Genomic DNA, 144,179 nt, shown 5'->3' with positions numbered 1-144,179 from the left:
CTTCTAGCCTACAGAACTGTGAGACAGTAAGTTTCTGTTGTTTTAAGCCACACAGCTTGTGTCAGTTTGTTACAGGTGCCCTGGGAAATAACACATCACCCAAGTATTGGTGAATATGGGCCAAGAGGCTAGTGCTACAGTAGTTAAGTTCCATCTACAAAGTCTCTGAGATACGTATGATATCTAGGTTTTCTTCACTAAAGTCTAATGCTCCACTTTTTCTTAACGGTATGTATTTTTTTTATTGGGGTTTGGATTTTCCTGCCACTTTCTCATATTGGCTAGTCCACCAATGGACTAAAAGACTTTGTTTCATCTTTCTGTTGAAACTGCACAGCTTTGTTTGTTTCTTTTTTCCCCACCCCACAGGCTCTAGACTTCAAATAGGCAAGGGCGTACGTGAGACCATTTTGTAGATCACACATTACCTCATTATAAGGCGAAAAAATAAACTGGAAGATGATCAACAGTCCAATCAGAGTGGGCTGGCTCTCATAAAAACCAAACGCGGCAAAAAGCTCCTTACGGCCAATCAATACAGCAAACAAGAAAAAACACAGGAAAGAATTCATCTAGAAAGAAGGGTACAAAATTCCTCAGTTATTACCAAGCTGATTTCACTGTGTGGGAACAGCAGTACAAAAAAAGCAGAACAAGAAATCATGGTGTGATTTTAACCGTGGTTTTACACAGAAAAAGTTACACAGGTAGCTTTATAATTTCACTTTTATTCTAGAAAGGAAAATAAAATTTATATGCATATGCAGTGTCTTTCCACTCAATCTGTAAACCAATAATTTTCGACAGGGACAGGCTTAGGTTGATCCTCTTGTGACTGAGGTAGTCCACAGCAATAGGGCTAGAAGGGCCCTTGTTCACACAAGACCGTAATCTGACACAAGGTCTCCCACGTGGCCTTGCTGTGGAGGCTCCAAAGCAACAGGCTTCCCTCTGAATTCCTTTTAGGGCCACTGAAGCTGTACTGAACAGTTAGGAAGGGCCAAGAAAATAGTAGATCTATATCAATGCATGAGAGAAAAAAAATCAAGTCTGTACCAAAATATGACCCCTTGGAGTAAAGCTGAACAACACAGACCATTCTTCTCCCTTAGCAGATTAGGATTCTGGAGGCCACATATGCCACTAAGGGTGCTGCTCAACATCATTTACCAGGTGACCCAAAGAGTTACCAGCTTATATGGGGCTCAGAGCAGAAGAAGGTTCTCCAGCTGACCCAGGATAAAGTACAAGCAGCTCTGCAGCTCAGCACTTAGAACTCTGTGGATCCAATATGGCAAGCCCCAGTAGAAAACTCACAGTGAAGGCCCCAAGGGTTCTGAAGCAAAGCTGTGTATGTCATTTTCATCAAGCAAGCATCCTCCTTTTGAAAAATAACTTTTGGTTGGCTACTTGAGCCCTAGTGAAGACTGAATTCCTGACCACCATGGTCCTGTGACCTGAGCCGCTCTCCTGAATTGAATGCTATGCTGATCAACCTAGCTAGGAAACTGGGATGTTGAGAAGCACTCTGTCATCATCAGGTGTAAGTGGTGTATACAGGACTGGTAATGAAGCAGGTCACGAAGGGTAAAGTTACATGAGCAGGTGGTTCATACTTCTCGTATTACAACTTCTGCTCTCTGTTACAGCTCCATCAATCTATACTCACGGGGAGTTCTCTATAATCATTTAATTGAGGAGGAAAAAATTTGAACCTATTTTACAAATAACTTGATACAATACACTGGTACCAGCTGAAAGTGGACTGCTTTGGCATTATAGTTCCACTCAGGGATGGTCCTGAAAGATAGTGGAGAAGGGCAATACTCTCAGTACAGTGAACGTTAAGTAGCATACCTCATTGTCAACTCTGGAAGGAGAGTGGGCCTGAGCTGAGGCTCTATACTCATTCATTGGCAGCGGGCAAATAATGGTTTGCCTGGATGATCAGGGCTTTGGAACAAACTAGAGGATGGCAGACAAAGAGATCTGAAAAGGAGGTATGCGGAAAGACTTTTCAAAGTTAGCCCAGAGTGTAATAATACTTTGTTCACCAAAAGACCCCATGATGGAGAAGCCTCTCAGTGATCAGGTGGAGAAGGTATCTGTCCTGTGGATGTCAGCCAGCCTCTTTCCTGAGCCACGCCAGCATTTGGTCAAGGAATTCATGAACAAAGTGGGCAAGGTGACAGGGATGGAGTGAATGTATAGTTAACAACATAGCCCTCTCTCCACTGGCTCCTGCCAAGTGCCCAATCTGTCAGAAGAGGCAATCAACCCCAGCCTTGATAAGGTACCATACCTTAGGGGTACCTTGTGCTAGACCGAGTTCACTGGAACACTTCGTTCATGGAAGGGACAGTGATTTTCCTTATTAATCTGAATACTTACTTTGAATTAGAATTTGGACTTATGTAATGTCTTATTCACTACCATGTATCCATACAGCACAGCTTTAAGCCAAGGAACTCATTTTTACTTTGGAAGATGTAAGGCAACAGGAAAGTGACCAGAGAGGTTCACAAGTCTTCCCATGTGGTCCATCACCCAGAATCATCTTGTCTTTTAGAAAGGTGCAAAGACCCACTTAAGACTCAGTTAGGGCCACACAGGCTCAGCACTGGCCAACAACCCATAGTGCTCCTTCACCACAGCCTGCAACCTGCAGTTACTTTGTTGGCTTAGAAATAGCAACACCCAACGGAAGCATGACTTAGTAATTGTTATTTTCTACACTTTTGAAGTTTTTTCAGTGGACATATAACTACTTTTAAATGAAAAATAAATAAAAAGTTTTTTAAAAAGCATGCTAATGTCCAATTAGGCTCTTTTTTATTTCAGAAATCCTGTATCTGAGTGACTCTGAAGGTGATGACGTTGTTAGTAACAGTAACGTTACTATAAGCTCTTTACATATATTAACTCATTTAATCCTTACAAAGACCTCTGAGGTTTTATCATCAATGAGGGAATGAAGGCAGAGAGAAGTGAAGGAGCTTGCCCAAGGTTGCACCGGTAGTAACAGGGGAGCCAAGGTGTGAAGCCTGTCAGCCTGGCCCTGGAGTCATCTCTACCTCTCTATTATATTACTTCTCATGCCCATCATATCTCTAATTTGACTACCATGCCATAAAAAGAATTTTACCCCAAACTTACCTGGCTAATAATGATATTTTTGACTGTGTGTCCCAACTTCCAGTGCCCCAGTTCATGACCTAGTACAGCAAGTACCTCCTCATTTTTACATCCTTGTTTCTTACTCTGAATCAGAGAACAAATTGAAAATAAATTAACAATAACCTTCGAAAACTTTATATCTTTTTGCATCAACGAGTCTCAACCCACCTGGATCAAAGAAGAATGAAGAACACCAAGGTCTCAAGGTAATTATGAGCCCAAGGGACAGAAAGGGCCACATGAACTAGAGACTATGTCATCTCAAGACCAGAAGAACTAGATGGTATCTGGCCACAACCGATGACTGCTCTGACAGGGAACACAACAGAGAATCCCTGAGGGAGCAGGAGAACAGTGGGATGCAGACCCCAAATTCTCATAAAAAGACCAGACTTTTTTTTTTTTTAATGGTCTGAGACTAGAAGGACCCCAATAGTCATGGTCCCCAAACCTTCTGCTGGCCCAGGACAGGAACTATTCCCGAAGCCAACTCGTCAGACATGGATTGGACTGGACAATGGGCTGGAGAGAGATGCTGATGAGGAGTGAGCTACTTGCGTCAGGTGGACACTTGAGGCTATGTTGGCATCTCCTGTCTGGAGGGTAGATGGGAGGGTAGAGGGGGTTAGAAACTGGCAAAATGGTCATGAAAGGAGAGACTGGAAGGAGGGAGCGGGCTGACTCATTAGGGGGAGAGTAAATGAGAGTATGTAGTAAGGTGTATATAAGTTTATATGTGAGAGACTGACTTGATTTGTAAACTTTCACTTAAAGCACAATAAAAACTTTATATCTTTTAACGCAGTAATATCCCCTCTTAGAGACTACATAAGGGAACAATCAGATTTTAGTGAAAAACGGTTCACGTACTTAACAAAACATTCTCTGAATCAGTACTGCCTGCCAGACATTGTGTTAAGCATTACAAATATAATCAAGACCAAGACAAACGGTCTCTGACTTCATGAAGCTTAGAGTCTAGATTAATCGTTTTAAAAAAAAAAAACCCTAGAAAAAATATAAACCTTTATCAATAGGACAATAATTACTTAAATCATGATAAAGTCATGATGGCCATATTATAAGCCCATTAGAAATTATATTTTCAAAGATTAAATAGTCTTCGATGGTTATGAGAGTGGGAAGGGAGGGAGAGGGATATTCACTAACTAGATAAAAAAAAAAACTAGATAGCAGACAAAAATTTTTTTAGGTGAAGGGAAGGGCAACATATAACACAGGGATAGTCCATATAACTGGACTAAACCAAAAGCAAAGCAATTTCCTCAATATAACCAAAAGCTTCAAAGGCCAGAGTAGCAGGGACGAGGGTCTGGGGGCCATGGTTTCAGGGGATATCTAGGTCAATTGGCATAAAAAAATGTATTAATGGTCTGCATTCCACTTTGGTGAGAGGCATCTGGGGTCTTCAATGCTAGCAAGCGACCATCTAAGATGCATAAATTGGACTCAACCCACCTGGAGCAAAGAAGAATGAAGAACACCAAAGACACAAGGTAAATATGAGCCCAAGAGACAGAAAGGGCCACATAAACCAGAAACTCCATCAGCCTGAGGCCCGAAGAACTAGATAGTCCCCAGCTACCACCAATCACTGCCCTGACAGGGAACACAACAGAGAATCCCTGATGGAGCAGGAGAATAGTGGGATGCAAATCTTAAATTCTCATAAAAAGACCAGGCTGAGGGACCCTGGCAGTCATGGTCCCCAGACCCTTTGATAGTCCAAGACTGGAGCCATGCCTAAAACCAACTCTACAGACAGGGATTGGCCTGGACTGTAAGATAGACGATGATGCTGGTGAGGAGTGAACTTAGTGGCTCAAGTAGACACATGAGACTACGTGGGTGACTCCTGTCTGGTGGCAAGATGAGAAGGAAGAGGGGAACAGGAGCTGGCTGAATGGACATCGGGAATACAGGGTGGAGAGGAGGAATGTGCTGTCTCATTACGGGAGAGCAGCTGGGAGTGCACAGTGGGGTATGTATGACTTTTTATATGAGAGATTGACTTGATTTGTAAACTTTCACCTAAAGCACAATAAATTAAAAAAAAAATTATATTTCCAAAGATTATGTTCTGATATGAGAAACTGCTTGTATAGATACAAATAACAGTTATGTTATAATCCATTAAAAATGTTTTCAAAGATCATGTTCTGACATGGGAAAATGGCATATTGGGTGAAGAAAGCAGGAAACAAAACTAAGTATATGATTCCAATTATTTAAAGTATAAATGTATACATAAAAATATAGAAAGCAGACTGGAAGTATATCAAAATGTTAATAATGGTTATCTCTATAGTAATGTTTAACTATTTTATATCTTTTCTATTTTCTAAATTATCTATAAATGAGCACATACCACTTATAATGCAAAAACATACACCATGAAGTACCGTTTTAAAAATTGAGACTTCCAAGTTAGATGGCAGAAGGAACACTCTCTTACCAAAGAGGAGATAACCAAGGATTACTAGCTATATGAGGTAAACTACTGAGATGGAAGATCAGACCCAGAAAAAAAGCAACTTGGAAGAAACAAACTATGTAAGTAGAAAATTTAGAAAAAAAAATCATTATCTTCAGAGTGATAAGATACTGCATCCATAGAAAAACAAGAGGATGCTGTGAAGAAAGAAAACTCAGAGAAAGAAAAAAGTGCTTCAAAATTAAAACTCAGCAGAAGAATTAGCAGATGATGAGGAAATCTCCCAGAAAGTAGAACAAAAAGACAGGAGAGAAAAGATAAGAAAGTTAGAGGGCCTGTATAAGAAATCCAACATTCAAATAATAGGAGTTCTGAAAAGAGAACAGAAAAAATGGAGACGGGGAAATCATTAACAAAATAATTCTAGAAAGTTTCCTAGAACCAAAGAACCTCAGCTTCCAGATTAAAAGGACTCAATGCATACCTAGCACGATGGATGAAAACAGATCTATATTAAGGCAGGTGAAATTTCAGAACACTGAGCCAGAGACAGAATTCAACAAGTTTCTAGAAGAACAAAGTATAGGTAACATACTAAGGATCAATAATCTGAATAGCTTCAGATATTCATCAGCAAAGTTGAAAGCAAGCAGACAAGAGAACAACTTCTTCACAATCCTAAAGACAAAGTACACTTCAGCCAAAGTAGCAAGCCAGTGTGACAGAAGAATGAGCAGATTTTCAGATGTGAAGATATTTTCAGAATTCAAATTTATCAACTATGCAATGCTTCTCAGGAAGATACTGGAGGACATCCCCTACCAAAATGAAGGGATAAATCAAGAAACAGGGAGATATGGAACACAGAACACAGGAGATTCAATACAGGAAAGAAATGAAGGGAGTCTCTAGGATAACGGTAAAGGGTAACCCTAGAATGACAACTGTATACCAGATACAGAGAGTAACCCATCCAGATTTAAACAGTGAGCCTTAAAAGACAGCCTGTTGAAGGCTGCCATCATCATGCTCCTTCTGTCACTGTACCATCTTTTTAACCTGATGAAACTACTGGAAGGTGTACATCACCTAGAGAAGAGAATAAATCAACAAAAAGGAAAACATGGAACTAGAAGAAAAGCAAAAGGAATATCAAGGATGATCACACAGGGAAGTCTCAGGTGAGAGCTGTATAATGGAACTACAGAGAAACTGTCCCAAAGAAAAAAAGAATACAGATCTTTCCCAGAGGTGGGAGGGCTAAGGCAGGGGACTGAAATTGATAAGGCTGATGGCGCAATTAACCTTACAGAAAATTACTTTGAGAGTTACTGGAAGCTGTAGGGAGAATTAGCAAAAAGGTACAAAGAAAACTAAGAATAAAAAATAAATCCAAAGTAATTATTAAATAGGAGGGAGGACACTTAAGCTTGCTCAGCAGTGAATAATAATTACATAGGTACAAGAATGTAAACACAGAACACTGATTAAGCAAAAAATTGTAACAAGACTATGTTGGGAGAATTTGGGGGAAGGGTAAGCAGAGGAGATGGTAGGAGAGGAGAGTTAAATTCTCATCTACCATAACTGAAGGTTGGTAGGTAATGCCAATAGAAAGTAGTATACATATATTATTTAGAAATATAGACATGTGTAAATGTCAGAAGAAGGAGCTGAAAGTTGAAATCTGGGGAGAGAAGACTGGCAGGGGATGGGAAGCATGGGAAGTGAAGAACAGAAAGCTGCTATATTTTATTATAAGCTTTTTTGTGCTCTGAAATTTTAAACAATGTGCTTGTATTATTTTAATACATAAAAATCAATGTTAAAATTTATTGGAGCTCTGCTTTCTTAATTTTAGTGTAACTTCTCAAACCAATTCATACAAAAAGAGAAATACATATAATTTTTTTTTTCTTCAATACAAATGAAGACTGGGACAGGAATGATGAAAAAAAAATAACAAAAGTTGCTAACACATTATTAAACATAGGCTCTATGTGCTAAATATCTTATATTTATTATCTCATTTATACATCACAGCCACCCCCAGCTTACAGATGAAACCAAGGCACAGAGAGTTTAACTAATTTGCCTATTGCCACACAGATAATAAGTGGAGAAGCTGGGATTTGAAGCCACGTAGCCTGTTGCCAGAGACCTGTGCTTTCAACTTTTACACAAACTATGAAGGCTAAAAGTAAATTATTCAATAATTATAAATCAACTAAACACTTTTAGTTCACACATATACAATTAGTAATATATTATTAAATTATAATTTTTTTATTATAGTACTGCAAAAAAATTAAAACATAAATGGTTGGTGGTCATATAAATGATGAGGTATAATGCTTACAAAGCCAAATAAAATACTTTTTGCTTATAAACTTTCCAGATTCAATGTAGACAGTGCCAAGGCACAATGAACATGTTAATCTTATACACACTCATATCTGCACACACGCATTCATTCACCAACATGCACACACCTCTCAACACCTCTTCTGGCATTATTATCAACTAGTTTGAAAAATCCTCTCATTATAAACACTTAAAAATGCTGAAAAAGTTATAACAAATATCCTTTTACATATCTTTTTTAAATTTTAGAGTTTGGGTCAGAGGATATTTGGTAGAGTGACCAAAGAACCAGGTAACTAACGTAGTTTCTTCAATGGCCAAAACACACACACATACTTACTTGTACCTTCAGGGAACAGCCATTAATGAGTAATGAATTAACATAGCAATTAATAGACATCTATTCTAAGGGGAAAATTAAAAGATGCACCTGAAGGTTCACCTACAAAGATACTCACTGCAGCAAAAAATTGGAAACATTCCACATATCTGCTGAGAGAAGAATGATGACAAATATGGTAGTTTAGAAAGATTAGAAATACATATAGTAAGATGTTTATGGGCAGCTGGATTGCTGATGATTTTTGTTACTGATGTTTTCTAAAATTTCTATTGTGAATATGTATTACTTTAGTAATAAGCAAAAATATAACACATAATTTTGCTTAATAATAGTTCCTACTCATTAATGGCCTATGTACCAGACACTGTTATGTACTAGGTATTTTACATCCAGTTCATTAATCTTCACTACTAGGGGGCAGATATTACATATCATTTTATAAAAATAACACAGCCCTTAGGCGTTATCTGCTTTCTAATCTGTACTATGAATTATTTTTTAAAACATCCAATTCTCTATTAGATAGCTCACATAAACTTCTGTCTCTTGGTTTGACATCTGGGTTTAGGAAGCTATTTGGAGCACACAGGAGTCACATTTGAAGGTATGTTGATATGGAATGAAAAGAACTTAAAGATCTTGCTTAATTGTGAAAGATTGTTACATAGACCTAGATTTTCTTTTCGTCCCATACCTAATTTCACATAAAAGAACAGAAATACCACCCAGCTTCTACTTTTCTGAAGCACTTTTGCATTTATAAAATCCATACACTGCTTCATTTGATCCTCAAAACACCAAGCTGGACAGGAGGAGAAGTACCATCTTTATTCTGCAGACACACAAACACACACACAAAAAAAATCTGAGAAATTTAAATGTCTTGCTTAAGGTAGTTATTAGCATGTGATAATAGTGGTAATCGCATCCAAATACCAGAATTATAAAGTTGGCATGGTGTTTTTACTTGATAGTCTCCCTGAATTTGACATCCACTATGTAGAAATTCATGTTATTCTGAGTTGTCGTAGGAACTGTTTATAAAAACCAAGCCAGAGTCTCTTAGGAAAAGAACTCACTTTAACTTTGGCTTTTATTTCTTCACTGTCTCCTTCTCCATCTCTGTGGGGTTCCATGCCAGATTCTTCCTGGATGTCTTTGTTTAATACAGAGTACTCTTCTAGCAGAGTGTCAAACAAAACTATTCGCTTGTTTTTGAAGAAGCCATAAAAATAAGCATTGCTGTGAGAAGAGCGTTTAGATCCTAAGGAAAAGACAATTCAAAGCATGGAGAATAATTAAAAAGTTTGGGGTCCTTTGAAGAGACTCCCAGAAATTAATTTATTGGAAAGGACATTAACATTTTCAAGTTTTTTAATACCTGAATAAAAACCGTTTCAACATAAATTACTATTACCAGTGATGAGCATCTGTTTTCCTGCAGCCTTGCCAGCAAATATTTATGCTCATCACAGCCTTATTTATAGCAATAAGTAAATAAATAAAGCCTAAATATCCAACAGTAGTGGAGTGATTAAATTGTGGTAAAGCTATGAAATGGAATTTTATGCAGCCAGAAAAAAAAACACACTTCAGAAGAATTTTAACAAGATAAGAAAATGCTCACCAATATACTATGAAGGATACAAAACTGTGAGTATAAGATTCCATTACTGTCAAGAAAAAAATGTGTATTTATGCAGAAAAACAAGTCTATTAAGAAATACATAAAAATATTAAAGTGATTATCACTGGGCTCCAGAATTATAGGTTGTTTCCTTCTTTATTCTTTTCTCTCTTTTCCAAGGTTGTTAAAATAAACCTATTTACTCATATAATCAGAAACAAGCTAAAGTTATTAAAAAAAAAAAAAAAAGACAGACTGGAAGAAAACATATCTAAATGTTTAACAGTGGTTAACAGTGGCTAAACTATGGTTGATTTTTATTTTCTACTCTATATTTTCCTTTATTTTCTAAATGTTGTACAATGTACAGTGAGTTGAGTATAGTCATCGAGAGCAGGATTTTGGGTTCAAATCCTGGCTCTGCCATTTGTTAGTTGTATAAAGCTAGGAAACTTTAATTCCTTTAGTTTCCTGTTTATGAAACAAGGCTGTCTACCTCACTTTGATTAATGACTACATGAGCTATTCTAAGTAAGCAATTAGTATACTGCCTGGTCCATGTAAACTATTATTATTATATACTTTTTAAGAAAAGAAATAATAAAATATTTGTTTCTTTTGAGAATTTGAAGTTTCTCACAGAAAATGTGGATTTGGTATTTATTCATATTTCTAAATTAAAGAACTTGGCATTGTATCTAGAATACAGTAAAACCAAACCCAAACCCATTGCCATCGAGTCAATTCCGACTCATAGCGACCCTATAGGACAGAGTAGAACTGCCCTACTGGGTTTCCAAGGAGCAACTGTTGGATTTGAATTGCCAGCCTTTTGGTTAGCAGCCAAGCTCTTAACCACTGCACCACCAGGACTCCAAAATATAATAAGGCCTTGAAAAATAGTAGCTATTATTTATTTGGAAACCCTGGTTGTGTAGTGGTTAAGTGCTACGGCTGCTAACCAAAAGGTCAGCAGTTCAAATCCGCCAGGCGCTCCTTGGAAACTATGGGGCAGTTCTACTCCATCCCATAGGGTCGCTATGAGTCGGAATCGACTCGATGGCAGTGGGGTATTTTTTTTTTTTTTTTGGATTATTTATTTATTATTATTATTATATTTTTTGGTTTGGTTGCCTGGAAGTTAAAGCCAAACATGCAGTCTGATTTTGTCAGTAATATAGGCCCTTAGGGTCTGGAAAGCTGTGTATCATTCTGAGGTCTAGGGTATCTCAAAAGTGTGATCCAAGTAGGCCCACACCAAAATCACCTAGGGCTGTTTGTTGGAAGTTGGTACTGGAAACACCTGGAATGGAGCCCAGGAAGCTGTCTTTTAACAAACTCTCCAGGGAGTCTTACCTTCACTAAAATTTTAGAGTCCCTACGCTAGACTGTAAACTTTTTGGATAAGCTTTTCTGTATGGCACACAGTATATATTGAATAATGCTTGTTTACTAAACGGTAATAATAGCACTTGAGGAATGAAATAATGTATTTGAGAGTTCTGAAAATAAAAATATTCTAGGTGAATACAAGGCATTGCCACCTGTTTTCATCCTTTGTTTGTAATATCTCATCTTAACCTCTCAGCAGCATTGACACAGTTCACTATTTTCTCCTTAAAAACGTGTTCTTCTCCTGGCTTTTCGGACACCACTCTCCTTGTTTTCTTCCAACCTCAGCTGTCCCTCCTCCTCAAGCCTCTAATGCTGGCTTTTCCTCCTCTGCTGACTCTGACCTGGGCCGCCTTCTCTTCTCCAAGTGCTCTCTCATCCATGGCATTAACCACCACCTAACTGCCAAATATTTCCAAATCTTTACCTTTAGCTCTATCTCTCCTTACAATCCAGACTCATGTATCCAACTGCCTATCTGACATTTCTACATGGGTGTCTAGAGTGCATATTTGTTGTCTACACGCTTGTGTATGGTTTCTTTTCCTGCCCAGTATCAGAATCTCCTTTCAGAATTTAGGAAATATGATACCATGTAAGTCTTGTGAGGGACCAGTTCTCATTTGAGAAGCCAAGAAAGCCAGAAATTGCTTCCCCAGCACTGCTGGCAGCTACGACACAGGCTTGTGCCCTGGCTTAGTCAGTCTGATGCACACACAGGACTCTGTAGAGGTGGCTAAATGCATGAAGAAGCAGAGCAGTGAGGAATTAATTCAGGGGTGTTAGCAGCAGGGATGGCAGAACTGCAAACGGCTGAATCACTGTTTTGAGAGGCAGCAACAGTATCCTCACCAGCCTGGTCCTGCAGTATGATTTTGAGTTCCTAGTCTCCCTTTGAAACAGCCCATTTTCTAAGCTTGATGAACTTAACTTTCCTGGCAACTTTGTGAGCTATCAAATATTGTTTCAATAAGCACTTTTTTTCTGCTTAAATCAGCCACAGTTGGTTTCTACAGTTTGGAACTAACTATTGCTTGCAGAATCCTGACTGGCACAATGTCTAATGGGTATCTCAAAATATAAGACATCCAACAAAACTCTAAATTCCCCCACAAACCTGCTCTTCCTCTAGTTTTCCATCTCAGTAAACTACCATTTATCCATCTGCTCAGACCAAAAATTTAGAAGTTACTCTTGATTTCTTTCATTCCCTTGTTCCCTCACATGTAATCTATTAGCAAATCCCACCAGCTTTGCCTCTAAAATATATCCCAAATGCATCCACTTCTCTCCATCCAATTATCATTGTCCCAGTCTAAGCTACCATTATCTCCTACCTGGACTACTGCAAAAGCCTTGCAAGTGTCCTCTCTGCTTCTATTCCTGCCTCTTCCTACAATCTCCATATAGAAGCTCATGATATTTTAAAAACCAAACCAGACCACATTGCTTTCCTGCTTAAAATCTCCAGTGGCTTTTCTCACTGTACTTAAAATCCAAGCTCCTTACCCTGCCTACATGATCTGACTCTTGCTTACATCCCAGGCTTCATCTCACGCCACTCTCCTGCTGTTCCTTGAATATGCTGAGCTCTGGAAGGTGTTTCACCGATCTCAGCATGGATGGCGCCTGCCTTTCATTCAGGTCTCAGCTTAAATGTCATTTGCTCAGAGATCTTCCTTGACAATCCAAAGTATCCACTCAGTCATTCTTCATCACATTATACTAGTTTAATTCTCTGCAAAGCACTTGCAATTTGATTCCTTTTAAAGCAGAAATCTTGGACTTGCACAATATTTCTAGAAATTTACAAGTCTGTAATGTGTGTTGCTATTGTTAGTAACAACACTCATTTATTTAAAATACTTTTGAGAGTTGTTACTATTACTACCTACAATAAAAGCATACATTTCAGATGGCTAAAATGCTGTTTAGCAAAGGTTGCCCAAAGTCACACAGCTAGTTCATAACAGAGCTAGGATTCACACCCAAGCTTATCTGACCCTAAAGCCTGACCTCTGAAATGCTACCCTCCACCTACTCAAACCTTGATTTTCCATAAAGCTCATTTCGTGACCCTCCATAAAGCCTTCTCTATTTCATCCAAAATCAAAATAGTATACATCTCTCTACTGTTATATCATTATCTGTTGTTTCATGCTATCTGAATATATCTTAAGTGATCAGCATCTCAGGCTGCCCCTTCAGTAAAACCCCCTTAGAGATTGTTCTGTTGTATTGATAAGTGTGCTATTAACTTAATATTATCTAAAACAGAGCTGTGATTTCAGAGGCTGAAGAAGTAATCATGAATTAACTTGTTCATCTACCAATTCCTGGTAGAATGTTGAGCTATTTCAGTTGTGCCTTTAGTTGGGCTGTTACACCCCCAGAAGCCAGAAAATGTCTGAGATTTCCATACTCTTCTAAAAAAAAATTTCTAGTTGCTGTTAATTCATTCTTTCCACTTATGACCACCTCTGTTCTCCCCTGATCATGCAATTACCTCTCAGATTTTACTCCTTCATCAAATATGCTGCTTCACACTGGTAGATTTTTTAGATTAAAGGCAGGGGTTGGCAAACTACAACCTGCAGGCCAAATCCAGCCTGTAGCTTGTTTTTGCAGATCAAGTTTTTCTGGAACACAGCCATTTGTTTATGTATTATCTATGGCTGCTTTTGCACTACAATGGCAGAGTAGAATAGTTGCAAAAGGCTCTGTATAGCCCACAAAGCCTAAAATATTTACTATCTGGCCCTTTAAAGAAAAAAAAAATCTGCCCATCTGTGATGTAGAGGAAGCAAAACTGAAACCCAGAGGAGTGAATGGATCTATTTGTCTAAGATCCCACAGCTAGGCAGTGGCAAAGGCAGAACCATCATTTATACAAATTTTATTAATTAGAATTCATGGTACCTTACCACAATTTTCTACATCATTGAAGCTTTCCTTGAAACTTTAGTAGTCTTATGCAAGTTAAGAGACAGCTTAGCTCTCAAAAGCGATCATCAAAAAAGCAGAGTATAACTCTTCTACAGCTGAAATCTGAGTCCCCCAGAACCCTGGGTATTTTGTTGGAGGAGACAAAGCCAAACCAGTCCTAAATGGAACTTAACTATTTAAGAGTCCAACTCTATTACCTAAAGGTGCCAGGCAGGTAATGAAAGTGAATAAATCAGTCTAATGTGCAACAAAATAAAATAGGAAGTGATAAAGGCCTTGGCCAAAAATGAAAAACAATATTATGAAGCCAACCAAATACAGCTGCAGGCAGGCAAGAGCAGGATTTGGCATCAGGCCACCAGTTTCTATCCCTGGACGATGTCATCGATTCCTATAAATCTTTAAAAATCAAAATGTAAAATCCTAATCTTTACATAATAAAAAAAAAAGGTGATCCATCATTTATGCTCTGTTATGGATTGAATTATATCCCCCCAAAATATGTGTTGTAAATCCTAACCTTTTATACCTGTGGTTATAATCCCATCTGGGAATGGGTTGTCTTTGTTATGTTAACGAGGCAGGATTAGTATAGAGTGTATCCTCAATCTTTTTTGAGATATAAAAGAGATTAAACAAGGGAGCAGAGCAGAGATGGGGGAAAAGAGATACCAAGCCACATGAAGATTGTTCAGGAGCAGAAGCTCAGAAGAGACAAAGACCCTCCTCCAGAGCCAACAAAGAGAAAGCCTTCCCCTAGGGCCAGCAACCTGAATTAGGACTTCTAGCCTCCTCAACTGTGAGAAAATAAATTTCTATTGGTTAAAGCCACCCGCTTTGGTATTTCTGTTATAGAGGCAGTAGATAACTAAAACATGTTCTAAGAATAAAGTACGCAAATAAACTACTTAAATAAAACCTTCTTACCCTCAGGTAGCTTACCTTCAACAACATATACCTTAGTCAAAGGAAAGTCAATACTCTTTGCCATTACTTCAATTTCTTGTTTCAGCTTTCCCTCAGGCAGAGGTGTGAATTTGTCAAATAAAGGAGCAATATAATCTGCATAGATTGTGACAAGCACCTGAAAAGTAAATGTGAGAACAATCTATGAATATGTTCTTAAAGAAAAACTACTTATTATTACACAGATTAACTATATGAAAATAACTGTCTACCCCATCCTTAAGAACACAGACCTTATCTTATCTACTCTGGTACTCCCAGCCCCAAATAGTACAGAGCACAGAATTGGGCAGTGTTTCCTTCGGTTTGCACACAGGGTAGCTATTAGTCGGAACTGACTCAACGGCATCTAACAAGTGCTCATTATCTGTCTGATGAATTAAATTGAGTACTTGAGTAACACAGTAAACCTGAATTTTATTTTAGGAGATAATTCTATTAACAGTGATTAAGATCTCTTTGTGGTAATAACTGAAAAGTCAAATGGTCCTTTCAAAACTATAGCTTTTATTTTGGAGATTTCTGACATTTCCTAAGCCCATCCTAACTTGTAATTCTCCCTTTCGGAGAAGTCTTTGCTAAAACAGAACTCCTAGAGCTTGATTGTGTGCTGTCTGTTACATGGCTGGTTTGTCTGCTAAATCAATTACCGGTAGTTCCCAACTGTACACTTTGGTTGAAACAGTGCTTCTTTAACTATTTTTGGAGCACTCCCGCTGCTCTTTTTCCTCTCACTTCAATTTGCCTTACAACAGACACCTGTAAATCTAATTAGCGCTCACTTTCTGATATTGATCCCACCAATGAAAAGTGGAGCAGTGAGAAGCATGGTAGTTAAACCAAACCTCGTCATCAGTGGCACAGACGCAGCTCACCAGCTGACAGATGGTATTTTCTGGGGGCTGTGAACAGACCATTTTGATTGTGTTGTAGTGTTTGTGTAGGGAAGCAGTTTAGAACATGGGAAATAGAAAAGGAAAAGAAGTTGCAAAGGAGAGAAAAAATTGAGAGAGAGAAAAAAAGAGAGGAAGGCCGAAGACGAAGAAGAAAGAGTCGGAAGAGGTGGCAGTGGAAGAGAAAAGGAAGAAAAAAGGAAGGAGGAGGGGAAAAAAGGGATGGGAAACAGAAAAGAAGAGATAACAAAAGGGAAAAAAGAAAGGGGGAGAGGTGGAGAGAGGAGGGCAGAAGAAAACTGGATAAATTTATGCTTTCTTTCTCTTGTCCCTCTTGAATCTATCCTCCTCTTGAAAACATTCATGATTTTTAGGCACTTGAGGTCAGTCAAGAGTCATTAAATTATCAAACTTAGTCATCCATTCTGGTTGCAACTCATAAACGCACAACTTAAAATTGCCTGACCAAAGACAAAATACAACGAACTGCCTGACAACTGGATCTTAAAAGCAACTAACAGCTAGCTTTGAGGCGGCATAAAGAGAAGAAATTCTTTGGTCAGAGTCAACCCTCCTCTTCCTACACCCAAAAGTAGAAACCAAGACAGGCATTTATATAAGCTCCTATTTATATTTCTTAAGAACAGTTAGCATGCTAGTGAAGATTAAATCACAGTTATCTCACCAAGGAACTTTTGTAAAAGAAAATAAGATAAAGATTTCACTCACCAGAGAAACAACTAATGTGAACAGCCAGGCATAAATAAAAAAATAGTCACCCCCAATTTTAATAATGTAAAGTAAAAGCGAAGACACAGGCAATAAAATACACTGAGTCACAATAAATTTCTTGATCGCATCTTTCATGAAGAACCCCAAGGTCTAAAAAAAGAAAACATCATCACAAGAAACCCAGGAACTTGTTTTGTTTTTTAAATAACTAATAATTGCATACAAAGAATACATAATTAAAATAACTTTTAAAATTAACACACAGTGAGCCTTTATTGTATGACACTAGGTAGCTGAAAACAAGCAATTTTCTTGCACTTTACAGTTTAAGATAAACTCACTTAAACGTTATTAGCTGAAAAAATATGAGACATTACTGTTAGAAGAATCTTTACACCAAGAGCGTAAACCATAATCTTTACCATATCTGCAGTTCCCTTTTTCTCAATTAATTTATGCTCTAAAAACAGCAAGTAACATTTAAATTATTACCAGCAGAAGACAAAAGCATAAAAGGTCTTCACATATAAAAAGAGAACATCTGCATTCTCTATTTTACCTGTTGATTGAAACCATGTTTTTCTTCTATCACAAAAGTATTATAAAGACTCCATGGCAAACCAGTCAATGCACTGAAAAGTGTAGCCAACAGCAAAAACACCAAGGACTGGATGATCTAAACACAAGAAGAAAAAAAGGCAGTTTTTATGGTATAATATAATTAATTCCTCAAATGAATTATGAGGAGATAATCTGACGTGTATTAGCTGAGCACCTACTACCTCTCAAGTAATGTGCTTAATTTTATGGGGTAATACAAGGTCTGAAACATCATCTCTGCCCTTGAAAAATGTTTCCTTATGAGAGGAGGAGGCAACACAACAACTCTTCCTTTGTTACACAGGGACGTAAGAGCTCCCAGCTGCTGTGGAGTCAGTTCTGACACAGTGACTATACGACAGGCTAGAACTGCCCAGGGTTGCCAAGGCTATCATCTTCACAGAAGCAGACTCCCACATCTTTTTCCCTTGGAGTGGCTGGTGGGTTCGAACTGCCAACCTTCTGGTTAGCAGCTGAGCTCTTAACCACTGTGCCACAAGGGCTCCTTATATAAAGTTAACCTTAAGCTGTATAGACAAAAACGGTTAAAGCAATTCCGAAGAGAGAGACAGCAACATATGCTGGTGAACTCAAGGAAGGCTTACAAAGCAGGTGAGACCTGGGATACTACTTTGAAGAAAGATGAAATTGGTGGGACAAGATTGAAGTGGAAAGAGGAGGAATTCCCCACAATTTATGAAAGCATGGAGAGAGAAAGAGGACCCTATGAGAGGACTATGACAAGATGACAGGCCCGGTTGGGACCAGGCAAAGCAACTTATAATGGAGCCTCAAAAAAGCTGGGCCAGGGAAGGTGGGGGTATTCTAAAATTTTCACAAAAAGCCAAAATCCAATAGAGAAAATCACCCTCAAGAATTATACTAATTACTTTTAAATGAGCCCTTAGACGATCAAAAGCCAGTAATTGTCTTGTTTCTCTGCAAACTTTTTCCGGGGATAGTGGAGGGTAAGATCTAACTAGTATAAAGAGGTGGGGAAGGGGGAAAGGGCAATGAGGCAAATAGCATCTTTTCTCTCCCCTCGCCCTACCTCTCATCCCTCAGTGTATAACTGAATTCTTTTAAGTTAAATGTAACTGTACCACACACTACCAAAGTATATTTGATTTGGTTGCAAAGATGTAGCCGAGGTAAGTTTCTAAACATACGAGAAAGAAAGGTAGGAAGAGGAAGGAAGATTTGTCTGGCTGTAACACGCATGATGGTTTATTCCAGAACTTGTTTTCAAACCAGAAATGGGAAAAAAATTCAACAAGAGATTCCATCCAGTATCTTCCTCAAAACTAATGAATGAGAATCCCATCTTTCAAAAACACAATCATATTGTACAGATTGTGTGAATACCTGCTTTTGTCACTTAACTTCTCACGAACATCCTTCCACACCAATAAATACAGAGCCACATCATCATTTTTAACGCTTCTAGAGTATTAGTGGATACTCAGCACTCCCACTGTAGCATTCATTCCAATGCTATAGTGACTCTCTTTATACGTATACCCCTGGCATTCATTCCCTACCAATTCATACAAGTGACATATCTGGTGTCAGAGTACAAACTTTTTAAGGACTTTTGAGTTGTCTTCCAGAAAAACTGAACCAATTTGCAATCTACCAGCAGCATGAGACTATCCCCCTATCCTGCACCAATTCTGTTCTTTTATTCTTTTACTTTTTTTCCCCAATCTGATAGGAAAAAAAAAAAAAAAAGATACCTCACTGTTGTTTTAAAGTACATTTCTTTGATTATCAATATGAACTTATATTTTTCATGTATTTAATGACCATTTAAATTTCTGCCTTTGCCCATTTTTCTACTGAGGTACTGAACTTTTTCTAAAGTGTTCTTTCAAAAAAGACTTCTATCTATATGAAATATATCAATTCTTAACCAGTAATATGTGTCACCTCCCCACCACCACCTGCCGACTCCCACACCTGGTGTATAGTTTGTTGTCTCTCTGCCTACTGTCAGTCACGCCCAGTCCACTCCATCCTAGATACGAACCACATTAATCTGAAACCCCACTTCTCTACTTAAAAAAAACTTTTAATGGCTAACTTCAAATGCGTTACACTTTTAAAGATTTTCATAATCTGACCCTAAAATGCTACTTTCCACTGCTCCTTTGTAAGACCCCGCCACTCCTGACAGACAACTGTGAACTAAAAGCTTAGAACGGTGATTGAGGTTAAGAAAAATATCCCTGCTGAAAAAAGGAACTGTAACAGGAAAGTCCAGCTGGAGAAATGCAGCGTATACAACCTCCTGGAGCTTTCTCTCTAATTCCAACCCAGAGGGGAGAAAACATCTTAGGAATGAGGACTGCTGGGCAGTGAGAAGAGGTGTTAACCCATTGTTTCAATAGAAACAGGATCTGGGCTCTAGCCCTATCAGTGAACACCTCAAGGCTCTAGGAAGTCTCAGGATACAGAATATTTTAAAGTCCTGTGACATTAGGATAGAGTGATTCAGGCCAACACATCTTGAATCATGATTCACGCTGTGGTAACAGAACTCTGAAGAATTCTGAGTCGTTAAGTACGTTACTTGTTGAGAAGGGCAGTACCATCCCCCATTCTTCAAAAATAGAGACACTGATTATCTGGACCCCCAGTTGGTAGTTTGGAAAAACAGGAAGCTCTGCCTATGCCTAGAATAAGCTGAGGCCTACTTGCTTTTCTTCTGTTTTTAATGTAGCAAATGGTTTTAATTATACAAGAAATACATGCTCATTGCTGATTTTTCTTAAGACATAAAGACATATAAGGAAATAAAAATTTCCAAAACCGTCCCCAGAGAAAACCACTGTTGGCAATTTGGTATATATCATTTCAGACTTTTATATATGTGGAATATGTGCACAAAAATACATGTGCAAAGATGGGTACCACCATATGTAATGAAGAAAAAATAAACCAGCCTGAACAGGTTCATTACTAGAAGACACACCAAAAAAAAAACCAAACCCACTGCCGTCGAGTCAATTCCGACTCATAGTGACCCTATTGGACAGAGTAGAACTGCCCGATAGAGTTTCCAAGGAGCCCCTGTCGGATTCGAACTGCTGACCTCTTGCTTAGCAGCCGTAGCACTTAACCACTACGCCACCAGGGTTTCCACTAGAAGACTAGTTACACAAAAAATCTATCTAGATATTCATACACTTTTATTTACTTGTGTTGCTTGGAATCTTTTTTCATTAAAAAATGTGTTGTATGAAATAAGAGCACAATAACATTTTTTCCCTGTTAGAGTGACACAAATAAAAAGATCACATGTATAATAAGTATTAGTGAGGATTCAGGGAAAGGGTATTTTGATACTTCATATACTACGAGAGGAGACCTGGTGGTACAATGATTAAGCATTTGGCTGCTAACCCAAAGGTTAGTGGTTCAAACCCACCAGTAGCTGCATGGGAGAAAAAGACCTGGCAATCTCCTCCTGTAAAAATTACAGCCAAGAAAACCCTATTCAGCAGTTCTACTATGTCCTATCGGGTCATTATGAGTTGGAATAGACTCAGTGGCACACCACACAGCAACAGCATACGCTACGAGAGAATACAACACCAAACAAGCTGTTTTAGAAAGGAATTTGGCAGCATCTATCGAAATTTTAAATTACATAAATATATGTTGAATGAAAATTTAGGTAAAAGATGTGTGCTATGGCATTATTTGTAAACAGGAAAACTTGGGACCAACCTATCAACAGAAGAGTAATTAAATAAGTGATACATGCATACAAGGAATACAGGCAGTCTTTGCTTTACACTGTAGTGCACATCCATAAAAATGACCATGTAAGCTCAAACCATGCAGTGCAATCTTAATAATCAATGGAAAACGTGATTGTTCTGTGACCTTTAAAAATGTTTGTTAAAGTATTAAAAACTCTCTTACTGTCAGTTCTAAATATATGTTGTTGTTGATGTTAGGTGCTGTTGAGTTGGTTCTGACTCATACCAACTCTGTGTACAACAGAACTGAACACTGCCTGGTCCTGTACCATCCTCACAATCATTGCTATGTTTGGGCCCATTGTTGCAGCGACTGTGTCAATCTATCTCGTTGAGGGTTTTCCTCTTTTTTGCTGACCCTCTACTTTATCAAGCATGATGTCCTTCTCCAGGGATTGGGTCCTCCTGGTAACATGTCCAAAGCACATGGGACGATGTCTTGCCATCCTCATTTCCAAGAAGTATTCTGACTGTACTTCTTCCAAGACAGATTTGTTCATTCTTCTGGCAGTCCATGGTATATTCAATATCCTTTGCCTATGCATAATTCAAAGGCATCAATTCTTCTTTGGTCTTCCTTATTTATAGTTCAGCTTTCGCATGTTTATGAGGTGAATGAAAATACCATGGCTTGGGTCAGGTGCACCTTAATCCTCAAAATGACATCTTTGCTTTTTAACACTTGAAAGAGGTCTTTTGCAGCAGATTTGCCTAATACAATTTGTCATTTGATTTCTTGACTGCTGCTTCCATGGGATTTCTTGACTGTGGGTCCAAGTAAAATGAGGTCCTTGACAACTTCAATATTTTCTCTGTTTATCATGATGTTGCTTATTGGTCCAGTTGTGAGAATTTTTGTTGTTTTGGAGGTGTAATCCATCCTGAAGGATGTAGTCTTTAATCTTCATCAGTACCAAAAGAAGAAGTCCAAGCTGCACTGAAGGCACTGGTGAAAAACAAGGCTTCAGGAACTCATGGAATACCAATTGAGATGTTTCAACAAACGGATGGAACACTAGAAGAAATCACTCATCTATGTCAATAAATTTGGAAAACAGCTACCTGGCCAACCAACTGGAAGAGATCCATATTTGTGCCCATTCCAAAGAAAGGTGATCCAAGATAATGTGGAAATTATCAAACAATATCATCATGTTACATGCAAGTAAAATTTTGCTGAAGATAATTTAAAAATGGTTGCAGCGATACATTGACAAGGAACTGCCAGAAACTCAAGCCGGATTCAGAAGAGGACATGGCATGAGGGATATTATTGCTGACGTCAGACTGATCTTGGCTGAAAGCAGAGAATACCAGAAAGATGTTTACCTGTGTTTTACTGACTATGCAAAGGCATTCAACTGTGTGGATAACGACGAATGAAGGATGACACTGCAAAAAATTTGAATTCCAGAACACTTATTGTGCTCCCACGGAACCTGTATACAGACCAAGAAGCAGTCGTTCAAACAGAACGAGGGGATACTGTGTGGTTTAAAATCAGGAAAAGTGCGCATCAGGGTTGCATCCCTTCACCATACCTATTCAAAGTCTTTGCTGAGCAAATAATCCGAGAAGCTGGACTATATGAAGAAGAACGGGGCATCAGGATTGAAGGAAGGCTCATTAACAACCTGTGTTATGCAGATGACACAACCTTGCTTGCGGAAAGTGGAAGACTTGAAGCACTTACTGATGCAGATCAAACACAACAGCCTTCAGTATGAATTATAGGTCTAAACATACAGGGAAATGAAAAAAAAAAAAAGTAAAACCAATATTTATTTAGTATATGGTTATTTTAAAACTTCAGAAACATTAATAATTAGTGTTTTATTTCTTTGTAAAAAACGCATCAAGGGCAGTTTGAATAATGCTTGCCTTCTCATCATATAACTTACAATATGAAGTGAAGGTTCTTTTCTTTGCCTTGTTGAATTGTTTTTTTCTTTCTAAAGTTAGATCAGCTTCCAACATTTTATCCTTTGAGCTTTTAACATCATGAAATATCTTTGACAAATCCTTTAATGTGAGGTTTGTTAGCCAGTATCACTTCCTCTAGGACATTTTCATCCTTTTCTTCACAAACACTTCCTTCATTATATGGGTAAGTTCACCTTCACTAAAGCTCCTTTGATTGCATATCTGTAGTACCTCTAATGACAGCATCAACACCCCCACGGTCAGCAATTTCTTCTATAACTCCATTTACATTAGATTGGAATTTCACTTCCGGTGTTATCCTTTTTTGTTTCTTTATTTTACTTTCATCTCCCTCCCCTCACCCCATGGCTTTTTTTTTTTAAGTAGATTGCCAGGTCTTTCTTCTGAGGTACCTCTGAGTGTACTTGAACCTCCAACTTTTCATGGTTGGCTGAACTCATTAACCATTTGCACCACCTAGGGACTCCTGCACCTTCACCTTTGTTGGCCAATTCTCTCTTTTGATTATCTAATTTTGTAAAACATTATGTAGCAGTCAAGGAGGCCACACAACTAAACACTTTATTGTCTATGCATGAACTGAGTAACAAGTGTAGTGATAAATCGCAGACTCTGAAAGAAGTGACATGGCTGGCTGCTGATTATGATATGCACTGATATTTACAGTCATCTGTAGATTGAAGAACTAGCAGCCAAGTTTGTACTTCATGCAATTACTCACTTTGAAGAGATCCATCATGTCAAATAAACAAGCAGCAAGGAGGGAACAGGCTTGACAGTTTCCAAGGTAAAAGTCAGGAAGCAGTGTCCCAGCATCAATTATAGGTGGGAGTCTCACATTTAAGGCTTTGCCCGGCAACTAGAGTTCCAGCAAGAGTGGATAGTCAACTCAAGCAGCCCAGTGGAGATCCTAGGAGATACACTCTGACATAATTTGTCTTTGTTTGAAGTACCTTCTAAGTGTGTGTAGCACAGAAATACCTGCTTAGTGTGGATCCAACAAAATTCATACTTCCCCTTTCGCTACAGAGTTATCCCTGAGAAGCAGCTGTCTGGCCAGGGACTACAATTCCCAGCTCCCTTGCAGCTGGGTGAGACCAAATGACTGTTTACCAACAAAATTTGAGTTCAAAGAACAGGTATCACTTGGAGTCATGAAAGTTAAGAAGCTCTTTCATTCCATCTGCTTGTTGAATGCAGAGAACCCTGGAGTGCTTAGAGGGTGGCAGAATCATAAGATAAAAACTGTCTGTGTCCCTGACTTACCACATGGAGGATAGCTGCCTGCTGACCAAATATATTCACACTGTAGTTGAGAAATAAACTGTTATGATAAGCTATTGAAATACTGGGGTTTGTTACAGTAACTAGAATTTTCCTAACTAATACTATATGGGGACAAGGACAGTACAGAGAAGTATGTCTATTGACCTTAGCATAAAGCTTGACAAGCAAAAAGAAAGACCCTGACAAGTACATGCTAATGAACCACATACCTCATACTCTGGTCCAAAGCCAGCATATCCACAGAACCGTCCAGAAAGTCTCCAGAGATAAGGGATTCCACCAAAAAGAAGAATAAGCTATAAAACCAAGCATACTTTGGTCACATTCAATAGTTCAGGAAACTATCATATAAGAGCATGTCATAAAGAAAAAAGGACAAAATAATTATCTCTGAAGAAAAATGAGAACTATCGCATTTTAGATAAAGTATGAATTTAGATGAATGAATACAAATCAATTGAGATACTAAGTTTAGATTTTTAAGAAGTTTTTGCCTAAACCTACCCTGTGCCGTCGTACACTTTATATGGGTGATCTGGATGGTATATGAATTACATCTCAATAAAACTATTTTAAAAAATCCTTTTGCCAAAAGATCACAATAAAAGCTTTTTGAATCAGGGAACTGAGCTTACTTAGAAAGCTTAAGCAACCTGCCCAAAATCCCACAGCTAATGAGTGACAGAAATGGGACTGAACTGGGCTATCCGGCTCTGGAACTGTCTTTTCCTTGAAAGGAAATAGCCCTCCTCAGTCAGGACAAAGTATAAGTGTCTGTACAGATCCAGAAAGCCATGTCCACTTGCCAAACTGAGGAATGGAACGGGGCTCTGTGCCTTCTCAGGGTCAGGAAAAGGTGATTCCTGAGGTAGGAGTCAGGGTTTTAAGGACTAGGCCCCATCTCCCAGCACCACTCTTTGCCTGGGTAGATAAAGTGAACACAAACATTCACCAGAGTACCAGAGCATTAGAACATGGGGCAGCTCTTAAAATTTGGAAAAAAGAAAAAAAAAAAATGCTTAATAAACACTACTTCCCACAACAAATACTAAGTTTGTGGAACTCATTTTGTCAAGAGGAATCAATTTAGCCTTTCTGTGGGATCTCAGGAGTACAATGACCAATCACACTCCAGAAGCACGGTATTTCCATTGGTACAGATGTGGCCCCTTGTGGTTGTGAGGCGCTTTGACACTATCAAATATTTCATGGGTACCCTTCCAATCTACTCTCCATTTTTACTTATATATCTATAAATAATATAGTGATTTATGTACGCTTTTTAGGAATGTATATAAATGACATCATATTGCATTTATTATTCTACAACTTGCTTTTTATACCCTACATTCTGAAGATTCGGCTATGGTGATAAAAATCGATCTAGTTCACTCTTTTACTTCCATTTCTTTAGTGGGCTCTTTACAGACATCTATGCGGTATCAGGGAAACTCTGTCTTAGAGGCTGGATATTTTCTCTCTGGGTGCTCTGTCACATTTGCATGAATGGTGGTGCCTGTGTCATTGGTCACACAAGGCCTTTGCTCACGGTTCCCTTAGGTAGAAAGTATGGAGGCAAAAAAAAAAAAAGCTCTATTAATCTTCCCACTTGTTCTTTGTGACCAAAATATATAAACCTATTAATTGTAATCAACATAAAATAGGAACTAATGGCATTGCTTTAAAAGAGAATAGAGTCTCAAAGTTTAATAACAAAATTTGTTCTTATCAAGTGGTGTATTTAGCCACTAAATTCCCAAGGATAAATTTGGCACATACACGCTCCTGTCCTTAAGAGTTTCTGGGATGGTTTCTTCAACGTAATTTTTTTTTTCTCAATGTAATTTTAAAGACTCGGAAAACTAGAGTTTGAGCTTCAGCTCTCTGATTTATTAGAGTCTCATTTGGTCATTAAACCTGCATGCCATTTATCTTCTCTGAGCCTTTGCTTCCTCATCCATAAAAAGGAGTAATAATGCCTGTCCTTTCTACCTCAGAGGGTTGCTACAAACATCAAAGAAAAAAATAAAAACTATTATGACAACGATGACTATAACAGTTCCTAACTTTAGCCCATCAGTACTGCTTCTAGTTGAGCCACAACAAATTACTAAGTTCTCCTTTTCTGTATGTATTCCCCCTACCTCTATTATCTCCAAGAACAAATGTCCTCATTCCCACAGTGACCAACCATAATGACCACGCTATTGCCCATCTCTCCTGGAATATTTACTAGTGACAACCAAAGAGACTGAAAATATTTTTCCAATCATTTTATCATGGCCCCTTGGAGGTAAGACAAAGAACTTCAAAGAGACAAACATCAAAGAAAATAGTGTCTAAATTCCCTACCTCTACCCTCATCTCTCTCCAACTCTCATCAGTCTCAAAGACTGATTTCCTACCCGAGTCTTGCCCCCAACAGAAGAAATGCTTCAGAGAAATTAACTAAAGTTGAACATAATTCACAGTAATGCTACCTTTCCTGCCTTGGTTGGAAAGCAACAAGTTTTAATACTAAACTTCAACATTACAGAAACTAAACTAGCCTTGGGTTAGTAAAAATACAATCAAAAAGTCAATACAGAAAAGATGAATAACCAGCAATAGCTATGTCGATGCAATTTTATTCCACAGTTGTCAAGAAAAACTCTGTAAACAGCGAGACAATGTTGTCACATTTAACAAAGCTACATACAGCCAGTTTCTTCTCTTTAACTCATGAAACAATTACGATAGTTGATCTCAGTTATTTCCTACTGAGGAATCTGAAAGAGTTCTGGAGCAATAATGATCATCATAGTCATGATGGTAAACATAATAATATCCAATACTTAAGGAACACTTACAGTGGGTCAGGCGCTGTCTAAGCATTTTAGGTATATTAACTCATTTAATCCTCTCAACATTATGAATAACTCTTATTACTGTACTATTTTTAAGGATCAGAAAGCTGAGACACAGCAATGTTGAGAGACTTGCTTGAGGTCACACAGATAGTGTGGTGAAGCTGAGATTCAAATTCAAGCCTCCTGAGTTGAGTCTGCTGTTAACCTCTATGCCATTCACTTTCAATGGGGGAAGTAGCGCACCCAAGAAGGTGAGAATCGGTTCTTCAGAGTGAAAAAATTTTACTCTTTTTCTGTATAAAGCACAGATATACAGTACACAGATATACAGCATGTATGTGGGGTTAAGATTTCATGGAGGGAGCGATTAGGAAAACATGTCCAACAAGAATCTTGAGGGAGAAAGATAATGATAAAAAAGTTGAGAAACACTGCTCTACAGTATATGGCTTCTCTTCTTCTAGAACAGGGGTAGGGCTGACCGTCTGGTTTTGCTAAGTAAAAATGGCCTGTCATTCATTGTTTCATTGAATACATATTATGGGCTTATTTTAGGTCAGGCACTAGGTATAAAATGATGAACAAGACCTTAAAATACCCTTTCCTTAAGGAACTACCAGTCTGGCAGCCAACAGGGAAGTTCAATATGATAAGTGATAGGAATAATGATAGGATGCTACCGACACCAAACTTTAGGGGGAGGAGGAGTTTCAAAAGATCTCCCAGAAGAGATGATCTCTTAGCTGCATCCTAATGCGTGAAAACAAAAAAAAACCAAACCCACTGCTGTCAGGTCGATTCCGACTCACAGTGACCCCATAGGGTTTCCAAGGCTGTAAATATCTGCGGGGGCAGACTACCACATCTTTCTCCCGCGGAGCTGCTGGTGGTTCAGCACCGCCAACCTTTTGATTAGCAGTTGACCGGCAGTCGATTGCTTTAACCACTGCAGTTAACCAGGCTCCAGTCAGAGAGTGGAGATGAAGAAGGAGGGGAAGAACGTCCTGTGCAAAGACTCAAAGTCAAAAGAAACCAACCTCCACAGGGGATGGCCAACAGAGGGAGGAAGGAATAAAAAGATGAGGCACAAGTAAACAGTTATTAGTTCCTGAAGAACCTCGTAAAGCCATGCCAAAAAGCCTGGGCTTTTCCCTGAGGGAAACAGGAAGCCATTGAAAGATTTTATGTAGGAGAATAATATGATCAAAACTGTGTTTCTGAAAGACTCCTCTGGCTGCAATGTGGAGGATGGGTTAGAGGCTACAAGAATAACATGCAAGTTTCTTTTTCACCCCAGGCCTCAGGGTGATGGTTACCATATTACAGAATTTTCAACTGACTAAACAGTCATGTTTCTACGTTGTTTAATCCAGACCTATCCTTATCAATAACAAAAGTTTAAAAAGCATTCTGGGATCTGCAGGTGTGGTACCCTCCTTTGTGTCACAAAAACAGGAAAACAAACATTACAAGGTATTCAACAACTCATAGATTGTCTCTCCAAGAAGTAAATTACTCACAGTGCCTTCAATCTCTGAGTAGAGTCCTGACCAAAAGCTGAAAGTACTTTTATCCAGCTGATACAGTCGAGATTTCTCAAATGTTTCTGAATCCATGATCTGTCCTAACTCCAGCGGTACATGAGTTGTTGTTTTATATATCCTTCTCTGAAATATTTTTGAAGAAAACACTTTGTCAAATGAACTCATTGTTTATTACAATAATCACTTATGATCAAACATTGGTTTATAGCATTAACTTGTCATTTAAGCCTGTTGAATTTGTTTTATACTTATACGAATACTATATTTGATCAAATACACTGACCACTGAAACAACTGATACAGAACAATGAAAGCTAAATAAGAGAATGAGAACTGACTAGGTAAAATTAAAATCAGGGTTGTCATCACACCACTCTGCATATGTAAAACAAAATCATAACACCACAAAAGGTACCGTTCATTCCAGGTATTATATAAACCCTATAAAATAGAAAACAAATTCATGAAAGGAGAAGGAAACAAATATGTTAAATATAAGTATTACCAGATATTGTGGGTGGTCATTAAATTTGGTCCTGAGGTTTCTAGAGGCCAAATTAAGGGAAATTTGAGGAGTGACAGAAATACACCAGGTCTTCAAGAAAGACAAGCTTTTTCGTGATACCAAATTCTAAAAGGTAATTTCAGTCCATGCGACATAATGCAGGGAACAGATATCAAACAATATAATGGCAGCATCTTCTTCAATGGTTTTACAACAAATGCTCTTTATATATATACATATATATATACATGTACACATTGTGCTTCTTACCATAATATGAAAGAATAACTCAGTAAAGGAGGCACTACTGAAAAGTATTTACTATAACTAGCCTTATTAAAGCAAGACAGACAGATGTTCAATACGCTACCGTTTAATTTAGACATTTTATGCAATGGGTCTTCTCTAAGTCTACAAAATTCTGTTCTAATGAACCTATCCAAAGAGCTTTGCGAAAGAAAGACATACAGCTTTGAATACGCTGGGCTAAGGAAGAGATCAAGACATCAACCCTTTACTATCGAGTTGTTTCCCATTCATAACGACCCTACAGTACAGAGTAGAACTGCCCCATAGGGTATCCAAGGAGCGTCTGGTGGATTCAAACTGCTGACCTTTAGGTTAGCAGCTGAGCTCTTAAGCACTGAGCCACCACGGCTCCTTAGACATCAACACATATAGAAAAATAAAAAATGTTCAGCTAGAAGATTCATGTAACATATAAACAGAGAAATTTACGGAGAAAAAAAGGCATTAATGGCCAAAAAAAGGGTTCCCAGTATTTAAAAACAAAGGGTTCCCATAACCATCATGTGTTAGACATAATTCAGTGGCAGCTTAGAAGAGTGTTGGTAAAACAAATCAGCAGTGAGCGATTGCAAGTAAAAAGGTCAATTAAACTTAAAATTCATCTCATTTAAGAAGTTCAGAACCCTAATCCATCAAGCTGTTAATTATGGCTGTTTCCAGGGAGTTGTTATCAAGCAATTTTCTATTTTAGGTTTTAAAATTTTAAACAAAAATAATAAAGACACTTTAAAGAAAAAGAAGAAAATATTGTTCTTTGGGCAAAAACAATACATACACTTTTTTTTTTTTAAAGATAAATGAATTCAGGTCCTTTGAAGAACTGCAAAATCCTTATTTTCAGAAAATAGTTTCCTAATTCTGTGGTTCAGCATGATTTTACAAATTGCATGGTGAAGTTGTGGTTCTAAAAATCTAGCATCTTCTTTTTGAAGTCTTGTGGGCCGCTGCCAAACATAAAGGAGGCTAAGACTGGGCGCGAGAATCCTAGGGGAGCTGCGACAGGGACAAGAGTTCAAGCCTGCCAAGCGGCAGCCCTTCCCTCCCCTTCCCCAGGCCTTAACGAGCTTGGGTCCCAAGATACCTTTGAGGAGAACGTCCCCGAGGCACCAAGATCCCCTCATGGCACAGCCCGCCTCTGGGCCAAGGTAGGAGGCTTATTAGGGACTGCGGGGCCCAGGCTTGTGCTGAGGCCGGAACAATTATCCAGCACCCTGGAGTCGAGGCCGAGTCTGGCCAGGTATCGAGGTCAGGTGGGGCCTGTCTACGCTCACCTGCCGCTGTGCTAGGAAGGTCTCCCAGAGATACACTGTCCAGGAGAAGAGCAACACGACCCCGAAAATACGCTTCTCGGCCGGCATCGCCCACACTTCATCTAGCGACTCCCACATCCTCATGGCCACCCTGTTCCTCCAGCTCCTTCAGCGTGCACCGGTGACACACCAACACGTCCCCTCAAAGCGTCCCCGCAGTGTCACAGCGATATCCGTCCCTTCCGAGCGCCCCTACACGGCACCCGCCCCCATCCCAACCCTCCGCGCAACCGGTGGTGTCACACAAACACTATTCCCCGTAAGGCTTCCTCTAGGGCTTCCTGAATCCTCCCGGAAAAGGCCAGCCCCGCCTTCCTCACTTCCGGCCCAAAGAGAGCGGGAAGCTTCTCGCCAAGTGTTACCCCCTGCAGTCCCCGAGTCCCACGCTCTTTGGTTATGCTGACCAGTGTAACGCCAACCTTCCGCCCCTTCCCCGTTACGCTGGGGAAAGGGAAGCGGAAAGTCCCGGCTTCCCTCCTGGGCCCCGCGGGGCTGCAGAGCTCTCTGCTGTCTGGGCTCTGGAGCATCTTTTCGGTTGGGGGCTCGTCCTGCGTGGGCTGGGGTTTCTGCCATGCCTCCCCCGCTCCGGCAATCCGACTGCTAATTGGAGATATGTGGGAGCTGAGACTGAGTGCGCCTCCACTCGTCCTGAGGTAGCTGGGAAGGATGGGGGACAGGAGCCATTTTCCCCAGACTCTCAAAGTGATTCCTCTAAGCCAGTGCTCTTCAAACTGGTGCGTGCTCGTTACCGGGATAATCGAAGACTAAAAGGGTAGTTAAGAGTAAAAAACGCATTGTAAGTGGAGTTTTTTGGCCTGTATCTGGATGTTCTGAATTCAAGAATATTAGAGTGGGCGGTAGTGATGACAATTTTCATTTAAATATCTCATCCACCCTAAGTGTAGTCAGAGGCTGCATTTTGCTTAAGGGAGAGTCCCCCGGAACAGAGCAAGGAGAGCGTGGTTAGAAATACCTGAAACGAAGGGACCTTCATCTAGGAGACTAACTCATAGCGAGGCTCAATGCCATGTCTTTGTTGTGATTCAGAAGTGAAATGTAGTCAGAGGGATGCCCGTTAACATTTATTTGACTTGAAAAGCGAAGTCAGAATTTTTCAGACCAAAGTTAAGACTGATGATTAATTGGTTTGACAAAGAGGCTGGTGTTGCTAATTTACGTAATTACCATTTTCAGTAAATTGAGCTAAATCTGCAGCTGCAGGGTTGTAACTAAAATATCTTAAAATTAGTGATATTGTAATACTAAAGATGTGTTGAAATTAACAGTATTTCGGATTTCCCAGCCCTTCCTAAATGCCTGTAAGTGAGAGTAATCAGTATGATTAAAAGTCACTTAAGAAAGTGAATGACTAATGACAGGAGAATAAATTCTTTTGTAAATCTGAATTCCAGTTGTTTAAACAAAATCAGGGGTGGACCTAATTGAATTTTCAATTGATAAATCATTAGAAATAAATTTCAGTGAACGCTGTTTGATCAGTCTATAACTCAGAAGGAAATCAAATAATTGATTCTGTTATGACAAAGAAAACCTCCGCGGTGTAGTGGTTAAGAGCTACAGCTGCTAACCAGAAGGTCGGCAGTTTCGGAAACTATGGGGCAGTTCTGCCCCGTCCTATAGGGTCCCTATGAGTCAGACTTGACTCGACGGCAACGGGTTTGGTTTTGGTTTTTTTTTTTTTTTTGGCTATAACAAAATTACTAGCATTCATATCTATTTATATGAATAAACTTTTAGCACTTATAGCTATGAAAACAGAAATAGAATTGAAACTAAGCCCTGTTAGCTTAGCAGTGAGAAATATCCAGATACATGAATTACTGGGGGTAAAGCCCCATCTGTGTAAGAGATGCATTTCCAATCAAGTATTACTTTTTATGTTTATCAAAATTTGTAGTTGTGTAATTTTGATCATCTGTATATTAAGGATAATTATGATTACTCAATTCAGAAAAATTCTATTACAAAGAGCCTTACAGTTACAGGAAATTAAAAAAAATTTTTTACTTCAATGCATACGTATTTTTATTGCAAAGAAGGGATCAAAAAACGTTTTGCAAACATGAAAGTATTTTATTTGGATAACATTTTGTAGGTGAGTAAAATGTAAATATAAGTTAGAGATGATAAAAGAACAAGTGAAATTTCAGATTAAGGAGCTCGTTCATGTATGTACACCAACACGTCTCTGAACAGCTCAACAGTTTTTACCTCTACAGCTCAGAGACATTGGCTACATTCCTCACATGTGCCGCCTTTCGCTATATCCTTTTCTAAATTATTTCACCATCATTAACACTAACTCACTGCTCTCTAAGCTTCTCATATAACCTTTTGAATTGCTGTTGTCAGTATGTTCACATAAAGATAATTCTTTAAAAGAGCACATTGCTCAAGGCAGACTTTTTTCCTAATTAAGCTAAACTACTGTTTTTTTTAAAGATGACTTCAGGGGGTAGTTTTGATTTAGGGTTTAAAGATTTCCTCAGGGCCACAGTTTTGGGAGGTCATTCAGCCTCAGTGGCTTTAGAAAATCTGGATTCCATGAGAATTTGAAATTCTGTTCCACATTTTTCCCCTTTTGATCAGGATTCTTTCTATAGAATCTTTGATCAAAACATTCAGTGATGGTAGCCAGGCACCATCCAATTCTTCTGTCTCATGGCAAAGGAAGCAGTTGTTCACGGAGGCAATCAGACACATATTCCAGTTCCTCCTCTGATCCTGACCCTCTTTCTCCCTCTGCTGCTCCAGGTGGGTAGAGACCAATTTTTGTACCTTGGATGACTGCTCACAAGCTTTTAAGACCCCAGGCACTACACAACATTCTAGGAGGTAAAACAGAAGCACTAAAATTAATATTAGGCCAGGTAACTGGAATGACCCATGAAACCATGACCCTAAACCTCTAAAATAAGAAAATAAATCCCATTAAGTGTACACAGTATCAACAGCTGCTTTTTTTCTTTTTTATAGAAATATATATAACACGACATTTGCTAATTAAGCCTTTTTCTCGTGCACAGCTTAGTGATATCAATTACAGTCAGCCCTCCATATCTGCAGGTTCCACATCTGTGGATTCAACCAACCATGGATCAAAAATACTCAAGGAAAAAACAAACAAAGAAAGTTCCCCAAAGCAAAACTTGAATTTGCTTCATGCCGAGCACTACACTGAATCCACATGAACGAAATGACTTGTAGGCATACCCTGCTGTAACTTCCTGCCATTTCACAGAGCCTCAGTCTCCAGCACTCGTTGAACACGTACAGACTTTTTTTTCTTGTCGTTATTCTCTAAACAGTACAGTATAACAACTATTTACAGAGCATTTACATTGTATTAGGTATTATAAGGAATCTAGAGATGATTTAAAGTATATGGGAGGATGTGCGTAGGTTAAATGCAAACACTACGCCATTTTATATAAGGGACTCTAGCATCTGTGGATTTTGGTATCCACAGGGGTACTGGAACAAATCCCCCTTGGATACCAAGGGATGACTACATGTTGTACAACCATTACCCTTAATCAATGCCAGATTTCCCATCACCATAAACAAACTCACTGCTTCCCAAACAATGGCTCCCACTCTCCCCTAATAAACTTTGGTCTCTATACATTTGCCTATTCTTGTCATTTCATGTAAGTGAGATCATATAATATTTGTCCATTCATTATTGACTTATTTCACTCAGCATAATGTTTTCAAGGTTCATCCATGTCATAGCATGTATCAGGACTTCATTTCTCTTTATGGCTGAGTAGTATTCCATTATATGTATGTACCATATTTTGTTTATACATTCATCCGTTGATGGACATTTAGGTTGTTTCCACTTTTTGGGTATTGTGAATAGGTCTGCAATGAACATTGGTGTACATATGTCTGTTCGTGTCACTGCTCTTAAGTTCCTTGGGCATGTACCTGGAAGTGGAACTGCTGGGTCATGTGGTAGTTCTATTTTTAATTTTTTTTAAATATTGTGTTTTCGACTATGAGCCCAAGAGACAGAAAGGGCCACATGAACCAGAGACTTACATCATCCTGAGACCAGAAGAACTAGATGGTGCCCGGCCACAACCGAAGACTGCCCTGACAGGGAGCACAACAGAGAACCCCTGAGGGAGCAGGAGATCAGTGGGATGCAGACCCCAAATTCTCATAAAAAGACCAGACTTAATGGTCTGACTGAGACTAGAGGAATCCCGGCGGTCATGATCCCCAAACCTGTTGGCCCAGGACAGGAACCATTCCCGAAGACAACTCATCAGACATGGAAGGGACTGGACAATGGGTAGGAGAGAGAAGCTGATGAAGAGTGAGCTACTTGTATCAGGTGGACACTTGAGACTGTGTTGGCATCTCCTGTCTGGAGGGGAGATGGGAGGGTGGAGAGGGTTAGAAGCTGGCAAAATTGTCACGAAAGGAGAGACTGGAAGGGCTGACTCATTAGGGGGAGAGTAAGTGGGAGTATGAAGTAAGGTGTATATAAGCTTATATGTGACAGACTGACTTGATTTGTAAACGTTCACTTAAAGCTCAACAAAAATTATTAAAAAAAAACATTAAAAAATATATATGTTATTGTTTTCAGTGAACATTGACACAGCAGATTAGGTTCCCATTCCACAATGTCTACACAAATCGTTCAGTGACATTGGTTACGTTTCTTCGTAATGCACGAACATTCTCATTATTTCTGTTCTGGTTGTTCTGTCTCCAGTAATCTAGTTTCCCTGTCCCCTTATCTTCTCATCTTTGTTCTTAAAGTAATTGCTGACCATTTGGCCTCATATAGATGATTTTTTAAAGGAGCACAGTACTCATGGGTGTTACTCTTTATTTTGTAAGCCAATCTGTTATTTAGGTAAAAAGTGATCTCAAGATAGTTTCAGTTCAAGGTTTAAAGAGTATCTCAGGGCAGTAGTCTCAGGGAATCCTCTAGTCTCAACCAGTCCAAAAAGTGTGCATCTTTAAAGAATACACACTTCTGTTCCACACTTTTCTTTCCTGCTATCAGGATCCATCCATTGTGGCCCTAATCAGAACAGTCAGTGGTGGTAGCTGGGCACCATCTTGTTCTTCTGGATTCAGGGTAGATGAGGCTGTGGTTCAAATAGACTGTTAGTGTTGTAGACTAGTTTCTTCTCTGAGCCTTTGGTTTCCTTCTTTCTCTTTTGTTCTGGACAAGTAGAGACCAATAGTTGTATCTTAAAGGACCACTTGCAAGCTTTTTAGACTCCAGGCATTACTCATCAAACTAGGATGTAGAACATAAACTTTATGACCTGTTATGCCAGCTGACCGAGTTGTCCTACGAGACTATGGTCCTAAGCCTTCAAACCCAGAAAACCAATCCTGCAAGGATTGACAGTGCCCACTATGTGCTTTATTATATATATGAATATATATGCATATACATATGCATACATCTATATATACACACATATACATACTTATATACATATATGCTTATATATACATATATACCTGCACATATTTTTTTGGTTGTTGTTGCAAAATTATATATGCCATAGCAATTACCAAAAAGATCGTTTTTTCCTGTGTACATCTTAGTGACGTTTTTTACCTTGGTCAGGCTGTGCATACTTCATTCACATTTGTGTTACGTTCCCCAACACCAAAAATAATAAGTGTCTACTATCTAGAGAGTGATTCCCCTCTCGCCCCCTTCCTGGTAACTACCAAGGAACATTGGTCTCTCTCTCTCTCTCTATAGATATGTATATATACCTATTCTTGTCATTTTATAAAAATGAGACCATACAATATTTGTCCTTTTGTGATTGACTGATTTAACTCACATAATGTCCTCCAGATTTATCCACATTGTTTGGAGGACTCATCATTCTTTAAGGCTGAGTAGTATTCCACTGTATGCATGTACCACATTTTGTTTATCCTTTCATCCATCGATGGGCACTTAGGTTGTTTCCATCTTTTTGCTATTGTAAATAGTGCTGCAAGGAACATAGGTGTGCATTCTTTTTTTGAGAAACCACCATACTGTTTTCCACTACAGCTCTATCGTTTTGCATTCCCACCAGCAATGAATGAGGGTTCCAATTTTTCATTCATGTGTTTTTTAAATGAATGATGGTAGTTATTCACTTGTTATAATATGTAGATTTTGTTGGATACAATGTAGAAAGTGATTCAACCCTTTCTTCTAAAATCTCAGTATTTACAATTTGCCAGAATTTACATCCTTTGCAACTATTTAAATTTGATGCAAATCTCTAGATATTAACTTAGAAATATGAAGGGATACATAGTTTTTCAAATTTGTCTTTTCCTTGGGCCATTAATGCTATGGCCTCTTAACTCTTCTTCACTTTTCTGGGTCCACTCAACCTGCTCTGGTTAGTCCAAAGCCTCACAGAAGCTCCTGCCACTCAAACTTATGTGGCACAAAAAATGGAGACTTTGATTTTAAAAGATTGCCTGGCACTCCTTCAGAAGTGCAGTAACAAACTTCTCACCTAAACTGTCAGATAGTGCACATTGTTAGTAACTTCCATCTGTTCTGGTCATCACATGATGAATTAAAGTTGACTTAAGGATGAGGTTAGTGTGTCTTGCCCTGAAGCCAAAATGCTTAATTATAGCTTTGGATATGCCTGGTGCTTCAGGTACCTTGAAACTGTCCCAGGCAAGGCATCCTTTTTCCTGTATACCTCCATGATGATTCCACCAGCATGAATGCCTTTCATTTCACTGTTTATAATCCTTCCTGGGCCAACTTAATGTCACTTTATCTGCAAAGTCTTTTCCTGATCCTACCCTGAATTTGCCCACCTGTTTTTGCACATAGTAGTACACTGTACAGTGAAGTCTCATCAACACAGGAGTTACATTTTGACATTAGTGCACTGGGCAAAATTAAGAATAATCAAAATCACCATTGGAAATCCCTTAGGAAGGGGCCATTTTGGAGACTGCTGTATTGTCTCTTGATGGCCCCCATAGCCAGTTTTTCACCAGCATGGCAACAGGTCACTATTTATTTGCACACCAAATATTTCATTTAGATTCCAGATAGTTACAAAGTGTTTCAATTACTATAATCACACTTATTGTGGCAAAAGTGCTTACACTGTAAGGCTTATGGAAACTGAGACCTACTGAGGGAGCCACCTACTGCCATCTCCCAGTAGCTCATCTTTCTCATCAGGGTACACAATCATTGAATAGAATGGCATCGCTCCCTCCTTTCTTCCTACCTGCCAAGCTGGAATCCACATAAGTAGAATTGTCCTATGTTCAAGATGATGCAAATCCACTGTATTGCAACTCCCTGTTCTGAAACTACCTGAGAATTTCTGAACTGCCGAGTGCTGAGTGCTTTTGAAGGGCAGAGATTCCCAGGGATTATCACAATGCTTAGCTCAGAGTAGATGTCAGTAAAAGATAAAATTAAACACCCTTCTTTATGCCCACCCCCACGTTTACCCACCTCTGAGCAATTCATGCAGAAGACTCCTGAACCACATCTTTACTTGTAGGCCAAGGGTCAGCACAGGTAACAGCCTGCCTACACCGGGCAGTGCACAGCATCTTCCTCAAACAGCGCTTTCCTGCTGTTTTTATTATGTTCAATCCAGACTCTTCAGCATGGACCTCAAAGCCATATCCCTGACCACGTTTCCTTCCTTTCCCACACTTGAATTCCAGTTCGGCTATCCTTTCCTACATGGCTGTCTGGTCTCTGGCCTGCCACCTGGGGACCACAAGCCCGGAGACATTTTTGACCACTGCTAGACTCAACGGCAATGGGTGTACCCCCCACACACAGGTAGAAGCTGGGCCCCACTGAACAGAAAGCCAGCCCTTGTTGGGTAATTTCAATATATTTCTCTGTCTTTATTGATACATCAACGCACACAGGAGGGAAGTAGTGCTTTTCTGGAAAAGAGTGGAGTCCATCACATTTCAGATGTGGAAGTAAACCCTGATGTGGCCAAGGGGCTCTGGCAGTCGGAACAGCTGCAGTAGGGCTCAGAGGAGCAATCTCTCTTCATAACAGATTTTTGAGAAATGATCATCCCCTCCAGGTCCTTCACTTTGTTTTCCACTGTCTGGAGTTTTTTCAAAATTTTCTCTTGCAGACCCAAGGACAGGAAGAGATTTTTACTGTCTTGAGCTGGGAAAACATTCACTTCTGAGTTGGCCATCAAAGCCTGAAAAAAATCTGAGCCCTTCTTGTAAAGTTTGTAGAGCGTGATTATAAACAACACTGTTCTCTAAAATGAAACAACAGAAGCTGAGTGTTATTTGTTTATTCACGTGAAATACCAGTTTACCATAGATGCAAAACAAAACAACCAGTAATCCCTCACTCCTATGTCAAGCCTTCCATTTAACAAAACATTTTCACACGTTTCCTCGTTTCATCTTCACCACAAACTGGAGCAGTAGGCAGGTCAGGGATTATTATTTGCATGTAATTAATAAAGATTATAATAATAGATACCATTTGCTGAAAATTTGCTATGTGCTGGGTTCTGTGCAGAACTTTTTTATACCGAAAAACAGAACTGGATAACCATTTAGACACCTTGCACTTCAGACCCTGTCATTATCCAAGGTCATATATTTGGAAGTGGTAGGGCCAGAATTGGAATCCAGGAATTTAGACTTCTAAGTATGTTCTCAGGACACAATAGTTTGAGAAACTGAATTATCTGGTCATGAAAAAAAAAAGTTCTTATTTTTTTTAATGTTTTAGGACAGATTCCTGCCAGGATGAGTCTAAAACCTTATCTTTTTCCTTATCATAATTTCTAGCACCATTTATAGAGTGCCTGTTATGTCCTAAGCACTATACATACACTGTCTCCTTTAATCTTCACAACAACCGTATGAGGGAGGTACTGTTAACAAGCCCATCCTACAGATGAAGAAACTGGGGCTGAGAGGTTAGGTGATTACTTTTAGGTCAGACTCCAGAGCCCACGCTATTAAGTATTCCTTTATACTACCTCTTTTTCATGGCTGAGCACTCTGGAGGGCTGAAGTTCATCTTTCTGACTGAGCTAAACATTTACAGACTACAGCATAACCCACAATCACAGATAAAAGTTTGTTTTGTCACACAACGCACACACACATCCCTATTGAGGATTTAGTCAGTTCCAAACAAACAAAAGCTATTGCCATCAAGTCAATTGACTCATAATAACCCTATAAGAGAGTAGAACTTCCCCATAGGGTTTTCTAGGCTGTAATCTTTACAGAAGCAGGCTGCCACATCTTTCTCCCAAGAGCAGCTGGTAGGTTTGCCCAACTTGCAGTTAGCAACCAAGCACTCCTTTTAGTTCACTGTGATTCCAGTCAAATGAGATTTTGGAGAAGTGCTGAATTTGGAATCCTCAAAATTGGATTCAAATTCCAGCTTTGCTAGCTCTTACAAACTGTGAGGAACTTGGGCAGGTGATAACCAAGTACCCTCACCTACAAATGATAACGATAACCTCTCTCTGCATTTACCAAGCCTTCTTTAAATCCTGCCTCCTTAAATTCTCACTGAACTTCAAATTTGCCATGTGAAAATAACCTCTATTTCATGGAATTGTTGGAATTCTCAAAGCACTTTGACTATATCGCTATCATTACTGGCGATTAAACAGAAGTTTGTAAAATCCTAAATGTTTCTCACAGTCCCCACCAGTTATAGCATTTTCCCAAAAAGAGCCCCTGTATAAAAAAAAAAAAAAAATTTTTTTTTTTTTTTATATTTATGAAGCCTTATCTTTTGTCTTTAACACACGGAAGTAATGAAAACACTGTGATGACTTAATGATTCCACATGCCTCCACCACATCAGTTACAGATCACAGTAAGGACAGAAAGGCCAGACCCAAGATTCCAGTTATACTTGCAGTGCCTTTTGTGTTAAAGGTACCCTACCTAGTGTCTGGCACATAGTAGGCATTCTAAGGAATAAGTGATCAAATAAATTTAGAACTAAGGCTGTCTTCCCAGCTTATAAACTTGTTTATTATACCATACAAGCCAAAGACCATTGTGAGAAACAGCACTTTCACACTCAAAACTTAATTGGTGGAAGATTTCAAGGACAACCTAGTTTCAACCAACTTCAGAGACAAGGGCTCACCCTTGCTCACCTGCATGGTCTTGAAACTAGGTGTCAGGTATATGGAAAAGAACTAATCAAATTTCAATTTATAACTATTTAAATTTCTCTGTAACAAAAGAGTATAACCTGAATTGACTGAATACTTCTTTTCGATAACGCATATAATCCTACTGTCAACAAAATCAAAAAGCAAATCTTCAGGATAACTTGCACAACTGGAGCAATATTATGTAGTATCCCCAAATTTGTTTGCTGGGGCTCACTAGACTCTCCCAGAAAAGTTGCTTGTAGCCAATTCCATAGTGTGCTCAGAGAGAGTGAATCTGCAACGTCGTCCCAGGAAGGAGTTACAGGTAGAAATGTTGACATTTTAATAAGACAGCAGTGGCTCCAGGAACTACATGTGCAGAAGCTTCAGAAACCTAGATATGAGTTAGGGAGAGCAGCCTGGAATCCCAGGTGTTCTGTAGCCATTGTGAGCTGTGCTTTGTGATATCACTGTTTCAAAGGTCAGCTTGCTCCCCACTCACCCAGTGACCTTTCTCACTCAAAACCAACAGGCACTGGCCTGGGTTTTCCAGTCATGTCGCTTTCTCTTATCTTTGGCAAGTCCTAGCTCTAGCACAGCACTGTCCAACAGAACTTTCTGCAATGATGGAAATGTTCTGTATCTCCTCTCCAGTATGGTAGCCACTAGCCACTTAAAATATGGATAGTGTTACTGAGGGACTGAATTTTAAATTTAATATTTAAATAGTCACATGTGGTTAGTGGTTATCACATTAGATGGTGTAGATACAGAACACTTCCAGCAATCCATGTAATGGAGAAAGGTTATTTTTACATGACAAATGAGGAAACTGAGGTGCACTGACTGAGGCTCAATGGAAATTTAGGGAGAAGATAAAATTTAATGAGGGCCTTCTGAGAGTGAGTAGTTTACTTGGTAAATGTGGAGGTAGGTTATTATTGGATCATTTTGTAGCCCACGTATTTTCATATGCCACTATTTGTTAGAAATTCTGATCTTTGGGAAGGCATATCTGAGCCCCATTTTGCTGTAAAATGAGGATTCCACCTCCTTCCCAGGGTTTGTATTAGAACAAATAGTTTAATTTTCTAAGCACTTTATAAATAGTAGCATACTACACTGTACATATGTGACTTGTTATCAAATCAGTTATTTACTGACTAGTACCTTTTTTTTTTTTTTTTGGTTACCTATCATTTACTAGTACTTGTAATTGATTGGTACTGATTGGTACTATTTGATTATTTACTGACTAGTACCTGGTGGCACAATGGATAAGAGCTGGACTGCAAACCAAAAGATCAGCAGTTCAAATCCACCAGCCACTCCTTGGAAACGCTTTGGGGCAATACTACCGTGCCCCAATAGGGTCACTCGCTATGAGTCAGAATCGACTGGACTGCACATAACAACAACAGTACCTATCATGAGGATAGAAAATGTTTCCAAAAAGCTTATGTGAAAAAAGATAGTTCACATACAAAGTGTATAATCTAAATTGTGAGATCAGATTACAAATGCTGCAAGAATACAAAAGAGGGTTTGCACCAAGAGGAAGAGGGTTACAGTAAGGAAGGAGAGAAAGGGTTGGCTATGACAAATACTTAAAAAAAAATTATTTTATGTCCCTGAGGCCACCTTTTAGTGAAATAACAGATTGCCACACAAAATAAAGGATATTATCCATGAATACAGTGCTCTATAAAAAGCAATCTATGAGACCAAAAGGAAAGATAAAGAAGGGAAACTAGAGCACCGGAAATGGAACAACCAGAATGCAATTAAATAGAGTGTTGACACTTCGTGAAAAAGGTAATGCTGCTGAATAATTTGTGTTGTTGTTGTTGGGTGCCATCGAGTTGGTTCCAACTCATAGTGATCCTATGTACAACAGGACGAAACACTGCCCAGTCCTGTGCCATCCTCACAGTCATTGCTATGTTGGAGCCTACCGTTGCAGCCACTGTGTAAATCCATCTCATTAAGGGTCTTCCTGTTTTTTGCTGACCCTCTACCTTACCAAGCATGATGTCCTTCTCCAGAGATTGGTCCCTCCTGATAACTTGTCCAAGGTATGTAAGATGAAGTCTCGCCATCCTCGCTTCTAAGGAGCATTCTGGCTGTGCTTCTTTCAAGAGAGACTTACTCGTTCTTCTGGCATCCCATGGTATATTCAATATTCTTTGCCAACACTGTAATTCAAAGGCATCAATTCTTCTTTGGTCTTCCTTATTCATAGTTCAGTTTTTGCATACATATGAAGCGATTGAAAATATCATGGCTTGGGTCAGGCGCACCTTAGTCCTCAAAGTGAAATCTTTCTAACACATGAAAGAGGTCTTTTGCAGCAGATTTGCTCAATGCAATATGTCATTTGACTGCCTGACTGCTGCTTCCATGGGTGTATATTGTGGATCCAATTAAAATGAAATGCTTGACAACTTCAATCTTTTCTCCGTTTATCATGATGTTGCTTATTGGTCCAGTTGTGAAGATTTTTGTTTTCTTTACATTGAGGTGCAATCCATACGAAGGCTGTAGTCTTTGCTCTTCATCAGTCTAAGCGTTCAAACCAGCTGTTTTCAGCAAGCGACGTTGTGTCATCTGCATATCACAGGTTGTTAATCAGTTTTCCACCAATCCTGATTCCACATTCTTCTTCATATAATTCAGCTTCTTGGATTATTTGCTCAGCATACAGACTACGTACAGTGAAAAGGATACATACAACCCTGACGTACACCTTCCCTTATTTTAAGCAATGAAATACAATTCGTGTAGAAATTGTCAAATGGGAATGTAATTTGCTGTGTCAACTTTCACCAAAAACACAATAAAATATTATTTAAAAAAATTATCTGATCCTCTAGAAGATGGAGACACAGAAGTCAGACACTACAGGTTCCAAGTTGTTCATTTTAACTGACTGGGAGAAATAGCAGGAATAAGGAAGAAGGAATAGCTGTTTTGTTCTCGCAGGAAAGGTAGGTGTGGCAAGTTGCTTGAGGTGTCAAGGCACATCCAGAAAATGGAGTCTAGATGCTGTTAGAAATATCGTACTTATGTCAGTGAAATGACGTACTGATTTAGGAGTAAATGCTATTGACGTTGAACCCATAGTTCACTAGTGATTGATTGTAGCCAGAATCCTTTCTAGCAAGGATTAAAAGTTACTCAGATAAGACTCAGTCAGAAACCATTAAAGAATGGTTAACCAGAAACTTTTTGGAGAAAGATAGGGTTGTTATAGTGGAATCATTTCCTGGTACTTCCTATACTAGATTAGATCCCCGTTACATGGCACTTTATATTTTACCTTCAAAGCACTTAACATGATTATAGTTATTTGTGCAATTTTTGTCTTAACATCTGTCTCCCCTGAATATTGTAAACTCAAGGAAGACAGTGGACCATGTCCACTTTATTGACTACTGTATCTCTAGTACTTGGCACACAGTAGGTGCTCAAATATTTTGTTCACTCACCAAGTGCCTATTAACATATTTGTGTACTTGTCTGTAGAGAAGCATTATAGTTATTGAAGACAGTACTTGGAAGTATGATGGATCTGGGTTCAAATTTTGGCTGTACTATTCACTAACCTTGTTAGCTTGAGCAAGTTATTTAACTAGATGCTTTGTATCTTCATTTGCAAAATGGGAATTATTCCTACCTTGTAGAGTTGTAATGAGGATTTGATAATTTGTGTAAGAGACTTAGAATAATACCACAGATACAGGCAAGAGCAACTATTATTGAGAAAAAAAACCTGTTGCCATTGAGTAGATTCCGACTCATAGCGACCCTATAGGACAGAGTAGAACTTGTCCCATGGAGTTTCCAAGGAACACCCAGTAGATTTGAACTGCTGACCTTTTGGTTAACAGCCGTAGCACTTAACCACTACGCCACCAGGGTTGGTGACATTTATGACCAGATGCCAAATATGGTAGATATCAAGAGTATAAGACGCCTCAAAGAGAATCTAGTGCAAACATCTCCTTTGATTCCCCTCTTGGACACCTTAACACCTCCAATGATGAATCTATCACTGTCTATGACAGGCAGCTCCTCACCGGTTTAGACAGAGCCAGCCAGCCAGCCCTCCCTCCATCCTTCAGTAGTGACTCACTAATCTTCCCCATCATGCTGTTTAGGATGGACTGACTTATGCAACACCTACTTTAAAATCTTTCGTAGGTTCTTCATTGCTTTTCAAACAAAACCCAAAATCTAGAACACGGCTATCAGGCACTAAAATACTTGAATCCTGTTTTATCTATCCAACCTGCTCTCTTTCCCTTCCGTGTTTATTCTTTCAACTTCAGTTATACTGAACTTGTAAATTTCTCTAATATACCAAGCTGTTGCACCACAAAGCCTTTGCATAGCTGATGACCCTCATTGCCTGGCTAACTTGTATTGATTCTTCAGGTTTCAAGAAAAGCTTTTCCTTTTTTGATCCCTATCACATAGAGCTTCTTTTGCATCACTTTTACTTAAGATTTGTTTAATGTCTGTTTTCCCTCTAGACTGTAATTTCCATGATACAGGTATCTTGTTGTGTCTTGTTTGACACTCTTATTCCCAGGGTCGAGGAGACGGTATGTGCTTTGTAAATATTTGGCTTCTTACTATTCAGATAGCTCTCCTGTGCCTTCTGTCTTCTCTTTTCCAGGCTAAACCTACCAAACACATGCTGACAGGTTTTTAAATCTGTCTATCCTGGTTTTTTTTTTTTTTTTATCCTGGTTACCTTCTTCAAAGTGGTCCAGATCTCCAAATGCAGTGTCTGTCAGAATCCACTGGTGCAGGTACAGACCAAGCAGGCCAGAGCAGATTGAGCTGCTCTTTTTAGATTCAACTCAATAGGAGATTTTGCCTCTGAATATAAAGCCAGGAGGTATCACGTGTCTACCTTTGGGTGGTAGCAGGGAGTGGGGGAGGAGAGGAAATTGAGCAATATCTGAGTTTTAAGTTCCTTTTAGAAAGGAAAACCTGACTTCTTAGGTTACATGTTATTCACAGAAACATGTACTAGTACCATCTCTTTCCTCAAATAAGGCAATGTCAACACTGGATATAAAACCATGAACTTGGACCTGCATGGCCTGACCCCTACATATACTTCCAACTTTTTATTTCCCACTATTCACTTTCACAAACAATACATTCAGTTTAATTACAGAACTGTGGTGTTTTTGGTGCTCCAAATACCACCTGTGAACTTTCCACCTGTTATTCTTTCAACTGAGTGTCCCTTCCTGACATTCTTCTGGTCAGAAAAGATTGGAAACTGGGTGAAATCTCTTTCTAGCTGTTAGTTTGGCAAGACATTTCATGTCTCAAGTTTCTCATCTGTCAAGTAAGGATAATAATAGTACCTACTTCATGGGGTTATGAAAATCCAATGAGTTAACTTTATGTAAAGTGCTCAAAACTGTTAGCAATTACCCTGAGTTCTCATATCACTTGGCTACTTCCTACCTGGATTCTAGGCCAGTGCTTCTAGAACTTCTCCGTGTCTATGAATCACCTGAAGATGTTACTAAAATGCAGATTTTGGTCAAGTAGGTCTGGGGAGGGGGTCTGAAATTCTGCATTTCTAAGTAGCACCTAGGTGATATCCACTCTGCTGGTCTACCACCATACTTTGAGTAACATGTTCTAGGCTACTCCAGCCCTCCTTTCACTAAGCTCCACGATGATAGGTGCACCTTGACAAAATTTGAATCTCTCAAAATATCACAAACTACCTTTAAATATGTATTTAAATATTTGATGAATGACTGACTAGCCCTCCAGTATGAAAGCTAGAATAGTACATGTCCTTGTCAGGTCAGAAGTAGGTAACCTGGGACTGAGAAGGGATAAGACGAGGATGGGATGCCCCCTACGACAACTAATCAAAAACTTCCCTCTCCACCATTCCCCATCCTCTCTCCTTCACACGTGCTCTTGAAAATGGGGAAGACACCAAAGCAAAGGAATTCTGGGAAAAGGCAAGGATGAAAGTGACAATCTCAATTCCAACCAACATTATAGGGGGCACTCTTAAAATGAGAAAGGCTTTGAAAACAAAGCCAAAGCTCTCAGGTCTGTGCCAGGGTTGGGGAAAACTCAAAACATGCATCAAATAAAAATATTCACAGAAAGCTTCAAAATAGCACTTTGCTGTTTTTTACATAAAACACTGTATTCCATAAAGATGAAATGAATCTAGCTGCTCCAAATGAAAAAGAAAGTGATCTTAGGATCAACCACTTAGGCTTGTACTTGAAGCAAATTATCAACTGGGTTCTGAATATTACAGCTAGGTTCCACTCTACCGCAAACAGACTTGCTTGATTCTTCCAGGGGATAGGAAATGAGATGATAAATGAATATAGTTCAGTCCTAAGCAAATTAGTAGTTTTCTCTTGCTTTGGGATGAAATTTGATTTTTTTTTTTCCCTCTATCTCCAGTATAAGGACTTTGAAAAGTTAGGTCAACAGGTGGTTCTCATGCTCAGATCACAGAATGGAACCTTTCAAGATTACTAACAATACCTCCTCACTTCATAAGTGAGAAAACTGAAGCCCACAGAAAGAAATTAGCTCAAGGTCCCAATCACTAGTGGCCTCAGCCTCCAAGATATTCTACCACTTTTTCTTTCAACAGATTCTCATTTGAGAATCCTGCGTTACGTATTGGTATCTGAACCAATAACCTACTTGGGCGTGGGAGGTGTTTTAGACTTAGGGTAAGGAGGTAGCAGAATGAAATTCCTAAAAAGAGGATAAAACGAGGAAGCACTGTTTAAGGATCAGATTAAAGGTCTTGAAAACCTAACCACAGGGATGAGAAAAGGCTGTTAGGAATATGCTTTGTTTCATTGCTAGCGATTAAAAGTGGCTGGAAACTTCACAAGGAACTGAGGGCGACACTGCTGTATTTTTAAGACCATATTGCTATCCTTGTCATTAGTCATGGATGTCCCATAGTTCACTGAAACCCAACACATCCAAAGACCAAACTCATCTTGCTTTTCCATCCTCCTCTCAAATACCTACTTCTCCTTTTGCATTCCTACCTTAGTAGCTGCATCACCACTAAATCTTCAAGTTCTCAAATCTTTTCTTTACTTCACCCTCTAAGCTTCAGCAATCCTCTCATAAAATCTCTCAATTTTATCTACTCTTTTCCTGCTGCAATTGTCAGTAGACCCTCAACAAGTCTGCTTCAATTACTACTTCAACAGGCTTACTCTTTCCTCTCTGTTTCCATTCTCAGTCCCTCAAATCACACCCCACATTTCAAGTAATCTGTCAATTATTAATTTAAATGTGTTATTTTGCTTAATACCCTTCAAAGGCTCTCAGCTGCCTACAGACTCAAGTTCAAACTCCTTAGTGTTCATGGGTTGGTTCTTGCCTATCTAGCTCTACAATAATCTTATCTCCTAATGTTCCCCTATCGAATTATTCATAGTTCCCTGGAAACATGCCTTCATACCTCTGGATCTGCTACGTCCTTCACATTTTGCTTGGCATACCCATTCCTTTCCACCTGGCCAACTTCAAGGCATCCTCCTCAGAGAGCTATGTTGATTTCCCAGAGTTAATTACTCAATCTCAGAATTTTCTTTCCACAAAAAAAAATTTAAAGACAATTGTCATTCAAAAAGAACCTTGATCTGAATGGTTTGGTTAATTAAAAAAAAAAAAAAAGAGAAATAACTGGGGTAAAATATGAGTGCACATTCCAGAAAATACAAGTGCAATTCAAGCTTATGTGTAGCATGAAAACTCATTACGGGTAAACAAGAAATGGGTGAAAAATTGTAATTTATTGAAACTCAACTCAAAAAATATAAGATGCTGTAGTGTACAATATATTACACAAAGCACCCTCAGGTGCACATTCAAGTCAAGTAAGAACTCCATATCCCTTTCCCTAGCCCTCCCACCCTGGGATCTTAGTATTTGTTCCATATACAATCATGCACACTTAATTTGAAAAAGGAAGCCCCAGTATATTTTGATGTATTAATTAGCACCAAACAAGAGTACAGTTCCATTTCTTTTTTTAATAAACAAAAAAACCAATCAATAAACCAACTGGAGAGCTAATGGACTCAGCCAATACTGCTGACATAGATATTATACATTCATGTAAATACACAGCCTATTCTACCCTAAACAACGGTGTGGCTGGTTCTCAGCCTTTGTTCGAGTTGGCAACTGTCCCAATGTTGCAGTGTTGGAGCCAGTCTGTTTCTAAAACAAAATTGTTATTTAGGAACTTCCTACACAAAGTTCATCTGTCTTTTTTGTTGGAAACAAATCTAAAATTGGTGTGGAAAACTTAGATCTTTCAAGGACAACAACTGGCCGAAGATAATGAAGTTGTTTTAAGGCAAGTTCTCCACAGTCTGTTAATGCTTTGTCCAATACGACCCTCAGGTTTTCCAAGGAAGGAACTGTTGTTGTCTCAGCTACTATTAAAGGCGGGATTGCAGTCAAGTTCTCATGAATTGCAGAGTCACTGGAAGAATGAGGTATGTCAACTTCAGGGTCATTGTCATTCACCATATTATTTGTCACAACATTCCCTGTCAAGTCATTACTGGGCTGTGAAGAGTTACTTAACATTAAGTGCTCTGAAGTTTCCCAATCATCAAAATCATCATCTTTCTCTTCACTTTCCTGAATAAATTTCAGAAACGAAGATTCAAATCCCATAGGTTTGTAAGTCTTCAAATCAAATGACCTGGGCTGTGAATGCTTCCTAAAGTTCTCTTTTGGGACATTGGCTGGATTTTTTACAGTGTTTTCTTGCCCTGAACTATGCTGCCCAGTTTCTGAGTCTTTGATTCTTGGTAAAGGCAGCTGGAAACTTGTGAAATAAGTCCCGCTTTCAGTCCCACTGGGATTAGGTATGGAATTTTCTATTTTACAAGGAGGTGGCTGAACTATATTACATTGTTCCAAAGAAGTGGTTTCTGAACCATGGTTACATTTCAAAGTTCCTCTGTAGAGCAGGGTATCTGCATCAAATACTGGGTTACTTTCTGTACACCCATTCTGACCTCCATCCCTTCCACCTGGATGAGGGGAATCAGTGTTCTGGACAGGTGCACTGCTGTTACCTATGGAATGGCTGTGCTTTGTGTGCTCTGATTCACAGCTTCCATTTTCTTCTTGCTTTATACAGGGCTCCACTTCAGAAGGGGGCTCCTCTTTAATTTTGGTACCATACTTAACACAAACAACAAGGTTTTCCATCTGTTGCGCTAAATAGGCACTACTCATCTGATGGGTACGTTTGTAATGCCTCACTATGCTGCTCTCCAACTTCACCACAGATAAGCATCCTTGAACCATGCAGGGGTACTGTGTGTGCTCAGACTGCTCCATGCACATATGGAGGGCTTCAGCTCTTGTTTTAAAACTAATTGGAGCTTTCTTGTCTTTGATTAAGCCACACTTTTTAGCCTTAGTACTAAACGATCTTCTGGTATTCTGATGTTCATTCCCCTCAGTGTGAGTAGTTTCACATATCTTTTCACTTCTTAGTAGCCTTTCATTTGCTACTTTCTGACTTCTAAATAGATCATCATAATAGTCCTTATGTCGGTAATATACATGTTGAGAGTAATTACTGCGATGGGTGAAAATCTGGCCACAGCCGTTAAGATCACAATGAATTTCATAATCTGAATGTATTTCTCCTTCAATATTATGTTGTTCCATCAAGTGGTGCTTCAACTTACTGAATGTATAAAAAACAGCTGGGCACTGAGGCTGGTTACAGGAAAATCTTGCTGCAGATTCAGCTTCAGAAAGCACCTTAGGCTCTTCAATATGGTCTAGGTTATGAGAGTCACTACAGTGCTTAGCAAGAGCTTTGGAACACAGGAAGCGTTTATTACATTCCTTATATTTGCAAGCAAATATCTTTTTACATTTCACGAGTTCCCTTTTGGTTCTTGCTTTGTCTTTCTCTAAACATAATTGTTCTTTGTTGTACTGATGTACAGTTCTATAATGGCGAATCAAGCCTTTTAGATTGGTAAATGAGGAATTGCAAGTTTTATGAATACAGTGGAATGGTTTGTGGTATTTATTTAAAATGTAGCACAGATTTCCTTTAGCAACAGTTCTCCTGCTTCCTCTCCCCTCTCTTCCTTCTCGTTCTTCTCTATGGCTACCTACTGGTGATGAAATATCAGATGTTTTACTTTCCGTTTCTTCACAAGATGACTCTAAGTCTGTTTCTGAACTGCATTCATCTTTTTTAGAATGGCAGTGTGGCTTCTCAGGGTTGCTGTTGGGATCACCTCCAAGGTCTGCAGAACAATCTCCTTTCAACCTGTCTACTGAGCATGGGCCTTCATGATCACATTTTTCACTATCCAAGAGTTTGTGAGTTATTCTGTCACTGCCAATTTGGTGTTTATTTTTATAATGAATCCTAAGGTGCGTTTTTCTTGTAAATGACCTTTGGCAAATATGACACTGGAATGGGGAATATCGATGTTGAAACATAGTTAGTTGAAGGACTTTTTCTTTTGAGTAATTATGCTTCTTAAGATAATGTGTTAACAAAGCCTCTCTGGTCACAAATTCATATTTGCATCCTTGAAGCTCACAGAAAAAAGGCTTAGCTGCCAACTGTGCAAGGTACTGACTTGGCACATTTTCATTTTGATTCTGGAAATTAAGGTCTGAGATAGATGAAACAGACTGAAGGGACTTAGCACCACTGGATGGGTACCCCTGCCACGACCCTGAGAAAGATCCATGTGTTATTGAGTTTTTTAAGCTTAAATGTTTCAAGCGTAATAGAAGTTCCAACATGGTATCCTCTGTACACGGTCTTTTAGAAGCACAAATGGAGGCTTCGGAGGAATAACCTTGATGTTCTCTTTTACATTTAGTATGAATGTTATTATGATCGAGGCCTTCATCTGGGGAGTCACTGCTTGTATCTGAACTGGGTTTATGTTCTGCATCAAACTTCTCAGTTGTTTGGTTATGTTCATTACCCAAACAGGGAAAGAGATCTTTTGTCTTTATCATCTTGGGTTTGAAATGGTATGGGTGAACCTTTCGTAGATGCTTCTGCATCCCTCTTGCATTTTTGTATGTGGAACCACAGCCATCAAAACCACAGGTAAACTTATTCCCATCAAAACAAATTGCCACATTGGAACACTTTTCTTTTAAACTGGAGGGCACAAAGACTTTTTCATGGGACAATAATATATCCTGCATGCTTTCAGAATGATCCAGTGTGTCAATTAGCTCTTCATTCACTGAAGCTGAAGAGCTCTGACTTAACTGATCACTAGAATTACTGTCACTGTTTTCTTTCAGATTTTCTGGAGTTTCTGTATCTATCTGAGAAGTAGCTGATCCTGCACAGAAAAGAAGATCCTCAGGTAAATGCGATTTATCAGTTTGGTTAAGCAGGTGGGGTTGATCAATACAATCTTGCTTTTCACCTGTTGCAGGCTCCTCAGGGTTTATTGATTTCTTCGTGTCTCCATTAGAGCTTTCAACATTATGCATTGAGAGGTGATTCTGGTACTCAATTTTGGAATAATAGAACTTTTTACAACCAACAAAGTTGCACGTGTAAGACGCATCCCTAAAGTGTTGTGCTTCATGGTGGTACAGTTGTCCCAAATCACTAAAAACAATATTACAACCATTTAATTCACATTTATAACGCAGATCATCATGTTTTTGTTTATGGTTAAGTAGTTCATTCACTGATCCAAACCTGGCATAGCAATCTATAGATACACACATATAAGGCTGAGGACCACAATGCACTTGTTCATGCTCCCGCAGGTGGAAAGCAGACATGAAATGCCGTCGACAGTAAGTACACTTCTCTCTTCTGTTTTTCATATCCAAGTAATGCTTGGCATTTTCATCGTTATTTTGGTGTTCAGCTTTAAGATGCACGCTTAAATATTTAAACTGCTTGAACACACGGGAACAGTCTGTGCCAGGACATGGGTACAAATCTCTGTCTTGCAGGTGGCAATCTTCTAATTTGCTGAATGTGACATATTCATGAGACTCTCCTTTGGCTTGTTCATTCAACAACTGATTCTGCTCCAGGGTTCCAGAGGGGCTCTTGGGACAAATACCCTTTTGAGAGCCTTTCAATAGTAATTTCTTTCTGGAGCGGTCCCTTCTGCTTGGTGGCATTTTAACATGTTCCATCACATGAGGAACAAATATTTCTTTTCTCTTGAATTTTTTAACACAAACTGGACAGGTGTAAATTCCATCTTCCATATGCATCTTAGAATGATGAAGAATCCGGGCCTCTATACATTCTCGCTTACATAACAAACAGAAGAATTTATACTGAAGCCACCTCTGGTATCTTTCAGAAGAACCAATGGGTTTTTTGTCTCTTTTCTCCTTATGCTGATCTGTCAAATTTCTTCTATATTGTTTATCATCTTTACTCTCCTCATAGTCACTGAGAAATGACTCTAAAACATCTGTGTCATTAATAGACATTTCATAGCCACTTAGATCGTCATCAGAATCTGAGGCTTCTTGTCCTAGGAGTTGGTGGCAGTGTCGCTTTAAAGTTTTCCAGTCCCAGAATTCAGGATCAAAAGGCCAGTGGGCTTTTAAAGCTAGTAAAAGCTCACATCGGAGAGAATTCGGAACTGGTGCATTTTCTTCATCAAATTTTTGATCTGGTTGCACATATAGTTCTTCTAACATATTAAATCCATCCAAACTGGGTTCAATTAAGAATTCTGTAAGCTGACAGGCTCGTCTAACTTCTAAATCTTCTGGTAAAAGACAAGCAATTGTTTTACAAACTGATGCCTTCATTTCCTCATCCTCACTTGATCTGAGTTGAAGAGCTCTGACACACAGTAAAATTGACACCCTGAGACCAGCATCTTGTGCCTGTAAGAAAAAGAGGGAAGAAAAAGTTATTATCTTTTTCCCCCACAGACAGAAAAAGGAATAGTAGGGATTGCATGACTTTCATTGATAAAGACAGTTTCATTGAAAAGATAGTTTAGCTCTTAAAATCTTCAGAGTTCTTAAAATTTACCTCAAATCTTTCTTCCTGCAAGTTACATTTAGATCCTTCTTGTCTCAACATGCAAATAGTTGCATTAGATGCCACAAGCATGAACAACAATGTACATTTATTGAATATCCAACTTTACCAGGCACTGTATATTGAAACAGTCACTAACTCTCAAGGAATTTAACTATGTGCCAAATGTATAAACAATAAATGCATAAGAATTCAAAGGAACTCAGGATTTAAAAAAAAAAAAAAAAGGGTAACCCAAGGATTGAAAAAAAGAATGACCTTAATCTGGGTAGGAAAGACAGGACTTAAATAAATGAGAGCAAAAGGCAACACATGTATAGAAGTGAGTCTAGGATTGAATTCAATTTAATAAACTCATAGGTCATGAATACGTGGGTGTTTTGAAACCCAAAGGCTAAAATTAATGATCCTCCCCATTTCTTCCTAAAAGAATTAGTACTTTATAGTCACAGGTGTACCTAATCTCAGGTTGCCATGCTGGCAAAAAAAAAAAAAAATTTTTTTTTATAGAAAATCTCTACAGCAGAGGGTTCTCAGAAATTAGTCAACAATCAGGAGGACTGGGTTATGTGTGATAAAAGGTTAAAGCAGGCAAGATGGCTCTTTTATGCAAGAAGCTGAGATGGAATGTGAATATGAGCAGAGAAAAGCAGGATTATATAGCAGAGTAGTTTAAAGTGCAGAGGTGAAGATAACAGGGTCTGCAGGAGACTGGCTGCTTTCTACCCCAGCTTCAACATACGGACAAGTTCTTAACTCATTCAAGCCTAAGTTTCCTCATGTGTAAAATGGCAATAGGAACAGTATTTTCTTCTTAAGGCGAAATAAGAATACAAAGTAATTACTACAATGTTGGCACATAGTAAATATTCAACAGAATACTGTGTAAAATAACTGAGAGTAAATTCCACTGTCCAAATCAGTAAACAATGTGTCAAGCAATTATTCTGTGTGTTTGGCATCATTCTAAACGCTGGGAGCAAAAAGAAATAACTGCCAACATTGTACAGAGCCCTTACTATATCACTTTTCATTTTATGCATTAAGAACCCAAGGCTCAGAAATTAAGTTGCCCAATGTTACCAGCTAGTGTACAGAGGAGCAAGGATTTGAACTTAGAGAAATCTATTCACAGAGCCTGAGTTCTTAACCACTCTATAACCTATACTGATTCCAAAACTTAACTGACTTGGCAATATCCCATGCACCCTTGATACAATATGCCAAGCCACTCTAGCTCCCTGTGCCTGGTGCAAAATCCACTAATTTATTCATGTCCACCAGTTTCTTCAAAATTCAGCTCCATATTCCATACTCTCATTCTAATTTATTCACCACTCCTATAGCCAGTAATTTCATAGCACGCCTGTTCAGAATGTACGATATTTCCCGTTATGGTTCTATGAAAAGTGTTCTTAGTGATTCTATGAATTTTACCACTTCAACCAGATTAGACTGTTTAAGAAAGAAGAGACGTTCTTTGCTATCTACCTCACAGTCTTCCAAAAGGAATTAAATAATAAAAACTGTGACAAACCTGTGAATTATTTTAACTTACCTCTCTCCAAGTCCTCTGTGCTCTCATTTACAAACAGAAGTCTTACATCACCTTATTAAGTCAAGAAACTTATCTTAGTCTTGGCTCTACTATGAACTTGGTGTATGATGCTGACAAATCACACACCTCTAATTTTCAGATTCTTTACTACTAAGGCAAAGGTATTCAAGACGATCCCGGTTCTTACACCTTCCACCTCAAAATATAACCATGTTTACATTTATTCTGTCATACTATTTTTAAAGTCTTGGGAGATACCAAGGATTCACAAAAGTCACCTCTTCCATTTATGACTTTCTCAAGTTACAGAATCAGAGTTTAATAACTATAAGCACCTTTAAGAGATGATCTGGTTTAATAACTTCATTTATAGGAAAATGAAAACCAGAAAATAAAGAAGTACTATTACAAGGCCCTCTCCATCAAACGCTGTTGCCTTCAGCTTCTGCAAGAGTCCTAATGCCCACACAAGTTCTTCAGCATCGTTAACCTTTTCTGTCCCAAGGTCTATGTGACTGGCTGCTAGCTGTCTTCCAATATTCCTTCCCCTCTTCCACAGACACCTGATTTTTACCTGGCTGCACAGTCACTTGAATAACGAACATACTCTCTAGCCTCTCTTGCAGCTTGATGTGTGACCACATGTATGAGTTCTAGCTCACAGAATGTAAAGTGTTCAGAGTATCTCTAAAATGTGTGTGTGCACATTTTGGGATGAGTGGGGAAGAGGTGTGGCATAGCGTGGTTTTCCCCTCTTTCCCTTTTTCTTCCTGCTATATGGAATAGAGACATATAGCTGGGATTGTAACAGGTCTTAGATCATAAGATGGAAGTACGTGTTGATGGCAGATAAAAGAGACTGGAAAACCTGATAAGTACAGCATTGGGCAAATCTACTGCAAAAGACCTCTTTAAAGTGTCAAAAAGCAAGGATGTCACTTTAAGGACTAAGGTGTGCCTAACTCAAGCCATGGTATTTTCAATTGCCTCATATGCATGAGAAAGCTGGACAATGAATGAGGAAAATGGAATGCCTTTGAATTATGGTGTGGGTGAAGAATATTAAATACACCATGATTTGCCCGGAGAATGAACAGATCTGTCCTGGAAGAAGTACAGCCAGAATGCTCCTTAGAAGCAAGCATGGCGAGACTTCATCTCATGGACTTTGGACATGTTATCAGGAGGGGCCAGTCCCTGGAGAAGGACATCATGCTTGGTAAAGTAGAAGAGGTCACAGAAAAGGAGGAAGACCATCAATGGAGATAGACTGACACAGTGGCTATAACAATGGGCTCAAACATAGCAACGCTTATGAGGATGGCACAGGATCGGCCAGTGTTTGGTTCTGTTGTACACAGGGTTGCTATGAGTCAGAACTGACTCAACTGCACCTAACAAAAAAAAAAAAAACAAAAAACAAGGGGGCTGATAAACCAACTCTGGACTGTCTACCTGGACTATTTAGCTACACAAGAGAGAGAGAAAACCTTCTATTTTCTTTAAGCCACTTCTATCGTAGGATATCTAATTCACAGCAGGACCAGATCCTAACTGATACAGGCTAGATCATCTCTCTCTCTTAAAAAAGCAGGAGGTGAGTCTCAACTTGAAAGAGATTCTGCACTCACCCCACTCCTCCCTTCCCCCTACCAGTGCTATCTCTTCTACTCTTCAGATCAAATATCATAAATAAGGATTATAGTAGAAAGTGCCCTAGACCAGGACTCAAGGGAGATGGGTTCTGATTCTACAGATAGACAGAAACTTCCTTGGCTGGTTTGAGAAGCCCATTTTGCCTAGTTCTTTAGCAGCTTTTCCATTTTCTCTGGTTCCTGTGGTAGGCAGAAATCTAAGATGACCACCAATGACCATTGCCCTTATCTAATCTCCTGAAACCCACAAATATGATGAGATATCACTTCTGTGATTATGTTACATTATATGGCAAAAGAGATTCTGCTAATGTAATTAAGGACCCAAATCACTTGATTTTAAGATAGGTAGATTACCCAGGTTGGTCGGACCTCATCACACAAACCCTTTAAATCTGGGTTTAGAGGTCAGAGATGGAGGAAGTCACATTCAAAACACAAGAAGGATTCGTTGTACCTTTGCTGGTTTGAAAACGGACACAAACAATGAGGGTGGCTTCCAGGAGCTCATGCCAGATCATAGCTGACGGCGAAGAGGAAAACAGGGACCTTAGTCTTACAAGGAACTAAAATCTGTCAGCAGTAAGAATGAGCTTGGAAGCAGACATTCCCCCAGAGCCTCCACAAAAGAACTCAGCTCAGCTGACACCTTGATTTCAGCCTGGTAAGATCCTGAGCAGAGAACTCAGCCATGCTGTGCTGGACTTCTAACCTGCAGAACCTTTTAAACGCCAGTTGTAAAACCATTTTTTAAAACAAGGCAGGTTTTTTAAGTATTTGAGTATGTCCTTTCTGAGACAGGAGACAAATTCATTCCTGATGATTAGAAACAATTATCACTCAATTTCTTTAACCATCAGTTTGTTTCTGATAACTGTTTTACCCTCTCTTATCTTCACTGGAAGCTAAGTCAGCAGATTTCAAATAAAGTATAGGATATGGAACATTCCATTAAAGGCAGGGGTAGAGGTAATCGAAGATACAACCATGCCTTAATGTTAATATAAACAACCCTTGGATGTTGTCACAGAAGTAGCCCATGAAATCCAACCATGAGCCATGACAGATATGAGTGTATAAAAAGCACAGTAATGAGCAGATACTAAAAGCAAAACAAAAACAGCATAGCGTTAAGAATCATCCCAAACTCCTAGGCTGGTAGTCTTAACATATATCCACAGAGCTGAATTCAAAGAACAAGGTTTTATATATGGGCACTTACTCACTTCCGAAAAATATTTAAATTGTTTCCTATTTGTTTGTAGAGAAGTTTAAAATTTGTGTACAGCTGATTCTAGAACTATTTTATTACTCCAAAACCTAGAAAATGCACCACTTCGCCCCCAAGAGGCTGAAAAATACAATTATTATTTTTCCCATTTATAATCACTGTTATTTTTTAAATAAACATGCCTATATGAAATATTGAACACTGCTCCAGGAATAGTAAATATAGAGGATTGAGGTCCCAGCCAAAAAACATACGCTCTCTTCCCTTACCCTTCGTCCCAGGGGAGATGGTCTGTCACTTCAATAGCTACTACCCATTCAGAAAAATCATGGATTCCCAGGAAGTCAACCTTCAGAAACAGCTAAATATGTCTGACTCCATCATCTTATTAAACTCCACTATTTCTTATTTTCCTTTACCTATAAAGGAGTTGCCTAGGAAGTTATCTCCCCAGCCACAATCAGCATAAAAGTATAAATTACTCACTTCAGTTTGTATAACCCTAATCAGGCAAAATAAATGCTGCTGTGTTTTGGCTATGACACCAAACTGACGACAGCGCTCCAAAAAAGTGTCTAAAGAAGGGTCGATTCTTCTTTGCAGTTTACTCCAAAAGAGAGTCAGTTCCCTATAAGAAGAAAGATGATGGTAGAACATTTAAAGCAACCAGTATCTGCTTTTATCCCCTCATCCCTTCCCACCCGCCCCCCTTTTTTTTTTTTTTGGTTTGTAAAAACAAGTTGACAACAGAGTAAATAAACACTGAAAGAAAAAAGGCTGTTTATACTCATTATTGCTCGCTCTCAGACTGGTAAATTTGTTAAGAATCCTTCCTCACTGAGATCTCCTGTAATTCTTTTTGTCTGGGGAAAAACAAAAACAGCAGAAGACTACTTCCTCTACGCTTTTTTTTTTTTTTTAATATTCTTTACCTTAGAGTCCACCTTGTTCCTGAAAGGTTTTATACTCTCTTTACATTGGTAATTATACTCACTGAATTGAAACCCTATCCTAGTGGGCAGGGGTCATCAGACGTTACTATACTGTCAACAAAATATGTAAAACTAGTAACTATTCTAATGGTACACTTCTCTCTGTTGATCTTTTGGGCTATCTCCAGCTCTGAAACATCATGATTCTACTCAGGCCTCTATTTTGGAAAGTTTAAATATTACTAATAAAAATAAGTAAAACAACATTCTTGGAAATGGCTAAAATACAGAAATTCCACAAATGCTCATTACGGAAACAAAGAAAAGCTTGAAAATAATAAGCTAAATAAAAATATTTAATGGGTGAGAAAAAAAACACTCAAGTAAAAGTGCTAGAAACTTGAAAATGCCAAGGGTAGAAAAGCAAAATTACTAACATAATGTGAATGCAAGGAAAGCTACTACCAAAACTGAAGAGAATGCTATCACTTTAAAAAAAAAAAAAACAAACAACTTTTTTGTACAGCTTCAATGGATACTGTGTATTTATGGAAAGAATTACATAAAAAATAACATTTTCACAAGCCAATTTTGGAACACTGATATCCTTTATTTTAACATAGCAGAGTATTCCAGGAAGCACAAATCCAAAGCTCAAGAAATGAAAACGCCTCTTTTTTTATAATAGATTGAAAATAACATATTTAACAATTTATTTTCTTGTATTTTTAAAAAAGTAACTGGGCTCTCATAAGGGGGTATACAAAACTTTCTTCAAGGCTGAAGTGACTATATAATGTCTCAAGAGGTATACGATTAAAGTTTATATTAGATGCCAAATTTGAGCTGTAACAAATTAAATTAACTTAAAATGACTTCAAATCCTTGTCTTTGGTGGCTAGCGCTGCCTTCCTAGCCAGAAGAAGTGAAAATTGAGATAGGCCATGTTTTCAAATTAGCCAAGAGCCAGGTAAGTAATTGGGATGTCTATTTTAAAACTCACAGCATTGCTTTACTCAGATTGAAGCATCTCAGTAGCAGTAACTTTTAAGAGTAGTACAAAATTCTGAAGAACAAAGAAAATTCAGAAGTATCTATGCTCCAACGTAAAAGAGAGGGTATGTTAAAATACAATACACGTATGTGTAGAGACTCTGCCTGACTATAAAGATAAAACAGTAAGCTACCAACTACCTAAAATTCATCAACTAGTCAAAAGTTTAAAGTCAGCAAATCTGACAAAGTGATATATAGCACATTGAGAATTAAGGTCTCTCAAATAATTTTTGAAACAATAAGTAAGAATGTCTAGAGCTTGACTTAGTCCCAATTAAATATTTCAGTGTTCGGTTACCACGGCTCCAAATACGCATGATCAAAAAAGGGCATCTTATGTGTTTTACATTTGCAGAGCACTGCTATAATCCAATGATTTAAAACTACTATTGCCCACCCAAACATACACAAACATATGCCTGAAACCATGACAACCAATATATTACTAGTTAGAACGTCAGTACGTCACTTCAATCATCTATTCAAATCTGAACAACGGCACACTAAAATAACCAACAAATAGTTATTTACAAACTGCTGGATCACACATGGAAACCCTGGTGGCATAGCAGTTAAGAGCTACGGCTGCTAACCAAAAGGTCGGCAGTTCGAATCCACCAGGTGCTCTTTGGAAACCCTATGGGGCAGTTCTGCTCTGTCCTATAGGGTTGCTATGAGTCAGAATGGACTCGACAGTAATGGGTTTTTGGCTTTGGATCACACATGCACTGGGACAAATCCTTCAATTACTCCAATGATGTGATTTTTAGAAACGAATAACCATTACACTGAGAATGCTTCCACTGTGTGGATGCTTCCAGTGTTCAGATGATCTACTGCACCCCTAAACTAGCCAACTGCCTAGATCAAGTCGGCAAATTATACACAAACTGAGAAAATAGGAAAGGAAATTTAGTTCTATTAATAGTAGGGAACATACCTACCTCATCAGGGATGCAGCTCCCAAGCAAGAATTTTAAACTATTCTGTGTTTCCACACAGCAGGAGCGCTGAGGTCCAGTTAACTTAATATGTCATACTGAGATAAAGAATTTAGGCATCTTAGACATGGGGCAAAGAAAACTTTGTGCCATTAAGGAATGACCGTCCCCTAAAGAAGGCTACTACAAATAAAGTAGATTCCCCTGACCTCTTTTTTTCCTACACAATTAAATAAAACAAATAATGATATCCACCTAGTCTTCACTAGGTGCTGGGGATACAATAGTGAATAAGCGAAGATACATGACCTTGGTATGTCACAGTCTAGTGGGAGAGAACAAACATGTAAATACATCTGAAGAAACACAGATGTACAACAGTTCAGAGAAGCTACGGAAAGCAAAGGCCTGCCAAATACTCACTGACCTTAGCGTGTAGTTCAAAGTTCAACTGTCTGATTTTATTTTTAAAGTAGCAGCACCAACTACACATCTATATGTGTATCATTCCACTCAAAATGGTTGCCTTACTACTCACTTAATCACTTACATGGTTATTCTAATTATGTTGCTATTCTAGACATCTATAGGGAACCCATTCCTTCAGCAAGCCTTTGATTTTTGCAGATAGCCAAAAATATTTTGACTCCAACGTTAATGAGTAAGGTAAGCAATATACCCTTTGAAATCAATAACACGGTGATTCCTAAAAAGTAACAGGAAATCTTATTGTGGTTTATAAGTATCTCTGAAGGAAATTTCCAAACAATAAAAAATTGATTTGAGTGATCGTTAAAGAGTTTACATTTTAAATATTATCCCGTGTTGACCACTTTCAAGAATGACACTTTAGTAAATTCTAGCGTATGTGTTTTAAAAAGGTGTGACTACTTTTATCGACATACTGCAACTAGGATTTTTTAAAAAATAATTTTTAATTACGATTTAAAAAAAACCCCAAAAACCTCTTCTCTGAAACACCATGTAAGATTTTTCCCCTAGACAATAAGGATCAAATACCACATCTGGTTACCATCTTAAACAAAAGAGACCTCCAGCACAACAAAAGAACCTACCTTGTTCGAACTGGATTCCTGGGATTCATTTTCCCTGGTAAAACTCATTGTTTTTATTCCACTATTTCTAATGCCAAAATAATATTACTACTACCAAAACAAACAAACAAAAAAGCCTTTGAAAACAATGGAAGGGTAAAACGCTTCCCAAATACTAATATTTTAGATTTTATTTCTCTTTTAATTGCTTGGAAGAAGCTCTACTTTTACCAAAGCATGAAGTGACTAACATCTTTTCCTTTATTCCTTATCACTTCTCGAGAGGCCGGCAAGGGGGGAATCCCAGTTAACCCCTTCCTGCTGCGGGGGAACAGCATTAATCCTAGATCTACGAACATCCTTGGAAGAGCTAAGGGCAGCTGAGTAAAGAAGGGGCACCGTAAGGGGAAGTCGTACCACGAACATTCAAAGACTGTGAGTACATACACTGAAAACTTGTAATCTGCAACACCTTCCATGTATGACTTATTCTTTGCATTGAAAGCCTAGCTGTAAATAGCATCTTTGTTCATTTATAGCCAATGTTCAACTTTCTTTATCAGCTACTACACAAACTAAAAGCATATGAGAAAGTTAATGGGCAAAGAAAGCTAATTTAAATGTAAAAAGAAAAACTGGCATGTTTCTCAAACAATCTGTTTTACTGAGACTAAAGTCTTTAATCTCTAGATCTCTGATGCATGAAAAGATATTTCTTCTACTTGATTCAGCAATCAAAAACCTCACCGCTACTTTAACACAATTTTATTTATACCACCTCTTTTTTGCTTCCCTAACAAAACGCCCACAATGATTATTCAAAAAACTAATTTTAGTCTATGGGGTCGCTATGAGTCAGAACCGACTCAACAGCAATAGGTTATAGGTTTTTTATCCCACTAGCTCTCCTCTCATAGAAGATATAGCTCTGGCATCACGTACTTCGTGGTAGAAGGCTACCATTTGAATTTTGGCCCTGTGCCAAGAAAACAAGAGCAAGGAAGAAAAGCACTGGAATAGGAGTCAAAACCCCTGGGCTCAAATCTCAGCTCTATCACCTTAGCCTTGAGACCCTGGGCAATCACAAGATTTCTCTGAGCTTGCTGATCCTCCGTGTGCTTCATCTGCACAATAAATATCATGAGAATTGCTTAAAATAACTTATAGAACACAAATAAAAATTTTTATATAAAATACTAAGCAAAAAGATATATTATAACATATAAAATGGTAATAGCAATAAAACTACATAAACACACATAGATGCTCCAGAGGGGAAAAAGTACAAACGGCTTTATTAGGTTTTTCAAAAAAAACAAAATGCTCGTTTCCAACTTTAAGCCATCCTTTGGCTCTGAAATATCCAAGGCTTTCTAATGAAGATTATGCAAATCCCGCTCATTCTTTGAATTAAAGCTCAAGTATCACCTCCTCCTGGATACCCGGGTGGAGCAATGGTTAAGCACTTGGCTGTTAACCCTAAGTCAATTCGAATGCACTAGCCACTCTGTGGGAGAAAAGACCTGGCGAGAGTAACCTTATCTGCTGTGATCACTAACCTTTCTGGTAACACAGCGGGCAGTTCTTCGAGGTTTGTCATTAGAATGTGAGGAGAGCCAAACAGAGATTGCACAGACTATTGAAAGGCTGCCTGATTTACTTTGAGAGCCACTGCTCTCCACGTGAGTGTGGCAGAAAACTGAGAATTGAACAATTCTCATTTGTATTTTTCATTTTTTTATGAGTCTTCTCCTTATCAATGGGCAGAGATCAGCTAATTTTGCAATGAAGAGGAAGCTGCACAGATACAACTACTTTCAGAGGAGACAGATGCCTCTCTATTCATGAGTGCCGTTCCCCTAAGCCTTCTCTAGGTAACTTCACAGAGTCTGCCTGCAGAAGAGGACTGAAGGAGGGGCACCAAACTACCCACCCAAGAGAACTTCATTATGGAAGGAGTGCAACTGCTTAGAAGTTCCTGTACTAAAAGGAATTGTTTGAAAGCACCTGGTATAGTTTATTAGTTTCACAGGATTCTCTTCAGAGGGAAAATAACATAAATTCAAAAGTGGTTCCACTCTGAAACACAATTATTTGCCTGTAGACCAAAAATTTCTTATCTTTATTTTCTGTGTATCATTATTCTTACATGGGTTAAAAAAAAAAACTACTTTTTAATGTCTTAGAAATCGCTAATAGTAAAAACGCAAGAATTTAAAGCTTTATTTTCACATTCCTATAATTCTCCAAAGTATTAAAATAACTGTCTATGAAAAGAAAAAAACAGAAAGACAAGACCTGGCGATTTGCTCCTTTAAAATATTACAGGCTTGGAAACCCTATAGGCCAGCTGTACGCTGTCACACAGGGTTGCTGTGAGTTGGAATCAACTTGATGGCACACAACCACCACCCAGATACCTTTCTTAAACAGTTCGGTGTACACTGGTCACTCTTCTCTAACCTCCTATAGCATTGTTCATACCACTGTTCTGTACTGATTAACAATCTTGCATTTTAGGTTTCCTGTGTGTCCGGTTTGTCCCTATGGCCTGACTAGATCCAATACAGTTAAAAAATGAAAAGAACTCTCTTTAGCAATGAAGTACTTTGTAGGCAAACAAGACATAAACTGAATTAAAACCAAAACAATGCAATTCAATTACATGGTATCCAAGTTGCAAAAGAGATTAACTATTCAAATGGATAGAGCAAGTTTGATCTACAAACCTACACAATTTGCCCCTTTTAATTAGTCGGTTTCCAAATAAAAGGAGAAAAGTAACCACTAGAAGATACTAATGAATGTAAAGGAGAACAATCCAATATCAATTTGTTTCATATTGCCATAAATTTGTCTTCAATGAAGTCACAGACGGCCCTATGGGATGATGAAGAGGAACTCAATCAATGATGTTTTTAATTAAATGGGTTAGCTTCTCAGCAAGATTTTATTCACACAGCATCATTTAATTTGCTTGACTTTAAATTTGAAACAGAACAATGTTTTACATAAACCCTAATTGCTATACTATATGCTAACAAATAAAGGGAATAAAAACTAAATATACTTACCAAGAACAATATACACTTGCAGTTTGAAGCTGCTGGGTAAAGTAAGTCGTACAAAGAACAAATGCTGTGTTATCCTGACCCTCAGATTCCAGATTACATATGATGTCTAGTATTTCCTTGCAGTCGACCTTTGCAATCTATCAAAAATGAGATGACTAAGTCAAAAGGAAAATGATGACTTTCCTGTAAACTTTGTTACATAATGTGAAACTTCTTTATAACGTTTTCTATCTTGAAAATTGATGAGTAAAGAATTACAGGGACATAATCTTCGCAGTGAGTGAGTTTTTGAGAATCTTCTTATACTGACTAACAGCTGACTTTTGTCATAAATATTTCATATAAGAAAATATTAAACAGAGAAGGAATAGACGCTATAAGGAAGTTCCACTGAGTCTCAATACAGATAAAAACAACATTTTTGTACAGCTTTTTAAAAAATGACAAACACTGCTACCATATAAATAAGTCAAATTAAGTTTGATAACTTCTGGTTACTTTCCCCTGAAGTACCACCATCTTTTAGTTCTCATTTTCTTCTTTTTTAAAATAATTGTATTCAGGTCACTCTAGTTACAGATAGCAAAGCGCATGGCTTACCCTATGCCAAAGGAGGCCCAGGGGTGGGTTCAGAAACTATTTTAAGTATGAAAGCTGTATTAACATATCACTTATGTAATATAATTGAGGGGGGCAAAACTTTTGTTCAGGCAATCAAAACATTTTTAGAAACACGTCTATTTCATTTACACCATTTATTGAAATCTTTAAAACAAACAAAAACCTCTAGGCAAATCAGGTCAATTTTCTGGAGCTCTTTTTCTATACTGCTAAAACAGGAAATAAGACCTCCAAAGATCCTTTCACACTGTATTTTATCACTTTCCTGCCTTAGTAAACAGAATATAAAGAACATAATCTATTTCATGTCATCATTATAAACAGCAATTATACCAGCCTTCCTATGTAGAAAACAGTGATAATCTCAGGGCAAAAGAGGTATGTAGCCTTCAGCTCAACTCCTCCAGAGTGCTATGCAGTTCTAATACGTGGCTCTACACTCTAATTTTAGTCACACTCTCAGGTATGTTATCATCTCTTAAGGTGAATAATCTGGTTCTTGGCTTGTCACTTCCCATAGCTGTGTCCTCTTCACCTATAGTTCAATATCTGTAATTCATCTCTCTCTGAATATAACCTAAAACAAAACTAAGATTACTAAGAGAAAAGGAGGATTACTAATTTAGGTACAAACAAGTTTTATGTCTGAGGGAGGAAGAAGGTTTTGCGACAGCTAGTTTTATTGGGGCCTCTAGGTGGCACAGATGGTCTGTACTTAGCCGCTAGCTGAAAGGTTGGCAGTTCAAACCCACCCAGCAGTACCATGGAAGAAAAGGCCTGGTAATCTGCTTCCATTAAGATTACAGCCAATTAAACTCTATGGAGCAGTTCTACTCTACAGGTCTACCCCAGTTGTACACATGTGGTTACCATGAGTCAGAATCAACTCGACAGCAACTAATGACAACAGTTTTATTGAACAAAGAGGAAACTTTTTGATCCCCTGGAGTGGTTCAAAGATATCTAACTGGTTTAGGTCACTTGCACCATGATACAATACCATGCCTTTCACACAGCATTGCTTCCAATTTGTTTGAATAACATGGTCTATGGTAGTGGTCCTTAAAGTGTGGTCTTTGGACTACTACTAGCGGCAGTGTCTTCTGGAAACACGTCAGAAATGCAAATTCTCAGGCCCCACCCCGGACATAGTAGAACCAGAAACCCTGGGGTGAGGCCAGAAACTTCCAGGTGATCGTGATATTGAAGTTCGAGAACTAATGGTCTGACACCAAAGAGAACGGTATGGTATCAAAAGTTAATGGTTTTGAGGCTCATTTACTGCATGGTTCTCGACAGCAATGGGTTTAAGACCCATTACTTGAGTGTTCTGTATATAAAATAATTTTATATATAAGGTGCTTAAAGTGGTTAAGTGAACTTTGGGAACCAAATCAACAAATTAGTTGGCTTGGTCAGGGCTGAAACCCTTTTTTTTAATTCCTACCAGGCCTTTAATACATGGCTGTATGATTTTTCAAATTACATTCAGAATGACGTGTTCTCTATAAACAATTTTTAAAGCAACAGAAACAACACTTTATATACCATACCCTCTTAATTTCCATCAATTGTCATGGACATATATCTGAAATTTATTACAGTGCTTAAATAGAAAAGAACGTTTGACAGAATCTTCACCTAGTTCCTTTCCACTTGTCTTTCAAAGCTCCAATCAAATGCCATTTCCTAATGGAAACCTTCCCTAACTTTTAAGACCAACTTAGGACCCCTGTCAAACACGTTCAAACTCCTTTGCAGCATTATCACAATTGCAATTCAGTGATTAGTGAGCAACTTATTATTATTAGCACCTGTCTTCTCTGCCAAGGAGCCCTGGTGGTGCAGTGGTTAAGCACTCAACTGCTCACTGGAAGGTCAGCAGTTTGAACCCACCAGCTGCTCTGCAAGAGAAAGATGTGGCAGAAACACTCTACAGGGTAGTTCTACTCTGTCCTATAGAGTCACTATGAGTTGGAATCGACTCAACGGCAATGGGTTTGGTTTGGTTTTCTGCCAGGGTATAAAATTCATAAGGGCAAGGGGTATGTACATCTTGTTCAAAACTCAGCACTTATCACAGTGTCTGAAACATAGAAGACACTTAGTAGATAGGTGCTGAGTGAATGGAATAAGTGAATCAAGTTCAATCATGTTAAGAAGTTCATGTTTATAAAGTGAACCTTATCTAATTCTGTGTTTTCTAACCTTTTCAAAGACAATGGGATAACATTAGAAGCAGTATAACACAGTGGTTAAGAGCATGTATCCTAGAGTGAGACTGTACAGATTCTATTCCCAACTATGAAAGTATTATAGCTACTACCTATAAGTATAACTATCCAATAGCTATTGGATAAGTTACATAACTTCTCTGTGCCTGTTTCCTCATCTATAAAATGAGACTAGAACCTCCCTCATAAAGTTGTTGTAAGGGTTAATACATATTTTAAAAGGACTTGGCATACAGGGAGCACTTTATAAGTACTGTTAAATATTGTTCATCAGATACATGCACACCCATGTTCACTGCAGCACTGTTTACAACAGCAAAAAGCTGGAAGCAACCAAGGCGCCCATCAACAGATGAATGGATAAATAAACTATGGTATATTCATGCAATGGAATACTACACATCGACAAAGAACAATGTGGAATCCATGAAACATTTCCTAACATGGAGAAATCTGGAAGACATTATGCTGAGTGAAATCAGTCAACTGCAAAAGGACAAATATTGTATAAGACCACTATTATAAGAACTGGAGAAACAGTTTAAGCAGAAAACAAAATACTCTTTGATGGTTACGAGAGGGGGGAGGGTGGGAGGGAGGGAAAGGAGTATTCACTAATTAGCAGATAAGTTTCATTTTAGGTGAAGGGAAAGACAATACACAATACAGGAGAGGTCAACACAAATGGACTAAACCAAAAACAAAGAAGTTTCCTTAGTAAACTGAACACTTCAAAGGCCAGCGTAGCAGGGGCAGGGGTTTGAGGACCATGGTTTCAGGGGACATCTAAGTCAATCAGCATAATAAAATCTGTTAAGAAAACATTCTGCATCCCACTTTGGAGAGTGGCGTCTGGGGTCTTAAACACTAGCAAGCGGCCATCTAAGATGCATCAATTGGTCTCAACCCACCTGGAGCAAGGAAGGATGAGGAACACCTAAGACACAAAATAATTACAAACCTAAGAGACAGAAAGAACCACATAAACCAGAGACTGCATCAGCCTGAGACCAGAAGAGCTAGATGGTACCCGGCCACAACCGATGACTGCCCTGACAGGGAACTCAACGGAGAAACACTGAGGGAGCAGGAGAGTAGTGGGATGCAGACCCCAAATTCTCATAAAAACACCAGACTTAATGGTCAGACTGGGGCTGGAGGGACCCTGGACGCCATGGACCCCAGACCTTCTGTTAGCCCAGGGCAGGAACCATTCCCAAAGCCAACTCTTAAGACAGGGATTGGACTGGAATAGGGGATGGAAAATGATACTGGTGAAGAACGAGCTTCTTGGATTAAGTGGTCACATGAGACTATGTTGGCATCTCCTGTCCGGAGGGGAGATGAGAGGGCAGAGGGGGCCAGAAGCTACACAAATGAACACGAGGAGAGAGAGTGGAGGGAAGTACTATGCTATCTCATCAGAGGGAGAGCAATTAGGAGTGGATAGCAAGGTGTATGTAAATTTTTGTATGAGAGACTGACCTGATTTGTAAACTTTCACTTAAAAAGCACAATAAAAAAAAAAGAGGGAAAAAAATATATTGTTCATGAAATATGTAAATTTTTAAAAGAGGGAAACAAAAGAAAGTGAACCTCAAGAATACTGGAAAGCATTTCAAAAGACTGCATCCCTCTCAGAAAAAGCCTTGATGCATATTTACATTTAAAAGTTAAGGTGTTAAAAGCCTAAAACATAATTAAAGCTAAAATTCAGTTTTCAGAAACAAAATCTTACCATACATCATAAAGATGGAATTTTACTGATGCACTACACAACCATGCCCTCCCGCACGGCTGGATGAATCAGAAGGGTTATCCAGGGAGGCAATGCCCATAGGCCACTCAAAATTGCACTGATTGAAGGGCCAAAATGAGAATTTCCATACCAGGTGAAAACAGCTGCTCCAGAGCAAAAACTGCCTACCATCCAAGCCCTGTTAAAGTGCCTGTCAAAAACTAAGAATTCTAAAATTTGATGTCAGCAGCAATGTAACATCTCCAAGCTGAGAGACAGCACAAGAAACTAAAGCGGACATATAACTCAGAGTGAAAATAATTTACAACTTCCATTTCTGGAACTTTTTTTTTTTTTTTCGGTCCTTTTAAAATAACTTTTATAGTATCATCTCATTTTGTCAACACGGCAAACCTACAAGACTGGCAAGACAGGCAATATTATTTCTACTTTACAAATAAAAAATAAGCCTTAGAAGAGACTGCTTCTTGTCTCAAGTCAACTGCTGGCAAACAGAAGAAGAAGCAAACAAAATGAAAAACAAATCACACATCATTTTATTTCTACACGGAAGCCCTTACATTTTAAAAGGGAACATTTCAGAGATCTATAGGCTTTAATCTTTTGGAAACAAGGTGGTAAGAAAAAGGAACAAAAGTGAAGTAATTAAAAAATGTGCATTTCAAGTAAAAATTTATTAACTTAAAATGATGACAGTGGGGAAAATAATATGAAAAATCTGGATTACTCGTTTAAAAGGGATATATAGTTTTATTATTTCCATTTACTATACTGTATGTACAAAATTAGTGTACAATAGGACTACAGGCCTCTCCGTCCTCTTGCCTGCTTAGTCAATTCTTCCCATCCTGCAAGGTCCAACTGAAAACTCTTTTTCACTTACGAGGAAATCCTGGTGGCATAGTGGTTAAGAGCTTCGGCTGCTAACCAAAAACGTCAGCAGTATGAATCTATCAGGTGCTCCCTGGAAACCCTATGGGGCAGTTTTATTCTGTCCTACAGGGTCACTATGAATTGGAATCGACTTGAGAGCAACAGGTTTGGTTTGGTTTTTGGTTTTTCACTTACTAAGTCCTCCCTCCTAGACTATTCTAGCACCCAGTGACCTCTTGCCCTGATCTGAACTCAGAGCATCTTGCCAACATTTAAATGGGGCTATTATTTATCCTGCCTGTTGAACTACTGGCTTGTACTGGCCTTTGCCTTTTATTATATTACCTTTATATTTGTTTTAACTTTGGCTCTCCCAACTAGACTATGGACTCCTTCACAATATCCAAAATCCTCTAAAAAGGAAAACAACCATGTCAAAATGTATGTGCCTACTTCCCCAAAAATCAGCCAGTGAAAACCCTATGGAGCACAGTTCTACTCTGACACACATGGGGTTGCCATGAGTCAGAATTAACTTGATGGCAACTGGTTTTTTTTTACACTGGTCGAATAAGTACTATGTACTAAGTACCTGCATTATGTTAAGTACTGGAGATACAATTCAATCTGATTTTTACCCTCATGGAGCTCACAGGCTAGTCAGGGATAATAAATGAGGAATAGGTAATTACAAAGAATTACAAAGTGTGTTAAATGCTACAATGGGAGAACAGACGGTATTTTAATAAGCTATGGGAAATGACAGAGTGAAAGGAGAAGAATGTTCCAGACAGGGAGAAAAACACATGCTAGAGCCTAAAGGGTAAGAGTTCGCGTGGTATCAGAGGAAGGGAAATAGCAGCAGTGTTGGAACATCAATTCTAGGGAGCTCCTAACAGTGGACGTACTTTCGTTCTTTCAGTATCTCACTCCTTTCCGAGTCTACCACTGGGACGCTGGCCACCACGCTCCTTTACTGGCCTAAACAAGCAAAGGTTAAATTTCTCTACCAACTTCTCAAACTAAACTTGAACTTCTCCAAAAGTTACACATTTTCTAGCAAAGGGGAAATATCGACACCCTTTTTTTCCTGACATTCTTTTAGTTATTGCTTAACATTGCTGTTTACCTTACATTTTAGAACACACCTGTATGCTTGATGACAAAGTTTCTGACAAAGAAGTCCACAATACCTAAGTATGATGTCTTACACACATTTTTATTTTTTGTCGATTTGACTGCTTTACTTCTGTCAAGGTTTCCATTGAGGAAGCAGGACTAGTTTATGGTAGGTTTTTTGTACATTCTTCCAATTCAAGAACTCATTTATGTCACACACACTAACCTAATAACACAGAAACATCCTTCCAGACTTATTTCCCATTTTTATTTGACTAAAAAAAATTTTTTTAAATCTGCTCATTTTACAAATGAAGCCAAAGTTTCTTCAAAGTCTGTTATCCACCCCTCCCTGCAGACTCTAAATCCCCCGAAAGCAGGTAGCCTATCTGTTCTAATACTTTTATCTCTCTCAGCACCTGCTTCAGGATCTTCATATGACAAATACTCAGTTAACACTTTTTTAGTTGAAGAGAATCTGTGTTATGCTCCAAAAACCTCTGGTTTCTTGAACACAATGGAAAAAGAGATATGATAAAGAAATAAAAGTAAAAATTCAAATAAATTAAAATGACAAACTTCTAACACCTCATTAACAATGCACTATCATTACACTAGTTGTCCCCAAACTTTTGCAATGAATTTCTTAAGATCACACTGAAAATCAAACATATGACCCAAAACACTTTTCAGCTAAGTAAAATAAAATGAAGGTAACTGAGAAGCTTGTAAGAATTTCAAAGAGTACTGAGGAAATACATAGGTAGACCCCAACTTAAACGTATTCAAGTTATGATGAAGTGTACTTACAACCATCTTTTTTTTTTAAATACATCTCATCATTAGTAATATGTACTAAATACAATGTTGCGACACATAATTTACTGATGTTATCATTCTCATGCCAACCCCCAAAGAAAAATAAAGATCAGATTTATAAAGATACTTACAGTAAAAGGCAATAATAATGGGGGGAAAAAAGAGAGAGAAAGAGAGATATTCGACTTATGTCAGAACCGACTTGCAATGGAGTTGTGGGAACGGAACCCTGTTATAAGTTGGGGACTACCTGTACTTGGAAAGGCACTGAATTTTTAAAAAATTGATTCCCATCTGTAGGCCTTACATTCTTTACCTTTAAGACAAGGTAGGCTCATGCGTCAAATAATTGAATCTTTATTATCTACTTTACTCACTAAGGTGTGAGTTCTATAAGGGCAAAACTTTGTTTCCTTTACCATTGTATCTTCAGTGCCTACAGTAGTGCCAGGCACACAGGGAACATCAATAAATATTTGTTGGAATGAAACATTACTACAAGATAACAACTTAGTCATCACAAAATGAGTGGCATTTTCATGAGGGACATAACAGAAACAATAACATGGACCGGAGTAAACAAAGGAGGCTTCATAGAAAATAGCTGTAGATGGATGGGACTGTGGGGGGGTAGGTGGCCTAAAGAAAGATGCCAGAACGAGCAAACTAATGAATGTGTGAGCAATCACGGTATAATGAGGAGGAAAAGGGTTATCTGTCGTCGCTATAAAAGGCATCACTTTTTTTTTTTTTATACTTAGCTGGCACTCAGAGGTTAAAAGGCTGAAATTAATAAGGCTAAGAGACTTAAGAGAAAGGGAAATTGCAGACTATCTGGAAGATATCCTGAAAAAGGCCACAACATAAAGTTGTACAGTGTCGTGCTGCACAACGATAACTAGCCAAGAAAGTCAGTGGGGGCTGAAACTCAGTCACCTTGCCACACTCTACGTTCTGCCATGGGGCTCATCCTCTCAGAAAGGAGACCTCTGAAAGGCAACCATGTGAAGGGGTAGACAGGGAGGCATGGCTCCTTTTGAGGATTTCCATAAAGGCACCTACAGGTTAATGGGAGACCAAAGGACATAAACTTTATCCTTAGGATTTTATAGGAAACCAAAGGATTTTTTTTTCCTGATGTTTTGGTTTGGAGATATACATAAAAAAAGAATGACATGAAATCAGTATTGTTTTTAGTTTAACTTTTATTTATTAGATTTACCCTGATTATAAAAATGTTTATAATAGAAAACCTAAAAACTATAGAAAATAAAAATCATCCTTAAATCTGACAACTCGATGATAACCAATTTTATCAGTATTATGTCTGTACACAATTAGTGCACGAGATGGATCTAATACATGACTACCGCAAATATGTACTTATTTTAAAGAAATGGGATTGTGGTGTTTGTATATTCCTTTTTTTTTTTCACTCTAGCATTATATTGTGACTTAAGTAAGAGTTTTCAAAGATGTATTCAATAGCCTGCAAGATAGATTAAGAAAAGGTAGGCAGACTAGAGACAGAGATATCAACAAGGAGATGTGAAGAAATAAAGGCAGTGAAAAAAGTAGTAATAATGATAAAAATAATACCTAACACTTATGGAATGACACAAAAAGCATCAAAAGAAAACGGGAGGAATACAGAGTCACTGTACCAAAAAGAATCGGTTGATGTTCAGTCATTTCAGGAAGCAGCATATCATCAAGAACTGATGATACTTAAGGAAGAAGTGCAAGCTACACTAATGGCATTGGTGAAAAACAAGGCTTCCGGAATTGATGGAATATCATTTGAGATATTTCAATAAATGGATGCAATGCTGGAGGTACTCACTCGTCTATGTCAAGAAATTTGGAAGACAGCTACCTGGCCAACCGACTGGAGGAGATCCATATATGTGCCTATTCCAAAAAGAGGGGATCCAACGGAACGCAGAAGTTATCAAAGAACACGCAAGTAAAATTACGCTGAAAATAATCCTAAAATGGCTGCAGCAGTACATCAACAGGGAACTGCCACAAATTCAAGCCAAATTCAGAAGAGGACATGGAACAAGGGATATCGCTGATGACATCAGATGGAGCTTGGCTGAAAGCAGAGAATACCAGAAAGGTGTTTACCTGTGTTTTACTGACTAGGCAAAAGCATTCGACTGTGTGGATCATAACAAATTATGGACGACACTGCAGAGAATGGAATTCCAGAACACTTAATTGTGCTCATGCAGAACCTGTATACAGACCAAGAGGCAGTCGTTTGAACTGAATAAGAGGATACTGCATGGTTTAAAATAAGAAAAGGTGTGCATCAGGGTTATATCCTTTCACCATACTTATTTAATCTGTATGCTGAGCAAATAATGTGAGAAGAATATGAAGAAGAATGTGGCATCAGGATAGGAGGAAGACTCACTAGCAATATGCAGATGACACAACCTTGCTTGCTGAAAGTGAGGAGGATTTGAAGCACTGATGAAGATCAAGGACTACAGTCTTCAGTATGGATTACATGGATTACAGTATGGAAAACAAAAATCCTCACAACTGGATCAAAAAGCATCATCATGATAAACAGAAAAGAGACTGAAGTTTTCAAGGATTTCATTTTACTTAGATTCACAATCAGCACCCATGGAAACAGGAGTCAAGAAATCAAAGGCCGAATTGCACTGGGCAAATTTACTGCACAAGAGTTTCAGGATGTTAAAAAGCAAAGATGTCACCTTGACGACTAAGATGCACCTGGCCAAATCGGGTATTTTCAGTCTCCTCATATGCATGCAAAAGCTGGACGATGAATAACGAAGACCAAAGAAGAACTCCGCAATGCATCTGTTAGTTTGTAGAACTGTGGGGGCTTGGGTGTTGTTGTGATCTGGAAGCTATGTCACCGGTATTCAAATATCAGCAGGGTCACCCATGGTGGACAGGTTTCAGCTGAGCTTCCAAGCTAAGACAGACTAGGAAGCTCTGAAAAGAATTAGCCAGTGAAAACCTTATGAATAGGAGCGGTAGTGCCGGAAGATGAGCCCCTCAGGTTGGAAGGCACTCAAAATATAAGTAGGGAAGAGCTGCCACCTCAAAGTAAAGTCGACCTTAAGGACGTGGATGGAGTCAAGTTTTCATTTGTTGATGTGGCACGTCTCAAACTGAGAAAAAACAGCAGTAGACATCCATTAATAATCAGAATCTGGAATGCACGAAATATGAATCTATGAAAATTGGCAATCATCAAAAAATCAAATGGAACACATAAAGATCGATATTCTAGGCGTTAGTGAGCTGAAATGGACTGGTATTGCTCATTTTGAATTAGACAATCATGTGGTCTACTATGCTGGGAATGACAGCTTGAAAAGGAATGGCATTGCATTCATTGTCAAAAAGAATATTTCAAGATCTATCCTGAAGTACAATGCTGTCAGTGACAGGATAATACCCATATGCCTACAAGAAAGACCAGTTAATATGACTATTATTCGAATTTACCTACCAACCACTAAGGCCAAAAACAAAGAAATTGAAGATTTTTACCAACTTCTGCAATCTGAAATTGATCAAACGTGACATCAGGATGCACTGATGATTTCCAGTGATTGGAATGCGAAAGCTGGAAACGAAGAAGGATCAGTAGTTGGAAAATATGACCTTAGTGACAGAAATGATGATGATGATCACATGACTGAATTTTGCAAGACCAATGACTTCTTCATTGCAAATACTTTTTTCAACAACATAAATGGTAACTATACATGTGGACCTTGCCAGATGGAATACACGGGAATCAAACTGACCACATCTGTGGAAAGAAACAATGGAAAAGCTCAGTATCATTGATTAGAACAAGGCCAGGGGCCTACTGGATCAGACCATCAATCACTCATATGCAAGTTCAAGATGAAACTGAAGAAAATTAGATGAAGTCCACGAGAGCCAAAGTACAACCTTGAGTATATCCCACCTGAATTTAGAGACCATCTCAAGAACGGATTTGACCCGTTGAACCCTAATGACCGAAGACCAGATGGGCTGTGGAATGACATCAAGGATATCATATACGAAGAAAGCAAGAGGTCGTTAAAAAGACAGGAGAGAAAGAAAAGACCTAGCTGGATGTCAGAAGAGACTCTGAAACTTGCTCTTGAACACTGAGTAGCTAAAGGAAAAGGAAAACATGATGAAGTACAAGAGCTGAACAGAAGATTTCAAAGGGCGGTTTGAGAAGACAAGGTATTATGACATGTGCAAGGAAATGGAGATAGAAAACCAAAAGGCAAGAACACACTCAGCATTTCTCAAGCTGAAAGAGCTGAAGAAAAAAATTCAAGCCTCAAGTTGCAATACTGAAGAAATTCTATGGGGAAAATATTAAACGACCCAGGGAGCATCAAAAGAAGATGGAAGGAACACAAAGAGTCACTACACCAAAAAGATTTGATCGACGTTCAACCATTTCAGGAGGCAACATATAATCAGGAACTGATGGTACTGAAGGAAGAAGTCCGAGCTGCACTGAAGGCATTGGTGAAAAACAAGGCTCTGGGATTTGATGGAATACCAATTGAAATGTTTCAACAAACGGATGCAGTGCTGGAAGTGCTCACTTGTGTATACCAAAAAGTTTGGAAGACAGCTACCTGGCCAACCGACTGGAAGAGATTCATATTTATGCCTATTTCCAAGAAAGGAAGATCTAACCAAATGCGGAAATTATCAAACGATATCATCAATACTACAAAACACATGCAAAATTTTGCAGAAGATCATTCAAAAACAGCTGTAGCAGTATATAGACAGGAAGCTGCCAGAAATTCAAGCTGGATTTAGGAGAAGACATGGAACCACGGATATCACTGCTGACGTCAGATGGATCCTGGCTGAAAGCAGAGAATACCACAAAGATGTTTACCTGTGTTTTATTGACTATGCTAAGGCATTCGACTGTGTGGATCATAACAAATTATGGATAACATTGTGGAGAATGGGAATTCAGAAACACTTAATAGTGCTCACGAGGAATCTGTACCTGGATCAAGAGGCAGTCATTCAAACAGAACAAGGGGATGCTACACGGTTTAAAGTCAGGAAAGGTGTGCATCAGGGTTGTATTCTTTCACCATACCTATTCAATCTGTATGTTGAGCCAAGAAGCTGGACTATTTGAAGAACGGGGCATCAGGATTGGAGGAAGACTCATTAACAACCTGCATTATGCAGATGACACAACCTCGCTTGCTGAAAGTGAAAAGGGCTTGAAGCACTTACTGATGAAGATCAAAGACCACAGCCTTCAATATGGATTACACCTCAACATAAAACAAAAATCCTCACAACTGGACCAATGAGCAACATCATGATAAATGGAATAAGACTGAGGTTGTCAAGGATCTCATTTTACTTGGATTCACAATCAACACCCATGGAAGGAGCAGTCAAGAAATCAAAGGACGCATTGCATTGGGCAAATAGGCTGCAAGAGATCTCTTTAAAGTGCTGAAAAGCAAAATGTCACCTTGAGGACTAAGGTGTGCCTGATCCAAGTCATGGTATTTTCAATTACCTCATATGTATGCGAAAGCTGGACGCCTTTGAATTGTGGTGCTGGTGAAGAATATTGAATATACCATGGGCTACCAAAAGAACAAACAAATCTGTCTTGGAAGAAGTACCACCAGAATGCTCCTTAGAACCAAGGACGTCTAGGGTACGTCTCACGTACTCTGGACATCTTATCAGGAGGGATCACTCCCTGGAGAAGGACATCATGCTTGGTAAAGTAGAGGGTCAGTGAAAAGAGGAAGATCCTCAACAAGATGGATTGACCCAGGGGCTGCAACAATGGGCTTAAGCATAGCAACAGTTGTGAGGATGGCGCAGGACCAAGCAGTGTTTCGTTCTGTTCTGCATAGGGTTGCTATGAGTTGGAACTGACTAAAGGGTACCTAACAACAACAACAAAGAACTGATGCCTTCGATTATGGTGTTGGGAGGAATACTGACTATACTGTGGACAGCCAGAAGGACAAACAAATCTGTCTTGGAAGAAGTACAGCCAGAATGCTCCTCAGAAGTGAGGAGGGTGAGACTCTGTCTCACATACTTTGGATATTTTATCAGGAAGGACAGTCCCTGGAGAACGACATCATGCTTGGTAAAGTAGAGGGTCAGTGAAAGAGAGGAATACCTTCAGTGAGATGGACTGGCACAGTGGCTGCAATGATGGGCTCAAGCACAGCAAGGATTGTGAGGATGGCACAGGACTAGGCACTGTTTTGTTATGTTATACACAGGGTCGTTATGAGTCAGAACTGACTGTATGGCACCTAAAACTAACAACACATATATAGCATTACCATGTGTCAGGCCCAGGTTCACATATACTAAATCATTACATCTTCACAATAACTTTACAAAATTAGTATGCTACTGTCATCCCCATTTTATAGATGATGAAACCTGAACACTGAGAGGTTAAGTAACTTGCCAAAGGTTATACAACTAATATGTATGTGGCCCAGCACTCTACCCCAGATGTTCTGGCTGCAGAGTTGCTACACTTAATCACTGTGCTATATTAAGATGTCTGAAAAGTAGAATTGAAAACATTATGACTGAATAAAAAGCAAACTGTACACTTTTTACTTCCCCCGACTGTGTGCTCTTTGAAGGCAAAGAACATGTTGATCGCTTTATTTCTAACGGTAGTAAATAAACATTTCCTGATTGAAATGAACGGACCATGAACAGAGTGAGCCAAGAACTTAGAAGCTTCTGAAAGAGTATTCAGGATGGCTCAAGTCCATCCCTTGTTCTCATCTTAGCCTCATCCTAAACATAACTAGTTCCCTCAAGGTCTTCCCTTATCAATACTTCATTAAAAGGATCTGACGCACTTAAGAATACTTAAGTATAAATCCTTCAAAAGTACTGTCAATGGTATTTAGATATACCAGTATTAAAACTTTTAGGATAAAGACATGAGGTGACAGGGATAAAAAAAATACCTCACCCTATGAATTCTATATACAGTGGTTATGTATCTTCTTGCCAACGAAAATTCTATGGATCACAAAGGTCCAACCTGAATCCGATCATGGGGATGGCACAGGACAAGGCAGCATTTTGTTCTGCTGTGCATGGGGTCACCAAGAGTTGGAGGCCAACTAGAGGGCAGATAGCAACAACATCTTCCCATCGGCCGTTGTGATGAGTAACAAAAACAAAGAGCTGGGCTTGACAAGAGTAAATACCTGATATCTCCCTGTTACAAAGCACTTAGAAATCCTGGATAAAATATGACAAACATCTTTTATAAACACATACTTGAACACTCAAGAAAGTCAAAGAAATCACTAAGGGGAAAAAGTTTTTCAGTGGTGAACTGCCAACCACCCTGCCCTGTTAGATCGTTGTGAATTTTACTAAGAGATTTGAGTTTTAAAAGACATGGATAAAAAATGACAAAGCTTGGACCTAAGGACAGGGAGTTGGCACTGAGACTCCTCTGTATAAAGCTGGAATCCCTGAAGACCTAAAAACTTTGAGAAAGGGTGAACTTGAAAAAAAAAAAAGGTTAACTGAGGGAGACAACAGGAAAGCTTAAATTCTGTCAATCTTAACCTGGGTTCTGGTGGGATAAAAAAAATTTTTTTGAGAATTTACAATCTGTCCTTATTTAAATTTAACGCTTGACATAACACTACCTTTGCAGTCTAGAAACCCCAGACCGAACACAATATACAAGGAAGATTCTAGCTGACGACATCACTGAATCACCTGGCAGAAGCACATGTAAAACTGATTTACAGAGACATATCCTAACTCAGGCCTATCAAAATTCTCAGGTTTATGTACTCCTGCCTCCCACCCATTCCACTGCACCTGAGCTCATAGTCCCAAACTATAAAAGCACCCAAGAGAATGTCAGCAAACATAAGCAGCAGGGGTGGCCTTCCACAAACTTCAGGTAACAGGCTGTGAGATAGACTTAAAAACTTATGAAAGTAATAGATGTGGATGCCAAGGAATGCAAAATGGTGCAGATGCTGTGGAAAATAGTTTGGTGGTTCCTAGGTATAAGCCTACAAGAACTGAAAACAGGTACTCAACAACTACATGTACACGCATGTTCACAGCAGCACTATACACAATAGCCAAAAGGTGGAAACAGCCCAAATGTCCATCAATGGATGAATGGATAAACAAATTATAGAATATACATACAATGGATTATTATTCAGCCATAAAAATGAAATAATGGTACATGCAACAACATGGATGAGCCTCCAAAACATTATGCTAAGTGATAAACGCCAGACAAAAAGGTCACATATTATATGGTTCCATGTATATATGAAATATTTATAATAGGTAAATCCATTGAGGCAGAACACAGATTGATAGTTGCCAGGGAAGGGCCAGGGAATAGGGAGAAACTGCTTAATGAGTAAGGTCCTTTAGTTTGGAGCAATGGAAATGTTTTGGAACTAGACAGAGGTGGTAGTTGCACAATAAAGTGAATGTACTAAATGCCACTGAATTGTTTACTTTAAGAAGGTTAATTGTACGTCATGGGAATTTTACCTCAATAAATTATTAAGGGAAAAAAACAAAAAAGACATGGAAGATAGAATAAGGTTCAACATACACCAGAAGGGGAGAGTAGAAAATGAAAGGAAATATTTAAAGAGATAATACTCAGAATTTTCCAGACTTTGAAGGAAGCTGAGATATATAAATATCGTCTGATTAAGTAACATGAGTCTTGATTTGAGTAAATAAGACACCTAAATCTATACTTGTACATAACATCGCAGTAACACTTACATTGCAGTAACACTTCAGGATACCAATGATAAAGAGATCTTATTTGCAGCTAGAGACATAGAACTGATTATCTACAAAAGAATGACAATTAGACTGACTGAGATGTCTCAATAGCAGCACAGAGGCCAGAAGGCAATGAAATAATTTCTTCCAAATGCTAAGAGAAAGTAACTGTCACCTTGGAATCATACACCCTGTAAAATTTTCATTCAAAGATGAAACTGAAACAAAGATCTTTTTGGACAGATAAAATGTTGAGATAAAAGGAATATTGGGCAGTAAAACTACTGAACACATGAATTAATCTAAACACTGAGTATATAAAACAGCAATAATAATGACTAAAGTGGTAGTAAAATTCTTAAAAAGATGGTAATAAAATACCAAATAATAATAACATGAAAATAGGAAGGTGCTGATCAGAGTTAAAATAATCCTTGACAAAATCACCTCTTGGTTTTCTTCATAAAAATTTTTAGCAGCTTTATTGAGATAATTTACATAACAAAATTTACCCTTTTAAAGTGTACAGTCTAATGGTCTTTAGTATGTTCAGAGTTGTGCAAGCACCACCACTATCTAAATCCAGAATGTTTTCATGACCCCATAAAGATTCTCCATACCTATTAGCAATCACTCCTCAGACCACCCCTGGCAACAACTAATCTGCTTTCTTTCTCCATGAATTTACCTATTCTGGACATTTCATATAGATGGAATCTTACAGTATGTGACCTTTTGTGTCTGGCTTCTTTCATGTTTTCAAGATTAATCCACGTTGTAGCAGGTATTAGTGTTTCCTTCATTTTTATGGCTGAATAATAATTCCATTGTATGGATATACCACATTGTGTTTATCCACTCACCTGCTGATGGACATTTAGACTGCTTCCACTTTTTGGCTATTATGAATAATGCTGCTATGAACACTTGTGTACAAGTTTTAGTCTGCAAATATGTTCTCATTTCTGTTGGGTATATACCTAGGAGTGAAACTGCTAAATCATATGGTTTATGGCTCTGTATTTAACATTTTGAGGAACTGCCAAACTGTTTTCCATAGCGGCTGCACCATTTCACATTCCCACCAGCAAGTTCTAATTTGTCCACTTCCTCACCAATGGTTGTTACTATCTGCCTTTTTTTAAATCATAATGCTTGTTGTCTATCTTTTTGACTATAGCCATTTGGTGGGTATGCTACCTCACTATGGTTTTGATGTGCATTTCCCTAAAGGTTAATGATGTTAAGCATTTTTTCATGTGCTTATTGGCTACCTATCTTCTTTACAGAAAACTCTATTCAAATCCTTTGCCCATTTTTAAATTGCGTTATCTTTTTATTATCGAATTGTAGGTGATAGGTGATTTGAAAATATTCTCCCCCATTCCGTTTGTCTTTTCACTTTCTTGATGGTGGCCTTTGAAGAATAAAAAATTTTAATTTGCTGAAGTCTAATTTACCTATTTTTTCTTCTGTCACTTATGCTTTTAGTGTCATATCTAAAAAACCAATGCCTAATCCAAGGTCTCAAAGATTGACTCTTATGTCTTCTTTTAAAGTGTTATAGTTTTAGCTCTTATGTTTAGGTCTATGATCCATTTGGAATTAATTTTGTGTATGGTATTAGGATTTCATTTCTTTTGCACATAGTTTTCCAGTTATCCCAGCACCATTTCTCGAAAAAACTACTCTTTTCCCCCATTGAATTGTCTTGGCATCCTCGTAGAAAATTAATTTGATTGAATTGTCTTGGCACCCTCGTAGAAAATTAATTTGACCATGAAGATGAGGGTTTATTTCTAGTCTTTTGATTTTAGACCAATGATCTATATATCTGTCCTCATGCCAGTACCATACTGTCTTGATTACTTCAACTTTGTAGTAAGCTTTGGAATCAAGAAATGTGGGTCCTCCAACTTTGTTCTTTTTCAAGACTGTTTGGCTATTCTGGAGCCCTTTCATTTCCAAATGAATTTTAGGATCAGCTTGTCAATTTCTGCAAAAAGGTAGCTAGGATTTTGTTAAGGGTAGCACCGAAGCTGCAGATCAACTTGGGGAGTACTGCTATCTAATACTAAATCTTCCAACCCATGATCATAGGATGTCTTTCCATTTATTTAAAACCTCATTAATTTCTTTTGACAATGTTTTATAGTCTTCAATGTACACATCTTACACTTCTTTTCCAAACTTATTCTTAATAATGCTACTTTAAATGAAACTGTTTTATTTTCACATTATTCGCTGTTCGTGTATAGAAATAAAATAGATTTTTATATATTGATCTTAATGGAGCCCTGGTGGTACAGTGGTTAAGAGCCTGCCTGCTAACCAAAAGGTTGGCAGTTCGAATCTACCAGCTGCTCCTTGGAAACGTATAGGGCAGTTGTACTCTGACCTATAGGGTCACTGTGAGTTGGAAATGACTCGACAGCAACAGGTCTGGTTTTTTTTGTTTGTTTTTTGGTATAAGGATTTTCTATATACCGCCCACTGCTATCGAGTCGATTCCAACTCATAGCAACCCTATAGGACAGCGTAGAACTGCCCTGTAGAGTTTCCAAGGAGCGCCTGGAGGATTCAAACTGCTGACCTTTTGGTGAGCAGCCATAGCACTTAACTACTACACCACCAGGGTTTCCAATTTATATGAGATCATAATATCTGTAAATAGAGACAGTTTTATTTCTTCCTTTACAATTTGGAGGCCTTTTCTTTCTTTTGCTTGCCTAACTGCCCTGGGTAGAACTTCCAGCAGAATGCTGAATAGGAGTGGAATAAGCAAGTATCCTTGTCTTGTTCCTGATCTTAAGGGGTAAGCATTCAGTTCTTTCACCATTAAGTATGATGTTAGCTGGGGTTATACGTAGATACGCTTGAGGAAGTTCCACTCTTAGTTTGTTGAATGTTTTTAAGATGAAAGCTGTAGGATCTTATTACATGTTTTTTCTGGGTCTATTGAGATGATTGTACGGCTTCTGTCCTTAAATCTATTAAGATGATATATTCCACTGACTGATTTTCATGTTAAGCCACCCTTGCATGCCTAGGACAAACACCACTTGTCATGGTGTATAATCCTTTACATGTTGAATTTGGTTTGTTAGTATTTTTGAGGGTTTTTGCATCTATATCCATAAGAGATACTGGTCTGCAGTTTCTTTTCTTGTGATGTCTTTACCTGGTTTTTGTATTAGGACAATACTGGCTTCACAGAATGAGTTCAGAAATGCTCCCCACTCTTCTGTTTTTTGGAAGACTTTGTGAAGGACTGGTGTTAATTCTTCTTTAAACATTTGGTAGAATTCGGCAGTGACACTATCTGTCATGGATTGAATTGTACCCCCCCAAAATATGTGTCAACTTGGCTAGGCCATGATTCCCAGTATTGTGTGGTTGTCCTCCATTTTGTGATCAGATGTAAATGGTATTGTGTAATTATCCTCCATTTTATGAGTTGTAAATCCTGAACCACTACATGTTAAGGAGACAAGATTAACATGGGGTATATTTTGAGTCACATCTTTTATCTCAAAAGAGGTAAAAGGAGACAGAAGCGAGCAGAGAAGGAAGGGACCTTACTACCACTGAGAAAGAAGAACCAGGAACAGAGCGCATCCTTTGGACCTGGGGTCCCTATGCTAAGAAACTTCTAGATCCAGGGGAAGATTGATGCCAAGACACATGGAGATTTCCAAGGAACGCTGGGCCCACAGATGTTGAAGGTAGACAAGGACCTTCCCCTAGAGCCAAAAGAAAGAGAATGCCTTCCCGTAGAGTTGGAGCTCTGAATTTGGTCTTCTAGCCTCTTAAACTGTGAGAGAATAAATTTGTTTGTTAAAGCCATCCATTTGTGATATTTCTGTTACAGCAGCAGTAGATAACGAAAACAATATCTAAGGCTGGGCTTTTCTCTGTGCAAAATTTATTGATTAGTAATTCAATCTCTTGTTACAGGTGTGTTCAAATGTTCTCTTCGTCAGTTTTGGCAGTTTGTGTCTTTGTAGGAATTTACCTTTTTCATCTAGGTTATGTAATTTGTTGGCATACAGTTGTTGATAGTATTGCCCACTTGCATTTCTGATTTTAGTTATTTGCATTTTCTCTTGGTCAGTTTAGCTAAAAGTTTGTCAATTTCATTGATCTTTTCAAAGAATCAACTTTTTGCTTATTTTCTCTATTGTTTTTACATTCTCTATTTCTGCTCTAATCTTCATTATGTCCTTCCTTCTGCTTGCTTTATGCTTAGTTTGGTACTCTTTTTCTAGTTTCTTAAAGTGGAAAGTTAGGTTGTTAATTTCATTTACAGCTATAAATTTCCAGATAAGTACCGCTTTATAGCTGGATTCCCATAAAACTGGGTATGTTGTGTTTTCATCATCATTCACCTCAAAGTATTTTCTAATTTTCCTTGTGATTTCTTCTTTGATCCACTGGTTATTCTGGAGTATGCTGTTCAATTTTCACATATTTGTGAATTTCCCAAATTTCCTTCTGTTACTGATTTATAATTCCATTCCACTGTGGTCAGATTTTGCATGATTTTAATCATTTTAAATTTATTGAAACTTGTTTTATAGCCTAACATAAGGGCTACTGGTCTGCAGTTTCTTTTCTTGTGATCTCTTTGCCTAGTTTTTATATTCTCTATCCTGGAGAATGTTCCATGTTCCATTCTTCAACTTTGAGAAGAATGCATGTTCTGCTGCTAGAATGTGCTTTACGGAGTGTTCTATAGATGTCTAGTTGGGTCTAGGTGGTTTATAGTTTGTTCAAGTCTTCTATTTCCTTGTGGATCTTCTGCCTAATTGGTCTACCATTATTCAAAGTAGGATGCTGAAGTCTCCAGCTATCATATTTGAATTGGTTATCTTCCCTATCAATTCTCCCAATTTTGCTTCATGTATTTTGGGGATCTGTTTCTTATCAGAAGGAGCCTTGGTGGCAGAGTGGTTAAAGCCATTGACTGCTAACCAAAAGGTCAGCAGTTCGAAACCACCAGCACCTCCGTGGGAAAAAGATGTGTCAGTCTGCGTCTGTAGAGATTTACAGCCTTGGAAATCCCATGGGGTCACTATGAGTCGGAATTGCCTCTACAGCAGTAGATGTGGTTTTGGGTTTGGGTTTTTTAGCAGACTGGATAATCTCAACTGACCTGTTCTCAATCAAGGTTGATGATTCTTCTGCTAATTCAAATCTGCTGCTGAGCTCCTCCGGTGAATTAATGTCAGTTATTGTACTTTTCCACTCCAGAATTTCCCTTTGGTTCTCTTTTAGAATCCTTTATTGATATTCTCTCTCTGCTGAGATATCATTCTACTTTCCTTTAATTCTTTGGACAGGGTTCCTTTTAGTTTCTTGAACATATTTGTGATGGCTGACAAAATTTGTCTAGTTAGTCTAACATCTGGCTTCCTCAGGGACAGTTTCTATTGAATGCTTTTTTCCCCCTCTCTGTGGCTGTCCTGGGAAATGCTGGTGGCGTACTGGTTAAGTGCTACAGCTGCTAAACAAAAGGCTGGCAGTTCGAATCCAGCGGGTGCTCCTTGGAAACTCTATGGAGCAGTTCTACTCTGTCCTATAGGGTCGCTATGAGGTTTTTTTTTTTTTAATGGCTGTCCTGTGTCTTGTAATTTTTTGGTTAATATGTATATATTTTAAGCAGTATATTGTGACAATTCTGGAAATCAGAATCCTCTGCCTCCCTAGAGTTTGTTGTTAACTGATGTTTGTCACTGTTGTTGCTGTTTATTTAGAAACTTTCCTGAAATAATTCTGTTTAAGTCTGTATTCTTTGTCATGTGCAGCCATGTAGTCTCTGCCCAGTTAGCTCAGTGATCAGCTAATGATTCAACAGATTTCCTTAAATGCCTTGAATAAGTAAGTCTCCCAGCTTTTGCCAAGTGGCTGTGTGTGTGTGTTGGGAAATGTTTTCAATGCTCTGGCAGGCAGTTTACAACTCTGCTTTGCCCTTTATTAGGTCAAGTAGTGACAAGTCTCTGGAGATGAGCCTTTTAGGGAGCTTCAAACCCATTCTGCCTCCTTCAGTGGCTGTTAACCAGTTGCCCAACCCCAAGTGTATCAGAGCAGAACTGTGCTCCATAGGGTTTTCAGTGGCTGATTTTTTGGAAGTAGGTTGCCAGGCCTTTCTTCTGAGGTGTCTCTGAGTGGACTCAAACCTCCAGCATTTCAGTCAACAGCTAAGTGCTTTAACCCTTTGTGCCACCCTGGGACTCCTCAGTGACTGGCAGGCTGCTGGTTCTCACAGCTACTGTAGTTGCAAAGCTGTTCATTTCCAAGGCTACTGTGGAGCTTGGGAAAGGAGGATGGGATTAAGGCAAGGTAAAATGCCACCAAACTCACTGTTTTTAGTGAGATTCACTGTTTCATTTGAATAAATGCTCCACAGACTGCTGTAAACCTTTGGTTAATTTCCAGAGTTCTGAAAAGGTTAACTTCATTTGCTGTTTCAAATGCTGACGATTGGGAACTCTTCATTTGCAGCTCAGGCCTCTCCCCTAAGCCTTGCATAGTATCAACACTGTCTGCTGTTCCTCTCCCTTGCGTTTTGTTCATCTTTGTATCCCTACTGCCTACCAGAGTCTTCCAAAGAATACCTGTTGAAGGACTAAAAGGCATCTCTGTATTATTTCTCTTAACTGCATGGGAGTCTGAAATTATATCAAAATAAAATATCTAAGTTTCATTAAAAGAAAGAAAAAGGATCACTGTGACTACTGGAGAAAATGAACTGAGGGGCGAGAACAGATGCAGTTAAAAGGCTTTCATAGTAATCCAGCCAATTAAACATGCTAGCGTAACAGACAGCAAACTGGTATAAGAGATGGTGGGTATGGGCAGTGTATTTTTCTTCCTAAGTTATTTTCCTGCTTAGGCAACCGAAGTAAACTAATATTCTAGCCAATGCCATTAAAGGCGTATTTTACAGTTTACCATTTTCTAGAATAGTATTTTTAATCACTGTGTTTTCCTCATCAGTGCACTACAAATAATTTGTTTTTAGTAACAGATCTAGAAAACTGAAGTTGGTAAATATTCTATTTTTCAAAGAGGAATCAAAGTGGATTTAAGGTTATATAATGTTTCTCTCACTCGTACCTTTTAGAAGGAGAAAGGTTGGAGTTATAGTTAGTATGCCTACATTTCAAGTCAACCTGGGCCTACCTCTGGGAGAATTAGGTTTATGGACATCATCTGGAAAAAAGGCTTTGAATCTCAGTTTAAAAAAAAAAAGGATCAAGCTTCTTTGAAACTGCAGCAATACCACAGACCAGCACTATGCTACCAAGCGGGCACTTGCATGTTTCTTAGAAAAAAATAAATGGTCATTGCTGCTTCTATTTAAACTCTGTGACCTTGTGAGAAGCCCAAATTGTCCAACTGAATTCTTGAAAATGATGTGCCTGACTCTCCGTAATGACCCCTCCAATTTAATCATACACCAACCAAAATACCCACCCACACATAATCCATGAAAGAGACTAAAAGTCAGGTCTAGAAGCAAACTAAGACCTGGGAAGATGTCTCTTCAAAGCTATTTAAAAGAACTCTCCTTAGGCGATAAAATATTAAAACAGGTGAATCCTCAATTTCCTCATATAGCGTTTCTATCTTTAGTGTATTTTTAAATGTACATCTCATTCTCATACAATCATAAGGATAAATACAGTAAAATTATCAGATTTTAATCTTAAATTTAATCTTGTTCAGGATCAATCTTAACCTTAATTCTTATTTAAGCTACACCTGGAATTTCTATGATGTTGTTTACTTTCTCTTCTACTCCCAAAATGAATTCCCACTGGGTCCTGTTTAAATGTATTTGCTCTGTTTATCACTTGTAACTAGCGACTGTGTCAATTCCCAACAGTGTTAGGCTGGTGAGTAAATTAAGTTCTGCTTGTCTTCTCCTTTCCCCATCAAGTGAAGAAACAAGCTTCTGCTACAGCATCTACTACCACATTAAAAAACTGAAAAAGTAGTTCATTCAGAGATCAAGACTGAAATGGACCCCCACCTTAACTGCACCAAAAACTCTGATGACAGATTTCTTGGTTCTTCAAAACAAGACAACGCTTCATGTTTAAAAAATTATTATTGTACATTTTATATGTGGAAAACTTGATCTTTGCAAAGTTTTCCCCTTTCAATAATAAAAAATTCTAGGAAACATCCACTTGAGACACTAAGCTGTTGCCAAGTCTGTAACCTTCATTAAAAACTAATAGCAATGTTCTCTCACTCAATTCTATGTAAATGAAATACTACAACCTAGAACTTCAGAGTCCATGCCTTCTCCCACCAAACCAAACCCATTGCCGTTGATTCTGACTCATTGTCATCGAGTCAATTCCAGCTCAAAGTGACCCTTCAAGACAGAGCAGAACAGCCCCATAGGCTTTCCAAGGAGTTCCTGGTGGATTAGAACTGCTGACCTTTTGGTTAGCAGCTGTAGTTCTTAACCACTATGCCACCAGGGTTTCCAGGGACTCTATAAGACAGTGGAAACCCTGGTGGCGTAGCGGTTAAGTGCTACGGCTGCTAACCAAAGGGTCGGCAGTTCAAATCCACCAGGCGCTCCTTGGAAACTCTATGGGGCAGTTCTGCTCTATCCTATAGGGTCGCTATGAGTCGGAATCGACTCGACGGCACTGGGTTTGGTTTGGTTTTTTTATAAGACAGTAAAACTGCCCATAGGGTTTCCAAGGCTGTAAATCTTTTACAGAAGCAGACTGCCACATCTTTCTTCCACGGTGCGGCTGGAGGGTTCGAACCACCTACCTTTCAGTTAGTTAGCAGCTGAGTGCTTTAACCACTGCACACCCAGCGCTCCTTTCTTGCCTTCTAGACCTACCAAATTTCTAAAATGATTCACTTTTTACCACTGGGTTCTCAATTTTGGTTTTCAGCCAACCTAGTCAATTAATGTTAATTATATGTGTCTGGCTAAATCTTCCCCAGCAGAGGTTTCCCATTACACACATCCATTACTGGGATACCCACAGGTGCCAACATACAAAGTGCTTTTATTCCCAGCTGTTGCTTAAGTTAATTTAACTCTTCTCCTGAACTCAACTGAAGTAGATGGTGAATGTGTGTGTAGCTCTACTACCTCAGAACATATGCTGATTTTAAACCCCAAGTAATAAACATCTACTGATTCATTAAAACTTTGCCAAAGCAAACTTTGAAGATTCTCTTTAACTCTGTTGTCGTATCCAAAACAAAGCATGAAAAATTATGAGACCAGTGTTTCTTTTTAAATAATTTTATGATGTGTGCTAAATGTTTTTGCACTGATATTGTATTTAATAAGTTAATCCAACTCATGATAAAAATCTATTTAAGTCCCATCTGGATGTAAATGTATAAATATGAAAGGAACGACAAGCCACCAAGATGTTTCCAATGAGAACATGGCTCATCAACGTCTACCGGCCAGAAATACGTTGTACAGTAGAAAGGGGGCTGGTCAGGGAGCCAGGACACCTGGGTTCAGACTACATAATTAGCTTAATGAAGGCAGGGCCTTGGAAATATTACTATCTTGGCCTCAATTTCATCGTTGGTAAAACATGGAGGGTTAGATTAAATGATATTTACTGGTTGTAAAAGACTGAAAAATCTGATTCTTGTACAGCAGGGGTCAGCAAATATTTTCTATAAAGGGCCAGATAAAAAAATTCAGTTTTACGGGCCAGACAGTATCTGTCACAACTACTCAACTCTGCCACAGTACCACAAAAGCTGTCATAGACCGTAAACAAATGGCCATGTGTTCCAATAAAACTTTATTTACAAAAACAGGCAGTTGAGGAAATTTGGTCTACAGGCCATAGTTTTCCAATCCTTGTTGTAGGGCATCAAATCACATTTCCTATAATCTGGTTCCTTGCAAACTCAACACACTGGTTGAAAGGAATTATTTTTCTTCAAGGAAAAAAATACTGTTTTCTTGTCCTGTTATTAATAAACCAGGAGAGATCATGTACAAAATAAAGTTGAATACCTTCACCTGCCTTCCCTGTCCCTCTACCCCTTCTTTGCCAATCCAGTCAGAAACAGAACACCACGATTCTTCCAGTCTTATAGGCCTTATGTGCCTCTTGAAAGCATGTCTGTACATCATCCTTTATTTCTGTTCCAACAGCAAGTTCTGTCCTTTCTCCTCTTGCTAACTTTGATCTCTTTTCCTAACCCTAACATACCCTCCTTTCTATCGAATCTTCCTAAAACAACACTGCAGTCATGTCACTTCCCACCTTCAAAGCCTGTCTAATTTCTACTGCATCAAATCTACGCTCTAATGGACTGGAGTTCCCAAAGCCTCCCTTTTTCCTCCACCTAATCAGTGTTATTTCCTATCAAAACTTCAACACCTACTCTCTGCTCAATGCAGGATATCCTCTAATGAGTCCCCGCAAAGTATTTCTGTGCCTTGACTACCACAGTAAGTCACCCAAAACCACTCTTTCTATTTATCCAAACCCATTATTACTTCAAGGTCTAACTCAAGGCTCAATCCTTCTATAAAGCCTTAAAAGTCAATATACACAGATATGATCTATTTCTAAATTTCTACTGAATTTAGGAGCAGTATCATATGTACCATATGGAGTAAGGAGCCCTGGTAGCATAATGGTTAAGCACTCAGCTGCTAACTGAAAGGCTGGTGGTTCAAACCCACCCAGTGGCTCCACAGGAGAAAGACCTGGCAATCTGCTTCTGTAAAATTACAGCCAAGAAAACCCTATGAGGCAGTTGTACTCTGTCACATGAGGTCACTATGAGTTGAAATCTACTTGATAGCACCCAACAACAACATATGGAGTCCCTGGGTGGTGCAAATAGTTAATGCACTCCGCTGCTAATTAAAAGGTTAGAGGTTCAAGTCTACCCAGAGGTGCCTTGGAAGAAAAGCCTGGCAATCTACTTCTGAGAAACAGGCCACTGAAAACTGTATGGAACACAGTTCTACTCGACACGCATGGGGCTGCCACGAGTTGGAACCCACTCAGCGGCAACTGGTTTTTATCATACAGCTTAGTACTTATCTTCTGTAACTTTTTACGGCAGCCAAACTAGGTCATACACTCTTATGTATTTGCCAATGCCTAATATGATGCTAGAAACAAAACAGGTTTTAAGTAAACACAGACTGAGAGACCAAAGCAAAAGTTATTATTGTTATAGCATAAGAAGGAATCAAATCCAAGGTCTAGAGTTTTTGCTGCTTCTTTGAATTCTTTTGGCATGTATTAGGTGCTGAGAATAACCGCGAATGTGTCTTACTCTGATTAAGTTTCCCAAATACAAAATACTGCAGACGTTATTAGAGGTAAGGATAACGATTATTACGCCTTACACTCTGATTGGAAACCATGATGGCATAGTAATTAAGAGCTACATCTGCTAACCAAAAGGTCAGCAGTTTGAATCCACCAGGCACTCCTTCAAAACCCTATGGGGCAGTTCTACTCTGTCCTATAGGGTCATTATGAGTCAGAATTGACTCAACAGCAATGGGTTTGAATTTTTTTTTTTTCAGTTTTATACTCTGATTAAGTTTTCCAAACACAAAACACTGTAGCCATTATTAGAGAAAATCAGTCTTCTAGCTCCTTACCCTTCCTGACACTGCTAATAAATAAGCATATAGTTTTATAGTTAGACCCTTATGAGTGCTCTTTAAAATGCAGATGAAGTCATCCGAGGCCAAAGCTCTGCATATACCATTGCTTCAATGTCCAAATCCAGATTTCACCTCTGATAAATCTCTATTGTTCCTCCCTAGTTCTGTACTGTAGGCCTAAAAAATTCTTATATAGTCTATATTTTTATAGTGTCTACCCTATGCACTGGGTACCCTATACCAGGAACTGTGTTAGACCTTTTAGATATTATAGCATTTGAACCTTCCAGCCATCTTGTGAGACAGGTGCTAGGCTGTGCGGCTAGTGAATGACAATGCCAGGATTCAAGAGCCTTCAAGCCTACATCTTCTGACTGTTGCTCTCAATTCTCTGGACTTCTTGTGAAAAACACACTCTACCTATGCTCCCCAGTCAATCCTATCCAGCAATGAGCCATCCAGAGGTCTCAGAACCCCAAGGCTCCCTCTCATCTTCCTGACTTAACAGTCACAATTATGGAGTTCAAATTTCCCATCTGGGCAAACAACGAAAATGAGATAAACCCTCACAAGCAACAAGTCTACTCAAAGACTCAGAATTCAGGAAGAATCAAGCATCCATAACAGAAGACTGGAAGCTGCCAGTGATTTAGGCTATGTATATGAGAGGTTGTCAGTGACGTTAATATGTACAAAGCAAAGCAGAGGCAGACTGCTTTGGGTTCAAATCCTGGGCCCACTTAATGGATATATAACTATGGGTCAGTTAAATAAGCTCTCTGATCCTCAGTTAAATTGCTACAAAAATCACAGGTTAGATGACAATGCATTTAAAGCACAAAGCACGGTGTCTGGCACAGACGAAGTACTCAATAAAGGTTTTCTATAATTACTTTCAAGGCTGAAGTGGGAAGTCTGAAAAACAGGCAGTGCTAAGCATTTTATCCTCTGATTTCTTTATGGCCAGAGAGCCCAACAAACCAGAACATGCATTAATGAGGTAATGGGTCATAGCTGTAATCCCATTTAGGGGAATTACATATTGTTGCCCACTACACAGCCACAGACTGGCTATTTCACCTCTGCATCTTCTATCTCTGTAGGGCTATTTCCTAAAACAAAAATGACCAGCATTCCATATCTCTAGCCACACATTCTCTGCCTAGAGAATCCTCTCGGATTCAAGTGAATACTAAATCTCAAGGTCCAGGCTACATTACTTCCTACTGGGGTGTTGCGCACCCAAAATTCTAGAATGAAGAGTGTGCGAGCACCTGAAAAAGCAAGGTAATTAGTAGAAATGCAAGCACTACTAGGATCCAGGAAAGAATCACAAATTCCTGAAGTCACTCTTTTGGCTGCTGAGAAATATCTTATATTAAAGTACATCTTCAATTTCACAAAAAATCAAACAAAAGCTTCTCACAATGGGGAGATATGATCTGGAGATTTTTAGCTAGTTCAAATAACTATTAAACCAAGCATTAAACCATGACTCAGGCAATTTATACAGAATCTGTATCATGGTACTATACTTGGCTTCACCATGGCCCACATTTTTATAAACATACAGGTTAACATTAAGTATCAAACTTCATAGTGAAATAAAGCTGAGATTAAAATATGAATCACAATTTCAAGATCCAAAAATGCCTCTAACCAAAAATTTTAAAATATACAAAGTATGAATTAAATCTCTCAGCTTTGATATTCTGGTCATAACTGATGTAATGGAAGCTAGAAATCCTAGTAACTGAGAGATGGGGCTATGCATTTTCATTCATTCAACAAGTATTCAGTACGTACTATGTGGCCAAGCACTCTTATAGAATCTAGAAAAACAGTAGTGAACAAGCCTATATCTCTGTCCTTACAGCGTTTATAATGTAATGCGGGGAAATGGAGAATAAGCAAATATGATGTTAGGTGGAAGTACTGATATGTGCTATCAAGAAAATACAGCTAGGCTAAGAGGACAGAATGATAGGGGGCGATGTTAAATGGGTTTGCATGTATCTATAACAATGAGAGCAAATACTTACTGAGGAAAAAGAAAGGAGAGCAGGGTGATAAGGTACTATTTTAGATGGGACAATGAGGAAGATCTCTCTCTGTCTCTGGTACGGTATTACTGAGCAAGAAATATGCACAAGGTGAGGGAGAGATCTATTCAAATTATCTCAGGGAAGGGCATCCCAGACACAGGGTATAGCAAGAACAAAACTCTAAGGCAGGAGCATGCTTGGGTTGTTCAAAGAATAGCAAAGACAAAGTGGCAGGAGAGCTGTGAGTATTAAGTCATATAAAATAAGATGAGAGAAGTAGCCAGTGTCCAGGGCACACAAAATAAAGACTTCTGGATTTATTCTGAAGGAGATGGAAAGCTGTCAGATGGTTTTGAACAGGTAAGTGGCACGACCTGACCTAAGTTTTAAAGGATTCATTGTGCCTACATTTGGAGAAAATAAAATGTAGAGGGTGAGAGGGAAAGTAAGGATACCAGTTTGAAGGCCAGTGGATTATCTTTGTAACCCCAATGCCTGACACAGCATTTGCCATATAAACCCTTACGTACATACCAGCTAGAATAATATTTATTACCCTATATATTCAATATAATATTTCTGGAAGTATACCAAACTCAGATTTGAATCCCAGATTAACCACTTAAGTTTTTGTAACCTTGAACATATTACTTAATCTGAGCCTCACTCTTCAATAAAATGAGGCTACCTAAGAGTTGTGAGGAAAAAATGTCACAATGTATATAAGCATTTAACACAGTGCCCAGCACATTGTAAGGGCTCAAAAAAATGATAGCTAGTTATTCACTGAGAACACAGTTGGAGGTCAATTGACTCCATTCAAAAGAAGACTCATAAAAACAAACAAAACCAGAAATATCAGGAGCTTAGCTATGGACATGTTAGGTTTCAGATACTATTAGCCAGACAAGCAGAGATGTTTATTAGGTAGTTGGATATGTGAGTTTAGAGTTCAGGGGAGATGTCTGGGTTAGAGATAAAAACTTTCGGAATTTAGACCATAGTTGGTATTTGAAGGTAAGAAACTTGGTAAGATCACGAAAGGAATAAGTGTACATAAAAAAGAGAAGATAGCCAAGGACAGGGTCCTAGAGTACTGTCACATTTACTCACCAGAGAGATGAGGAGGAAGAGTAGAGGAGAACTGAGAAGGAACAACCAGTGAGGTAGATAACAAACCAAGACAGTGTGGTACCCTGGAAGCTAAGTGAAAAACTTTTGTCAAGAAGACGGAGTTTAGAAGTTAGGCTGAGTAAGACAAAAACTGAGACACGATCACTGGATTTAGTGATGTGGTGGACTGGCCTGGGCGAACGTGAGATTAGAATGGATTCAAGGAAAAAAAAAATGATGAACAGTAAATTTAGACAACTCACTCAAGAAATTATTCTGAAAAGGCCAGGAGAAAAATACGGTAATAAGCTAGAAGGGGAAGTGGAATCTAAAGATTTCTTTTTTAAAGATGGCGAGAATAACAGTGTTCATGCTGATGGAATGGTTACAGCCAAGAAGCGGAAACGGATGATGCAGTACAGAGAAGACCCGATGCAGGCATTATCCTTGAGGTAGCAAGAGCAGATGGGATATAAAAAAGAAGTGAAGGGGATGGCCTTAGCTAGAACACATAGTTTATCACTAATAACAGAAAAGAAGGTTTATATGCATAAATGCAGGTAGGTAGATCGGTGTTATGGAGGAAGCTTACGGAAATTCTCTTCTGACTGCTTCAATTTCCTCAGAGAAATAGGAGGCAAGTTCCTTAACAGACAGTGAAGATGGGACAGACGGTATTCTAGGCTTGAGGAGAAATGAAACAGTATGAAATAGTCATCTAAGAGACTGAATGGACTAAAGAAATACAGCGTGACTGGTCAAAAGTGATACCAATGTGGCAAGTTTTTCTCCACCACTGTTTGGCCCCACAGGCACAGGTAAAGACAGAGAATAGGTGAAGATGACTGAAATTGTCATGAAAGTTTAAGGATTACTACAGTATAGAACCAGATCCTTGGGATTCCTACATTTAATAAGAAAATTCAGTGCAGAAGTAAAATGAGAATCCATGTGTTAGATCTGAATGGCAGGTGACAGAATTAAAGGTAGATGACGAAAAATGGCCTAGGAAGTCCTAAGTAATTTCTACATAAGTTATCAAAAACTATTAGAGGAAACTAATTTTAACTTTTCTAAGGAAAACAATGATTCAAGTTTAAAAAAAAAAAAGGATGCAATCTCATTGATAAATGAATTTAAAAAAAATACTCAACCGCTTCATTATTTTCCAAGTTTCATTGTTCAAAACACATTCATAGGTTCTAGAGACCTATACTTCTCTGCTTACAGAGCTAAATGTATAAAGTAACAAGTTAAATGTCTCTCTCTAGTTTATTCCTTAAAGACAGTATTAATAATTGCTGCATTTCCCAATCATAGAGAAAAACAAACTTCATATTTAGATATTTCAAAGCAAACCATCACCCAAATATGTAGACATCTACCTGCATATTTTTTTCATTATCTCCTTTTCAAGTCCACCTATAAACATAACTTCACACTCAATCTGTTGAACAGTTATATATGCAATTAAAATGGTACTTTTCAACAGCCTGAAAAGAGTCTTGGTTTTCATTCTGATGTGAAAAAATACACCATGCATCATCTATCAATCTATTGAACTTATACTTAATTTTCAGTAAGTGTGAATGACAGCAACAGTTATTTTCTTTACTCACCTCCTTAATAGCATCTTCGTTAGGAAGCATGGAACATAAACATGTGATATAGGCTTGCTGAAAAGATGACACATTCGGAATTTCTTTAGATTCTGCACATAGTTTTGATAAAGCAGTAGCCTGGGGTATGCAGTTGGATTTCAATAGATGTTTTATTCGCATTTGCAGAAAGGAAGGTCCTTCTTGTGCAATCAACTTATTGACTAGAAAAAAAGAAAAATAAAAGTGTGGTAGCTTGTTAAGATGATAGTTTGATATCTTGTTTTTTTTGTTGCTGGTTTGTTTTATTTTAGTTGATAAAAATGGGAAGTTTAATCTGATCTCAATACTCATCTGGCAGAACAAAGAGCACAGCTGTTTGTGCTAAACATTCCCACATTAGTTAAGAGTCTTATCTTGAACATAAAATCTTTTAATAAAGCCAGTAAGATTTTATCAAAATTAATTATTTGACTACCCTCTCCCTCACTTTCTGATGATAGTAAGAACAGTAAAATGAACTATAAGCGTTAAGTACAGAAAAAGAAGCAAGTAACCTAGATGATATTAACAACCACTTGAACAGTTAGGTGGTACCAAGCTTTAAATTGTTTTCATATACCTCTCGTTTATTTTTCACACCACCACCAAGGCAAGTATTATTATCCCCAGTTTAAGGTTAGGAAAATTAATATTTAAAGAAGTTAGGTAACTTGCCAAGGATTCCAAAGTCAGTGGTGCTCTTTCCTCTAAACCAGGCATTTCTGAAAGTGTTTTCCACCGACCAAAAGACCTGAGAGATAGTCCTAGAAAAAAAAAGGATTCCTTGGTCAAATCTCTGAACAGTCCTGCAATAAAGAAAACTGTTCACTTTTAGTGAATCCAATGTTTCCCAAATGGATTTGACCAGAGAACCCTTTTGCACATATTACTAACGCCTTGTAAAATGTATGTTCCTGGTCCAGTTCACACTCTTGAGAAATAAATGCTTCCCGGAATAGCAATGAAGATTAAGCACATGAACACTGAGTGTGCAGAAGTCTGGACAAGTCCTCAATTTTCCAATAGTAGGTACCCAACAGGTATCTGACATCAATTACTACATAGCATTACTTAAAGAAGAGAAGTGGGAGTACTGCATGTCAAGCCAAGTGGCGAGTGAACAAACTGTTTTAGGTGGCTAATAATCTAAAACAGTGTTTCTCAAGTATTAAAGTGCCTTATGAATCACCTGGGGATCTTATTAAAATGCAGATTCTTATTCGGCAGGTCTGGGATGGGACCTGACATTTTGCTGTTCTAACAAGCTCCCGGGTGATACCCATGCTGCTAGGTCTGCAGGCCACATATGGAGTGACAAAGATCAATAATAAAGATGAACAACTAGCCCAACCTTAAATACATACCGGAATCAACTGTAGAATTTTAAAAAACTAATTATCTTTTAAAAAAAAGGTTAATACTATATAAACACAAGACAGAATATTCAAAAGGCACACAAAAAAATTAAGTCCCCCCCTTCTACCTCCAGTTTTCTTCCCCAGAAACTACTGTTTCCAATTTCTTGTTTATCCTTCCAGAAATACTGAGTACAGACATTTTTCCACTTAAAAGGTCATAAAGGTCACTCTATAATTAGCATATTTACAGCTAACTCATTATTTTTAACACCTGAATACCATTCCACTATATGGAAGGACTATCATTTATTTAACCAATCCCCTCCTCATGCACTTGCAGTTGTTTCCAATCTCTGGGAATCATCTATAATGTTGCAATTTATAACCCTTTACACAGGCCATGAATTCCTGTGTAAAAATGGAATTGCTAGGTTAAAGACTTTGTTCATCTGTAATATTGACATTTACTGCCAAATTCCTCTCCAAAGATTATACTGATTTATAATCTCACCAGCAATGTACAAGGTTCCTATTTCCTGTGGCACTTAATAAATTCTGGATTCCAGAGCTGCAATCCTGGAGCTGTGGCTAAGCAGATCTGAGGTGGAACCTGGACCTCAGTGCGTGTATTTTTGTTTTGTTGTTTTTAAATTCCACAAATACTCTGATGTGTAATCAAGGTCAAAAAGCATAGATGGAAAACGTCACCTTCACTTAGACTTTTCTATTTTACTCCCACAGTCACTAAATTCCACAAAATGAACTCACAATCACCACACCTCCCCCCGCCAAATAGCTCCTCATTCTTTACTTCTATTTCCTGTAATGGTATTCTCTTAACTACACGAAAATGTAATGTTGGCATTATATTTGCTCCCTTTACCTTGATACTTCCTTTCCTCAAAGGAAACTCAATTACTATGTTCTAGCAATTCTTTTTTAAACTGCCCCCAGTCCAACTTCTCCATATTCTTGCCACATGTCACCCCGATATGTCCTATTCTGCCTAACAATGGATTCTGCTCTATTTATCTGCCCTACCAGATTGGAAGCAATTTTACAAATCCCATAGGAGGCAACACACCTGAAAACAGGATCCTTATCTTCACCACCACACCCCTTCTAAATTCTTCCACGGCATTTTACTTCTTTCACCATGCTTAATTTTCTCTTTAAGAATTTTAATAAGAGGTTATATAGCATATAAAGGTTAAGAGTCAGGTTTTAGAATCGCGCATCTGAGACTGACTCTTGGCTCTGGCAGATACTAGTTATGAGATGCCTGGACAAGTTAATTGACCTCTCTGTGTTTCAGTTTCTTCACCTCACAGGATGAAAGAAACATAAACGAAATGCTAGTAATGCAGATACAACACTTAGCACAGGGCCACGCACACAGTAAGTGAAATGCTCAATGACAGCTGCTGTAATTTCTGTCTCTGCTATCTCCCTTAATTACACAAGACTGTCAGTAATTTATGAGCAAATACCATGCCATGTTCACTTTGCATTCCCTACAGCACTAAGCACAATGCCTTACACAGTAAAACCTGTGAAAGCCAGAAGCTGTGAAAGGCAGAAACCTGTCAGAGAAGGAAAACTCAAATATTTTCCACAAAAATGAGCAACAGAAAAATGGTAACACTGCACCCTGCCGAAGGTGGAAAATTTGCAAGACCCAGAAAACTAAGGCATCCCATTGAGTTCTGGCTCTCACAGGATTCACTGATAGAAGTGTTTAACAGAGCCATGTATTTAGTAACTGAATGGTTATCACTACCCAATCAAAAACTTTTAACATGTCCCAAGTGGGGTTAAAATTCTGCCTCTACAATTTTAACTAAGTGGCCTTGGGCATGTGTAATCTCTCACGTGTTTTAGGAGTCAGATGATGAAATGTGGAAAAGATTAGTATAGTGCCCATCACATAGCAGACACTCTACAAATCATAGTTATTACTTCTGTGAGGAAGCCCTGGTGGCACAATGGTTAAACACTTGGCTGATAACTGAACTGAAAGACCAGCAGTTCAAACCCACCAGCCGCTTCGTTGGAGAAAAGACCTGGCGATCTGCTCCTGTAAGGAGAAGATTACTCCCTAGGAAATCCAAAAGGGGCAGTTCTGGTCTGTCCTACACGGTCATGGCGAGTCGGAATCGACTTGATGGAACACAACTTCTGTGAGGCAAAACTATTCAGGATATTACAACCATACTTAAACTGTTGCTTTATCAATTTCCCACATCTAAATCTTGGATTTTTAAGATGATTTTAAGTTATGCTAAAATAATCTTTACTTAAATTTATTTTTTAAAAGGAAATCAATCTATATGATTCGATATTTTAAAAGATATATACTGAGAAGTTTCACTCCCTATTGTGATCCTTTCTGTGTTTTATTTTTTCAAACATTTTAGTATTAAAAAAATTTTTAAGTCATCTACTCTCCACCTAAATTCAAAAACTGAACGGTTTACTGAATGGACATGAAAAGAGAGAGTGGAGGGAAGGAGTGTGCTGTCTCATTAGGTGGAGAGCAATTAAGAGTATATAAGCAAGGTGTTTATAAATTTTTTTATGAGAGTCCGACTTGATTTGTAAACTTTCACTTAAAGCACAATAAATATTAAAAAAAAAATTGAACTGTTTTGCCCCTATTTCTTTGCCTAGCTTTTATTTTTCTTTTTCTGATCCATTTAAAATAAGTTGCACCATTCCCAAAGCCAACTCTTCAGACAGGGATTAGACTGGACAATGGGATAGAAAAAGATGCTGGTGAAGAATGCACTTCTTGGATCAAGTAGTCACTTGAGACTATGCTGGCATCTCCTATCTGAAGGGGTAATGAGAAGGCAAAGGGGGTAAGAAGCTGGCAGAATGGAGACGAAAAGAGTGAGTGCAGGCAAAGAGCGGGCTGTCTCATTAGGGAGAGAGCAATTAGGAGTGTATGTAAATTTTTGTATGAGAGACTGACTTAATTTGTAAACTTCACTTAAAGCACAAGAAAAATTAAGAAAAAAAAAGTAAGTTACAGACATTATGACACTTTATCTTACATATACTTCATCATGTAAAACACAATAAGCTTTAAGGTCCAGTAAAAAAAAAAAAAAACTGCTCTTTTGTGACGTTTTAACTGACTATGCCAAGCATAAGTGTCAACACCTGGCATTTAACATGTACTCCAGTGATATCATTTTTTTGGAAGAGAGTGTGGCGGGAATGAAGTTCGAAATAGGGAAAAAAAAAAATGTCTGCAGACCTTTTATTCATTTATTTTTCCATTTAAAAACTAAATTAAAATGCACTTATTGAATTCTTTGAAGGTAAAAAAATGTGTACTTTTATGCTTCTGATTGCTACTTTACCGACCAGAAGACAGAAGACCATCAATGAAATGATAATCACTGTTTTTTAGCCTTTACTATGTTAAGATCTGAGTTTGCAGGGGCAGTGGAGGGGTCAAACTAATAAGCGTTTGACCTGAAATTTGATTAAGGGCCAATCGTGAAAGTAGGCAGCTACAGTTTCCCCACCACTTGTATTCTGGTTCCCAGTATAACTCCTTAGACATGTGTGTATCATGCATCCAGGCAGACAGAGCCTTAGAGATAGTGAGTGCTTAATCTTCACTAAATGGATAGGATACCACGGGATTTTAAGTGAGCAATGCTTCTCCCCATTTGATGTTTTCTATGTGAAAAGAAATTAATTACTGTTAACTCCTGAAGCGGGGGGGTCACATATCTGATTAGGACATCAGGGGAAAATAAACTGGACACACAACTCAATTTCACTCCTTTTCCTGTTGGGCTTGACTGCAGAAAGCACGCATTCTTCTCTGCTTCATTCCAGCCTCACATGGAATGGGTGGGTAAGTCTGCCTAATTCTGCTCTTGAAAACATTTGTCTCTGCCTCTATCAGCATTTATCAATATAAAGGTGGTATTTTAGTCCCCACTACTTACAAAGGGATACTATTTATTGGGGACCTCAAGAGACAACAATAAAAACCAAACTATTTTCTCAGGGCCACACAAACCAGAGACTACATCAGCCTGAGACCAGAAGAACTAGATGGTGCCTGGCTACAACTGATAACTGCCCTGACAGGGAACACAACTAAGAACCCCTGGGGAAGCAGGAGAGCGATGGGATGCAGACCCCAAATTCCTGTAAAAAGACCAGACTTAATGGTCTGACTGAGACTAGAAGGACCCCGGTGGTCATGGCCCCCAGACCTTCTGTGGCCCAGGACAGGAACCATCCCAAAGCCAACTCTTCAGACAGGGATTAGACTGGACAATGGGTTGGAGAGGGATGCTGGTGAGGAGTGAGCTTTCTTGGAACAGGTGGACACTTGAGTCTATGTTGGCATCTCCTGCCTGGAAGGGAGACGAGAGGGTAGATGGGGTTAGAAGCTGGTGAAATGGACACAAAAAGAGAGAATGGAGGGAAGGAGCGGGCTGTCTCATTAGGGGGAGGGCAATTAGGAGCACGTAGCAAGGTGTATATAAGTTTTTGTGTGAGAGACTGACTTGATTTGTAAACTTGCACTTAAAGCACAATAAAAATTAAAAAAAAAAAAAACACCTATTTTTTGTCTAACAGCCTATAATCGCTTATTTCTTTCCTTCCTTCCATCTTTCTTTAATTACTTTTTTTTTAGGTCAGTGCAACTGACAAGCAGAATTGTCAAAGGAGAGGGACCAAAAGTAAATCTAAGTTTCCTTATGCCAATCTTATCACTATAAAGAAAAGCCCAGACAGCATGTATATAATAGGCTGATAAAACCTGGTGAATGAATAAGCCTTTATATGTTAATCTACTGAAGGAATATACAGGTATATTTTAGGGCACCAACATTCAAGTGGCCTGTTTTAAGATCTAAACTAAAGATATTTCCAAAAGTGTAATAATTGTTCTAAAACCTGTTTTTATTCCAAAAACATACTCAACAGAATGTCATCCTTTTAACTTTCCACTAACTTGAAGGAAATGAAATTACAATTATTAGCTATATGCAATGAGATGTTACATGTGTCTAAGACGCAAATGTCAACTCAAATCCATAAATTTTCAGGTCTTAAACTGACAGAGAATTTCATTCTTTACATTTCTCTACAAAATGCTGAACTTCAAAATTTTGTAAGTATAAAATAAAAAAGCAATTTTTCATGGGCCTTTTTTTTTTTTAAATTATAATCAGTAAACAAAGTATGATCAAAGCTCTGCCATATGCCATTAACTAAAAGCAAATTAATTAGTTTCTACCTAATTAATTTGGAGTACAAAGGGAGACTTAAACAACACTTAAAAAATGCCAACTCCTTACTTAAATAAGCAAAATATTAAATTAACTTTTACTACTCAAAGCAAAACAGAATGACCGGGTGAAACTCACAAAATTTTAATCCATAATCAATTTCAGTTCGTTTAGAATTAAGTTCTCTTCTAATGCAGTCAGTAAAGTTTTAAGGCTTACCTTCTTCTGTTTCTACTGGCTGTTGAGACAGAATTTTAAGAAGAATTGGGTTTTTCCACATCCCTTCCTTGGTAACATGAACCAATATTTGTAGGTTATTATTCCCAAATTCCAATAATGCATCATGTGACTCCTAAAAACAAAAACAGCATATCCAGAAAACAGATTAATAATTAATATGAAAAACAGTTTTGCCTTTTCAAAACGCCCTTCCCTCACTTACCAACATGGTTAGGTTCCAAAGACCAGTTTGTTATGCAAAATTGGCGTGATGTGAAAATGGATGACCACATTGGATCACAAAAATGGAGGATAATTACATCATTACACAACTGCCAAATCACTAAGGTCAAGCCAAGCTGACACATAATCTTAACCATCATAGCCAGCATTACTCTCACCTTGTACCTCAGTATTCATCACTGCCAGACATACGTTATTAATGGGCAAAAAAGTCGGATGGTAGATTTTTTACTATCGTTGTAAATAGAAAATGTCAGATAACGACATAATTGGTAAGTGAGGAAAAGGTGTATATCTGAACATCTATGAATTGAAAGGATTTATAACTTCGATTTACTAAAAATAAATAAATACAAAAAGATTACCCTCAAAGCTTTCTGAATTTTATTGCTGCTTTTTATGAAACTATGGTGTTTTCACTAAGTTTAAGGGTGCTTTAAGCATACTCCTGAATCTCCCACAGATAAAATGATCACCAAAATTCCATATGGGTCCTTGTGTTACTACTGGGTATTTGGAGTGCCCTACTATTAAGACAGCTTATGTTACCAGCAGATTCTTTAAAGACTTGACTAATATCCCTGGTAGTAGCTGATCTGATTAAGGCCATTGGTATAGTTTCCTTCAAAGGATTCTGCACTGTTCACAAAGGCAACCCATTTTCTTCTAACAGAAACATTACTTAATGACACTTCTAGTTGTATTCTTTTTAACTGTTTAAATTCTTCTACTAAATTACTTTTTAAATAAGGGGTTGGCTCTAGATGAAATGTCCTGAAAACTCTAGGTTATCAGTTGTCATTCTATCTCCTAAAAAAAACACACAAAATGTAATTGTCAATTGTTTATTCTTTGAAATACATACAAGGGGGAGAAGGGGACCAAAAATTTAACTTAGATACAAATATTAAGTATATGTCTCACTAGCCTGCATTACTAGTAAAGATTATTGGTTATTACTTTTTCTTAATTTTAACTTGTTTTCCCTTATTTTAAGAGCCAAAATTCTCTAGGAACACAAGTTTCCATTTATAGTAATGTTCCTATGGAAAATATTCATTAAGTCAAAAATGCTCACAGACCTAGAATATTATATTTATTCAAGTGAAATATATAATGTGTATTATACTAATTATAATCATGTATATTTTTAAATTTTTGATAGCTTTATTCTAAAACTTTGTTTTTGAATAATAGAAACTAACTTTTTATTGATTTCTAAGCTACATAAAAGTAGGCAAAATAAATCGAACAAACAAAAAAACCATTTTAACACGCCCCTTCATCCAGAGGACTTTTTTCTCATCCCATGAATTTATTATCAATATATACCCAAAAGGTGGCAGTTTGAACCTACCCAGCAGATCCACAGGAGAAAGACCTGGCGATCTGTTCCTGTAAAGATTACAACCTAGAAAACTATAGTTAAGATCTACTCTGTCACATGGGGTTGCTATGAGTCCAAATCGACGACAGCACCCAACAACAACAAAATGAATTTGTTTTATTCTAAGTTTCTCATTTAATTTTCTGGGAGAAATTAACTAAGTGTCTCAGAAACCACTGAACAAAACTCAACTCACCTGTAGACTCTGAAGGAAAGGTACCCAGACTTCACATGGCAGTTCACTTTCAGACACTGGAAGCAGCAATTCAAAACAACTCCTATAATATAAATAACTAAGTAAATACATAAAGGTGGTTATAGTCATATTTAAGCATAACATCACAATACTGAATATACATTTTATATCTATTTACATTATTTTCTTTTGAAAAATTTTTTCAACATTGTTATATTGGCTTTTTCACTTTAAAAAAGAGAAAAGAAAAAAGAAACCCCAGGAACTTTATATTGTTGCTTTACTACATTTGGTAAGAATATAAGCCTTTTAGAAATCATATTCCAAAAAGTTTCATTTGGTTTTTGTGGGGAGGAGAGCATACAGAAACAATTCTGATTTCAGGCAATAAAAACAGGAGCTCATGCTATTGTCAATTTAGCTGGTACAATGATAAACATATGTAACTGTCATCTATATAGGTTTCTATCACTTGCAAAAGAAGCAAAAAAGATTAGCAAAGTCATTTCTTTACCTATAACAAACCAAGCAAGGCAAAGAGGTTCTTCTTTCTACCTTAACCATTACCCAGAGGCACAGAAACAAAATAAAAGAATTAAAAAAAAAAGAGGAAATGCAGAACAAATTCAACTCAAAATACTAACCAACCAGCACCTCTTTAAAATCTTGCGGCATATTACTTTACTCCTTTAGCCTAGGTAATATGGGAAAGTGGGACTTAGTAGGAGGAACAATGAGATTATAAAATCAGGAACACTTGATATCCATAAAGATATGGAGTTAGAGGTTTCCGGCTTGGGAGAATAGGACAGGAAACAAGTGAGGCCTAAGAAAAATACATCACCCAGAGTAGACGTTATCCCACCTTTAAACAATCTGTAAACTGAACCAAGGTAATCCCTAGGTAAAACTTAATAACTGTTGTTTTTTTTTTTTTCCCAATTTGCAGATGAAAACTACATTAAAAATATAATTTTGTCTGCTGCTAAGCAGTCGAATATTAATAGAAAAAACAGGGGCTAAATGGTCATGGACTCAGAGTGGTGACCTTATGCTGTACCCTGATACTTTCTGCTAGCAAAATTATCCTTAGTTCAAATAATACAAATTGCAGAATTTTATGGTGTTTCCCCCAAAGTACACAGTATTCCTTAATGACCACTACAGTTTCCAGATACTCTGTCGCTTGAAAGGATTGATACCTATGCAACAGAGAGAAAATGTGTCACACTGAGATTCCAAGCCTAAGTAGGAGAAGAAATTCTAGGGCAGCTTAAGATTACATTGCTTGGCTCAAGATTCCCTTGCACTGTATCTTCCGGAACACTGAGAATGGAGGCTCAGGACATAGGAAATTTCATTCAAAAGTATGACTCTAATGGTGCTTTGAAGAATAAATGTGATGCCGTAATAAAGAGAAGTCAGGCAAACATTATGAAACCAATGGTCTCGATATTAAGAGTGATTTAAATTCTTAAACTTACAGTACTAATCTGCCAAGCACTAACAGGACATCTTCACATTCAGTAGTTAAATACGGCCGTGCACTGGCAAAGCTTTGGATGGCAAGACGATATACCTCCAGAAGATACGCAATATGTTCTGATGCATTCTTGTTGCTTGCATATTGCAATAAGGTCTAAAAAATAAAATTAAAGATATAATTATTTTAAAAAAATAAAAATAATTAAATAAATACATTGTCTTTGTTCTCTCAAATGCACTACCCCTCTTGTTTTTTCTTACAGGTGCATACATCTTTTATTTGCCCTTTTAGGCTCCGGTTGGTTTAACCCATTACCATTGAGTCAATTCCGACTCACAGCAGCCCTACAGGACAGAGTAGACCTGCCCCACAGAGTTCCCAAGGAGTGGCTGGTGGATCTGAACTGATCTTTTGGTTAACAGCTGAGCTCAGATTCTATTTTCATTACTTAATGAACTGTTCCTGTTGAGTTCAAGAAAAAGCAGCACTGCTCTTCTGACATGAGAATAGGTCTAAGTGTACCACAGAGCTATATAATGTCTGTAGATGTTCTCACTAGAGGTCTGGAGCTACCATCTCTAAAATTCAACAGTAAGTTTCATTAATACAACTTTAAATTTAGCGCCAACCACATGCGAAGCACTGGGTATACAAGAAAAACACTAAGAGTCATGCCTTCTACAAGAAGACTTATTCCTGAGTATGGTCCTCAGCTCTAAAGCTTTATAAAATCCATTTTTCTCTGCACATATTGAATTGGTTAGGCTTCTAGGGAGTAACACTAACCAATTTATTAAAGGTCAATGTTATACTTTTTTTGTAGAAAACAGTTCATTAAAAAAAAATACAAGAGTAAGGAACATTTCCTAATACATTCTGTGAAGCAGTATTAGCCTGATACCAAAGCTAGACAAAAATATCACAAGGGAACTACAGACCAATATCCCTTATGAATAGAGATACAAAAATCCACAACAAAATCCCAGCAAACCAAATCCAGCAGCACATTAAAAGGTTTATACACCATGATCAAGTGGGCTTTATCCCAGAAATATAAAGGTTGTTCAATATAAGAAAATCAACATAACAGAAGAGGAAAAACAAAAACAAACAAACGAAAAGCCCACAGTCATCTCAAACGATGCAGAAAAACCATCCGACAAAATCCAACAAACTTTCACGATAAAAACACTCAGACCAAAAGACTCCACCAGAAAACTACCGGAATAGATTCGGTGGAGTTGGACGATACAAGATACACATACAAAAATCAGTTGGATTCCTACACATCAATGAAGAGAACTATGAAAAGGAAATCAGGAAAACAATACCACTTCTAACAGCCCCTAAAAAAATAAAATGCTTAGGAATAAATCTAACCAGGGATGTAAAAGACCTACACAAAGAAAACTACAAAACACTACAGCAAGAAACCAAGAGACCCACATAAATGGAAAAACATACCATGCTCACGAACAGGTAGACTTAACATTGTGAAAACGACAATTCTACCCCCCCCCAAAAAATACCCAAGCCCGTTGCCACTGAGTTGATTCCAACTCATAGCAACCCTATATTCTACCCAAAGGAATCTACAAATACAATGCAATCCCAATCCAAACACCAACAGCCTTCTTTAAAGAGATGGAAAAACTAATCACTAACTTTATATGGAAAGGGAAGAGGCCCCAGCTAAGGACTACTGAAGAAGAGTAAAGTAGGAAGACTTGCACTACCTGACCTCAGAAACTACTATACAGCTACTGTAGTCAGAACAGCCTGGTACTGGTAAAACGATACATACATAGACCAGTGGAACAGAATTGAGAACCTAGATGTAAATCCATCCACCTACGCTCACCTTCAACAATGGCCCAAAGTCCAGCAAACAGGAAAACTACACTTTCTAACAAATGGTACTGGCAAAACTGGATGTCCATCTGTAAAAAAATGAAACAGGACCCATACCTCACATCATACAAAAAACTAATTGGAAATGGATCAAAGACTTAAATATAACAAAAACTATAAGAAGGAGAGGAGAAGGATCTAAATATAACAAAAATTAGAAGGGGAGGAAGAAGGCACCTAAATCGGAAAGGAAGAAGTAATACTATCTCTATTTGCAGAAGTCACGATCTTATAAGTGAAAAATCCCAAGGAATTCACAAAAACACTACTAGAGCTAATTAACTCTGCAAAGTTGCAAGACTCAAGATCAACCCAGGAAAAATCAAGAGGGCTCCTATACATCAGGAACGAACAATCTCAAATGGAAATTAAGACAACAATTCCGTTTAAAATAACATCCAAAAGAATAAAATACCTAAGAATAAATTTAAACAAGTGAAAGACTTGTACACTGAAAACTACAAGACAAGGCTGAAAAAATTAAAGAAAACCTTATAAATGGAAAGACACCTGTATTCATGGATTGGAAAACTTAATATTGTTAAGATGGAAATAATACCCAAAGTGATCTACAGATTCAATGCCATTCCTATCAAAATTCCAACAATTGTTTTTCCCCACTGAGATGAAAAAGCTGATCCTCAAATTGAAAAAGGAAAACAAAGTTGGAGGGCTCACACTTTCTGATTTCAAACCCTACTACAAAGCTACAGTAATCAAAATAGTGTGGTACTGACATCAGTATAAACATATAGACTAATGGAACACAACTGAGAGTTCATAAATAACCCCATACATCTTTGACAAAGGTGACAAGACCATTTAATAGAAAATAATACTCCCTTCAACAAATGGTGCTAGGACAACTGGATATCCACATGCGAACAAATGAAGGGAGACTCCTACCTCATATCAAACATGATGGTTAACTCACAATGAATCAACACCTAATTATAAGAGCTAAGACCATAAACACAGAAGAAAATGTAAAGGTAACACTTCAAGGTCTTTTTTTTTTTTTTTTAATTGTGCTTTAAGTGAAAGTTTACAAATCAAGTCAGTCTCTCACACAAAAACTTATATACACCTTGCTACATACTCTCAGTTGCTCTCCCCCAATGAGACAGCCTGCTCCCTCCCTCCACTCTCTCTTTTCGTGTCCATTTTGCCAGCTTCTAACCCCCTCTACCCTCTCATCTCCCCTCCAGGGAGGAGTCAAGGTCTTTTTTTAGCAAGAGATTCTTAGTTATAATGCCAAAGCATGAACAACAAAGGAAAATTAGATAAACTGTACTTCACCAAAACTTAAAACTTTTGTGTATCAAAGGGCATTTTATCAATAAAGTGAAAAAAAAAACCTACAGAATGGGGAGAAAGTATTCGGAAACCATTTATCAGATAAGGGCTTAATATCCAGAATATACAAAGAACTCCTAAAACACAACAACAAAAAGACAAATGACCCAATTAAAAAATGAACAAAGCACCTGAACAGACATTTCACCAAAGAAGGTATACAAATGGCCAATAAACCCAAGCAAAGATGCTCAATGTCATTAGGGAAATACAAATCAAAACTACAATGAGATACCGCTTTACAACCACTAGGATAACTATAATCAAAAAAAGACGAACAATAACAAGTGTTGGCAAGGATATGGTGAAACTGGAACCATAATATACCGCTGGTGGCAATGTAAAATGGTGCAGCCTCTGTAGAAAACAGTTTGGGGGCCCCTCAAAAGGTAAAACATAGAATTACCATATGACCAATCAATTCTACTCCTAGGTATGTTGTTGTTAGGTGCCGTGGCGTCGATGCCGACTCATAGCGACCCTATGCACAACAGAATGAAACACTGCCTGGTCCTGCACCATCCTTATAATTGTTGTTATGCTTGAGCTCATTGTTGCAGCCACTGTGTCAATCCACCTCGTTGAGCGTCTTCCTCTTTTCTGCTGACCCTGTACTTTGCCAAGCATGATGTCCTTCTCCAGGGACTGATCCCTCCAGACAATATGTCCAAAGTATGTAAGACGCAGTCTCGCCATCCTTGCTTCTAAGGAGCATTCTGGTCGTACTTCTTCTAAGACAGATTTGTTCATTCTTTTGGCAGTCCATGGTATATTCAATATTCTTTGCCCAAAAAAAAACTGAAAACAGGTACTCAAACAATATTGTAGCCAAAAGGTGAAAACAACCCAAATATCCATTAACGAATGAATGAATGAACAAACGGACTATTATTCAGCCATAAAAAGTTATGAAGTACAGATACATGCTACAATGTGAACCTTGCAAATATGCTAAGTGAAAAGAAGTCAGACACAAAAGAGCAAGTGTTATGTGATTCCATTTATATGAAATATACAGAATCGGTAAATCCACTGAGACAGAAAGCAGACTGGTGGTTGCTAGGAGCTGGGGAAGGGGAGAATATAGAGTGCCTGATTAATGGATACAGGGTTTCTTATGGGATGATAAAACTATTTTGCAACTACTGATGTAGTGATGACTGTACAACAACGTGAAAGTACTAAATGCCACTATTTGGTACACCTTAAATATTTTATATTATGTGAATTTCATCTGAATTAAAAAAAAAAAAAGATTAACATATAGGCCAAAATGCCAATTTATTTGGTTACAATGGAGGATGGTCATATCACCCACCCAGAGTACTCATTTCCCATATTCAGGTATCTGAGAGCTTATCTGGTGGGTACGGAATCTAGGTCAAGGAAAAACAGAACCACAATAAAGCCTGGTAAATTACATGTGTTCTATCACTAAGAAGTCGTACAAATTATGGTGAAAAGCTGGCTTATGTGCTTGGACAGGACTCGATAAACAATGCCAACTTTTTGTTCTAGGGACTTTCTAGGTTCTATGGAGTTGCTCTCTCCTGTAATATATTTCTTTCTTCCGTCTGATTACGTTTTGCCTATGCTCAATTGATATGTTTGGTTAGGATAAGGCTTAAATTAAGCGTCACAGGCAGAGTACAACCATTTTTTAGGGCTAAGGAGTTCCTAATGCTCTTTTGGTTGGGGCTACTTCTATGGGCAAGTCTTATCTTTCAGAAAGTAGCTTATCCTGAGTGAATTACACTTGATCTGAATTCAATACCACTAGAATAATCTCTTCAAAGAGTCCTAATGTCCTATCTGCACATACAATTTTAGGTACCGGCCAAGTACATTTCAAGTCCTAGCAACCCCATGTGACAGAGTAGAATTGTCCCATAGGGTTTTGTAGGCAATAATCTTTACAGGCCTACATCGCGAAGTCTTTCTCCCTTGGAGCCACTGTGTGGGTTCGACCTACCAACCTTTCCATTAGCCAAAGGCTTAACCTTCGTGCTACCAGGCCTGCTTCTTTTTCTGCCCAAACAACTACAAATAGCTATGGTGGCACTGTAGGATTTCACTACCTTTTCTGCAGCTTTACTTTCCACACTAATAGTCCATATTATCACCTCCAGTAATTGAGAACTGTTAGCGTGGTCTTGACTACTTAAAAAAAAAAAACAAGGAAACGTACACAGTAAAAGCTCTCTTAGCTAACATATCAGATTATCTGATCTTTGCATACCTGAATGATCATTGCCAATTAACCCATTCTAGCACATACCCTTTCAATTAAATATCTTGCTATTTTGTCACCGTTTACATAAGTGAGGTTCTGCATTTTCAGAAAAGCATCATGTCCCCATTTAATTAAACCCCAAACTTTAATAGAAGAAAAAAGCTTGACATAATAACAGAGGATCATAAAATCGATCCCAAAACAATCCTGCTTCGCAGCTAAATGAACAGACAGAAGGCATACGGAATATATACGTATATGTCACATAAACAATAAGATCACCTCTAATCTTCCTTAAGAAATTTGTTAAAATTTATGTTAGTAAGAAATTCTGTTTTAGGTCTGCAAATTACTTACTGTCCACACTGGCTAATCTAAAAATAAGAAAGCTTTCAGTCAATGTAATATATACATCAATAGAACAAGGGAAAAGAACCACAATTATCTCTATGAATGTAGAAAGAGCAGTTGATAAAATCCAACACGCTTTCATAATGAAAACCATCAAAAGCATTCAAATAGAAGGAAAGTTCCTCAGTATGATTCAGAGCATACATGAAAAGCCAAAAGCCCATGTAATACTTAATGGGAAAAGATTGAGAGATTTCCCCTTGAAATGGTGAAAAAGGCAAGGGTGCCCGCTCTCACTATTTCTATTCAATATCGTGTTAGAAATTCTAACCAGAGGAATATGTCAAGAGAAAGAAATACAAGGTCAGATTGGAAAAGACCACCACTTGTCTGTCAGTTTGTCCTACTGTGGTGTCCTGCATGTTGCTATAATGATGGAAGCTATGCTACTGGTACTTCAAATGCCAGCATGGTCACCCAAGGTGAACAGGCTTCAGCTGAGCTTCCAGACTAAGGCAGACTAGTAAGAAGGACCTGGAGATCTAATTCTAAAAATTGGCCAGTTAAAACCTTATGAATAGCAGCAGAACACTGTCTGATACAGTGCAGACAAGCCTCTCTGGTTGGAAGGTACTTAAAATACGACTGGGGAAGAGCTGCCTCAAGTACAGGGTCAACCATAATGACGTGGATGGAGTACAGCTTTCAAGACGAAACAACTGCAGACATCCACTAATAGTCGGAACATGGAACGTACAAAGTATGAATCTAGGAAAACTGGAGTCATCAAAAATGAAATGGAATGCAAAAAGATCGATATCCTAGGCATTACTGAGCTGAAATGGACTGGTATTGGCCATTCTGAATCAGACGATATGGTCTACTAAGCTGGGAACAACAAATTAAAGAGGAATGGCATCACATTCATCATCAAAAAGAACATTTCAAGATCAATCCTGAAGTACAACACAGTCAGTGACAGGATAATATCCAAACGCGTACAATGAAGACCAGTTAATACGACTATTATTCAAGTTCACGCACCAAACCCTAATGGCAAGGCTGAAGAAACTGAAGATTTTTTTAACCACCTTTTGCAGTCTGAAATTGACCAAATATGCAATCAAGATGCATTGATAATTACTAGTGATTAGAATGCAAAAATTGGACAAAGAAGATCAGTAGTTGGAAAATAAGACCTTGGTAAAAGGAGTAAAGCCAGAGACTGTATGAAAGAATTTTGCAAGACCAACGACTTCATTGCAGATACCTTTTTTCAACAACATAAATGGCGACTATACACCAGACCTCACTGAATGGAATACACAGGAATCAAATCAACTACATCTGTGGCAGCTCAGTATCATCAGTCAGAATAAGGCCAGGGGCCAAATGAGGAAGGGACCGTCAATTGCTCATATGCAAGTTCAAGTTGAAGAAAATGAAAACAAGTCCATGACAGCTAAAGTACAACCTTTAGTATATCCCACCTGAATTTAGCAGCCATCTTAAGAATAGATTTGATGAATTGAACACTAATGACCGAAGACCAGATGAGTAGTGGGATGGCATCAAAGACCACATATGAAGAAAGCAAAAGGTCATTAAAAAGACTAAAAACAGATGTCAGAAGACTCTGAAACTTACTCTTGAACAGACAGTGGCTGAAGAGAATGGAAGAAGTGATAAAGTAAAAGAGCTGAACAGAAGATTTCAAAGAGCAGCTGGAGAAGACAAAGTATTATAACGAAATATGAAAAGACCTGAGCTGTTAAAAAACCGAAAGGGAAGACCATGCTCAGCATATCTCAAACTGCAAGAACTGAAGAAAAAATTCAAACCTTGAGTTGCAATATTGAACAATTCTATAGGCAAATACTGAAAGACTCAGGAAGCATCCAAAGAGGATGGAAGAAGACACAGAGTCACTGTACCAAAAAGAATTGGTCAATGTTCAACCATTTCAGGAGGTAGCATATGATCAAGAGCCGATGGTACTGAAAGAAGTCCAAGCTACACTGAAGTCACTGGTGAAAAACAAGACTCCAGGAATAGAATACCAATTGAGATGTTTCAACAAATAGATGCTTTATTTCCAAGAACTGTGAAGACAGCTACCTGGCCAACCAATAGGAAGAGATCCATATTTGTGCCCATTTCAAAGGAAGGTGATCCAACAGAACGCAGAAATTATCAAACAATATCATAAATATCACAAGAAAGTAAAATTTGGTGAAGATCATTCAAAAGTAAGTGCAGCAGTACATCGACAGGGAACTGCCAAATTCAAGCCAGATTCAGAAAAGGATGTGGAATAAGAGATATCATTGCTCATGGCAGATGGATATTGGCTTAAAGCAGAGAATATCAGGAAGATATTTACCTGTGTTTTATTGACTGCGCAAAGGCATTAGACTGTGTGAATTATAACAAATTATGAATAACAATGGAAAAATGTGAATTCCAGAACACTTAATGAGCTCATAAAAAATTTGTACATAGACCCAGAGCCAGTTGTTCAAACAGAACAAGGGGATACTGTGTGTTTTAAGATCAGAAAAGGTGTGTGTCAGGGTTGTTTTCTTTCACTATACTTATTCAATCTATAAGCTGACCAAATAATTCAAGAAACTGGACTATATGAAGAAGCATGCAGTATCAGGATTGAAGGAAAATTCATTAACAATCTGCAATATGCAGATGACACAACCTTACTTGCTGCAAGTGAAGAGGACTTAAAGCACTTACTGATGAGGATCAAAGTCTACTGCCCTCAGTATAGATTACACCTCAACATAAAGAAAACAACAGTCCTCACAACTGGACCAATAAGCAGCGTCATGATATATGGGGAAAAGGCTGAAGCTGTCAAGGGTTTCATTTTACTTGGCTTCACAACCAGCACCCACGGAAGCAGCAGTCAAGAAATCAAAAGATGCACTGCACTGGGCAAATTTGCTGCAAAAGATCTGTTTCAAGTGTTAAAAAGCAAAGATGTCACTCTGAGGACTAAAGTGCACCTAACCCAAGCCATGGTGTTTTCAATCACCTTATATGCATGCAAAAGCTGGACAATGAATAACAAAGATGAAAAAATTAATGCCTTTGAATTATGGTTTGGGGGAAGAATAATGAATATGGACTACCAGAAGAACACACAAATCTGTCTTGGAAAATGTACAGCCAGAATGCCCCTTAGAAGCGAGGATGGTGATACTCTGTCTCACATACTTTGGTCATGTTATCAGGAGGACATCATGCTTGGTAAAATAGAGGGTCAGCGAAAAAGACAAGGAGATGGACTGACGCAAAGGCTGTAACGATGAGCTCAAACATGGTAACAACTGTGAGGGTGGCACAGGACCGGGCAATGCTTCATTTTGTTGTACATAGGGTCACTATGAGTCAGAATCGACTCAAAAGCACCTAACAACAGCATAGTTTTATCAACCTTTATAGGCCTAACTTTCCTACACCAACTTGCACCTCCACTAGACATTCTCAAGTCTAAATGTTTGCTAATAAATTCACCATTTTATTCATTTGACAAATATTTATCGATGACCTACTACATGTGCAGCGCTAGGTTCTGGGAATAGCGACAAGGGCTCTGTCGTCATGGAGCTTTCAGAATGAATTAACACAAACGTGACATCTGAAACCACACATGCAGATTAACAGCTAGCTAAAGTATACAAAAAGATGGGCAGAGTGCATACAGATGGATTGGTCTTTCCACAGCCCACCTTCCCACATACAATAATCTAGTATCTTTTAATACAAACATTCCACTAAGACTTCCACACATAACACCATTTCAAAGATTCATGAATTATATATGTTTACAGTTTTACCCCATGAATATTTATGTTTACAGTTTGCCCTATATTGATTTGTACTTTATTTTCCTAAATATCTACTCAAATGTTAGTCCAATTAAATAATAAGGTCTCCCCCTTTAACCACATGTTAAACGACCACTATGAGCATGTTCTGGGCATTTGAAGAATCACTGGGGCAATCTTCTTCATTATCAACCTTTTTTTAAAATGCAAGATTAGGCTGAATGAGTTAGAACCATCCAAACAACATTTTAAGTCCTTCATGCAAACAGCATTCCCTAAAGAAAAACAGAGGTCTCTTATTTCTTTCTAGGAATTTAAATTTTAGAAGACACCATCAAAACTGAAAAAAGAAAAGGGGCAATGAATGCTAAAATTGACCCCTTCAGGTTCAGTGGCATTCTACAGAGACCAAATTAATTGCCTCTTCCCTTTGTTTCAAGGAGCCCTGGTGGTGCAGTGATTAAGCACTTGGCTGTTAACCTGAAGGTCGGCAGTTCTAACCCACCAGCCGCTGTAAGGGAGAAAGAGGTGGCAGCCTGCTTCCATAAAGATTACAGCCTTGGAAAATCTACGGAGCAGTTCTACTCCTCCTCCTCAATGGGGTCACAATGAGTCCGAATTGACTGGATGGCAACAGATTCCATTTTTTCAGCGAGCTCTCTCTCATTTACTCAACAAACATCTACTATGTGGTAGTACCGTGCTAGGTATTAGGAATGGAGACCCTACTTCTGACCTTAGATATAATGAGAGGTCAGATATCCATGTTTAAAAAAAATTAGCCCAATTAGGCTCAATCCTTGACTCTATTCCAAACACTCTTACTTGAGTCTCTCATTCACATCCTAGGCCAAACACTCTCCCAAATACTCAACTTGCCTGTTAGACATTTGCATCAGGATGCCCTATTCAAACCCGGAACTCAACATGTCCTTATTTGCTCATCTTCGCCAGCAAATAGGCTCTTCCTCCTATATTCCATTTGCCTCATTTGAGGTACCAGAGCTAAAAAAAAATTTTTTTGACATTCCCACACCAAAATTTGTTGATTCTACCTTAGAAATACCTTTGGTCTCCTCCTGCCCTTTTGCTTTATTTCTGACCAGGCCTGGCCCTCAATATTCTTCATCTTGACTACTATTAATAGTTTACTTTTCTAGGCTAAATACCCTCCAGTTCTGTAAATATGTTATAATCACAATATACTTGTATATTTTTAAAAAATAATGCACAGGGAAAAAAGACTAAAGGAAATCAAGTAATATGCTAAAATAGTTAGCAATCCAGTAGTAGAATTATGAACAATTTTTTCTCCTCTTTTATACTTTTCTGGACTTCCCAAATTTTCTTTAATAAGTATTTATTATGTTTACAATAAAGGAAAAAAAGGTCCCTCCTCACACCCAATTCTACTTATCCAACAGGTAAGTATAGGATTCAGAATTTGAACAAGGGCCATATAGCTCTAGAGCCCATGCTTTTAATCACTTTGCTATTTTTATTTTTTCAAAATGCACAATTCAACAACTATTTTAAGCATACTTTTCCACCTAAGTATTATCTTTACTATTTTGTAACAAGTAGTATCATGGTCATTATTTGGACTTCATTATAATATTTTACATCATCTAACCTCATTGTAAAGTGACTGATTCTGGGGCAAGTTTCCCAACAACGATGCTGGCACTCCTCACTTTAGAATGTTGGTGGTTCACACAAAACTGAAAAAAAAAAAAATAGCTGATGTTTGTTTTTAAAGCTGTGCATCCTATGACAGCAGGAAATTATGTGACTTTTAATACAGGGGAGTTTGCATTACTTCAAACTTTGCACATAAAGAAACCTTATTTTTAATTTCTCAACACTTAAAATTTCCAGAATTATACATTTGAGTAAGATGTGATTTTGCACTATGACAGTCTCCCAGGGGAGAGCAGCACTTGAGCTGCATCTCTGAAGTACGGATCAAGTCTGAAAATGCAAAAGCAATGCGAACAAGAGGACTCCCAGTAGAAAGTAACTTGGACAAAGTCAGAAAGGAGGACTAGGGGCAGATGGTAAAGAGACTTAGTCAGTAATGAGGATGCACTGGAGGTTTACCATGAAGAGACTAAGTTGCATGTGAGATGAAATGGAATGGGAGAGATTAGGATCAGTTTGGCTGCTTACACTGAGAAAGTAAATGGTTAGAATGAAGTAAAACCCCCAAGGTCTTTTACATACGCTGCTATTATGTTCCATCTCACCCTTTCAAAATTGGTTATAGTTGGCTCTTTAAGCAAAGAAATACAACTTACTTATCTGTCTGTCTGTCTGTTCAAATTTTATTGGATTAAGTCCGTCACCCCAGCCTACTAAGATTATTTTTAGATACTGATTCTGTAATGAGATTTAACTATGCTTTCTAGCTTTATTTCAGGTTCAATTTTTAAAACATCTTTTACTGTTTTGTCAAACATTTACTGTTAAAATGTTTTCTATAGATAAGCAAAAATAAAATTTTCAATAATCCATATTACCAATACCACCCAGTAATAGACCACTGTTATCAGGTGGTAAATTTCAGGGGAGTTTTATGCCTAGAGAGCAGCATTTTAATGGAATCACACTATACACTGTTTTGCAAAATTTTCTTCACCATCAGTATTTTTATGGCTGCACAGCCTTGTATGGAGACCACAACTACCCAATTCTCTACTCCTGGACATTATTGTTTTCAACTTTTCACTATTATTATACATAACTTTGAGATGTGCACCCCAATAGCTAATTCTGCTCATATATCCACGGCAGTTTCCTTAGGGTAATATCCTATAAATGAGTCAAAGGGTGCATAAAGGCTTTACATATTGTCAAATTCTGTTCTAGAAAATTTGTTCCAATTTACGTTCTTATTATCAGTATGAGGTAGTGACTAACTGAGGAACTATAAGAATTATGGGGTGTTATAATTTAAATGCATGTTTAGAGGGTCAGTTTGATAGGTAAAATATGATATTTTAATTAAGTTACAATTCTTTTATTAGTGTTGAGGCCAAATAAAAATTTCCATGTGTTTCTTTTATAATAACTTAAAACGTAATTAGTACAGCACAGCACAGCATCTTCATCTGTGTTACCTATAAAAATGATAAAGAAAGCTTGGATGTGAACAGAATCAAGAGTTAACTGTAAGCCTCTAGATCTTAGATTAGAAACTCTCAAGGAACAGAAGTGGGTGAGTATGCAACAGAATGACTGGGGAGAAAGAGGACGACATACTCAAACTACCCACCTCCATTTCTGATGTAGTGAGCCACTACACTAAAGGGATTGATCTACAGTACTTCTGAAAGTCTGGAGATTTTAAAATCTGACCTTTATCATACTAGGTAAAAGTATTCCAACTCTGAGATAGCTGTGTAATAGAGTGAAATAGAACGCCTTAAACCTCAGCTTCAACATTTACCAGCTAACCTCTCCAGTTAATTTTTTAGAATCAGTCAAATGAAACTGACTAAACACCCATTTATTTTGCACCAGACATTGTGCCTTATAGCTTTTAAAACATTTAGAAGAGAAGACAACTGGGAGTTCCTAAAAATCAAACACTTAGCGGCCATCTAGGATACTCCAATGGTGTCACCCCTTCAAGAGCAAGGAAGAATGAAGAAAACTAAAGATACAAGGGAAAGATTAGTGCAAAGGACTAATGGACTGCATCTACCACACCCTCCACCAGACTGAGTCCAGTACAACTAGATAGTGCCTGGCTACCACCGCTGACTGCTCTGACAGGGATCACAACAGGGGGTCCCAGACAGAGTTGGAGAAACCCTGAGAGTATGGCCCCCAGACACCCTTTCAATTCAGTGATGAAGTCACTCCTGAGGTTCACCCTTCAGCCAAAGACTGGACAGGCCCATAAAACAAAATGAGATGAAAGGGGCACAGAAGCCCAGGGGCAAGGACTAGAAGGAAGGAGGGGATAGGAAAACTGATAATAGGGAACCCAAGGTTGAGAAGGGAGAGTGTTGACATGTCATGGGTTTGTTGTTAACCAATGTCATAAAACAGTATGTGTACTCTTTAAAAGAAACTAGTTTGTTCTGTAAATCTTCAGCTAAAGTACAATTAAAAAAAAAAAAATCAAACACCTATGCTCATCAAAAGACTTGATCAAAAGAGTACATAGACAACCTACAGACTGGGAAAAAATTTTTGGCTATGACAAATCTGATCAGCATCTTATCTCTAAAATCTACAAGATACTGCAAAACCTCAACAACAAAAAGACAAATAACCCAATTTAAAAAAGCACAAAGGATATGAAGACATTCAGGCAGCTAACAGACACATGAGAAAATGCTCACGATCATTAACCATTAGAGAAATGCACATTAAAACTATGATGAGATACCACCTCGCCCCAACAAGGCTAGCATTAATCCAAAAAACAAAATAATAAATGTTGGAGAAGCTGTGGAGAGACTGGTACACTTACACACTGCTGGTGGGAATGTAAAATGGTACAACCACTTTAGAAATCAATTTGGTGTTTCCTTAAAAACCTAGAAATAGAAGTGCCATACGATCCAGCAATCCCATTCCCTGGAATATATCCTAGAGGAATAAGAACCCTCACATGAATACATACATGCACACCCATGTTCACTGAAGCACTGTTCACAACAGCAAAAAGATGGAAACAACCTAGGTGCCCATCAACGGATGAATGGACAAACAAATTATGGTATATTCACACAATGGAATACTATGCAAGGATAAAGAACAACCATGAATCCATGAAACATCTCTTAACAAGGATGAATCTGGAAGGCATCATGCTGAGTGAAATCAGTCAGTCACAAAAGGACAAATATTGTAGGAGACCAATATTATAAGAAGTCAAGAAAAGGTTTAAACACAGAAGAAAACATTCTTTGATGGTTACGAGGGTGGGGAGGGAAGGAGAGGGGTATATACTAACTAGATAGTAAACATTTATTTTAGGTGAAGGGAAGGACAAAACACAACACAGGTGAGGTCAGCACAACTGGACTAAACCAAAAGCTAAGAAGTTTCTTTAATACAACCAAATACTGAGGGACAGAGTAGCAGGGGCAGGGGTCTGGGTACCATGGTTTCAGGGGACATCTAGGTCAACTGGCATAACAAAGTTTATTAAGAAAATGTTCTGCATCCCACTTTGGTGAGTGGCAACCGGGGTCTTAAAAGCTAGTGAGCAGGCATCTAAGATACATCAATTGGCCCTAACCCATCTGGAACAACGAAGAATGAAGAACACCAAAGACGCAAGGAAAATATTAGCCCAAGAGACACAAAGGGCCACATAAATCAGAGGCTCCATCAGCCTGAGACCAGAAGAACTAGATGGTGCCCAGCTACCACCAATGACTGCCCTACAGAAAACACAACAGAGTCCCTGATGGAGCAAGACAAAAGTGGGATGCGGAACTCAAATTCTAGTAGAAAGATCAGACCTTAATGGTCTGACTGAGACTGGAGGGACCCCAGAAGACACAGCCCCTGGACTCTCTGTTAGCCCAGAACTGAAACCACTCCCGAAGCCAACTCTTCAGACAAAGATTAGACTGGACTATAAGACATAAAATGACACTAAACAAGACATAAAATGATACTCGTAAAGACAGAGCTTCTTAGCTCAAGTAGATACATGAGACTAAATGGGCAGCTCCTGTCCAGAGGCGATATGAGAAGGCAAAAAGGGACAGGAGCTGGTTGAACAAACACTGGAAATCCAGGGTGTAAAGGAGGAGTGTGCTGTCACATTACAGGGAGAGCAACTAGGGTCACATACCAATGTGTGTATAAATTTTTGTATGAGAAACTAACTTGAAAGCACAGTGAGAAATATATTTATATATATTTTCTGTTTAAAAAAGCAACTCCCAAAAGTGTGGTACTGGAGTCATGGTAGACAAACAGATCAATGGAACACAACAGAATCTACAACTAGACCTACAAACATAGGGCTATTTGACTTTTGACGAGGGGCAAAGACCATTTAGTGGAGAAAGGATGGATGATCTCTTCAACAAAGGTGCCGGAACACTAAGATATTCAAAGGGCCCCCCCCAAAATTAGCTTCCATTCATTCCTTACACTATATACAAAAAATTAACTCAAAATGAATCACAGACCTAAATGTAAAGCCTAAAACCATAAAATGCCTAGACAAAAACATAGGAGAAAATCTTTGCAGCCTTGGGTTAAGCAGATTTCTTAAGATGTAACATGAAAAGTACGATCCATAAGAGAAATGTCTGCTCTTTTTTAAAGATACTATTAAGAGAATAAAAAGACAAACCACAGTCTAGGAGAAAATTTTTACAAAGCATATATCTGATAAAGGATTTGTATCCAGAAAAAGACACACACACACACACACACCCCTTTCCAAACTCAACAGTAGGAAACAATTTAATTTTTTAAAAACTGGCAAGATTTGAATGGACACTTTATCAAAGAAGTGCACATATGCACATGAAAAGATATTCAACAGGGTAAGTCATTAGGGAAATGCAAATGAGAACCACAATGAGATACACCTACCAGAACGACTAAAGTTAAAAACCACTGGCTATACCAAGTTTTGGTAGGGAGGTAGAAAACTAGAACTTTCACACATTCCTGGTAAGAATGTAAAATGAGAAAACTGTCATGGAAAAGTTTGGCAGTTTCTCAAAAAGTTTAATATGTATCTGTCATGTGACACAGTCATTCACTCCTAGGTATTTACTCAAGAGATATGAGAGCATCTGTCCACATACAGATTTATATACAAATGTTCATAGAAGCTTTATTTGTAATAGCCAACTGGAAGAAATCCAAATGTCTATCAAAAGGTGAACGAATAAACGAATCATGGTATACCCTCATACAATGAAACACTACTCAGCAATAAATTAACTATTGATAAACAAAACAAGATGGATGAATCTCAAAACAATTATACTTAATGAAAAAAGTCAAATAAGAGACTGTATGATTTCATTTACATAAAAATTCCAGAAAAAGCAAACTATAGAGACAGAAAGCATATCAGTAATTGGGAATGGGAGGATATATGTGGGGCAGGGGGATGAGTGGGAGGGACTAGGAGTGATGGATATACTCATTACCTTAATTATGGTGATGGTTTCATAGATATACATATGTCAAAACTACTTTGTATACTCGAAATACTTGATTTTTTTTTAAAGTAACATCCACTTCAAATTTTTGAGCAAAAATAGTTTTCAATCTAGATTCTTATACCCAGCCAGACTAACACAATCAAGAGAAGAGAAACCTCCTCAGGAAGCTACTGGAGGATATCCCTCACCCCCAGTACAAGGGAGTAAAACTAGAAAAAGACACGAGGGCCAAAGGACAGAGGATCCAACAAGCCAGAGAGCAAAGACAACACTGAAATAACAGTTGATAAAACGAAAATTAATTTAAAAGGGTAACACACATGGTAAAAGTGTAGACTGTACAAAAACACAATGTAAAGTGAGTATCTCCATGAATTCTCTGCTGAAATGTAACAAATGATAACATTTTAAGAGACTGTCTTTCAAAACATTTTCTATAAACCACAGCTATTTTTTTTTTTTTTAAATAAAATCAAGTAACTTTTTTTTCCTAATTCTTTCTGTGAACAATAGATCTTGGATATCCTTTCATGTTGATACATACAGCATTACTTTTTTTGCCTGTTTAAATTTTATTTGAAAAAGTACTGAGCTTGTTGACGCTGAGTCGATTCTGACTCATAGCGTCCCTATAGCACAGAGTAGAACTGCCCCATAGTTTCCAAGGAGTGCCTGGTGGATTTGAACTGCCAACCTCTTGGTTAGCAGCCTTAGCTCTTACCCACTATACCACCAAGGTTTCCTGAAAAAAAAAAAAGTACCAAAGTACCCCGAAAAATAAAATTCATATATAATCGTATCACTTTAGAATTTGCGATACAATAAAGTCAAAGACTACTCCTAGATTCATCTCAGACTACTCCTAGGTTCATCTCATTCCACCCCACCCCCTGAAAAAACTCCTATAAGCAATTCAGTGCATATCTTAACGCCTATATAAATAGATAAACAATTTCTAACTCTGTACTAATCTCCAGGGCTCAAATATTTTATAGCTCTGGGATGTACTTACTTTTTGGCATTTCCAAACCTAAAAATATCTTGTGAAAGCCCTCATCCAGTCCAAGATGGATTCCCTGCATTCTTGCTCTCCCTTAAATTAGTACGGTCTTCCCTTCTTAATCACACACTTGCTTCAAATTTCTAGTTTAGCAACCAAAACCAGTGAAGTTCATTATACAAAAGTGGCATGGATAATCATCTTTTAATAATGTATCCTAATTGAAAGAAGCAACAATGTTGCTTGTTCAAAAACTATTTATATTAGACTTTGAAAGTGTTGTCAGTGCCAAGGTTAGGCATTAAGAATTGGTTTATTTATGTTCCCCTTTCCTAAGGACAAACTAGCTGGAAGGTGGATACATACATATGACTATCAAACAGTGACGACTGCTCTATTACACCATAAGCAAATGTAACATCAAAAATTGTTTAATGTCTATCTTCCCCACTAGACAAACTCACTGAGGGCAGGAATTACGTATTTTTTCATCACTGGAACCCAGCACACTGACTAGCACATAGCAGGTACTCTGTTAATTATTTACTTTCGATGCTTTGTACTTTCACTGGAGGATTTGCTAACTTATTTTCAAAGTTTGATTAAAACAGTTTTTCAGATACACATGTTTGACTACAGTGAAATATGACTGTACACTATAACAAATTCAACTAAGTGGATTTGGCTCCAAATTCTCACTCCTTCTTTCAAGCCATGTTCTAGAGGATAACCGCGTAATGCTCACCAAACTGTACTTGTAGAAATTTAAAAAAGGAAATGCTTAGATCATATTTTTTTAGAAGGGTATGCACATCAGATTACAATGATACGCTACATTTTAAATTTTATTTGGTGGTAAATAATTACGCCAAAGTTCAAAAAATTACTGACAGTACAGCCTGTTCTTACCAGCAGGTGACATCCTAGATGGAGGAGGAGTTTCCCATTTAAAAGTTTTAAGCTGGGAAGGGAATGGGCTAGATGAACTCTAAAGTTCTTCCCCCAAACACAAAATTCTACTATTTAATGAAAATGTGGCCACATTTTCCCATAGGACTCAAAATCAATGTATTTTAAATTCAAATCACTTTTGACATATGCATATTTCAATAAAATAAAATATATAATTTAAATGCTAAAGAACAAACCAAGTTAATAAAGCCAAGAGTCAAATGATTAAAAATATTTTCTACAGTGTTCTGCAATAGGTCAAGTCTATTACTATAAGCCCCAAAGGGTATCCATATTGCTTCAATGTAATAGAAATCTACTGTAAATTATACTCGCAGTCTACAATGTCATCCCAGATTCTCTGAATCTAAAACTATGCTAGCAAATGCTTTGTCAACATCCATGAAACCTTTTTCTTTTGATGGGCTGTACATTAACAAGAAATAGTAGGAAAGCTACTCCACATGAAATATTTCTTTGAAAGAACATTCAGGATAGAAAGTAAAGAAACTGACATCCTGGGCACCTATATTCGACCAAAAGGTATGCTAAGGGTGGCGGTCTACAGTCTCACTTGATCCTCATAACCACTTAGGGAATACCAAACCAAAAAACCAAACCCACTGCCGTCGAGTCAATTCTGACTCACAGCGACCCTGTTGGACAGAGTAGAACTACCCCATAGAGTTTCCAAGGAGCACCTGGCAGATAGCTTTCTATTATCCCCAATTTTACAGATAAGAATATAGATCCAAGGCAACGTTTAAGGTCAGAGAGTGTTGGAATGAGGATTTAAAGTGAAATTTCCTAACTTCTAATCTACTTCCTACTGTGTATCTTTTCCATTTCTTAAGACAATAAAACATAAGACTGGCCTAAATGTGATGTTTTATTCACACTACTGTTAAAAACGTATGGAATAATTTATCTTAGGTTTAACATTCTCATTTACCAAGTCTTTAAAAAACTGAAATCAAGATTTCACAAGATGGCAAACATAGAAACTAATGCAGAAACCCTGGTGCATGCCACAACATGGGTAAATCTTGAAAATATCATGCTGAGCAAAACAGTTGCAACAGGACAAATAATATATGATCTCACTTATATGAAATAAATAAAAATGTCAAAACCAAAAATTATTAGTGATTATCAGGGGTGGGAGGGAGGAGAGAAGGGGGAGTTTTATGTGTTTATGTTAATGGCGGTGGAGTGATTTGGAAAAGGATAGTGAGAACAGTTTCACAACTTAAAGAATGTCATCAATGTTACTGAATTGCACATGTAAAAATTGTTGAGATGACCTATGTTTTGTTATGTATATTTCACTACAATAAATTTAGAAACAAAGAAAATTAAATACTCATAGGCATTTAAAAAAACTAATGCAAACAAATAATTTCAGCTCAACTAAGTAGTGGTCTCTGATGGGATGGGCATTTACCCCAGAGGGGTAAATGATAGCCCATTAAGGGGCAAGAATATAATATTAATACTTTTATTTAAATCCCAACCCATTTTTATTCTTGTTTGCTTTGAAATTTATACAATGTATCAATATAAATAAAACTTATATTCATTTATTTTTATAATTTATAAGGATGCATAAAATAAATGTTTGGAGATGACTTAGGAAACAGTCTTCAGTAGATGTTTATCAATATAATTATACAAGTTTGGAACAGAATCACACCTTAAAGGTCATCTCAGTTAAGCAGGAATTTGAGGCCCCAAATGACAAACTGACTAGGCCCAAGGTCATACATCACAATATAAGAAAAAGTTCATCACTGGAAAGCACTAGGGTCCTTCCAATAATTCAGCTATGGCTTAATCTTCCCAGAGTCTAAAAGCATTGATACATAATAAAAGATCAATAAACATTTGTTGGAAATGAGTACATATACATAGCTATAATCAGTCACTAATCTGTATCACAAACTCCAGCGACTTCAGATTAGACTGCCACTCCAATCATAACTCCACCATATGTTCCACTTTCTGAAAATCTCAAAGCAACATGGTCTCTCAAGATTCATGGTCATACCGAATGATTAAACTTAATCAAATTCTAATCACTGTAAATTAAAAACATTTTTTATTATGGTGAAAATATACATAACAGAGTATACACCAATTCAACAATTTCTACATGTACAATTCATTAAAACTGATTACATTCTTCAAATTGTGGAACCAGTCTCCACAACACTTAACTGCTTTTCTTTTTTTTTAATCATTGCCATTCTAACGGGGGTGAGATGGTATCTCATAGTTTTGATTTGTATCCCCCCACTGGCTAATTCCGACTTTGAGGAGTATTTTTTCAGGTACTTGTTGTCCATTTGAATATCCTCTTTGGTGAAATGTCTGTTCAAGACCTTTGCCCATTTTTATTAGCCTGTCTTTTTGTCAAATTAATAACATTTTAAATACAGGTATGTAAAAAAAAATTTTTTCCAACAAAACTCACAGAAAAAAAAAATTTAATGCCTAATACCCATGAAAAATACTCAAATGCTCCAAGGAGCGCCTGGCAGGTTCAAACTGCGGACCATCTGGTTAGCAACCGTAGCACTTAACCACTACGCCACCAGGGTTTCCCTGTAAAGTTTACAGCCTTGGAAACCCTACGGGGTTTCTACTCTGTCCTCTTGGGTTGCTATGAGTCACAAATGACTTGCCAGCAATGGGTTTGGTTTTGGTTTTAACGTTTAAGGACAAGGAGCCCTGGTGGCACAATGGTTAAGCACTTAGCTGCTAACCAAAAGATCAGTGGTTCAAACCCACCAGTGGCACCATGGGAGAAAAGACCTGGTGATCTACTCCCACAAAGATTACAGCCTAGGAAACCCTATGAAGCAGTTCTACTCTGTCCAATAGGGTCACTATGAGTTGGAACCGACTCGAAGGCACACAACAATTACATGGATGTTCACTGCAACATTATTTGTGATAACAAAAGAACCCGAAGGGCTAAATTAATTATACTACATGCTCAACATGTACTGGTGTAAAAAACTGTCCTCAAATATTAAGTTAAAAAGTAATTGTAAGAAGAGTAGGAATTTGAGTTTTTAAGGATTTAACAAGAGACTATTAACAGTGGTTTCCTCCGGGGAAAGCAAGGTGGGGCTTTTACTTTACCCTTAAACTCTTTTGTAACATTGCATTGTTTTGCCTTCGGCATTGCTGAGTTTAAGAAAAATTTTTTAAATTAATGGTTGTGCTACTTACAGAATTTAAATTCAATGCAGTTTTAGATGGAATATTATACAGCTATTTTTAAATGTAGTAAATCTGTATGTATTCAACAGGGAAAGATATGCACAATACATAAAATGAAATAAGCAAGTTTTCGTATGTAAGCTTGATACCATTCTTCTAAAAAAAGTAGTACATACATACACAGATATACTATAGAAAGATACATTCCCGAAACGTTAACAATGGTCTACTCAGAAAAGAGTTTAAAGGTGTGAGTGACAGAAACTTTCACTTTTTTTACTCTCTTTTCTTTTGTACTGCTCTAATTTTTTACAATGATAATATTCATGAATTTCTCAGGAAATTAAAATTTTTAATATTTGTATATACACATCTGCTACATATACTTTTTTTAAAAAATCAAATACACCAAACTATTAACAAGATTACATGGTACTTTCACTTTCTGCTTCATGCATTTATAGAACCTTGTTTTTAAGTTTTAGAATGAGCATGTATTAATTTGGTGTCATAAAAAAGTTTTATTAATTGAAGATACATATTTTAAACAAACACACATATATACATAAAAAAAGCAAATTAAAACAAAGTCACAATTCAAAATACACCTATTTAATACAATATATCATAAAAATTCAATTCCTATGGTAGACAATGCATCTATCATATTCAGTAACAAATTCTTATAATAACCATCAATATTAAAAAGGCGTTACTGCACTGGCTAATGTGGCACAATCAGGTTATTTCATTGGGAGTAAAAATACTATGAAATCAATGTCAAATGCTGGCACCATAAGCTATTAGTCCCAAAGAAAAGAACAAAAAAAGACACTCGACCATTAAATGGGAAAAAGACAGTCTTTTTAACAAATGGTGCTGACCAACTGGATGTCCATGTATAAGAAAATTAAACAGGACCCATACCTCACACCATACACAAAAACTAATTCAAAATGATCAAAGACCTATATATAAAACTGAGATCTATAAAGATAATAGAAGAAAAAATAGGGTCAATGCTAGATGCCCTAACACATGGCATTTACGATACAAACTATAACTAACAATACACAAACATCACAAGATAAGCTAGCTAACTGGCATCTCCTAAAAATTAAACACTTGTATTCATCAAAAGACTTCACCGGAAGAGTAAGAAGAGAACCTACAGACTTGGAAAAAAATGTTGGCTATCCAACAAAGGTCTACAACAAAAAGACAATTCAGTTAAAAAATGGGCAAAAGATATGAACAGACACTTCACCAGAGAAGACATTCAAGCAGCTAACGGACACATGAGGAAACGCTCGAGGTCACTCATCATTAAAAAAACAAACCAAACTTGTTACTATCAAGTCAATTTCATCTCTTAGAAACCATATAGGACAGAGCAGAACTGCCCCATAGAGTTTGCAAGTAGCTCCTGGTGGATTCAAACTGCCCACCTTCTGGTTAGCAAACATAGCTCTTAATCACTACACCACCAGGGCTTCCCACTAGGCATTAAAACTGCAATGCAAATCAAAATTGCAATGAGATACCACCTCAACCCCAACATTACTGGCACGAATCAACAAAACAAAATAACAAATCCTGGAGAAGCTGCTGGGAGATTGGAACTCTTAGGCACTGCTAGTGCAAATGCAAAATGGTACAACCATTTTGGAAAATGATACGGTGCTTCCTTAAAAAGCTAGAAATACCATATGATCCAGCAATCCCACTGCTACGAATATATCCTAGGAAAATAAGAGCCGTCACATGAATAGGCATATGCACACCCATGTTCACTGCAGCATTGTTCACAATAGCAAAAAAGATGGAAACAACCTAGGTGCCCATCAACAGATGAATGGATAAACAAACTATGGTACATACACACAACGGAATACTGTGCAATGATAAAGAACAGTGATGAATCTGCGAAGCATCTCACAACAGGGATGAATCTGGAGGGCATTATGCTGAGTGAAATAAGTCAATCACAAAAGGACAAATACTGTACGAGACCACTATTATAAAAACTCATGAGAAGGTTTCACAGAATGTTTATGGGGGAGGGGAGGGGTGGGAAAGGAAAAGTACTCACTAGGCAATAGGTAAGTGGTAACTCTGGCGAAGGTAAGACAGTACACAATACTGAGGAAGTCAGCAAAACTTGACCAAGGCAAAGTCAGAGACTTCACAGACACATCCGAACTCCCTGAGGGACTGAATTACTAGGTTGAAGGCTGGAGACATGGTCTTAGGGGACAACTAGCTCAACCGGCATAACATAGTTTATAAAGAAAATGTTCTACGTTCTACTTTGGTGAGGAGCGTCTGGGGTCTTAAAGCTTGTGAGAGGCCACCTAAGATACTCCACTGGTCCCACCCCATGTGAAGCAAGGGAGGATGAAGAAAACCAAAAACACAACGGAAAGATTAGTCCAAAGGACTAATGGACCACAACTACCACAGCCTCCACCAAACCGAGTCCAGCACAACTAAATGGTGCCCAGCTACCACCACCAACTGCTCTGATAGGGATCACAATAGAGGGTCCTGGACAGAGCTGGAGAAAAATGTAGAACAAAATTCTAACTCACAAAAAAAAAGACCAGACTTACTGGTCTGACAGAGACTGAAGAAACCCCGAAAGTACACCCCGGACAACTCTTTAACTCAATACTGAAGTCACTCCTGAGCTTCAACCTTCAGCCAAAGATTAGACAAGGCCATAAAACAAACAATAATACACATAGGTCAACCAGGTATACAAGACTATACGGGCACACCAGGGGCAAGTGAGAAGGAGGGGACAGGAAAGCTGAACGAATGGAAATGGGAAACCCAACGTCGAGAGAAGGAGGGAGTGCTGACACGTTCGGAGTTGGTAACCAATGTCACAAAACAATATGTGTATTAATTGTTTAACAAGAAATTAATTTGCTCCATAAACCTTCATCTAAAGCACAATAAAATGAATAAAAATAAATACAAAGGCACTCGAAAGAACAAGACATGGCGGGGGGGGGGCGTTAAATTAAGAATGGACAAATACAATAGTAGTTCCCAAGCTAGATATGCTGCAGAAATACAAGTGAGCAGCATAGATGAATAAACCTGGGACTCAATATATGCCTGAAATATAATTCATTTTCAATGTTTGAAAAAATCTAATACTGATTTTTTTTAATGTGGGACAACAAGCATAATTTAAAACCTGCAAAATTTTTTTAAAGAAATGTTTCATAAAGTTAGTCATGTTTTAGACTGAAACTAACTAAGGAATCAAAACTCAGTCGTGTGCAGAAACGTGAAACAATCAACTCTTCACCATCTTGTTTTGCTTACAGTGAAAGAAAGGCATGTGACTTTAGGCTGATATAGGGCTTAGAACATGGCAAACACATTAAATGTTTTGAACCTGGTTAAGTTTGGCAAATGTTACACACTTAATCTCTCTCTAAAACACTTACAATGTACCTTGACATTTATGCCAACATTACCCCAACTTACATGAAAATAGAACCCTTACTAATACATATACCTCATATCTCTCTAAAGTGTTGAAAAGCAAAAGATTTCACTTTGAGGACTAAGGTGCCCCTAACCCAAGCCATGATATTTTCAATTGCCTCATATGCACCGGAAAGCTAGACAATGAATAAGGAAGACCGAAGAATGAATGCATTTGAATTATGGTATTGGCGAAGAATATTGAATATACCATGGACTGCCAGAAGAATGAACAAATCTGTCTTGGAAGAAGTACAGCCAGAACGCCTCTTAGAAGTAAGGATGTCTAGACTTCGTCTCGTGTACCTTGGACATGTTATCAGGAGGACCCAGTCCCTGGAGAAGGACATCATGCTTGGTAAAGTAGAGGGTCAGTAAAAAAGAAGAAGACCCTCAACAAGATGGATTGACACAGTGGCTGCAATGATGGGCTCAAGCACAACAATGTTTTTGAGGATGACGCAGGACCGGACAGCGTTTCGTTCTGTTGTACATAGGGTCGCTATGAGTTGGAACAGACTCGACGACACCTAACAACAACAACATGGTCATATGCACTGCACCACTAACTGTTGCTATAATAACTACCTATCATTTAGCTTCTATTTAGAGAGCTCAAGAGAATAAAAGCACAAGAATAAAAGCTAATCTGTCAAAAGTTCTTTAAATGAAAGAGGTGAAGCTCAAGAGTCTTCATGGCCACCAGCCTCAAGGAGTTAGGGAGACTGATCCTCCCCTTCTGCACATCTCCAAACTGTTTTGCTACTGGGCTGCTAACTCTTCGCCAATACTATGTTGTTATGGTGGTGATGTGCTGTGGAGTCAATTCAGACTCATAGCAACCCTACAGGACAGAGCATAACATAGGGTTTCCAAGGCTATAATCTTTACAAAAGCAGACTGCCACATCTTTCTCCCGCGCAGAGGCTGGTGGGTTCAAACCGCTGACGTTTTGGTTAGCAGCCTAGCACGTAACAACTGCACCAACAGGGCTCTTTGCCAGTACTACATATAACCCCTCCCATTCTCTCCCACCTTCAACACTACCCTTTATTTCACACATTTAAATGTGTGTGTTATTACGTGAATGTAAGTTAAGTTGATACAGATAGTAATATCACCAAGAAATGACCAAAATCTCCTATCCTGTTTCCTTACAATAATTTCTTACAGTAAAATTAGTTTTCACATACTACATTTTACATTAGGTATTCTTTTTGAAGTACTTATCTCTTGAGTATATCGATAAGTCCCTACAATTTAATTCATTCAAGAAATTAGTTTCTGTCTGTCAGGCATTTAATATTTTCTGGGTACAAAGTACTAAAAAAAAATAAATAAAGATCCCTGCTCTTGCAAGAGCCAAACATGCAAACAAACAATTACTGTGTTGTTGCTGTGTGTCTCACTGAGTCAATTCAGACTCATAGTGACCCCACAGGACACAGCAGGGTTTCCTAGGCTGTAGAAGATGGACACTTAGGTGAAGGTGGACAAGAAAAATGAGGCTGGAAAGGTAGGAGCTGGGGGGTTAGGTCCAGATTCTAAAAGGCTCTGTATGCCAGGCTAGTATGAACTTTATCTTGCCTTTGGGGCAGGAAACCATTGAAGGATTTTAGGAATGAAGTCACAAGATATCTGTTTACATTTTAGAAAAAACGTAAAGATGGGTTGTAGGTGAGGCCAGTCAGAAGGCAAGAGGGATTAATAAAAAGGTTGCTGCAAATGGAGGGGCATTATGAAGGCCTGAACTAAGACAGTGACGGTAAGAAAAATGAGTTAAAACTAGAAATATGAACAAAGTATCAAAAGAACACAAACTAGTAAGTGGAAACCTATCTGGTGAAATCAGGGAAAGTTTCACAGAGAAAGTGACATTTACACTGGGCCCTAAAGAAGGAAATTTTGTAATGAGAGAAAGGGGCAAAATAGCACAAGAAAAAGGAGAGCCACAAGAATGCTCACTGATCTCAGACAGTCTGTTAAAGTAGTAGTTCTTTCCTTTTACCAGTTGTCATTGTAGTTGCCCAGGTTTTTACCGGTTGCCCAGGCAGTGCAAACAGTTAACATGTTTGGCTGCTAACCAAAAGGTTGAGTCCACTCAGCAGTGTCTCAGAAGAAAGGTCTGGCAATCTACTTCTGAAAAATCAGCCACTGAAAACCCTACGGGGCACAGTTCTACTCAGATACATATGGGGTCAGTATAAGTCAGCGTGAACTTGATGGCAACTAGTTTTTATATTCTTTTGGAGATTAGTCAGTCAGTCAAGTAAATATTTACTGAAAGCCTAATACATGTCTTGGGCCACTAGGAATCAAATGAAAATTAAGATGTGTCTTTCCTAAATGGAGACTTGGTGGCACAGTGGTTAAGAGCTTGGTTGTTAACCAAAAGGTCTGCAGTTCCAATCCACCAGCCACTCCTTGGAAACCCTATAAAGCAGTTCCTACTCTATCCTACGGGGTCACTATGAATCAGAATTGACTTGATGGCAATGGGTTTGTCCCCCCCAACCACCCAAAATAATGCACTTGAAAACTTACATGCAAAAATTTAACCACAACAGAGGAGTGTCCAGCATTTAACTTGGGCCCACAGACTTCAAGTAAAGAACCCCTGAATAGTAAAGGATAAAGTAGGAGTGATGGGACTGGCTAGATGAGAACTGAAAAGCAAGCAGAACTGCCCCAGAGCAGACTGCCACACCTGAAGGTCGTAAAGACTTTATTCCAATGCTAAAAAGTCTAAATAACCCAAACAGACAATTCAGCAAGCAGGGTGTTTTTAAAAAACACAGAGATCTTCTTACTTAGTCCTCACAACAATGTATTTACATAGAGAACAGTAAGTACTATTACTATCCATTTGCAAATAAGAAAATTAAGGTTTAAATACAAGAACCTGCCCAAGGTCACACCCAAAAAAAACCCAGTGCCCTCGAGTCGATTGCAACTCATAGCGACCCTATAGGACAGAGTAGAACTGCCCCCATAGAGTTCCAAGGTCACACAGCTAGTTTAAATGGTGGAGCCAGAACTGTCTATCTGAATCAGAGCCCTTGTCAATCACTTATCTAGGAAAAACTGATATACCTGCAGTATTTACTTACTTTAACCCTTACAATTCTATAAAGTCACTGTTAGTCTAAACCCAAAACCAAACTCGTTGCCATCGAGTCGATTCCGACTCATAGTGACCCTAAAGGTCGGAGTAGAACTGCCCCATAGTTTCCAAGGAGTGCCTGGTGGATTTGAACCGCCAACCTTTCGGTTAGCAGCTGTAGCACTTAACCACTACACCACCAGGGTTTCCACTGTTAGTCTAGAACCTAAAAATATCCCATTTAAATATGGTTTACTCATAAAATTATTTTGTTTGATATTTCCAAAGCATAATTATTCACCCAATAATTTCAAGTTTGTTAATGTAGTTTATTTTAAAAAGTCTTCAAATTGTGTCTTAGAAGTAGAGCTAACAGTTGTAAAACTAGGAATCTTGGTTTCCAAGATACAGCAAAAACTTGAGAAGACATCATCAATTTTTCAGCAAAACAAAGAAAGGTGGTTTTCTGAAGTTAATCTTGTCCACACTGTCTGGCCAACGATGTTTTCAGAAAAGGAACTGAGGGGAAGGAAAAAAGAATCCACATCCTATAGTCACTGAATACAAATTTTCACTGAATACAACTTGATCTAAGTATAATTTTCTTAGTAACTATTATTTTTAGAGTTTCATTTTTATCATCTTCACAAGCTTTTGAAAATATATCCAGAAGGAAACAAGCTTCTCTATCCTTTGATATGTTAGCTTATTTCTTGATTTGGTGCAATTCCAAAGATGAGCCATTTCTTATAAGTGCTACAAGAGATGGACGGAATATGGTTCCAGCCCGTTGCAGAAGAGATCTACTTGGTACATTCTAAGTCTCCAGAGCATTTCTAAACCAACACCTGACGAAAATAAGTTTGTGGTAATTCAGCATCCCAGAGAGCACAGATCAGTCCTTTATGATAATATAATACTTATTACCTATCTTTACAAGTCTATTCCTAGAGAGCAGGAAATGAGCCCCAGCGGTGCAATGGTTAAGCGCTTGGATGCTAATAAAAAGGTTGGCAGTTGGAACCCACCAGCCATTCTGTGGGAGAAAAGCCTGATGATCTGACCCGTAAAGATTACAGCCTAGGAAACCTTATGGGTCGGTTCTACTCTGCCCTATAGTGTTGCTATGAGTCAGAATGGACTCAATGGCACATAAAAACAAGAGGACAGGAATTCTGTCTTAATATCTCCACACTCAGTACAAAGTCAGGCACACACTGTTTCTCAAGTGAATGAATAAATCTTATTCTGCCTTTCAAATGTGAAACAAAGAGCTATTCAGCCGAATTAATTGATGGTGAAATTTTCCCTGTTTCTTCGGAAATTTAATTTTCTTTTTATCTTGTAAGTATGGACACACTGGAAAAAATGTGCCAAAAACATTGTGACAAACATTGTGAAGAGTTGTACATAAACTTTCTAGTCTACTGTTTTTATAAAGCACAATAAGTAGATGAAGGTCAGAAAACATGGAATAGTTTCACAGTCGTCGATTACAGGTCTAGCCCCACCCTCTGGATTTTATAGCCAAGGAAGTGATTTATTTGCCCAAGGTTATTAGCCAATAGTGCTAAGAGTCACAATTTGGATGCTACTAACCCCAATCTGATGTGCTCTCTATTACAACATACTGTCACAGAAACACCTTTTCTTATTCCATTTACTACTTCCATAAAGGTTTTCCAGGAAAATGTCAGGCAAAAAAAAAAAAAAAAAAAAACTTCATTAAAAAAAATTTCAAAAGTACTTTCTTCTTAACCCTCATATTTTTAGGTGCCATCAAGACTCAAGACATTAAAACATTCAATTAAAATAAAGTCAGAGCTGCAAGTGCAAGGCATAAGCAGAACACACACATATGGCATCCTCTGACAAGCTTCAATCTGACTGGCTACATTAATTCTAGTTATCTTTCCAGGGAAACCACTCAAGCTTTGAAGCTTTACCCAAAACCTACAGTTCTTTCCCTTCACCCATCACTACTCCTTGTTCCATTAGCTCCCCCTTCTCCCATAGCATTCGGCAGTCCCTTCTCATCTCTACCTCTGGCACTAGAGTTTCCTCCCCCCACACTTCCCAGACATCCACATCACCCATTTTCATCCTTTCAGTCATAGCGCCTTTCCTGACCACGCATTCCAGAGTGACCTCTCTATTACTTGTTTCTAAGTATATATTACAATCTATAATTAACCTTTTTATTTCCATTTTACTGGTTAATTGTCTTTTCCACTAGGATGTCTCATGAGGGATCTCTCCTTCACCACTGTATATACAGTACCTCCTTTTTCATCATTACCAAAACTGCATTGGAAATACTATCATTTCCACCATCTTCCCCCGACTATAAACCTATCAAGGGTAAGTGCCGTATTTCACTCATGTTTCCCCAGCACTTGGTAAAGTACCTGGCATCATCCTATGAAGTCAGTAAAAGTTTGTACTAAGAATAATTACCAGCAAAGAAGCAGAGAACAATTAACATTTAATAGTACAAAGAAATGGTGCAGGTTGTAGACATAAAAAGCAGAGTGATAAAGTAAAGATCAGAAAGGACAAAACTACATTCAAACAGAAAAAGTGCTTCTGGCTCAGCAGAAAGGAAAAACCAATCATGCTAATGGGAAAGCCAAAGTCAACTTTTGATTCTGCTCCAGACTACCAAAACAAATTGCCCCCACCTCCCCAAATTAAAACTTTGGAACACTGTAACTGATTGAACGCACTCAACTACTCGTTGTTGTTAGGGGCCGTCTGTCGGTTCCGACTCATTGCGACCCATGTACAGCACAACGAAACTCTGCCCAGTCCTGTGCCATTCTCACAGTCGTTGCTATATACAAGCTGACATACGAGTGGTGGTAACTACTCATTAAGAGCCCAAATGCCAACACACAGGATTATTTTGCATTCTCCGAAGATGTAACACGCGAGGAGCAAAGGGATGCTGACAGAAGCAAACGGCAGAAGCAGAAATAACGGCCAATTCTTTTATCTGTAAACAGCTTGAAAACATGAAGAAAAATCTCAGAGTGATCATGGAGACCTGAACTAAACATAACCATAAATATGTAATCATAAGTTAGGACGGACGATTATACAGAGCTGACCATACAACTGCCAAAGAGCCACACTCCACCGATCTTTCCCGATCCTCTTCTACTCAAGGTCCACCAGCCTTATTCCTGATATCACAATCTTCAAAGGAATGCCGAAAAAGCGAAAAAACAGCTTAAACATCAAAAAGCAAAACAAAAACAAAAAAGCAAAAACCCACTGGTTCCGCAATCCGTAACCAAAGCCTTAGATGCCTTTCAAAGCCATCTGTCATACCTTTCAGGGGCCCAGAGAAGCTGACTCCAAAAATAAATCTCTGGCCCCAACACACCTGCCCAGATTATTCAGAAAAACCCCAGTTTTCTAGTTCGGAGATCTGCACTCTACTTAAAAAAGGATCTACTGGCAGGAACAAGCAACCAATCCCTCAGGGGGCAGTGGCGCTCCAACCACCCGGTTGGGACTCAGGCAACGGTTGCAGGGCACGGCCCTTTCAGGGAACCGCCGACAGTCCAGGCTCTCAGCCTAGCCCAGCGCAACCCTTCCCGGCAGTGGCCAAAGTCGGGCAGGGGCGAACGGGGGCCAGTGGTCTGGCTTCCGAGCTGGGCCTTCCCGGCTCGGGGGCGCGGCGAGACACCGAACTGGCGCCTTTCAGTCCAGCCCCGGCTGCTGCAACGGCTCTGGGGCCTCTTCCCCTGGGCTCCCCTCCCCGCCGCCCTCAGCCAACCAGTCAACACCTTACCTGGCAGAAGCTACGGCAGTAGTTCAAAGATGAGACCTCCGAAACCTCCTGCTCCCTCAGCTCCGTCTCCAGCTGCCATAGACACGGACGCAGTCCCGGGGATCCCGGCGCCGGAGATGCGGGGCGATGACCCCGAGTCATGAGCTCAGTCTCGGCTCCGTCTCCAGCTCCGGCTGCTGCCGAAGCCTCAGCCCCGGCCCCGGCCCCGGCGGCGGCGGCGTCTCCCTTTCCGTCCGCCATCTTCCCACGGCCCAGCAGCGCGTAGGCAACCGAGCCACGTGACTCAGCCCTGGCCCCGCCCCCGGTCGCCCGCGCTCGGTGACGCACTCCCTGGCGACGCTGGCGCCTGCTGAATTTCGTCACTGGGACCCAGAGTGCTCCTCCCCTCGGCGGGCTCCAGGACCGCTCAAGCGGCGCCCTGGCAACGGCCTGGCAACAACTGGCTCCTGACAACCTCGGTCCTTCCAGCATCTTTGGAGTCGTGTAGTCACCGAACTGAAAGTGCCTGTAGACAAGTGAGCGGGGGAATGATGTTTGAGCTACCATCTGAAGCACGGGAGAAAGGTAGCCCTGAGAGTAGCCTAGAGGAAAGTACCCCCAGGTAGAAAAAAGTAAGCAAAGGTTGTGAGATTGGAATGAAGACTAGCTCCATGGTAACTTGGTTTCTGAGAGGTGGCGTTACAAGTCACTGGCGAAAGGGTGAACTCTCAATAAATGGCGCTGAGAAATTTTTTCCAAAAAGGGAAAAAAAATTCAATTAGATTTCTACCTCAGACCATATCCAAGTGTAAATCCCAGATGCATTAAAGACTTAAAACATTTTCAGAAAATATAGACTATCTTTATGATACCAAAATAGGGAAAATTTTCTTAAATAAAATTTAAAAAAGCATAAACCAGAAGGAAAATATTGTTAGATTTAACTGCATTAAAATATCAATATATTGTTTTTAATTATATATTAGTATATAATTTTTTAATTAATTTGTTAATAAAATTTGTTTCTGTAATATAGAAGTTTTTAAAAAATAACCCAAAGACAAGCTAAAGACTAGGATATTCACCGTACATTTAACCATTAAAGGGTCAGTATCTTAAAAATCTCCCAAAATCAAAAGGAAAAAGGCAAACCATGCAATAGAAAGGTAGATAAAGGATATAAACAGACAGTTCGCAAAAAAAGAAACATGAATAGCCAATAAACCCCTGAAAATGTCTAACCTCGCTATAATTATCAAGGGGCCCTGGTGGCACAATGGTTAAGTGCTACAGCTGCTAACCAAAACGTTGGCAGTTTGAATCCACCAGCTGCTCCTTGGAAACCCTCCAGGGCAGTTCTACCCTTTCTACTGGGTCAATATAAGCTGGAATCAATTCCACAGCAGTGAGTTTTTGGTTTATAACTATCAAAGCACAAATTAAAACAGCAATAAAATATGATTTCATGCCCAGAAGATTGGCAGAAATTTTAAATTAGTACCAATGTGTTAGTGAGAAACAGATAATAGACATTTATATACTACTGATAAAAGTATAAGTTGGTACATCACTTAGTAGAGGAATTTGTAATATTTCATAAAATTGAAGATGCACGTCTGTCCAGTGATTTAGCAATTAATAATAATAGTTGAGATTCATAGATATTTGGTATGTGACAAATACTGTTAAGTTCTCTGCATATATTAACTCATTTAATCCTACTAACAGTATCATGAAAATTTAATATTATTACTCTCATTTTACAATTCAAGAAACTAAGGGATAGGGAGTTGAGTTTAAGTAACCTGCTACAGAATCTGACGTCTTAACCACTATGTTGCTGATATTTATTGCAGCACTATTTGTAAGGATAAAATATTGGAAACAACCTAAATCTTTAGCAGTAGGGGAATGGATAAATAAATTATGGTATATTCATAACTGGAGTATTATACAGCCAGTAAATGAATGAATTAAAACTGCACACATCAAGATAGATAAATATGAAAAACAATGCATGATATAATGCAGATTGCAAGGATAATGTATTGTTCTCTACCATAAAATTTAAAAACATACAAAGCAATGCTCAAGTAGTAAAAATATTAAAATGAAGGACTGCAAAAGAATGATACATATCGCCTTTACAATGGCAATTCCCCTGGGGAAAGAGGAGGGAGGACGTGTAAGAAGAGCCTGTGCCCATATCTGTAATTTTTTTTTAATCTGAAGCAAATATTCAGTCAGCCATACCAGGTGAATTGAGCACCTATTATGTGCTGGGAACACTCCTCCAAATCATAAAGATGTAGAGGAAAACATGTAGTTCACATTTTAACGGACAAATGTAGCTAAATATTGATATATTAGATCTGAGTGATGGGGTCCTGGTTGTCTGTAATATTATTCTTTGTATTTCTGTACATTTGCAATACAGATAATTAGATTTTAAAAAAAGGAAAGAAGGACAGTGTGTCTGACACATGGTGCAGGAGAAGGAAAAGTGGTAGAAGATAAGGTTGGAGGAGACAAGGGCCATATCATGTAGGACCTTATAGTCTAAGGTAAGCAGTGGGAATTTAAAGTGTGATGAAGAAGAAGTGTGATGGGTAACCATTAAATACTTTTAACTGGAGGAGGTGACATCTGATTTACACTTTTAAAAGATCACTCTTGCTGCCGTGTGCAGAATAGGTGGTATCGTGTAATGAATTGAATTGTGTCCCCCAAAAATATGTGTCAGCTTAGTTAGTCCATGTGTGGTTGTCCTACATTTTGTGATTTTCCTATGTGTTATAAATCATAATTTCTGCCTGTGGTTAAAGAGGATTAGGGTGGAATGTAACAACCTTGCTCAGACCACATCCCTGATCCAGTGTAAAGGAGGTTTCCCTGGGATGTGGCCTGCACTACCTTTTATTTTAGAAGAGATAAAAAGAAAGGGAAGCAAGCGGAGAGTTGGGTACTTCATACCACCAAGAAAGTAGCACCAGGAGCAGAGTGCATCCTTTGGACACCGGGTCCCTTCAGCTGAGAAGCTCCTAGTCCAGGGGAAGATTGAGGACAAGGACCTTCTTCCAGAGCTGACAGAGAGAGAAAGCCT

General features: G+C 38.3%; 4 protein-coding genes and 1 pseudogene across 7 annotated transcripts in view; 2 read left to right on the top strand and 3 right to left on the bottom strand.

Annotated features, from left to right (window-relative positions):
* Positions 1-31,253, bottom strand: part of ZMPSTE24 (zinc metallopeptidase STE24) — a 35,647-nt gene extending 4,394 nt beyond the window's left edge. Inside the window, exons 1-9 of one of the 3 annotated variants that reach the window (XM_049878908.1) lie at positions 30,972-31,251; positions 28,863-29,009; positions 24,703-24,789; positions 17,455-17,571; positions 16,893-17,045; positions 15,247-15,388; positions 9,419-9,603; positions 3,157-3,261; positions 429-572 (exon numbers count right to left, since the gene is read on the bottom strand). In XM_049878908.1, the coding sequence (XP_049734865.1) occupies positions 429-572; positions 3,157-3,261; positions 9,419-9,603; positions 15,247-15,388; positions 16,893-17,045; positions 17,455-17,571; positions 24,703-24,789; positions 28,863-29,009; positions 30,972-31,094 (1,203 nt within the window). In that variant the 5' untranslated portion in view covers positions 31,095-31,251. Of the gene's footprint in view, positions 1-428; positions 573-593; positions 983-3,156; positions 3,262-9,418; positions 9,604-15,246; positions 15,389-16,892; positions 17,046-17,454; positions 17,572-24,702; positions 24,790-28,862; positions 29,010-30,971 lie in introns of those variants that run through there. The other 2 variants (XM_049878910.1, XM_049878909.1) reach the window with 2 other exon arrangements.
* LOC126071305 (uncharacterized) lies at positions 31,093-35,558 on the top strand. Its single transcript, XM_049875532.1, has 3 exons — positions 31,093-31,243; positions 31,344-31,744; positions 34,098-35,558. Exons 1-3 carry the CDS (start codon positions 31,093-31,095, stop codon positions 34,182-34,184), a joined length of 639 nt encoding a protein of 212 aa, XP_049731489.1. The 3' UTR covers positions 34,185-35,558.
* A 3,428-nt stretch (positions 35,559-38,986) lies between these two features.
* Positions 38,987-41,646, bottom strand: TMCO2 (transmembrane and coiled-coil domains 2). Its single transcript, XM_049875531.1, has 2 exons — positions 41,287-41,646; positions 38,987-39,304 (listed from the first exon to the last, which is right to left on the bottom strand). Exons 1-2 carry the CDS (start codon positions 41,527-41,529, stop codon positions 38,987-38,989), a joined length of 561 nt encoding a protein of 186 aa, XP_049731488.1. The 5' UTR covers positions 41,530-41,646.
* A 7,370-nt stretch (positions 41,647-49,016) lies between these two features.
* RLF (RLF zinc finger) lies at positions 49,017-141,377 on the bottom strand. Of its 2 annotated transcripts, XM_049878895.1 has the most exons (8): positions 141,098-141,377; positions 108,655-108,809; positions 107,171-107,252; positions 105,345-105,477; positions 98,480-98,682; positions 65,787-65,923; positions 59,215-59,356; positions 49,017-54,124 (listed from the first exon to the last, which is right to left on the bottom strand). In XM_049878895.1, exons 1-8 carry the CDS (start codon positions 141,335-141,337, stop codon positions 49,469-49,471), a joined length of 5,748 nt encoding a protein of 1,915 aa, XP_049734852.1. In that variant the 5' UTR covers positions 141,338-141,377; the 3' UTR covers positions 49,017-49,468. The 2 variants fall into 2 exon arrangements, with proteins under 2 accessions (XP_049734852.1, XP_049734853.1); XM_049878896.1 differs by lacking the exons at positions 59,215-59,356; positions 65,787-65,923.
* LOC126073193 (apelin receptor early endogenous ligand-like) lies at positions 62,315-64,575 on the top strand (annotated as a pseudogene).
* Positions 141,378-144,179: the final 2,802 nt, after the last annotated feature.

The sequence above is a fragment of the Elephas maximus genome, chromosome 3 (assembly GCF_024166365.1).
Source record: "Elephas maximus indicus isolate mEleMax1 chromosome 3, mEleMax1 primary haplotype, whole genome shotgun sequence".
Lineage (NCBI taxonomy): Eukaryota > Metazoa > Chordata > Mammalia > Proboscidea > Elephantidae > Elephas > Elephas maximus.
Note: the sequence above shows the minus strand (reverse complement) of the source record. Positions and strands in the feature narration are given on the sequence as shown.

Excerpts from the sequence above, each read along its gene's own strand:
- TMCO2 (XM_049875531.1), bottom strand. The coding sequence starts at position 41,529 with ATGTCAACATTTCTACCTGTAACTCCTTCCTGGGACGACGTTGCAGAT. Across the intron at positions 39,305-41,286 it reads GAAGTATTCAGTCAATTCAG|AGAACAGTGTTGTTTATAAT; the intron begins GTTATACTCTTT and ends GTTTCATTTTAG.
- LOC126071305 (XM_049875532.1), top strand. The coding sequence starts at position 31,093 with ATGGCCACCCTGTTCCTCCAGCTCCTTCAGCGTGCACCGGTGACACAC. Across the intron at positions 31,244-31,343 it reads CCCAACCCTCCGCGCAACCG|AGAGCGGGAAGCTTCTCGCC; the intron begins GTGGTGTCACAC and ends TCCGGCCCAAAG. Across the intron at positions 31,745-34,097 it reads AGCCAGTGCTCTTCAAACTG|GTTCCACATCTGTGGATTCA; the intron begins GTGCGTGCTCGT and ends CCATATCTGCAG.
- RLF (XM_049878895.1), bottom strand. The coding sequence starts at position 141,337 with ATGGCGGACGGAAAGGGAGACGCCGCCGCCGCCGGGGCCGGGGCCGGG. Across the intron at positions 105,478-107,170 it reads CTTTCCTTCAGAGTCTACAG|GAGTCACATGATGCATTATT; the intron begins GTGAGTTGAGTT and ends TTTTGTTTTTAG. Across the intron at positions 59,357-65,786 it reads GCAAGTGTATATTGTTCTTG|GGAACTGACTCTCTTTTGGA; the intron begins GTAAGTATATTT and ends TTCTTCTTATAG.